General features: G+C 45.7%; 3 protein-coding genes across 9 annotated transcripts; all 3 read left to right on the top strand.

The window, feature by feature from the left end:
- Positions 1–2,382: 2,382 nt before the first annotated feature.
- CIB2 (calcium and integrin binding family member 2) lies at positions 2,383–30,758 on the top strand. 3 transcript variants are annotated; one of them, XM_050309481.1, is made up of 6 exons: positions 2,383–2,815; positions 9,879–9,913; positions 18,311–18,422; positions 24,397–24,544; positions 24,628–24,823; positions 29,894–30,758. In XM_050309481.1, exons 1-6 carry the CDS (start codon positions 2,765–2,767, stop codon positions 29,913–29,915), a joined length of 564 nt encoding a protein of 187 aa, XP_050165438.1. In that variant the 5' UTR covers positions 2,383–2,764; the 3' UTR covers positions 29,916–30,758. The 3 variants fall into 3 exon arrangements, with proteins under 3 accessions (XP_050165438.1, XP_050165440.1, XP_050165439.1); XM_050309483.1 differs by lacking the exon at positions 2,383–2,815 and adding an exon at positions 9,049–9,083; XM_050309482.1 differs by lacking the exon at positions 2,383–2,815 and adding an exon at positions 9,218–9,236.
- A 12,132-nt stretch (positions 30,759–42,890) lies between these two features.
- TBC1D2B (TBC1 domain family member 2B) lies at positions 42,891–70,908 on the top strand. 3 transcript variants are annotated; one of them, XR_007628132.1, is made up of 14 exons: positions 42,891–43,214; positions 48,517–48,670; positions 52,505–52,670; positions 56,566–56,723; positions 57,717–57,946; positions 59,291–59,683; positions 60,466–60,576; positions 61,474–61,667; positions 62,125–62,619; positions 63,651–63,768; positions 63,980–64,165; positions 64,715–64,836; positions 66,971–67,546; positions 67,622–70,908. XR_007628132.1 is itself a non-coding variant. In XM_050309460.1 (13 exons), exons 1-13 carry the CDS (start codon positions 42,894–42,896, stop codon positions 67,164–67,166), a joined length of 2,793 nt encoding a protein of 930 aa, XP_050165417.1. In that variant the 5' UTR covers positions 42,891–42,893; the 3' UTR covers positions 67,167–70,908. The 3 variants fall into 3 exon arrangements, 2 of the variants coding, with proteins under 2 accessions (XP_050165417.1, XP_050165416.1); XM_050309460.1 differs by having other exon boundaries at positions 57,768–57,946; positions 66,971–70,908; XM_050309459.1 differs by having other exon boundaries at positions 66,971–70,908.
- Positions 70,909–72,832: 1,924 nt separating this feature from the next.
- DAPK2 (death associated protein kinase 2) lies at positions 72,833–111,117 on the top strand. Of its 3 annotated transcripts, XM_050309607.1 has the most exons (12): positions 72,869–72,911; positions 80,159–80,255; positions 90,547–90,768; positions 94,114–94,252; positions 95,513–95,642; positions 96,688–96,736; positions 97,383–97,409; positions 101,091–101,243; positions 102,484–102,529; positions 106,947–107,036; positions 107,193–107,267; positions 107,626–111,117. In XM_050309607.1, the coding sequence occupies exons 1-12, from the start codon at positions 72,884–72,886 to the stop codon at positions 107,698–107,700; spliced, it is 1,131 nt and encodes a 376-aa protein (XP_050165564.1). In that variant the 5' UTR covers positions 72,869–72,883; the 3' UTR covers positions 107,701–111,117. The 3 variants fall into 3 exon arrangements, with proteins under 3 accessions (XP_050165562.1, XP_050165564.1, XP_050165563.1); XM_050309605.1 differs by lacking the exons at positions 106,947–107,036; positions 107,193–107,267; positions 107,626–111,117 and adding an exon at positions 103,494–106,940 and having other exon boundaries at positions 72,833–72,911; XM_050309606.1 differs by lacking the exons at positions 72,869–72,911; positions 106,947–107,036; positions 107,193–107,267; positions 107,626–111,117 and adding exons at positions 74,127–74,201; positions 103,494–106,940.
- Positions 111,118–112,833: the final 1,716 nt, after the last annotated feature.

Raw genomic sequence — 112,833 nt, 5'->3', positions numbered from 1 at the left:
GAGCAGGTAAAGTGCTGTCTGTTCACGGCAGCCTGATCTTCCTCTGGGCAGGAAGAGCTTCCCTACTCACAGCACACTCACGTTCTCACTGCATCATTGACAGGGGCGGCTTAAAGGCAGTGTGACCTGTCTGCTGGAGGTCGTGAAACTTCCACCTCTGCTAATAAATCAGAGCAGCCCCCAGGTGTAGCCACCAAGGGTTCAGAGCAGGAGAACATGCCCTGCAGGCTCTCAGCAGTGATTCTCCCCGAGCTGTGGCTGTGCTAACAAGCCCCTGCAGACAAGCAGAGAGCACCTTAGGGTACAATTGTCCTGCTGTGCAATCTTACCTCTGCTGCACGTGGTTAATCGTGTGTTTCCTGCTCTTTGAGTTGAACTTGTAGAGCAGATGAACAGTGACTGTTTAACCACTGTCTCTGGTGTGATGGGCAGTGTCATGGCAGGGCTGTTGTATCTACACAACCTTTATTTGCAGCTGATTGCAAGTTGTGTGCCACGTGTTGCCAATAGCTTAAAGTTGCTTTCTTTTTGGCAAACGGTTCAAAGAAACTGAAATCTGGTGAGGTGTGGTGGTTCTGATAGCATTTCAGGTCAGTTCTTGCTGTGCACATCGAAAAGTATTGATTTGTGGCAGCAACACGCTGGAGTAAGCATTGCTTAACACCCAGCTAATCTTGGGTAAATATGAACAGATAGAAGAAGTGAAGAAGAGTAAACTGGAAGGCTCTCTGAACTTTTACATTTACGGACAAAGAGGAGTGAAAAAGACTTTGGGCATTATGGTGCCTTTAAATTTTACCCAGTTAGTGTGGTAAGATAATTATGTGTTGAAATATGGTTACCACTGTAGCAGGCTTGGGAAGAGCCGGCTGGTGTAGTGGAACCCTCCACAGTCAGTATCTGAATCCTCTTTTTAATTTTATTTGCTAATAAAAAAGACTCTTCAGACTATGGAATTTGAGAAACAGAGTTTATTTTCAGTCCATTTACTCAGTGAATGCTGTTGCCTTGGAAAACTGAGTCTTTCTTTTAAAGCAAGGAAGGCTTTTGGCCATACTGGTTTTCCTGCATATTTTCTCTCCAGTAGAATAAAACCAAAGCATTTCTAATATGGAAGAGAGAGTGGAGGAGCACTTTTAATAATTAGAAATACTATATTCTGAAATATTTTGGGGTTTTTTTACATTCTGACTTAACCTGTGGAGAACCTTTTGGAGCATAATGAGAATCTATTGGTAGAATCCATTTCTTTGACTGTTACAGTTCTGATGTTTGCTTGCCACTGCCAAGCCTTGTTGCCCACATTCTCATCCCAAGGCGTTTATTTTGTATATATGGTAATACCGTGTGGTGCTGTAGCTCAGGGCAGTGCTGGTTTGCAGCTCCTCAAACCTGCATTCCAAATGTTGTAATTTGAATAAGCCCTCTCTTAGAGCAGTCCGTGGTTCAGCACTTTGTAGAAAGTTTTTACTACACATCCAACACACTCCATAGGATATTTTTACTGTGTATACAATATATTCACTTTCAGCATTACAGTTAAATGTTTGTCCTTTGTTGTCATTTGCCAAGGTAAAGTGAACTCCTATAACCCAATCCCGTTATCAGGTCAGGCTCATTAGAAGCTGTTGGGGAAAGCACAAGGCAATTCTGCGAGTGGTTTCATTAACCTAATAATGACCTCTGGCACAGCTGTAAATAAAGAATGCGGGAGTTTTGCTGCTCCTTTGTGCGTGAGTGGAAAGTGAACTCACAACAGGTTGTTGCCATCCTTTCTCACTCAGCCTCCCTCCTGCTGTTGCTAAAAGTGCTTACCCTTCTGCAGCTGTTCGATAATACAATTTTGTTGGAGTTTATTCGTGTTGTCTGGCTGCTTCTCAGAGATGCTCTTTATATTTTTTTTTTAATTTTCCCGGAACCAGTGTTGTGGTGAACTAAACCAGCACTCTGGGAGCCCTCTGCTGGCACTGTGTGCTTTTGCTTCAGGCTGCGGTCGTATTCCTTCCTTCCTTCCTTCCTTCCATCCCAGCTGTGCTCGCTTCAGCCTAAGGACTCGGATTAGCGTCTGTAAAACTACTTCAACCTTGCTGCTTTTTAATGATTATTATTATTTTACTGTGGGAAGGAGCACTCGCATTCCCGTCCGCGGGAGTGTGGCGGTGCAGACAGGGGCATTTACCGTGTCACCTGCTGATGTCGCGGGGGTGCCGTGAGCGCCTCTGTGGGAGGGCAGCGGCAGGAGCTGCGCTCTGCCAGGGTCTGTCCCAGCTCCCAGCTCCGCTCTGTGCTTTGTGTCTGTCCAGCACGGCTGCGCTGCCGAGCTGCTGACGCAGAGGAGCTGCTCCCAAACCTGGCGGTGCCGGCGGGAGCGCCCTGCGATCCTGGACGGACACCCCGAGGCACCGGAGAGCCGCTCTCCGCCGGTACCGCCCGCTCGGCTTTGGGCTTACAAAAGCCCCGTGTGCCTCTCAGAACAGCACCTGGAAAAGGGGGAACGTTGGCATCGCTGGCTTTGCACGACACCTGTGATTTTACACTCTTGTTTCCTGGCACGCTCCGGTCGAGCCTCCGCAAAGATTTCCCTGCGCCGCGTCCTTCCCCCTCCCCGGGCGGGTGCGGGCACGGGCACAGCCACTTCGATGCAGGCTCGGGGATTTTTTCAGCGCTCTCACGGACTGTACGTGCTCTAAATGCCTACAATACAGAGGAATCCGCCTGCTCCTAATGGGATGCATCTGCAGAGAGGAAGAATTCCTCATTTAAGATGGGTAATAAGCAAACGATATTTACTGATGAACAGCTAGACGCCTACCAGGTAAGATATCTTGGCTTGCTTTAGGAGATGGAAAGGAGTGTAATCTTCATATGATTCTGATTTGGTTTTCTGGTTGGTTCGAGGAGTGGTTTTTCTTTGCCAATATGATTGAAAACTTCCTTTGTAACCTGCGTGCACACATTCTACTGTTCCTTGCAGTACCGGTGTTCTACGGCTGGGTTGTTAGATAAATATAGTTTAATTCCCCCTCTGGATACCGGGAAAAGTCCCATCCTCAATGCCTGGACTAGGAACCAGGATAAAGGTTGTGATGAGCCTGACAAAGTGCAGCAATAACCTCTCTTTCTCCCTCCATGCCTTTGCTGATAATAGAGGAGAAAAGGAAAAAAAAAAAAAGTCTTGTCTAAATTCACTTCTCCTAAAGATAAGTCATAGAAATATGCTTAATGTAAGCCCAGAACAGGGATTGTGATGCTTGCACCCACTCCTGGATAGCAGTTTCTTACCTTAACAGAGTAGTGTTGCATTTTATGTCGGGGATAACTCGATACTTCTCTATTTACTCACATTGTATCAACTGATTTTTAATAGGGTAAAAAATAATTCCCGCTTTCCAGTCATGTTTCAGCACACTGCAGATCGTCCTGAAATGCATTGCAGGAAGCTCTCTGCACAATGAGCACCTTGAACAAGTTTCTGACCAGCCAGTGAGGTGCTGCATGGAATAGGAATGTGCTGAAGGAGGCAGCTGACTCCTTACCCGGAGATGCAGACAGGGCTCTACAGTTCAAACATAGAATTAAACTGAATCTTGATTTCCTGCACTGTTATCTTGTGGTAACCAAGGGACACATCGAGTCATAACAATGATTTGCTGTCAGGATCTCTGATTCAAGCCCTTGAAGTGAAAACTCTTATTTTAGTTACTAATTGTATTTCAAGTTACTGCTGATGTGGACTTTTCACAGGTGTAAATGTTTATCCACAGAGTCGGGCTAGCAAATGCTTTGAACCTCTATCCCATGCTGAAAATAAGGCATAAATTAGATGCTTTTAGAAATACCTCACTCTTTTCTTGTCAGGGCAGGACATGTGGAAATGGACCTTCTCTAATTTCCACTTTGTCACACATCTCACCCTCACCAGCAGCCTGTCACTGTGATATATTAGTCTAAGTTAATGCTCTTAAAAGTCCAGGACCCAAACAGGTTTTTTCACGTCCCTGCTGGACAAGCAAGAGGGAAATCAAAGATCTCTAAAGCACCAGTGCCTGTCCTCCTCCTAACAACAAAAGTGAACACAGAACAGAGCACAACTGCAGTGAACCAAAACAAAATCCAAATGCAATTAATGTTATCTTCTTGACATAAACTGGCAAATGCAAGAGCTGAAATGTCATCCCTAATTCCCTGCTCTTGGTGCAGAAATGGCCTCTGTCTAATGGCTTTGGCAGCCCCTGCCTTTCCTAATGCTGGTTAATTGATCTCGAAGCCTGGCAGGACTTGGACCCGCTGGACTGAGTCACCTTTGGGATTTCTCTGTTCCAGGCAGACTTTAGTTCATTGCTGTAGTCCCAGAGAATTTTGGAGTAGTAACATCACTTGTTTTGTGTGCTAAGTGCTGTAAATAACGAGTTCCAGGACAGCCACTGACCTGCAGGATTTGCCAGGAAGGAACGTTTGCTTCGTGCTGAGAAGAATCTGATAAGAGTCTTATTTTGGTGGTGATTTGCTCTGATCCACTAATTTTGCATCATTGCTGTGTCTTTCAAACCCTGAGATCCTGGGCTGACTGCTGTAACCTCCCCCCTCAGAGAGCTCCTGCCTCTCCACTGCATCCTGGGGGAGAGGTGGCACACAGATGGAGTTCACCATCTGCCCTGCCTTGTTCCCACTGGGGCAATTCCCTCAGAACAGAGATGGGGAGAATGGGACAATGGTTCTATAATTTTTTTAATGCAGGTTTTCATGTCCTGAGCCAGCAGCTGAGTTAGCAGGGGCTCTGAACACTGGACCAGAGTGAGACACTGTGTCCCACGGACCCCTCTGCAACAGCCTGGTGTCACATCTGCACCCCAGAGGGGATCTCCACGTGAATTGCTTTTTAAATGGATCGCTGATTCCTCTCTGGTTTCTCCCCAAAGGAGAACTAGGCAATTTCTTGTGAATTTGTGCGTCTGGGAGTTACTACTGGACCCCTTGCAATAATGCCCAGGGGCACAGTGTTCATATCCCAGCAGGGCAGAAGCAAAAGAATCAGCTTAATCCTTTATGTAAAATATGTTTGGGTTTTTTTCTTTTACTCCCTTACAGTTCCTGTTGGAAAACTGTTCAAAAAAAACCTCACTCACCTCATGGTTAGACTTATAATTTCTTTATTTAAACGTATTTCTGGACATTGTCTTACCTGGTTGTAGCTTCTGCTGGTTTTGTCTTTAGCACAAATTGCTTTGAGTCTATAGCACCAAAATACTACTTTAGTAGTAGGAAATTTTAATAATTTTTTTAAAAATCAGTGAATTTCATGTGCTTGTTCTTTAGGAGACACAAGGAGATGGAAAAGTGAGAAGCTCATGTGCTTAAAGTATGTTAAAATCATGTATGAGTGACTTTGGCTTTAGGGAGTAAAGATGGAGCTGCAGAAAAATCACCTGCTTGAAGAGCAAGCATACAGAAATGATCATGGACATGATATCAATGAGATAAAATAACCTGATGTGATTTATCCAGAACTTTGTGAAGTGCCTGTTTATACAATTATTTTTTTTTTTGATATGTAAACTGGCACTTTTTAGCAGAACCTTCCCATTGAACTGAAATCTGGGCCCTCCCAGCATGACCTCAGTGTTTTTAATGGACAAGTCTTTTGAGTGCTCCTCATTCAGACTGGTGATGGGTAACCAGCTGAAACTGTTTGTAAAAGAGACTTTATAATATTGAACCTTTCAGCTTTTTTTTTTTTTTTTTTTTAAATTCCTGAGAGGCAGATGAAAGAAAGACTGGAAAGCTGTAAATCTCCTAACACCTTGTCACATCACCTGCTATTCAGATCATATCACCTGTTATTAAAACAGTGTTCTAGCTGGCAGCTCTTTAAATCTTCAGAAGATTAGTGAAATGTTTTTGGAAATGAGGCTCTTGCTGGCACTGCTTTCCTGGTGGAGATTCACCTCATTTAAAAACCTGGCCCTGTAAGAAAATTAATTCTACTGGGCATTTCTGATTCTTGTGCCCTCAGAGTATTTATTTGGCTACTCTGGGTTTCTGGGTGTGTTTTTTTGTTTGGGTTTTTTTTTTTGTGTGTATTGGGGTTTTGGTTGTTAATGGTTTTTTTTGTCTTGCCTGTTTGTTTTTTTAATACATAAAATGCAAAATCTAACCAGGGTCTGGTTAGGGAAAAGGTAAATATTGATATGGAAGAAAGATGCATTTCATTGGGAAAAAAAAGGACATTTTCAAATCAAGGTTTTAAAAGCTGCCTACAGATTTTGGAGGTCAAGTGTCACTGGGAACAACAACCATTTGTAGTTGTTCATTAATGCTACTATTTACTCTGCATTATTTAATCTGGCCTCAAAACAGACTTATGTGCCCTAACAGTCTTAAAGGCAATATTGCAATGAAATACAGGACTGTGAAATAATTACCTGCTCCTTTACACAAGAATTTGGCTATTCCAGAGCTCACTTTTATCCTTTTATTACAACTGAACTCAAACTGTATTTCCTGAGAATGATGCAAAACCAGCTGAAACAACTGAGGTTCTGATCTGTCAAGGAATGCCATTTGTAAAGTGAAACTAGGTCAGCGAGCTGTCTTTTGATTTGAAAGCCATGCTTGGTTTGATCAGGGGCTTGGGAGATTAACCCTTTGCAAGCAGCATTTTTAACTCACCGTTAACGCTTCGTGCACTCCCAGGGGTGTAAATACATCGATATCTTGCCGATCAGTCCTGCCCAACCCCACCCCGCTCTCGGCTGTGCGTGGCTCGTAGGACATTTGCAAAACCAGAGTGGAGGGGATAACACATCCGATCTGCAAGTTCTTTTGCTTCTCTGCATTCCCAGACTTCTGATTGCTTCATGGGATGACGCTCTGTGAATGGTGTGTTGATGAAATGATCTGTGTGCACAGAACGGAACGTGGCCGGTGATTGGAAAACCGAAGCCTCTGAAATCATTTCCTTGCAATATTACCTTGGAAAATGCTGCAGCACTCAGTGCTGAGCATTTCTTGGGAGCTGCTCGCTCAGCTCTGTGGATCTCATCTGTCCTGCCCTAAGGATATCATCAACATCCCCATTAGCCACTGGTTTACAGTATCTGTAGTTTCCTGCCTTTTGTCTGAGGCTGCTTTTTAAAATTTGGAGCGATTTTTTGACTGATTTAAATTATTTTCTTATTTATAAAACTTCCCAGTGAAGCTGTTGCAGGATCAGAGTAAATCTACCCTTATGAAACTCTACATATAAAAGGCAGAATATACATGTATTGTCTTAGAGGAGAGAGAAAGTTAATGGATGTAAGAACTGTTTCCCAGCAGCTTTGCATATTTGAGTATTTCTGTTCTTTCTTCTGTAGAGAAGAAAAGACATGTATATGTGAAATAATATATACACACATATAGAAATATGTGTGTATGTGAAATGAGTTTTATTTCAGAGCTGTGTCACTGCCCTCTGAAGGGGTGCTGACCTTTCATTCACCAAACTCTCCTGCCATTCACAGGCTGCCCTCAGGAACTGGCATCCTCTCCCACAGGACAGCTGCTCCTGGAGCCATCCCTCGTGCTGTGCTGTGTGTGGACACCTGGCAGAGGGTTCATTATCAGCACAGTTCTCTCTCTCTCAGTGTTTTTTGTTCAGATCACTGCAGGACTCGATAAAAAGCAGAACCGACCTAGGAACTGGCAGTAAAATCTGTGGCAAAGGTAGCAGGACCACCTATTTCAGTCTGTCCTGCCCTAAACCTGCCTTCACCTGACACAGGAAAGAAAAGAATAAAGCTCACAGCACGTGCATTCTGCTCTTGTATAAAACCATTTGGAAGAGCAGAGACCACTGACCCTTCCCTGCAAGCAAAGCTACCCCTGGAAGCTCAATCACCTGCCTCTGCTCCCTGCAAAGCCTTCTGAGAAGCAGTTAAGCCACCTAAATGCTAAATTTGAGGCTCAAGTCCCATTAGACAACTGAATTATCTTCTAGAAATCAATGGGGAACCTTCTGTTTGCTCGCTTTTATTGTCTTTGCTAGAAGTGAGCTGGTAAATTGCAGATTTAAGTGGTATCTTACCTCCAAGAAAGCAGCAGTGATTCCGTGTCAGACTTCTAATTCCTTAGATGAACATATATTAGAAAGAAAAGCAGTGATTCTCAGGAGCCTTTCTTGCCAGAAATATTGAATTGATAAGGATCATGAAACCTCTGCTGATGTTTGTTTGGTCAGTATTTAGTTTGGGCTTTTCTGGTGTCCAGACAGAACAGACTGGGTGCTTTTTGTGTTCAAAATAAATTCCAATACAGTCCCCAAAGCAGCAAATGTGTTCCATGATAGCTTTGATCTTCCTTCCAGCCCAAGTTACCACGTGTGTAAATGATAAATGCTTTCCAGGACCCACCTCCCCTTTCCTTGTGAGAGAGTGAATTTACCATGTTAACTGTTTCTTGTCCATCACTGTGTGTTTTCTGTATGAATGAAGCAGCCAGGAGAAAATTGGATGATTCACCTCCGTGCTTCTTTGGCCAAAAGTCTTTAATTAAATTGGAATTAAATTGCTTTAGTTCCAGCAACTGTAAAATGTAATTATGTTATTTAGTCTTTTGCTCCATCATAATTTTAATCCAAGTTAGGGCTGTGCTTCCCAAAAAAAAAGAAGAACAAGGAAAAAGAAAATCAGTCCTGCACTCCTTTCTATTATTATCTCGATACTTGTTTTCCCTTCATCTCTTGATTTTCAATATGAGTGGGTTAGTTTATATTGATAAAAATTTTGTTTGATTACAAAATAGGCAGTCACTGCTGTGTTGTCAATGAGAAGAGGCAACTCAGCTTAAAATAAAATATAAAAAAAAAATATGTGGGCTGTCAGCAACACTGGTTTATGACCTGAGCTCTTCATTTTAAGTCTCCCAGTAGCGTTTTTGCCTGATTTCTGCAAGGTAAAGGGTAACTTTTCTTTTTTAATCTTTGTCTTCATTTGCATACCCTCCCTCTCAGCTCTGAGTTCAGGACCAGTGGCTGCTGTTTCCTCCAGCCTCTCTAATGACAGGATGATTGCAGTTACTTGTGAGATTACACCTGCCTTTTCGTGGTAAATGAATCACTTTAAGTGACAGTTTGGGTGCTGATTGTGCTGGAATCGAGGAGGGCTCAGCTCTCAGTGCAGCTCCAGCCAAGGAGCTGCAGTGTCAGCACTGCCAGGGTGCTCCCCTGTGCCTGGAACAGGATCCTGCCTGTGAGAGAGGTGGATAATCAGCCAGAATATTGTGTTTTGGTGCTTGTTCCCTGTCTGCACACCCTCAGGAGCTACCTCTGAAACCAGAAGTTGCATACTCTGAGTTTATGAATGATGATGTCGACTGCTTATCAAATATTTCATTGCCACCAGCGTTCCTGGGTTTGGGTGCAGGGCAGAATTTCCCTTAAATATTTATTTGATGAGATAGTGGAGGTTAGGGGATATTCCTGTTGATGGGATGGGACTGATTATTTATATTTCCTCACAGCACCTGGAATTGGAATTTGTTATTTATAGTTTTCTAGATCCACTTATGGAATATTTTCGGCCTATACCCCCGTTTTTGGGGTTAATTTTGTTTCTGGTCTGGTCATTCCACACTGGAGAAGTATTTCAACAAGTTGTTTGTTTGTTTGTTTCTCCTGGAGTTTCCCATTACAATATTTTTTTTTTACTGGTTTGTGCTTAGGATATTTCAGTTATTTTACAGCACATTTTGCTTTCGGAGTCCAAAGTAGGTCGTGCACAAATGGCATCTTTCATGCTTTTCTGTCAGATCTGAATTTCCTCCCAGAAGGTGGAAAAAGAATTCTTTGCAGTTGTTTTCAATGTTTCTGTAGTACAATGACACATTTTGTTTTTTGACAGGACTGCACCTTCTTCACTCGGAAGGAAATCCTTCGGTAAGTAAATTGCATTAAACTTCTCCTTCGTGATTCACGTGGAAGGGAGTAAATCTTTCCATCTGACTTGGGAGGAAACCAAATAAAGCCCATTGTTTTGCCCCAGGATCTGGGGCATTGTCACACAGATCCTGTCCTGTCACTACCTAGGAACTCGCAATGCTTGGGGGTCTCAAGTTTGAAAAGCTTCTCAGACACGAGAAACTTTGTTTTCATCAACGCTGGGAACAGCTTTGAGATCAAAAGCAGAGTGGTCTCTGTTTTTTGTTGGAAAAGCAGAGGTTGTATTGCAGCTCATTCCTTGCATGGCCTGTCCTCGTTGTTCCTGGAGAAATGTCTTAAAAATCAACAAATGTCTTAAAAATCAACAATCTTCTTTCTGACAGGGCTGCCTTGATGCAGAACTTCTGAAATAGATTTGTTTGGATTGGATAAAACTGGAAAAATGGCTTTATTTTTCTAAAATTTTATTTAAACTCAAATTTGTCAAAGCTTTATGAGCAGTCAATTACTTGCCTTTGTGTTCCTGATTATTAATTAAGATTTTGACACATAAGGTTCTCTTTGTCCCTTTGAATAACTGATCTGTTCTGAGAATTGGGGGTGAAGTGGTTTGTAAACTGTGATTCGGGGTCATCCTGCTCTTAGGAGTCCTTTCTTTTTCTCCTGTGGGATGATCTCTAAGGAAGAATTTAAGTTAACCTGAAAGAATAATTGACTTGCAGTGCAGAAAGCAAAAGTGACTTATCTTGGTACATGTACACCTAAAATACATCCAGAAAAAAATGTCTGGATAAGTAAGAAGGGTAAAACATGTGCAGTACAGGCCCAATTTAAAGAATGTGACATCAAATGTGACCATTTTTATGACAAGACTGGAACATTGGTGGGGGAGGATGGACTCAGAACTGGAAAATGCTGATAAAAGGAAGGAAATGAGGAATCAAACATCTTCACTGAGGTGGTAATTGGGAAACTGCTCAATCTGAATAAGCAAACTTTTTTTTTTAATCTAGAAAGCATTTTCAAACTGTAACTTTGAACCATCATGTGCAGCTGAGAAAATACAGAGCATGTACTTTGGAAAACACTGCAGATGTCAAGAGCAGATATTCTGGAGTAATGAAATCAGAAAGTGTCACAGCATGGCAGGCAGGCAGGGACTTACACTACTGCAAAATCTGCCTGTGGAATGAAGAGCCAGCAAGTTCTGTTCTCTTTTTCTGGGTCGCAGTGGGTAAAAAGTGCTTTTGGAGAATGAGTTGGCAGCTTTGAGAAGCAGATGAGAACCAGCTGAGATGAAGAGGTATTTCTGTGTGGAGTTGTCATTAATTATCATGAATTGTCATTGCCGTGTGCTCCTCAGTTTTTATTGACACGTGAGACTGAGGTAAAGCTTAGGCTGAAGTTTGATACCAGGACACTGAAGGCAGCAAAACCAAATTACCTGGATTTGCAAATCTTTTTTAAATCCTGGTGTTTTGGGGTTGGGTTTTGGTGGATGCCATCTCCAAACCCTGAGGCTGCACTGCACACAGGACCTTGGGCAGTGCCACGGGTGGGATTGGAAGCTCCTGTTCACTTTCCTGCCCTGTCCCTGGTCAGTGTAAGCACCTTTGAGAGGTTATCAGCACTGTAATCAATCTGTGTTACCCCCACTGGATATTTTTGTGCTTTTTAAGTTTGAGGACAATTATTTCCCTTGTCTTGTCAATTTAGGTTGAACACAAATTACTACCTAAGCAACAGAGTGGAATCCAGAGGTGTCTCTACACATCTGAGGAGAAGTTTTACTGAATAGGAATAAAATGGGCTATGATCCCCTAATTAATCAGCACTTAGTGATTTAGCATATCCCTGTCTCAGGGAAGAGGGAGCTAAAAACTGCTGGGAGTTTATTTATTTATGCACTGCAGGCCCCTCCCAGGTGGGGGATTAAGGAAGAGCAGGACCAGTTCCTTTCAGGCTGAACTGAATCTCTTGTGCACCTGCCGAGCTCAGTGAGATGATCCAGCAGGGAGTGACCTCACCAAAACAACAACAACCAGCAGCCCTGTGTGGCTCACCAGCCATTTGTGTGAGTGCTGGTGAGGAAGAGGTGCAGCTGTGCAGGTGGGGATGAGGGGATTAATGAGGCAGCTTCAATTTAGATTGATTTAAAGTGATGGGAACCAGCACGGGATTGCAATTAGGTGAAAGTGTTTTTATCCGTCCCTGCAGGGAAAGCAGCCCATCAAAAACCCAACCAGCAGTAAATCTATTTTCTGCTGGTTTAATAAGCTGAATCAGCTCTCTGAGGGATCAGGGGAGTGCCAAAGCTGGCACAAGAGCCAGAGCCAGCAAATGGAGCTGCAGATGAGGAGAGCAAGGCTTAGCAAATCCCTCCCAGTGAGATGATGGATTGACTCACGCACTGATCTCAGGGTGCAAGGCTTTGGTGTCAGCATCAACCTAAGTCAACAAAAACACAGCCTATGGTCAGAGGGGTTGAGGCCACGTTCTTCTGATTGGTAACCTGAGTGCAGATAGTTTGGAAATTATTGAAGAATAACTGAATTTAGGAATTTTAAATGAAGAAGGAATTAACACAGAATAGAGAAAATGGATCTAGGAAAAGAATAAAGTTAGACTGTGCCTAGTGGAAGAGAAGGAGAGAACCTGGGGGTCATTCTTGGTGTTTGACAGGCATTGTTTATAGAATGTGAGAATTCCATTCCAGTCAGCAGCGCTGGGACCAAACTGGAGGAACAAACTGCCCACTTTTGGGCATCACCAGTCCAAAAAGATTTGTTGTGCTGGAAAACATCCTGTAGACAGAAACATGGGCGAGAAGAAAAAAGGCTGGAAAAACACTTTGTTCATAGCAATGAATCTCTTCATGTTAACGTGCCTCTCCTGTGATTGTAAATGGCAACAAATGGTCGAGTTGTCTCTTAAAAGGCAGTGTTTCTGTTCCTCAGGTCTGCAAATCTGATTTTCCAGCTTTTACTCCAGCAGTAATGGTTGTGTGCTGGCCAGCCCAGCTGTCCCTGCTGCCCCTGTAGCCCAGCACAATTTGGCAGCTACCCAGGCGCTCCAGTGCAGGTGTTCTCGGGTGTCTGTCCCAGCCAGACAGCCCCAAACTTGTCAATTAAAGTTGTTTCCCTTGAGAACCGAGCTGGCCAGCTGCCAGGGGAGCGTGGCACTGCCTGGCTGAGCTGGGCACCCTCTGGGAACTCAGCAGACCTTTGAACCTCTCTGGAGAAGACAATTCCTTAATTCTCCTGTTCCGTTCTCTTCCCTGCGTGTTTGTGACGGGTGGAAGGTGAGGTGGAGAGCCCTTTGAGCCAATCCAGCCACCTGCTGGATTCTAAATCTGAAACCTGCCTGAGAGTGAAGCAGTGAATTCCTCCAATTGCTGGGAAACTTTCCTTTTAAGGCAGCAGGAGCAGCAAAGGGCTTGCTCCAAACTCCCTGTGGAGCAAGCTGATGTGCAGATGGAAGCTCCTGGTTTTCTTTTGAAAAGTTTGGGGTTCAGATGCAGGAAGGGGAAATTCCCACGTTGTCAGCATTGGGGGAAAAAAACCAAACCTGTTGGCCAAAAGAATATAATTTGAGGGAAGTCTTGGGAATGTTCCTGAGTTTTAGGGAAGAAACTACCTACAGGAGGGACATGCACCCTGAAGCTGCTGTTGATCTGCTGTCTGAGCATAAGGAACCCTTTTTTTCCTCTTTCTTTTCTTTTTCCTTCTTCCTGTGGGAGTGACCAAGGCCAGGAACAGGCTGCCCAGAGAGGTGGGGGAGTCTCCACCCTTGGAGATGCTCCAAAGCCATCGGGACCTGGTCCTGGGCCCGCTCTGGGGGCCCCTGCTGGGAGGGGATTTGGACCAGAGGAGCTCCAGAAGTGCCTCCCAACCTCCACCATTCTGTGATTCTTTGAATCACCAGCAGAAAAGAGGCCTGGGAGGAGGGGTTTGAGTGGTGCTTCAAGGAAAGGAAAACATTATAAACTGCTTTTATCCATATTTACTGTGCATCGTGGAGTTCTGGGAATAGCAGAATACGTGTATTGCAAGTCAAAGCCTTCCTAAGTATGACTAGATATTTTAGAATAAATATAGTATTATAAATTATACTTATATTATCATAAATATATTATTCTAAATCGCCAAAATAATTTATTTTTAATTTTACTGCAGATGATTTGGGAGGATACTTATCTAGTGTTCTCTTGAATTAATTAGTGCTGCTTCATTTTGCATTGCAGAGATGAATAAACACTTGACACATTAACTAAAACCTAGCAGAAAGCTCATCTATCCACCTTTTCTCCTCCTATTATGCTGCCTTTCTGTAAATCTTTCTCTGTCCAGCTATTGTATTTTATTGATTTAATGAAAATAACTTCAACTGGAAAGCATAAAAGGGACAAGGCATATCAGTAAGAGAATTCCTTCACCTTTCAACTCCTCCTGCTTGTGTTTCTCACTGTTCTTTGCTCTTTATCTGTTTGTCAAAGTGTGGCAATTTAGGGCGTTGTGGTTTCAGTTTCTATCTGAAATTCCTGGTTGGTGGCATCAAAGTTCCCTGTCATTTTGGCTTCAGCTTCACATGGTAGACCCCTTTCCCTCATAACTGCTGGAACCTCCTCACAGTAATTCCCAGAGGAACTGGGGCAGCACGGAGATCTGTGCCTCAGTTACCACGTGCAACGAGGAACTGTTGTTGCCAAACCAGTTTGTGCGAGTCTGGCATCCATCTGAGACCCTGACAGTGTTTCCTACAGAGGTTTCTTGTCTATTTGCAGTTAGTGATGAATGGCATTGAGGGATGTGTCAGAACAGTCAGCAATCGGGGCAGTGTTTGGGGAACCATCCCTGAGTGTGAGTCCCAGGATTTGTCAGGGTGCACAGCACTGCAGGCTGTGCTGATGGATTGCATGAAGGCAGGAGGGTTATGGGTGTAAATAACCCTGATGTCTACTGAGCTTTACACAGAGCAGCTGATCAGAAATGCACTCTTTCTTTGCCAAAAACTAAGGACTCACCTGGTGTAACAGGAGTTATTCAAGGACACGGGAGTGTTGGTGGTGGAACTGCTGCAAAAGGGACTCTGTTCCTGGTGATAGGTGGCTTTCTTGGCATCCTCTTAAGGGGCTGGGTTATTTTTTTCTGTTATTTTTTCAGCCTGTTTTCTACAAAATCCAAAACTTGATACACTGGAAATCCAGTTTGACATAAAAGAGTTCGTTGTGTCCCTGAAGAACCTTCCAGCATAAAGAGTGGGAGAAGTTGGTTTTAGTTGGTCAGAGGTGTTTTGTTTGCTTTTATGTCTTATTTTAAAGGATAATGGAGCAAGTGCAACACACACAGTGTGTGCTGGGTTTGGAACTGAAGCTGGAGAAATCAAATGGCCCTTTTCACTGTGGTGAGGCTGTTCCAAGCAGAGCTGCAGGATCCTTGCAGACAAAAAAAACACGTGGGAGAGTTTTATTGCTGTAATTTGGTTTGCAGGAGTCAGATCACAGCCACTTCCTACAGACTCGTTTGGATGCTTGAGTGTGAAGTGCACTCAGCTGGAAAGCTCTTACACCTGCAGATCTTTGATTGGGTGAATTAATGGAAGAGTTAACTGGGAGGAAAACAGGATGTCAGAGCTGCCCTCAGATGTGCTGCTGATTACTTGCCCTTTTCTGTGGGGTTTGGGTTAGAGTGATGCTGCTTGCTCTGGATTGATTGCTTCAAAATTTCTGTCTTAATTGGATGAGCATCATAAGAAGCTTTTTCCATCAAAATAATACTGAGCACGTAATACAGATCACCTTGAGCCACAGTGGGGACAGTAAAGTGCTTTTCTATTTACCTGTAATAAATACTTTTTACTTGTCATCTTAGTACTCAGTCTCTGTTGTTGGCACTGTGTTATTCCCACTACTAGAGGAACTTTAAATTCACATTGTTCTGGGTGTTTCTTTTATTTCTATGAAGAGGTGTTTATTTTTGTGATATGCTTGTATTTCAGTAACACTTTGCCTCTTTTTTAAATTTATCATGTATTTGGTGCAAGTAGAAAGGGAACCACCTTTTTCTTTTCTTTTTAACAAACATGAGGTTTAAGAGTTATTACTGACAACTGTAGAAATTCCATTCCTCACATTTCAGATTGATATAACCAGCTTAGAAAAGTAGGAAACACAGGCAGCTTTATTCCAGTCCATTCCCTCTCTCTTCCAAAAGAGAACTCCTTGAAGATGCCCAGCTTGGTGCTTGGATTGACAGTCCTGGTGGAGGAGACAGAGCAAAGACAGACAAATCTGGTGGAGGAGACAGAGCAAAGACAGACAAATCTGGTGGAGGAGGCAGAGCAAAGATAGACAAATCTAACCCTGGAGGAAGCAGAGAACAAATCCTGGCAGTTACAGTGAGCAGGGATTGTCAGTGCTGTGGTTGGAAGTGTTGCCCACAGTGGTCGAGTCGTGCTTTATTTTCCTGAAGACCAGAACACCATTTCAGGACTCCAGCTCTTTAAAGATGAGATCATCCTTAGAGATGGGGATTGGATTGGAAAGGTTTGCTTTCTTTCAAGTGCTTTTAAGCTGGTTTTTCTGGTGTGTTCAGAGGCGTCCTTGTAGCTGCTGTTTACAGGGGAAATGGCTGCTGCATCTTGAATTACCCAGCATTTCTGAGATGTCAGGGGGAGCTGTGGTGAGCAGCTGAGATGTGCTCAGATCAGTGGATATCTAATTTCCTGTGGGGCACAAAATGTTGCCGTGCAGTGGGAAGGGCTGAGTTTCCTGAGATCCAGAGAAAAGGCGATTCTGGGCTTGGTTTCACGTGTTCTGTGGGGCACTTCATCATGGTGAGAGGGGAGATGATTTCCTCCTGGCTTTTGAAATTAATCACCCACGTGAATCTGAAATGGCTCAGCTGGTGTGGGGCTGACTGCAGCTAAAGCTGGAAGGATGGAGGGGTTGGGGAGGCGTTACTTTGTGTATTACTGGTTTGTTTATGTTCTGCTCTTTAAAACATGGGCATCTCTATTTGTAATTGTTAGTACACCGAGTGAGCAGGGAAAATAAAGGGAAAATAAATCACAAAATAACAGCTTTTTAATATACACAAGCAGTACATGTTGCCTCTTGCGAGACCAGGATACTCTGTGTTGCTACATAAGACGTGACAAAGTGACCACTTTCTGACCTCAGACAAGTTTATGAATCAGGTGTCAGACTCAACTTCCACATGTGACAAGGATTGCATTTTACAGGACCTGATGTTTTCTGGGAACAGCAAATATTACTAGAATCTGTAAGATTAGAAAATCAGCAGAATTACACCCAACACTTGAATTGCTTCTACACAGGTAATGCTTTACTTACCAGGCCATTTCTGCCTGGAGTTTTGTTTGAGAGCACAAAATTCGAGATCCATTGGTGAGTTTGAATAGGACACCCACTGTACTTGAAGTGTTTCTATTCCTAGTTTGAGTGAGCATCCCAGTGACAACAGATGTGCCAAGGTAGTTTTAAAATTTACATCCTGGTTAATTTGAGGTTTTCTTTACACAGGGTTGTTTTCTCTCGCTTTTGGGGCTGTGTTTTTGCACTCATTCACTGGAATATTTGGACACAGCTAATAAAGGGTGGGATTAACACTTGTTAACTCAGTTCCATTAGTGATTTGAAGTAATGCTGTAGAAGCATTTGTGCAGTCTTTGCCCAGTTTGTGCATAAGACTGAGACAGTTTTATAATTTTTATAATTTACTGGTAGTCAGCTCCTAGATATTTAGAAACATTGGTATTTCATGACCTTTGACTGTTTTTTCCCAGCTCTCTTCCAAAACTAATCTTGATTCTATTAGCACAGCAAGTGAGCTCCAGAGAGCAAAACTAGTTTTGTGAATGCTGGACTGGGGCACCTCTCTGTAAAAACATTTGCTTATTGCCTGTAAAATATCCTGGTTTGGGAATAAGCTGAGCCAAGAGTGACACAAAACTGTGAGACACAGTGGAGTGGAAATGCTCTGTGTGTGCTGTCAGCCAGGGCTGGGATTGTAGATGTGAATCTGTGCTGTGAGTGAGGCACAGAGAGGGAGGGGGCTGTTTTCATTCAGAAGGAATTAAAGAATCTCCCAAGGAATCTACTTGGATATTGTTTGGCTTTGAAATCCTTCGAGCTGTTAAACAGCAGCTTCTTGCTTAGTGGATGCTGCATCACAGCCCTCTGTTTGCAGAAAGCTGGGAATTTGGTGGGCTCAGACTCGTGCAGATTTGTGTCTGATGACCTGCATGAGTGGCACTGGTTGGTTGAGGTTGGTCATTGGCTCAGACTCGTGCAGATTTGTGTCTGATGACCTGCCTGAGTGGCACTGGTTGGTTGAGGTTGGTTACTGATTGATTGTCTCTGCTCATTTGCAGGTTGCACGGCCGATACTACGAAATGGCCCCCAACGTCGTGCCCATGGACTACACAAAGGACCCAGATGTCAAACTACCTATGCAGCTGATAATTAACATGCCTGAGCTCAAGGTATCCCTTCTGACTGCTTCCAGACTGTATCTCATGTAGCTCATCTGCCAAGGGAGTTTGATATCCCGAAGCAACGTGGTGGTCTGAGCTCTTCCCCTTCCTGCCACTGTTCAAGGGCAAAACCAGCCCCAGAAACTGGAAAGGGTTTGGGTGGATGCCTTTCTTGCAGGGCTGGTTGGGGTAGATGTTCATAGGAAATGAATGGGAAATGAAGTCAAATGTAGCAGTTTTTGCCCCTCTGTGTGGATCCATCCCAGAGGAGCCAGTGGGGTTTGTGTGTGAAGAGCTCTGCTGGTCAGAAATCAGGAGTTCTTTTCTCAGTGTGCTGATTGGAAATTTGCCAGAGGTGTGCAGAGCGTTGCTGATAAAAAAGAAAGGTTTTCCCCTTTTTTTTGTTTCAGCTGCCTGAGCACAGTTGGGAGCTTTCCTTTTTCATGGGGACATAACGTGGTAGTTGGTGGCGAGACAGTCCATGTACATGAGAGAAGCAGTGACCATAAAGCAATCAGTGAAAAGAAAATATGGGGCACTATTTGTTTTGATTCTTGTACCAGTTCAACCATTTAATATGGTTTTAACGGGACAAATACGGATTTTTAGCAGTTATTTTTTCCGACAGTTCATTGAATTATGTTGTGTTTGGTCTCAAGGTCTGTTTTTTAATTAGTTGATTTCTTTAAATGAGTATAATGTGGAAACAACTATTGGTTCAGTCTGATAGCTGCATGAAACATATTAAAGCTTTTTAAGGAAAACAATGCCCTAGAAACCTTGTAATTGCTGGCCTTCCACTTGATTTTAATGATTTAGAAATTGTTCTTTAATGCTGTATTTTTCCCCCAAATATCTGACACTTTACAAGCAGAAGCAGCGCTTTAGAAATCCACCTGGGGAGGAGGTTAAAAGTCAACATGGAGAGGAAAACATTTGAATTAGATTTCAAATGAGAAATTACAGTCACACAGAGCCTTTTGGGCTGCAGTGACACTCAGGGAGCAGCTCATTCCATGAAAACGTTGGAGCTGGAAGACTCCTGTGTTTCCAAGCCAGCCTGGTACTGAGGCTGAGATATAAAGCAGGAATTTCCTTCTGGAACCTGTTTAGATTGAGATCTTGCTGCCTGAGCAAACTTGGGTGGTAATGACACATTTCCTGAGAGAATTCCCTGTGTGAAGGGGATCACAATCCATCCTCTTGCACCACATCCTGGGAGCTTTTCAGGCCCTGCTTTAGGAGATGTCTCCAGGGTGATGGAACTTGTCTTGATGAAAAAGCAGGACAAGTTCAGTGTTTTATATATTTTATTTATATATTTATTTATATATTTATATTTATATATTTATTTATATATTTTATACAGGTGCTCTCCCAGCTCTCATAAGGCTGGGTAAGAACCGTAGAAATTCTTGCTCTCAAACCACTCTTTAGTTCAGGAATTGTGGCAGCTCAGAGAGAAAAGTGCTTTTAAGAGCTAGTGAGCTTGTTTCCAGGAAAATATCACTAAGGAGAGGCTGGATCTTATTCCATAACTCTTTCAGAGCTGTTAAAATGCCACTTAGGGGCTCAGTGATAAATTGGGACCCATCTTGGTCGTTTGTGATCACCTGTGCAGATGGAGGTGAGAGCAGGGAGGGTCTTTCCCCAGGGGTTCATTTCTGAAGCACTCTGGGTGCAATAACTTCTCATACACCAAGAAAAAAAACATCTCTGACCTCTGCAACTTGGCCCAGGCTGCCCAACACAAATCGTTACGGTGTTTGCTTTCTTTGGGAGATTTTCATCCAGGTGAAGCCAAAGCCAACATTTCAATCTTAAAATAGAAATAAATGAACGAAATGTCTATTGAATTCTAATACAATTAGTGCTAATTTCCCTGCACCTGGCTTTTTTCATATACACATTACATTTCTGGTTACTGGCAATGTTGAGCTCAATACCCCTGCAGGTTCTGACAAATGGATAGAATCAATAATGCACTTTTCTAAATTAGATTCTGCTACTGTAAAGAAAGATCTTTACCTCCTGCATTAAGGTTTCCAGCCAGGATTTTGGTGTTTCTTAAAAAAAAAGAAAAAAAATGCTGCTGGTCACTCCCTTTAATTGGCAATGAATTATTCACTAACTCCTGATTCTTAAAAGTTGAAAGTCGGGACAAGAAATAAATAAATAAAGAAGGGAGAGATACTTTAAGTGGATTAGTTCTACCATTACACTGAGGTTAACAGAGCTGCTCCACCCCATCAGTGGCGCTGCAGCCTCTGCTCTCGAACTCTGACAATCTTGGTCACACAACCTGTGGTAAATTTAAACCTGAGTTCACCTGGGCTGCTTCCAGACAAAATAAAAGTGGGAGGGGATTTAAAAGCGCTTTCAGTGAGTCTGCAGGTTCAAAGCTTGCCCTGAGGGAGCAGGTTGATGTTCTCCCCCAGCCCTGCTCCTCCAGCAGCCTTGCCTGCATCCTGGGAGGTGTTTGTGGTCACCATGGGGTGTTTTAATCCTCTCAGACCGCTCTTCTTGCTTCCCTGGAGGCCCTTTTTTAACTCTGTGCCCCCACTGGGATGTGCTGCAGGTGTCATAAGTGCAGCCTCCTGGCTGAGGGAAGCAGTTTTGGTCACAATTCCTCATCTTGCCATCGAGGTCTGTGATGTTGAAGCAGTTCTGTCTCCAACCCCAAGCTTTGGCTGTCAAGAGTCATTGCTGAACTGTCTCATGTTTCTGTGATGTGGTCTTTTTGTAAGACCCAAACATTTGAATTTAGCTGTGTTGGAGCCTTGGTTTCTGCAGGGGTTTCTTAAGCAGTTTTGATGATGTTAATGTAATCATATACACATAAAACCCACGTTATTGATTTTGAGGAAGAGGAAAATGAAGGTAAAAAACCCCAAGAAAGTTGCTTTTATCTGCTCCGGGGATAATTGGCTGTTGCTTGTGATGCTTCCTTTCCAAAGTCCCAGCCTTTCCTGTGGTAATGAACAATTTTGCCATTTTTACACTAATGTTTGTCTGGTAATGTCTCTATTTTTTTTTTTTTAATTATTTTTTTAGGAATAACTCCTGAAATTTGAGACAGGTTAGCTTTTGATCAGTTCTGAACAAGGCATCCAAAGGGATCCTGACTTCCAGTAGTCTGCCAAGCAGACTGATTTGTGCATTTAAATATATTAAATATATTCCCTGAAGTCAGTGGGGACTTTGGTCCAAACACAGAGGAGAAAATCATCATTGTCATTTAACGAGGCAACTTTCTAGTTTTAAAAGGATTCTTTATTTTGTTTGTTTTTAACAATTGGTGCTTAAGGGAAAGCAGTGTAGGAAGGAACAGGATCATTTTCCCCTTTCCCTTCCCCCCTGGCTTTTCCTTTAAAGATGATGGAACCCTAATCTGTGCTCTTTAGAGGGGAGGTAATGAAATTACAGAAAGGATGTGAAAAGTTATCTGGGAGGGTAAGCTAATACTTTCCATTGTGTAAGCCACAGATGCACTGCCCCAAGACACATCATCTGAGAAACTTAAGGGAAAGAAATCAATAGGAGGAAAGATTTTCTTCTTCATTTAGGTTTCAGAGATCCATTTGGCCAAGAGTTACTTAAGGAGCCTGCTTAGCCCATTTAATTCTTTCTTAATTCAGCTGTGTTTTCAAGATCTCTGAGGTGCCAAATGGAGGACTCATCTTCTGCACCTGCAAAATGTTTATTGGGTGAGTGAGAGCCTGCCTGGCATTTCTGATGTGCCAGGTTTGATGTTCCCAGCTGATAGGGAGATTTGCAGCCCTGGGCTCCCTGTTTGTTACCCAATGCTGCCTCTAAGATGTCACGTCACAACTGTTACACTTGGTTCTCCTCAGGTTTGTTCCAAAGGGAGTGATGTCGTATTTTAGAAATAAAAAATAATTATTGGCGTGTTCTGACACCTCTTCTGATAATATATATATAATATATATATAAAATATATCTTTGAAACCTCCCCTGGTGCAATTTGAGGCCATGTCCTCATGTCCTGCTGCTGGTTCCTGGGAGCAGAGCCCGACCCATCTCAGCTCCCCCCTCCTGGCAGGGAGTTGTAGAGATGATGAGGTCCCCTCTGAGCCTCCTCTTCTCCAGGCTGAGCCCCCCCAGCTCCCTCAGCCCCTCCTGCTGCTCCTTCCCAGCTCCATTCCCTTCCCTGCACACATTCCAGCCCCTCCATGTCTTTCTGGTAATGAGGAGCCCCAAACTGAACGTGGGATTCACATCCTGTCTCCGGGAATTCTGCTTGTGGTGTCTGTTCCTCAGCTCTCACCCACCCTGAGGGGACTGGCACACACATTTACCTGGTTTGTCAGTAGGTGAATATTGGCCTTTTAGCAAAATCATTTGGCTGGTTGGTGTATCCCATCGTTACCTGGAGACCTGCTGGAATCAGGTGTGCTCTGTGAGGATGTGAATGGCCACCAAAGCTGCTGACAAAAAGTATCTTCAAGTTCCAGCTGGGAAGGCCTCTGAAATCTGTTCTTAAAATTTTATCCAGCTCCCAGGTTCCCACTGTGATTTCAGCTGCACATCTTTGCCCCCAGCTCTTGTTGTGAGCTGCTGCACACCCTTTAACTGTTGCTGAATTTCACTGCAGAGGCAGCTGCACATTGGTAATAAGTGGCCCAGTTCTTGTAAGGTATTTTATGTTCCTTTAAGAGGAAGGATGCTACATAAATATAATATAAATCAATCTCTTCAGCAGCTCTGCTTTTTACCTGCTGCTTCCATCTCTGTCAGACTCCACAGCTGTGCTGAAAATGTGCCCTGTTGATGCATCTGTTCTGTGTGTGAATTATCAAGAGAGAATTCGAGTAAACTGAAAAATAAGATTTTTCTGGTCATTTGCCTCTGGTTTATGAAATTTCATTTAAAATAATTGGATGGTTTATGAACACCTGTTAGGTAATTAAACTTAGAGAAAAAAAGAGAAGTTAGATGGACTGAGCTTCTGAGCTTTCCCAGTCCTGCTTCTTTTAAAGCCAAACAAAATAATGCTGCATGCACATTAAGAATATGAAGCATGATGTGCCACCACTGAAGCTGTTTACATTTCTAGAAGATCAATATGTGGATTGGTGTCTTGGTTTCTGTAGATCTGTGGAGCAGCTTTGATCAGATTCAACTGAATGGAATTGATTTTATAGATACAGTTTTATAGATACAGCTACAGATTAATTGGGGGTTTCATAAAGCTGTGACAGAGATGTTGCTTTGATACTGTAAAAACATTTGGGTTGGACTATTTGGGAGTTTTAAAGCAGCTTTTCTTGTGCCTGCTCGTGTGTTTGTGGGTTTAGAACATTGTCTCACTCGTGGGTGCAGGGAAGGATCTCGGGATTGTCTCCTGTGGAGATTAAATTGCATTTCAATCCCTGGAGTTCAGTCAGTCCAGCCACAGGTTGGACATCCATGGTATCAGTGCAGATGAAAGGCTTTTCTACAAGATTCCACTGGGATGTGACTGCATCCTTAATGACTGATGGTTCTGCATAGCCAGGGGTGGGATGCAGGCACTGTTTTTCTGAAGTGGTTTCATAAACACTGTTTGTCAGGAAGACCCTGTTTGCTTCCTTGGCTTTCTCCCTTGGTCTCTGTCTCCATGCCCTCCTGCCAGCCCCTGTTCTCCTGTGCCAGCTGTCACCTCCTGCCCGTGTCAGTCTGACACCCTGGCAGGAGCCTCTTACCCGAAAATCACCTCAGGCTCTTGGCACCTTCCCTGTAACACTTAAAAAGCACTGGAGGAACCAGATGGGCACCAGTTTGGAGAGAAAGAACCTGGGCAAGAGGTACAATGGAGACACTTCCTGCAAAAGCATACAGATGTCAATTTTTGGATGCATTTTGGGAGGAAAAGTTGTCTTCAAAGAACCAACCATGGAACTGGGTATTCGTTATCAGGCAGTCTTTTGGCGGTTTTTTAATCTTTAAATACTAATATATAAATATATGGGTTTTTCCCCAGGAGAATCCCTTCAAAGAAAGGATTGTGTCATCTTTCTCAGAGGATGGAGAGGGCAGCCTCAGCTTCAACGACTTCGTGGACATGTTCTCCGTGCTCAGTGAAATGGCTCCCAGAGAGCTCAAAGCAATCTACGCCTTTAAGATCTACGGTACCGGCCGGGAGGGTGCTTGGGGGGTTGGGAGGGAACGATTGTGAGAGCTGTCGGTGACCTTTGGTTCTTTTCTGGTGCAGATTTTAACACAGATAACTTCATTTGTAAAGCAGACCTGGAGCAGACGCTGAATAAGCTGACGAGGGAGGAGCTGACGGCAGAGGAGATCACCCTGGTGTGTGAGAAGGTGATAGAAGAGGCTGACATGGATGGGGATGGCAAGCTGGGCTTTGCAGATTTTGAGAACATGATTTCCAAAGCACCAGACTTCCTCAGGTACTGTTTTAAGTCTCTTAAAACATACTTTCAGGTGGTTTTTTAGGATGTGTGGTGCAATGCAAGAAGTGTCAGATGTGAATATTTTACTGCAGAACTGTCTCGAGGATGACCTAACTCAGGTTATTTTTCTAAAGCACGTTCCTGTTCTCTGCTCACTTGGTGACTAAGAGCTCAGTGGCTTCTGTGTGGGTTCTTCAGGAAAATATTTGGATTATTCTAAGCTCAAATTCATATTTTTCTCAAGCCTATAGCGAGACTCCCTGCATAGAATTGTGTGTAAATATTGTCTACGTGTTACAAATATACATGGAAAAACATGGTCTTCTATGCTGAGCAGGTGAGAGCATCTTTAATGCCGATGTTTTTTTAAGAACTTTCAAGTGTCCTGCAGAACACAAAACAGTTTATTGCTTCCATAAATGAAATTTCTGAGGGGAGACATTAAAGCAAAGTGATCAGCAAAGCACTAGCACGTGATTGCCGTGAATCCTGAGGAACATCCGCTTCTTGAGAGGAGACACTGCATCAGGCATTCCCTGACTAATCAAGTGGTTTAACAGACTCCCTTTTAGAAACATTTAGAAATATTTCATGGTTGTGGTGAGGTGGGGCCCAGGAGGTGTTCTGCTGTTTGGTTTGCATACATTTCCAGCTAAGAGAAAGCGTTTTCTTCATTGTGCTGCTGGGGTCAGGTGGAGTTTCCTTTGTCAGTCCAAAGGCTGCTCTGCACCTACAGACCTGGTGGAGGAGCTGAAGGCAGAGCTGCAGAGTCAGCAGGAGCTGCAGGCTGAGGAGTCTCCTGTGCCATGACTGACTTCCCTGCTGTGTTGTGGAGCCTGGCAAACTGCTGACTGAGAATTCCAAGGTGAGGATGTTGTGCATCCTCAGCCATTTCCTGAGGAAGTGGCAGAGAGGAGCGTTTGCCGACGCAGCCCTGGGATGACTCAGAATTATTCTGCTTTCCCGAGTTTGGGATGTTGTGGGAAGATGAGGGAATGAGTGGAAAGAACTGAGTGCTGGGTATTGAACAGGGCAAGATGATGAGCAAGAAGAGGCCTTGTTGTAGATTAGGTAGGAGAAAGCAGAGTGCCAATAAAACCAAAGGACCAGGCTACCAAGGGTTGGAAGATTGAGCATCTGTTGCTCAGTTTAAACACAGGTCCTTGGATCTGTGTTCATGACACAGTGAACTCCATGTTTTCAATGTGTCTCCTGCGTGTTCAGGATGGTGCTGTGCATATTCAAGAGAAATCTTAACTTGCCTCTTCTTTCAGGCTCAGGAGATCAGCTGAGTCCCAGGATTCATCTGGGAAGTCCTCAGGCTGAAGAGCCCCTGATGACATAAAGGAGGGTTTCCTTCCAAATCCCAGCCAAAACACTGGCCAGGCAGTTTCCATGTGGACAGCAGCTTCTATTTGGATGGCAGTATAAAGAAAACAATCTCTTAGCTGGAAATATATGTAAAGAAAGTCTTTAGAATCCTCTCGAGATGCTGATGTTTCTCAGGGTACATCAACATGGTTTTTAACCTTTGGAGCTTTATTGCAAAATGAAAGTATAATAGAAAAGAATCTCAGAGCTGAGAAGGGAATGTGTAGGTTCTCTGATCTGGTTTCTGATCCATCCAGAATTAACAGCTCAGGAAAAGAAGGTGACAAAGTGACAAGGCCACTTTTATCCAAACCAATCTGTATGGAAGGCTTGATACCTCTGCCTTATTGTGGTTTACTGTTCACTTTGCCTATAAAAGTGGGGTTTTTTCCAGGATATTCTTAGTCATATTTTTCCTGTGTGCACTGCATCCCTGACTGACATATTTGTTAACGCTGAACCTCCTGATCTGAGGAGCTTACTCTCATTTTTAAAATGCTGTGTAAGTGTTGCATTCTGAGCGAGACAGGGATTTTGGGATGGGGTTCACTGAGGTTTAATGTTATACCCAGGTGTGATGGGACCTCTCTGGCAGTAGCCAGTGTGTGACAGAGTGTGTGACAGGGGACAAGAGGGCAATTCCTGCAGCTGCTCTCTCCCCACAGAACCCAGGTCCCGTTCTTTGGGTTCAGTTGGACACGTGGCCTGTTCATTTAACGAGACGCTGCTTTCTCACCCCGTTGTGAATTAATCCCCAGCTCTCTTCCTGGCTTCTCATTTTCCCTTCTCCTCGGTCTCCAGCTGGAATGGCATTTGCAGGGCTGGCCATGGGCTGTGTGCAGCTTCACTGGGTAATCTAATACAGAGCAGGCAAAGCTCAGGAAGTGGCTTAACACAGATCACCAGCCCTGCTATGCCAGGGGTGACCTTACCCTGCACAGCTCCTCAGGATTGCAGCAAGAAATAAAAACGTGTTTTCACCTAAAATCGTCCCTTCTGAAACCCGTGGGACAAACCCCAACCCATCAATGCCCAGGGACAGTCATGGCTTCATTTGCTTCTGCTCATCTCCACTTCTCGTGCCCAGCTGAATGCACTCCAGAATTCCAATCCCAGGAAGCCCAAGAGCCTGCTGATTTATGCTTTCAGCTGCTCAGCTGTGAAAATGGAACACGTGGGAAGCAAAGCAGCAGCAGCCACGCTGCAGATGATTGCCAGGGAGCAGTTGGAGTGCTGGGAACCTCAGGTTTCAGGCATTTTGCTGTGAAGAGATGGGCAATCAATATTTATGGATACCTGATCCCAGAATACCAGGCTGGCACCTGGTAGAGGATCCTGTTGGAAATGCTGAACAGCTTAACGAAGCCTCGGGTGATTTTTAGTTGTAGTAAAGGGATTTCTTATTCTGTTCTTTGCCTTTTTACCCTACCAAAAGCCACTTCTTCCCATCAAAAAAAGGAGGAAATGTAGGATTCAAGGCAGTTTTGTCCCCAGCTCAGCCATTGCCTGAGCAGGTGATTTGTGCTGCTGTGTGGGACCAGTGCTTGCCTGGCTGCTGACAAACACTGAGGACTTCTGTAATAGGAACTGTAAATTCTCATCATCCTTAACATGAGATCTGAAGTTCCTGGGAAGGAATATCCTCTTTGCTCTTTGCAGGCCAGATTCTCCTGTCAATGTGCACTGAGTTTTGAAGCCCTTTTTTTACACAGCTCAGGGTGTTGGTGTTTTTCAGGCTGTCCTGTTCTCACACCCAGTGAGCTGAAGTTCATCCATCCCCTGTACACTGACTGATTTTCCTTTCTCAGACCTTTACCTGTGACCCTGTGTGGGTTTAACCTCCCCCAACAGCCTTTGTGCTGCTGCCAGGTAAATGAAGATGCAATAAAGTTGCTTGATTTGTGCTGCTGTGGCTGAGGAAACACTGGCAGACTGGAAGCAAACCCTGACCAGGAGGGCAGATCTCTGTGTTTGGCTGCTCCCAGCAGCCTGACTGAGCTGTAAATGGCAATGACACTTGCAGGTTCAGAAAATTGGAGCCCAGGAGTTTTATTTCACTCAGAATTGTTACCATTAAGAAGCTGCTGGTCGTTTAATGGAAGTGTGAGCAGTGTTCTGTTCTACAAGGCTGGGTACGTTTTCCACAGGAAATTGTTTTATAAATCATCCTGGAAGGTTCAGCCTATTGGAGTGCCTGAGGGTGAAAGTGCTGTGACAATAGGAAATGGAGTTGGGGAGGAATATGGCATCAGGAATACCTGGGAGCTGCCAGAACCAGGCAGAGAAACAACAGATTGAACAGCATGATGGCACTGGAAATGCAGCATTTCTGGAACCTTTGGGGCCTCTACCCAAACAGCAGAGGTTGTGACTCCAGTCCTACCTAAAGCTCTCCTGTAGGGAATGTGCATCTCCCAGGATTGTCCCAACATGCAGATTAATTTGTTCTCAAGGACTCAAAGTGGAGCTCGTGACAAACTGGCACGAGATGCTCAGCAAAGAAACGGGGAAGGGAATAACTCCAGTCAGTATTTTTCAAAGAGCATTTTGGCTGCTCCTGAGTAAAAAGCTGACTCTTCAAAGGCCAAAATGACACTCTGATAAAAATAGGATTTTTTCCAAGAAATAGATTTCCAGTGAGTTGGATTTGGAGGGAGTTTTTTCAAGGAGTCAGGCCCAAAATGTCTTCACCTGCAACACTATGGATTTTGTAGTTTCTAGATATTGCCTACGTGGGAGTTACATTTTTAGGAGTTTGGATTAATATGGAGCTGTGAAAAAATGTTTATAATTCCTCTTTTTTAAAAAAAAAACAACCCTTAGTTGTGGTAAGCTCTCTGCATCACTCTCTGCGTTCTGTCCCAGTCCTTAGGCTGCTGTGCCAGGCTGTGCCCAGCACATCCATCACCCAGACTGAATCAGTCCCTAGTTCTGAGGGACCATGGGGAGTGTCAGGTGTTATCTCCTCCAAATCCGTGCCACAACCTTCCTTGAGTGAACTCCTGATCCAAAGCTGATTGCTGCAGTTCAAACAGTCTGGTAAAACAAAACCCCCAAACTGTACACCCAGAACTTTTCAACCTCCCCAATACCCCAAACCTCGAAGGTTTCCCTTGAGAGTGGGCAGCAGAATTATAGAATTTACACACAGAAATACACAATGATCCCTTCTGATTTCAGCCAGTCAGGAAAGAAACCCACAGTTTATGCTGCCACGACACCGAGCAGAGGTTGCTGCCTGGAGACACCGAGGTTTTTGGCACATCCTCCTGAAACTGTGTCTCCCTGGCCTGCTGAGATGTCAGGAGCTCTGCTGGGAGCTGATGGCAGTGCAAAGATGTGCTGCTTGCCTGTGTCACGGTGCAAACAGAAAGGAGATGACAACCAGCATCTCTTCATCCCAACAAGAGAAACAACAACTTCACCTGCCTAATTTGTCTCGTTTGGGAAAACCCAAATGCTGTTCCAAAGCAAAAGTACCACTGGGAAACATTTAGCTCTGCTCTGTATCCAGTAAATAGGTCGATTTACCCTTGATTTCATGCAGGGCTGAGTGAACATTTTCAGAAGATGGTATGTTCTCCCTTAATGTTTAAATCTTCTCAGGGTGTGAAAGAAAAGACTGTACTCCAAGAAGACGACTGTGCAGAGTGACAAACATGTTGAAATCTCTTCATTTTTCCCCTTCTTTTGCAGCACTTTCCACATCAGGATCTGAAGATGTTGCTGAGAGCCGGTGGTATCAGAAATGACTTTGCCAGCCCAGCCTTCCTGAATCTCAGGCACTCCAGGGGCTTTTGTCCTCTCCTGAGGGCTTCTCTGAACTCAGCAGGAAGTCCTGAGGGAATTCTGATCCACAAGGAGACACAAACATCACTACAGGATCTTTGGAACAGTCACATTTTTATCTCCACTGCTGGCCAAGCACTCTGGCAAAGATGGTTGGTGGTTGGGTCGTGCTTTTTTTGGTTTCTTCCCCCCCACACACACCCCCTTTTTTTAAACAGTGAGAACCAGAATATTATTAAAGGTATTTCCACATAGTTTTTATATTTATGAATATTTAATACTGCTCTTAAAAGTGCAAAAAAAACCAAAACGAAAGAATGAGAGAAAGGTTAGCTCTGGTGTGTTTTCCAAGAGGATTTGGAAGGGCCTTAACCAACGAGATGCCTCTATCACTGTGTGGTGACTGTCCTTCCTCTGCTGGGCTCCTGCATTTCACTCCTCCTGTGGGCTGCTGATGCTGAGAGGATGAACGTGGTCACCTGGGACTCGGGAACAAGTTGAAGAAGCACAGAACTCCTCCCAAGGACACGAAAAGACCTTTTCTTTCTAAACCAGCTATGCAATCTTTCCCATAAAGTGCATGAATGCAGCTCTGTATTCCTCTCCCCCCTCCAGATCTTTCTTTTTTTCCCCCACTTCCAGTATTGTTTAGGTACTGGGGCCTGAAGACAATCAGATGTGTGTGAATTCCTGTTCTAACAGTCAATGGAAGGGCTCTGTCACTTCACATGGCTTCTGTATCAAAGTCATCTCCATTAAAACCTTTGAGTCATCCCGTTGTGCTTGGGGGATTTTTGAGGCCGAGCACACTCTGATTTGTTTGCTGATCGTTATTGCAATTGCTGTGAAGTGAAATCTTTCAGATGTGTTACTCTTACTGCAAAAGTTGCTGGGGAAATGGACCTTTTTTTATCATTTCTGTAGGGATGGTGATGCTTATCTACCTCAGGAACTCTTCTGTGTGGTGAGCTTGCAGGGTGTGGGTGTTCATGGTTACACACTGTGCAAAAAGAAGGAGTATTTATCTAGGGGAGTGGTTGTACATTAAAGGTGTCAATGGAAAGTTGGGATATTCATATATTGCCTCAGGTAGCCCTGTGGAAATGAAACTTGTATGTTAGCAATAACATTTATTTTAAAAATATTTTTAGACTGATCATATTCAGTGATGTTTTCAGCATTTTAATGCTTCCTCCTACCAGTTTCTGTGTAGATAAAGGAATTAAAACCTGAAATCCCTTACCTAAGTTAAAATGAACATAAATAAGTCCTGATATTCAGTTCTAATTTGAGTTAGAAGATATTCAGGCCTCGGTGTTTTTCATTTTGAGCTGATTAAATTAGATGTTTTGCTTGATTCAAACTGCTTGCATGACATTGGCCTTAAGAGGGATGATGTTAAAATTACCTCCTATTTATTGAACTATCAGCCTAGTTTTATTATTATTATTATTATTATTATTATTATTATTATTAATATTATTTCTTTCAAGACCCACATTTCATGTTGAAAGCCCTGTGAGGTGTGTTTTTCTGTCATGATGAGGATGCATTGTAAAACACCAGCTTGCAAGCTCCTGGAGCAGATTATTCAGCCCAGAAGGAGCTGGTGCTGATGACACAGGTCACTTCCCTCTGGCATCGACGTTCTCCTCCTACGTCTTAAGACTTTATAAATTCCTTTTTTCCTGCCAACTGTGTGTCATTCCATGGCTGGGTCATCCTCCCCTCTTAAAGGGAGACCTCAATGGCCTTGGAATGTGCTCAGGGTTTCCCTGAGCTGAGTGTCACTTGAAGAGACCCCTGAGTTTGCAGCCAGATGTGTGACCTCAGAGTCACCCAGTTGAGCTGGGAAACAAAGGGGGAAAGGAATCAGGAACGTTCCTAACTCCCTTTGGGGTTATTTTTTTTAAATTTTTGTTCATCTCCCGTGACAAAAACCGGAGCAACATCGTGTGTTCCTGGAGTCTGAGAGATCCAAACGGTAAATCCTTGCCGAGGGGGACAGCACTGCCTGCTGGTGGGTGAGTTGTCACCGCACCTGGTGGCGAACGGAGGGCACGGATTTCTAAAGCAGCTTCGTGTTTGCACTTTCTTAATTGCCTTAGGACCGAAACTTTTCTTCCAGCGAGCGTTGAGCGAGTGGGAGAGCAGCGTGAGGAATTCAAATACAAATGTAGCGCTGTTAGGGGGTTTTTGCAATAGCAGTGTTGGCAGAATCCAACAGATTCGCCAGCAGGGCTTTATCCAACCAGCCTTGCTCACTCAAAAAGGACTGTCAGGCCATTCAGGAAAGAAATTAAAGAAATTAAAGACCATTTAGATTTCAAACACTTTGGGATTTGGTCTATGAGCAAGAGGACATACATTTTGTAGTGGAAAAAAAAAAAAAGGTTTTAAGTATGAATGGACATTTCTAGATTTGCCTTCAAAAATGGGCAAAGAAAAAGGAAAGGCTTTACCTAAAGCCTGGCTTAGCTAAGTGTGTGTGTGTGTGTGTGTGTGTGTGTTATCTCTTGTTTTTATACACTCAGAGCATCCTGGGGACCAAAAGGAGCTCGTGGAGGTGAATAAAACAGCGTCCCAAAGTAAGTAATAATCGAGTTCTTTTAGCTGATCGTGATTTTAAGGAAGTCCTGCAGGTCAGGATTTGTAACAGCCTGCAGGTCAGAATCTGCTCTGCATCACTTCCATATTAATCTCCAGTAACTCTGCTGACTTCAGTGGAATGAACCCATGTCTGTAATTGGATCTGTGTTGGGGAAAGTAGCTGGGTTTTTGCTGCAGTTCTTTGTGGCCTCTCATGCCCTTTTGATGTCATCTTAAAATGCTGAATGCTCTTTTTTTAGCCAGTAACCACAAGCTCCTCTTTGCCAACAGGCTCAGCCTTGGAATCTCTTGCAGTGGAAGAGGAACAGCCTCCTCTCCTTTTTTTCCCCAGGGCTAATTTTTATCTCCTTGTCCATGTTAGAGGCACTTGTGATGAAACCTCACAAGGTGGCACCACAACTTCATTTAACTGTTTAAATTTCCCTGCAGCGCAGGATAGGGTGTAGAATCTGTGATGCCCGAACAAAGAGATGAAGGCTGGGGTTAATTACTGATTTTAAGACTGGGCATTGTGACACAGAACGTTTTGTGTGTCTCAACAGCATATTAATAAAAAAATGTTTTATTAAAGTCTCTGAAAATTGAAATGCACTTCAAAAAAAATTAAAGAGGGACTTTCTTGTTGAGACTATAAAACCTCATATTCTAGATACTTGAACAGGTTAAGATGATATTCTGAAATAGCAGAATATGAAGTAAGATAGAGACAGAGTTTTTGTCGTGGAATGAGAAATATTCCCGCTCAGGATCCACAGTAAATCAGTTTGGGCTGAAATCAGATAGGACTAAAAAGAGTTTACAGTGTTATTGCCCAGTACACCTCGGCTGGGCCAGACAGTGGGCTGAAATTTGATGAGGAAGACATTAAGGGTAATAAAATTATAATTGTTCATGCCCTTATTGAGATGTGGGTGTGGGACAGAAGGCCAGGACACAGGAACAGGAGTTCTCCCTGTCTCTCTGTGTCTCTTTGCACTTTGGGTGTCTCGGTGACACCGAGTGACTCTCACCTTCTGTGCTGGGGAAAAGGCACAGACTGCTCCTGGCACAACTCAAAGAGCCTCAGCACTGCACATGGAAGTGCCTTTATCCCACTGGAGGTTCTGCCACTCTAATCTGCAGGGGACATTTCCCAATCTGAACTCGGAATGACGCTCCTTTGTGTTCCCCTGGCCTTAATTCCAGGAGCAGGGACCGGCCAGGCGTGGCTTTGCTGTTGCACTGGAGTCTCCTCCTCCCCTCTGGTGTTTCCCAGCTGAGATCTGCCCAGATCCAAGCGTTTGTGATGGATGAAAAGTCTGGGTTTTAGACACCAAAAGCATTTACTGTGTTATTCACAAGGAGAGAGAATTCTTTTTCATTACTTTTCTTCCTCGAGCTGCTGAAGGGAGGAGCCAACCCAACCAGGAGGATATTCATGTTTGTGAATAGCAGAGGAGGGGGGAAACAAAAAAAAAATCTGGATTTTCAGCCGCTAAAACTTGAATCCATCGAGACACAGTTTTCTGTCCATATATTTTTCCTCTCCTGGAGTGCAGCTGCATAGTTTGTCCATGCAAATAAAGTGTAAATTGCTTGTGAAAGAGAGACAGAAATAGAAGAGCTTGACTCCATCAGAAATGTCGGGAGTTTTACTCCAGTTAAAACGGCTGGATTTCATTCAAATGAGGGAACGTTCAGCTTTGGATTTCACAACAAAATCAGTAGATACAAGTGAAGGGAAGGGGTGAGTTTTGAGGACATTTACAGCTTGCACCTCTTTTTGCCCAGGTTTGGAGTAAGGATGGAAAGGAAGACTTCCCAGTGATGCAGCTCGGAATGCCCGTGATTCCCTGTGCAGTGGGACTGTTTTTGTGGTAAATCCCCCCTGCTGTGTGGCCATGCACACCCAGCACCCCTCAGCTCTCCAGCCCTGCATCAACAACCCCATCCTGCCCGTGCAGATTGAGGCCACGTGTGCCTGGAAATGCAGGGCAGAGTGGTTTAACCCTGCTGAAGAGCCTGGTGGGCACCGGTCCAGCCTCCCCCCCTCCCTTTTTGAGTGTAACTTTTCTGCAGTGCAATCAGTGCATGTGGCAGCCTGCCAGGAGCTCATTGCTCAGGGCTGAGTCACAGCTCTGGCAATTTATTATTATTTTTTTAAAGCTTATTTTAATTTTTTTTTCTTTGTGCACATATAAGACATAAAATTCTGCATACAAAAACATACAGATTCAGAGAGAATTCCCTCCAGGAGGAGTTTGACACTGAAAGACTGGTTTTTTTCTTTTTTTTTTCCCTCTGCCTAAACAAAGGGGTTAATTGGTGTGCATAAATTAAAAAAATTTAATTCAGGGAGGCTTTTCATGTGCTTTAAATTTTTCATCTCTTTCATAGCTATTCTAGTGGCTGCTGTTCTTCTAATGATATAACCAAATATGAGAAGGAAATACAGATAAAATTCCCTGCTGTGATTTCACACATCCTCATCCTCACAGTGGCATTAGAATTTACAGTTTCACAAGTTCCTCTCACCACATTTCTTCAAATTTGGGCTTTCTGCAGAATTTGCTTGCAGATATTCCTGGTGGAATGACTTAATCCCACGTGAGTGATTCTCAGTGTTTTTTCCATTTCCACTTTTCCCCTCTAACTGGAAAAGCAGAGGGGATGTTTGGTGTCCAGAGGAGTTTGTGTGCTTTTTGAGGTCTTTTCATTCCAAGAAATCCACTGAGTTCAGCAGTGGGTTATTCATGCATTAAGCTCAGCCTGATTTGCTTAGAGGAGGGTTTTTAAACTCACTCTGATAATTCCTTAGAACCCAAATATCCCTGGGGGCCTGACCTCCCCAACAGGAACATCCTCCTCACTTCAGTGACAGGATTCACATCAGGTCCCTAAATAATATTTGGCTTTATTGCAACATCAACAAGAAATCAAAACTTGCAGATGATAAATTATTCCATTTCCGAAGAAATTCTACTCAGCAGGCACTGTGAGAGGTGGGAAAACAGATTTACACAAGTATTTTTACTGTCTCATTCTTCACGAGACTCCGTGGAAAAATGGAAGAAAACATTCCAGCTTCATCTGACAGATGAACGATGAAGGGGAATTACAGACTGAGCCAAAACCAAATCCTGCCTTACTAAAATGAGACTGAGAGGGTTGTGAGTCCCTTGAGGGAACCCAGGAAGCTTCACTGGAGTTTTGAAGCCTTCAAAAACCTCCTGGCTCTCCCTGCCCTGTTTACCTTAAGATATAATCAGGTGGAATTATTTCATGGGTGGTTGATTTAATCTACAAATGTGATTCTACCTGGCTGCCTTTTCTTCTTCTTTTTATCATCTTCTTTTATCTTTCACCAAAGGAGAGAGTCAAGGTCACTCCCCTGGTCATCTCCTGATTTATTCTGCCCCAGGCAGGACCTTCAGTCACCACCTGAGGCAGCCAATTTCTCCACTCTGCTTTAGAGAGTAAATTTAGAAATTTATTAGAGGGGCAGGAGGAAAAGACAATCGTGGCAATAATTTTAAATCAAGATTCATAGGTGATTTCTTTTTTGTGAATGGGATCTAATAGCATCCTTTTTTTTTTTAAATGTTTCTACTGTAGTAGTGTTGCTGGCTGCCTGGTTTTTTTCTTTTCCTTTTATTTTTTTTTTTCAATTCATGAAATAATTTATATCTCTTTTTGAAATGATTTTTTGTTCGCTCACAATAGAGGTTTTGGAGGTGGCAGCTTTGATTTAGGGTTTCCCAAGGTTCACAGGAAGGTATGAGGTATTTTGGTCAGAATTTGGGATAGATTCTTACAGAGGATGAGCCCAAACTGCTGTTTTTTGGACAGGTGGGAGTTGCAGAGGATTTTATATAAAAGGCTGCATTTTGTCCATTCCTGGATAAGGAATGTTTAGTTTGTATCCAGAACCTTCCAAAAAGCACAGGAGAGTCTGGACTCTGAGAAAGAGCCTTTTCTTGGTTAAAGAAGTTATTCCACTGTAAGTACTGGCATTTTGTCTGCTGTTAGATTAGTGTAATTAATGTAATTAAATTTGCCCCAAAATTGGTCTTTTTTTTTTTTTGGGGGGGTGGGTGTTGTATTTATTTTCCTTTACTTAAATTTGTTTAATCAGCTGTAAATGCAGATGTGTGACGATACCTTGAGGATGCCTGAACAGAGGAATAACAACCAGCAATCCTGCCTCGGTGTAACCACCATCACTGCCTCCTATCCTGCCCCTTTCCTCGTTCCTCAGGTAAATTTATCACTTATTTCTTCAGGAACTGTGTCTCCTTTGGGACTGAAGAGCCTGGATCAACACTAAATAAGCCACCTCAGCTGTCCTCATTACTCCTCACTTATTCTCAGCTCTTTCATCGACCTTCTCCCAGGCTGTCCTCCTCTTCTCCTCCTTCCTGAGCAGGAGTTACTCCTCCTCAAGGGGAGCACACAGAAATTTGAGGAGGCAGAGTTGAAGCTCTTTGTTTCAATAAACCTGATATTTCGCCGTGTACTCCCCAAACTCTGTCCCCTCTCGTGAGAAATGAATTCCAAATGCAGATTGAGCAGATGTTGCCTGCAGGAAGTGACTGGATTACGTCACTACTGTGACTGGGAAGCTGCCTGGGAAATGCTTGGGATTAACTCAGGGAAGGTTCCAAACCAAAAGGTCTTTTCCTGGGATACTGGATCTCTTTGCTTAGACTTTTACCAGGATTTCCACTGATAGTGGTGGGGCAGGGTCAGAACAAGTGTTTCTCACTGCCAGTGGTTTGATGTGACTGCAAGTTTGGCATGTGCTAGTTCTGGCAGAATTGGATACAGGAGAGCAGTTGGCTGGCTAGGAAGGGCTAATCTTCCCCTCCCATTTTCTTAGATAACAGCTGATAACATTTGATATCTGGAAATCATAAGCTGGAAAGGACTTGGGCTCAGTCTGGCTCTAGATTTGAATGTTATGACTAACTCCTGACTCTGTATTTCCTCAGTTTTCCCTGTGCTTCCTGTCTTTATACAAAGCCAAAGCCAGAGGTTCCAAAGCAGAAACCCACAGGAAAAGCAGCTCTGCTAATGTTTGTCTTGAGCAGGAACAAATAGCAAGAGAGATTTCCTGCAGAGTCATTTTCTTGTGCCAAATGTAGCCTGGATTCTAGACCAAATAGTCTGGTTAAATCTGCCTATTTTTAGGTCAGATTGTACCAGTTACTGATTTTTATTTAAAACATGTGGAAGTGTTTTTCAGTTAACCATCTGTAGTTCTTTTCCATCCCATTCAGCTTTGACAAAACCATTTACCCTTTACTAGAATATTTGATTTACTTCTTGAAAAGGGGTGAGTGGACCTGTGCTAAAGGTAAGAATTCAAAAAGTAGAATTATTTGGAGAAAGCTTGTTTGCAAAGAGCTGATGTGACTGATGTAACTTTTAACTGGTACGTTAAGCACTTCACAGCAGTTTTGGGTTTTCACACCCAAAGAAAACTCCCTGTCCCAAGCATTTCGACTGGAATTCATCCCACTGGAGTTCAAACTCTGAAATTGTTTGCTCTCCACCAATATCTGCTGCTGTCCCACTGATAACAGCTGGAAGCTGCAGCAAATACATTTATCACTTGCAATGTGCCTTCCATCTGTGGGTCCCACTGAACCTGCCCCTGCAGATCTGAGCCTCAGTTAAATACCTAAAGGTTGGGGAGATAAATGTGAGTGAGGATAAAATTCAGAGTGAAGCTAAAAGGGTAAGAAATGAGAAGAGCACATCTGGGTGAGGATCCCAGCAGTGGGTGCTGGTGGCACTGCAGCTGTGAGCTGACACAGGCTCACCCACGGAGCTCCCAGAGGAAGGGCCTGTCTGGGCTTGGGAATGCTGCAGTTCCTGGGAAAGGCAACTGGAACGAGGCAGGGAGGGTTTCCCAACATCCCCACGACTGCAGTTATCCCCCAGCAGCATTTACACCCTGGCCAGGGGCTGTTGTGGCTGTGGAGAGGTTTGTGCATGGAGGGAGGGAGGTGAACTGAAGGAGGAAGGTCAGGAGCTCCTGCAGAGATGATGATTGCGGTGCTGTTAACACAGTGAGAAGGTGTCAGCCACGACACAGAGGAGTAAGAGATGAGTTGGAAAGTCAGGAAAGGGCCATGGTGTGATGGACAGGTGAGAAAACTGGCTGGGCCTCTGAAATGTGCTCAAAGGAAGGACACCTTAAACACCAGTGGACTGTGTAAGTGCTGTTCAGCAGCTGCAATCAGATGGAAATCTTGGTGATCACAGAACCCTCACTGGGCACTTCTCTAAGTCCCCATTATATTTATACATTACTGGATTCTCCACTGGAAATCAAGTATTACATGGAAGTATATCCTTATATATAATAATATAAATAAAGAAGCCCACACACATGGCAGTAAGTTCTGCTGTAAGCAGCTGGAATAATGATGTTTTATTAACTGTGTCATTATATGTGTTTATATCTCTTGCCCATTAATCTTTGAATCTCTACAGCAGTACCCTGAATTTGTCTGTTTTTCCTGCTCAGCATTCCTGTCAGGCAGTGTGGCAGTTCCCCAGCCAGGCTGGATCCACAGGAATGCTGACAGGCTCATGTGCACATGGATTGCTCAGTTCCTCAGTTGCCACAGTTAAGCAGTTCCTGCTTTTCTATTCACAAGGGGTCCAGTTGGACTCTCCCTCCTCTGCAAGGCTCCCAGCTTGCCTGGATGTCTTCACAAGTGAGATCACAGATGTCCAGCTAGAAATCAATGCTGCCATTCACTGAACTGGATAATTGTTGCCTTTTCCTAGTGAAGAGTTCTCGATAAGATGCAGTGCAACAACAGCAACAACAAAGCAAAGTCAGTGCATTTAATGTCATATACTGAGCTGGGTTTAGATGAGACAGTTCAGTGAAGTTAAATAAGATCTCTCCTACTGAATCAGAAGCTGCAGCTGAGCTTATTCACTCTTATCTTTTTTCCATTTTGAGAGGGGAACACAAACGGGGGATGTGCAGGAGGAAAGGAGCACCATCTAGTGTTTAAACGCTGGAGAAGGAAACACTGCCATCAGTTAAAGCACAGACCGTGGGGGAATTCTTTGGCTGACTTGTTTGCATGCAGGAAACCAGTAAATTCTGGAAATGCAACAAGAAGATGATCTTCATGGCACTGTGTGAATGACATCTCAGACTGCATCAGACACAGCAACTCAGAAAAATGCTTTGCCTACTTGCCTGTGCTGGTTAAAGGAAGGGCTGAGGAAAGGTTTGTGTTCCCCATCTCCAAATAATTTAAATTTGGAAGGCCAGAGCCCCTCAGGCTTTGCAATAATGTGCAGTGCAGCAGGTGAGTGCTGTCCACAGCCAGGCACAGCAGGGGACAGCGTTCCCCTTGGCAGTTCCTTTGGCAGAACCTGCAAAATGTTCCTCAAAATGCAGTAAAAGGAGCAGTTAAACCACCATCCCAGCAGGCAGGTCTGGGCTGACACTGGGGGGGAGAGGATTTGGGGGCTTACAGTTGTCTGTAGTGCCGTTGTTCTGGAAGGCAAAAAACCCAACAGATGTTCTGTGCAGGCTCTGAACTCGGGGGTTCATCTCCAGCTGAATCCCCATTTCTCCAAAGACACCAGACAAGAGGCAAAGTCATTTTTGCTTTCTGTTTGGTGAAAGGAAGCAGTGTGTGCTCTCAGCCACGCTAATTTTGGAGCATGATCTCACTGGAACCAAAAGCTCAGTACAGATGTGCTGCTTGTAATTTGCTGGTGTTTTCCTGTGCTTCTGTAAACACGACAGCATGAGCCTGGCACACACACCAGCTGTGCTCTCTCTGCCTCCAGAGTAATGAGAAACTCTCTTTTTTCTTGCATATTTACCTTTTTTCCCCCAGAATAAAACATGATCTTATTAAAGAACTGTGAATTCTTATATTAATTATAAGTTAAAGCCATCACAATTATATAGAGTTAGACCAGTCTCTCATTTTTGAGAGTAAATACATTTCTATTTCCATGTGTAGCACATGGCCTTGTCAGCCAAAAGTGCTACTACTAAACTATTAGTTAATTTTTGGGAGGGAAGGACACACCAGAACAAAAAGGGAATTTTAAGTATTTTTATGATTGACAAGCTCTGTGGTCCTTGTGGGAGCATAACCAGTGTTTGTGTATGTGGAACATTGACCTGCCTGTTATGTGCACCCCAAAAGCTTCAGTGGCCATTGCCTGTGGGCAGGGGGGAAATCCTGTCTTGTGATATTGTTATTTTTTATTTGTGTTCTAGACATTTCTTAGCACCACAACGTCCTCTGTGTCACCTGAGCATCCTTGGACAGGAAAACGGGAAAGGAAGAAGCAGGTAAAGGAAAAAGTATTGTTTTCATTTACATTCACCACAACAACTTAGCCATGAGCTGCTGTTATTTACCAGTCCACATCTGGATCTGGTTGTGAAAAAAAAGGGCCTACATGAAATAAGGAACTTATTTCCCAAGAAGGGGAACTTTCTCTGTACATGAATCAGCTGTGAAATCGGGGGATTCTCCTGCTCTGCACTGCAAGGAAGCTGAGCAGAAAACTGAAAAAGAGAAGTAGTGCCCCCAGAGTTGTGAGGATTTTGGATCCTCTGGGTCTGGGATTTTGTGCAGGATGTAATCACTGGCAGCCAGCAGGAGTCAGGGGTGCTCTCAAGGCCGGGCTTCACCGAATGATGAGATCATGGAACACATCAGGGGTAAATGCTGGGGCACTTCAGCTTGTGTCAATGAGTGAGAGCAGGAACCAGCTGCTTCTAAAGACAATGGGTGTTTTCTCTGTGTAACTCCTGTTCTGGCAAATGACACTTGCCAAGAAAGATGCCACCAGAAGAGCAAGAACACTTTGTGTTTGGGGAAGGAGATGCTGAGCAGTATATATGGAAGAAACATTACTGACCTTTTATTAAAGCAGGATCACCTCTTCTTACTGCCCACATTTACTAAAAAGTCCTCACCTTTTAACAGCAGAATCACAGAATCAGAGATTCTAGCCTGAAAAAAAAGGGGAAAAAAATTAGTTTGCAATGTTTAATCTTTTAGTGGATCCAACTTCACGTTACTTGAGCTGACTGGGGAGATAACTTCCACACCTCAGCTGATGTAAGGAATCACTCCTGTTTCTCTGCTAACAGAACACTGATTATCTCCTCACTCTGCACTTCCCTTATCAGTAGGTGATAACTGGAGGGGAGGACTCCAGGAATTCTGCAACCTCCAAGTGCAGAACCCATGGGCAACCACACTGAATATTCAGGTGCCTTTATATCCTTTACATCCTTTAGCAAGGCATGAAAATGTTGTCTGGCTCATGAGATGGTTATTGAGAAATTAATCAAGGCAGTTAGAAATGAGGCCAGAGTAAGAAGCTCTGGGGAATTTAGGATTTCTGGGTAACTTGAACTTCCAGACTTTCAGAATTCAGTCAGACGAACCTATTACACAAATAGCATTAACCTAATAAAAACACCATTGCAAACATCAGCTCCAGCCACTGGAACAACTATTTTGACAGCAAACCCTTTGTGCTGTGTTTAAGGGTGAGAGCGAAAAGCTGAATGCCATTAAACATGGAACAGTCTCCTCCCAGTTTTGGATGAACGTGGCACATCTGTTTTCTGTATTTGTACCCAGAGCTTTGGGCACGTTTGAAGGAAATAGGCACCTCAGTGTGTTCCAAACATAAGGACAAATGATGTGAAGTTACCAGTGGCAGTTTGATGTCTTCACAGTGAAGTTTCCTATGGCAGAAGTTCTGTATCACTAACACTGGAAGTTCCCTGGAGCCCACAATGTGCTAGTGAAATGTAATTATACAAAAATACACTTTGGTCCGTGGTCATTCACGGGCCTAAACCCCGCAAGCTGCAGCTTTTCACCCACTGATCCCGCCTGCATTTTCCGTATTTTATCCCCACTCCTTCGGCTGCTGCTGCGGTGTCAGGCAGGGATGAGGCTCGGGCTGGGGCACATCACGGCACTGCAGGGGAAGGGCGTTAATCTGACCCTGGGCTGGGGGAGCGTTTGGAGAACCGTTTTTGGGCGTGTAACCGTGTAACAGCGCCCGGCCCGTGTGGGGAGCGGGGAGGCAGCGCCTTGGCCCGGCCGCGGGGCGGGATGCCCGGACAGTGCCGGGGCCGGGACCCGTGCGGGGCCGGGGCGGGCCGTGTGGGGCGGGCCGTAAGGGACGGGCGGGGCCGTGCGGGGCCGGGGCGGGGCTGTGCGGGGCGGGCCCGCACTACAAGTCCCGAGAGGCCGCGGGCCGGGCCGGCCCCGTTCCCTGCGCGGCCGCGGCGATGCCGGCGGGCTCCGAGGGCGAGGACGGCCCGGCCGGGGAGCAGCCCGGCCCCGGCGGCCCCAAGCTCTGCGGGTACCTGCAGAAGCTGTCGGGGAAAGGGCCCCTGCGCGGCTTCCGCACCCGCTGGTTCGTGTTCGACCCGCGCCGCTGTTACCTCTACTACTTCAAGGGGCCGCAGGAGCCGCTGCCGCTCGGGCACATCGACATCGCCTCCGCCTCGTTCAGCTACCACCAGCCCGAGGCGGCCGCGGCCGCGCCGGGGGACGAGCCCGCCGCCTTCGAGGTGCACGGGCCCGGCGGGGCCGTCGCCGTGCTCAAGGTAGGCCCGGGACTCATCCCCGGCCCGGTCCTGCCCCGTCCCGGTCCCCCTGCCAGCCCTGCCCGTGCCCTCCCCGCGGTGGTGCCCGAGCCGTGTCCCGGCGGGCTGGCAGGGGCAGGAAGGTGCAGACGGGATCGGCGGTGCCCTCACGGGGTTGTGTTCCCCTCACGGGGTTGTGTTCCCCTCACGGGGTCGTGTCCCCTGGCAGGGAGGAGACGCCGCTGCCCGCCGCTGCCCGGGGCTGAGGGGCTTCTGGGGGAACCACGGGGTGGGAGAAAGAGATTTCCGAAGAAATGTGGTGCGCTGTGGATTTGCAGGCAGAGAGGGAGTGGCCGGGTCTCGGTCTCGGGGTGTTTGTGTTGAAAAGATGGTGCGTGGCACAAGTCTGTGTCTGGGCTGCCTCGGGAGGAAGGAAGAGGAGGGAGAATTGTTTCCTGAGAGTAGCAGAGGCTCCTTGTCTGTACAGGGACTCGGACCTTCCTAGGGCGAGAGGCAAATGTGGGGATTGTTTTACGTATCTTTCCTCTGTTGTCGTGCCTAGGGAAAAAAAAAAAAACAACCGAGGAAACCATTTCCACTGAGTAAAGAAGAAATAAATCCTCCCGAGTGCCCGTGATTGCTGTTGAGGCAGATGAGCCCCTCAAGGGACGTTCTTGTGCACTGAAGGGGACTTTTCATGTGAACTGTGTCCTTTTTGAGCATAATCTATTAAGCTATTAATAGATTAACACTGGCAATTCCTATTGAATGTTGGCAGAAATCTCTTTTACACTTCTTTAACAGCGGAGATCTGAGCAGTGATAGCACGTGCTGAGATTGTGGAGCGTGATTGTGTCAAGCTCTTCAGCATCGTTCTGTTTTGATAACTAGAAGTGTCAAAATACAGAATCACCTGCATGCTTTACTGGAGAATAAGCAGGTTATTTAACTAGAAAACTCACATGATAATCATTTTAACCTATTTGATGAAGGAGAAGCAGTGCAATCCCGTGTAAAAGCTACTTTTATATAGCCTTAACCAAAGGTTTTATTGCTTTCTATGAATCTGCTTTTATGGCCTGAGTTAATGTGTTATGCAAGTCTAAGCCTCAGACTTGGTGTAAGCGTTGATTTTCTGGTAGCTCGAGAGTGTCTTGCTCGGTTGGGTTTTTTTAATTAGCATTTAATGATTTTTTTAATGTGGAAATCTTCTTCAGAAAAATATTGAATGCATATTTTTTGTTGTGAGGATTTTTTTTGAATACGAGGGCCTTCACTGAGGAACAAGGGATTTGTGATTAGGAGTGTAGTGGGATAGAGTGCCTGTCACTTGTGTGATAAATAGTCTGTCAGACGGTGCTCTGGCAGGAGCCTTGGGTGTTTTCTGCAGTCATTGAAGACACAAATCAAACCCAACACTGATGCAGAAGTTCAAGGAACAGGGAGTTTCCTTCTACATACTTTTCTTGGTATCTTGTGGTCTGTGATGTTGCTGCTCTGCCCATGTTTTGTGTGTCAGGGCTTTTTTCTGTGCTCTAGGAAAGAACCTGCATAGCTTGGAGCTCTTCCTGGGTTTTCCTTAGGGGGATTGGGAAGAGGGGCCAGTTAAGGAAGTCAAGTTCATGTCTGCAATTAGCAGAAAAAGGCTAATTTTGCTTTGTGTACCTCTTGTGTTAGGATGATTGCCCTGAAGTGGGTGAGTGATTATCTGTAAAAGTGCTCTTAGAGGTGTTCATGTAACCAGTCAGGAATTAATGAAGATCTTGAGGGATGTTGCAGGACCCACTGGCCTTCTGTGGCCATGTGATTCACCAAGGCTTTTGCAGCTGCAATTCATTGTCTTCCACCCAACACAGCAGTTCTTTAAGGCCTCTAAAAACATCCTTTGGCTAAATTAGGGAGATGTGGAATTAAGAAAGAATACAAAATGTTAAAAAAAAAAACCCAACAACTCCAAACCTCCCCCTGCCTCTGATCCAGCCCCTGTGAAAAACAAATGTGATTTAATCTGTCAGGAAAACATTGCACGGGGAGCACGAGGAATAAAGTGATCTCCAGCGGATTCTTCTCCCTGGAACTCACGTGCCTCGTTTTCCTCAGCTTGCTGCGTGTTCAGAATTTCCACATCTTGTGATCTGGCCTTTCCCAGTCGGGATTATGGGCTGAGAAGAGCGGTAGGAAAGAAGCAGCTGGAATTCCAGATTGAACTGATGGTGCTGTTGTTTGTTACAATGCCTCAGTTTTTGGTTGATGTGATGATTTCATCGTCTGGATTGCTCGGCCTTTGGTGGTTTCATGGGAGCTGAGGGCTGTGTGACGGACCCAATCTTTGTTTCTCAGTTAGATAACAATTTTGGAAGGAACATATTGCTGCCTTTACAGCAAATAAAGCAAATTGTTTGTGTTTTAGGACTGTAGATAACCAGCCTGCCACTCGTGTGATTGTAGCTTCTCTCTATCCTTCCAGCAGTTAAAGTACAGTAGAAAATCAGTGTGTGAACGTTTGGCTGTGTGCACACAATGAGGCCTTGCATAAAGGGGGGAAAAATATATATATTTCTAAATGTTTTTAAAGCAATGTCATGCAGACACACAAAGAAACACTGGCCAGTGGTGCTGGGCTGTGCTGGACACTCAAGTGTGGGTGACTTGTCTGTGAACAGTGGTGAGCTGGGAGGGGACCAGAAACTGCACAGGCTTTTTTTGCAAGAAAGAAAGTCTTTTCTGGGTTATTGGCCAAGTGTCAGCATTCCAGGCACTGCAGATGTCAGAGCCCAGAAATCCTTGGAAGGATTGGACACCAGACTTGCTGAAATGAGAATTGCTTTGGAGCTTTTGCTCTGATTTGTCAGTGCTCTGGAAGGATGTGGGTAACGATGGGGGTAGAGCTTGGACAGCATTGCTGTGGGAACCAAGGTTAGAGGGCAGCTCAGCTGGGAATTTGTTGCCTGAGCTGATGCTTTTCCCTTCCAACTCTGCTGGTTAGTGGTTGCAATGCTTTAATTAAGAGCTGGGCTGCCCTCCAGACAAAGCCACCTGGCTCCAGATTTGCTGTTGGAGTGGAGCAGGACTCGTAAATCTTAAGAAATGCAAACTTTCTGGTGATTAAAAAAACCTCAAGGGGAGACTTTGCCTGTGTTCAGAAAAGGACCGTGGCAAGAATTTTCATGAGATACCTCAAAATATCAGGTCTTGTTGGATTTCTTTGCCCTCTCCCGCGAAGTGTTTGATGTGGGCATACGTGTTCCACCAGCGTGTCTGGGGAGAGGAAGCCAGAGGGTGGTTGATTTCCCCAAATAATTCATCTGTTCGTGCCATGTGTGCATCAGGAGAAGGCAGTTCTTGCATCATTCTCGGTGGGGGAATATAGGGAATGGTTTTAATGAATTAAAGGATAATGATATTCCATCATTGGAGTTGAAAGCTGTGTGTCTCGTCACTTCAGTGCCTCTTGCTGCTGTTACCTGTACGTTTGCAGTGGTAATTCCTTCTTTTCACACCACTTTGGGTGGCATTCCTGGTGGTTTTTCTTCTGCCAGAAGTGCCTCTGTTAAAACGTGGCTGGGGTGGCTCTGCAGTAGGAAAGCACCTTAGCAAGAGTTTAGTCCCAAAAAGGATGTTTTGGTGAGGTTTGATTGATGCTGCACCTGGGGAAATGTCCTGGCTCTGGTGGTGGGGCAGTGGCCAAATACTCAGAGAAATCATGAGAAATGAGGCAAGCATGGAACTCTTCCTTCCTTGGACAGGTAAAGTGAATTTAAAAAAATAAACTTTGCAAGTCTGTGTTTAGGAGTGGGGGAAGAGGGAGACCTAAAATATTCCATGTGTGTTGGGTTTTCTTAAACACTCCATTTCAAACAACGGCTTCGAAGATTAATTTTGTTTGAACAGAACTCATTTAAACAGGGATTTTCAGGATACTGTTTTAACTGTAACTAACTAAATTGCTTACATAAACTCAGCAAGCACCGTTCAAAGGGAGTGGAAAAGTTTGGAAGAGAAGGAAGGCTGTGTGTGGGAAGGCAGGAAGGAGAGGTAACAGGCAGGTCAGCAGCAACTGGGAATTTAAAAACAACAGAGAGCAGCTCCCTTTAAATTAATTCCCGGTTCTCTAAAGATGACTGGGCAGAAATAACGGGGGCAAGGGGTGAGAACGGCTCATTAAGTTGCTCTTTGCAGGACTGCAGCCTGTAGGTGGGAAAAAAAGCAAACAAGAACTGATGGGCTTTGTCTTCTAATTAGCTATTGTCAGGGTCCAAAAATGATGGCAAAGGGCTCCTCAATTTGAGCAGAGCAGGAGTGTTCTCATATCGATAACAAGGACAGTTCTGTGCCATTCACTGCATTTCTTTGGGAAGGAAATGTGGGTTGTTCGTGGCTTTTTGTTCTTTTGGGGCTGTGCCTTCACAGATGCCCTGTGTGATAATAGTCATTTGCCCAAGTGAGGAGGTTTTTTTTCCACTGATAATGCCCACAATAACTTGGGGAGAAGGTGGAAGCAAGGCTGGCTAAAAGACAAGCACTGTATTTATTCTTCCAAGCCAAAGGACTTGGAGGAGTGTGTCACCTCCCAAGTGTTAACCTTTTGCTCCTGAGCAGTCTGTGTCACTGGGTCAGGTGCTTGTCCCAGACTGGATGTGTGTTGGGATAACAATAACCTGCAGTGTCAGCTGCCATCACTTGTCTCACGGTGATGTTTGTGTATTTGAATTGAAAAGACTTAGAGGTGTGACTGAATTCTTGCTCACTTATTACCTATTCACTTTAACCACTTTGGGCTTGTAGATTAAACATTCATGTCGAGGGTTTTATTTGAAGTGTGATTTTTCTGTAGGAGCTGGTTGGCTGGTGGGATCATCACAAAATAACAATATGTAGACTTAGTAATTAAAGTAGGAGGCATTGAAATGTGTTATTTGCTTGTTGGTTTCTGCTGGTGAGAAAGCAGTTTAAAAAGAAATAGGAATCTTCTTGAGTGTGGATGGGATCTTTTTTCCTTAATATAGATCGTAGTTATGTGTTCAAGCAATGCTTTGTGTGTAAACAGAAGATGCTGCTGCATTTCCTAACGATTGAGTGTAGAACTGGAGAAGAAGAATGCACGGGACAACTTCTAATGGAAAACGAATTCGACATAAAAATCAGGGAGGTGCCCCTGGTACACTGGTGGTTATTTGTTGTAAATCCTGCTGACCCTGAGTGATGGTCCCTTGCTCGTTATCTGGGTTGGTTTCCCTACTGCTCTTGGCACTGCCGTGTTCGTGCAGCAGGGAACACGCAGTGATCTCACCGGTGCTGTGTGTTCACATCTCTGTGTGCTCAGGCTGCGACTCGTCAGGACATGACCTACTGGCTGCAGGAGCTGCAGCAGAAGAGGTGGGAGTACTGCAACAACCTGGACGCTGCCAAGAGGGACAGCAGGACCTCCCCCACGCCCAGCGACTTCTCCAGAGGGCTCGTGGCCAAAGACAATCCCGGTACGTTGGGAACGGGACTCACCCCACAAGGATTTCTCTCCTCAGCGTCAGTCCACCAGTCCCAGCTGTGCTGGGAACAGCCTTGCAAGGGTTTATGCACATCTTGTTATCCAGTAATTCTATATAAACTTTGTGTGTGATGCTATAATTATTTAGCAGAAATGTAATTTTTTATATGGGATTTCGTATCTCTTACAAAATCTGTGCATTTCCTGACCAAAATATTTTAAGAAATGAAGTAAGAATGTCCTGTGACTGAGTTTCATTAAGGACAGCTTAGATTAGGCAAGTTGTCTTTGAGTGGTTGCAGTATCTTAGTATAGCAAATATCCTGAGATGTGAACTCCAGTTTTTAATGAGAACAAATATATTTTGGGTTCTGAATGACCAGACTTTGTTTTCTAGAAAGTGTGGTGTGGTGGATCTGTCACACTAGGACAAAAGTCTTGGCTTTTAAAACTGGAAAACAATTTGTCCTGATACTACACAAGTGAAATTCAATCTCTGTAGTTTGTTTAGGCAAGGAAAATTTAATTTCGGTGTCAGTTATAAAAAGCTATTCTGTATTTTTTACCACATTGCTCAGGCACTTGTGAATTGTTTCATTTCTGAGGTCTTGCTTGCTGGTTTCTCTTCTCCATAAATAAGCCCAAGTAAAATCCTGTTCTGTGCCAAGTTAGGCATTAGTAAAACCCTCTTGGGTCAGACATATTTCATCACCACATTTCACATTTGGTTGCTGGGCAATCAGGTGGCTGCCAGAGCTGATGGAAAGGAGGGGACGAGGCAGAGTGCAAAACACAGGCAGGCAGAGCAGAGGAGGAGCAGCCCTGCCCTCTTGGCAGCAGATTCTTGGATCAGACCAACTGGAATATGTAACTTGGCCACAAATCCATTCCTTCGTGTTTGGGAGAGCTTGGGTACAGCGGGAAATGAACCTGCTGTCACTGCACCATGTGCAGGTGCTGTTCCCTCCCTCCAGCTCGGCAGCAGAGCCAGTAACTCAGTCACTCATCTGGTATTTTCCTTCCTTCTAAGTTGTTGGGGGAGTTTCTGGATGAGTAAGCTGAACTTCTTTGTGTGATTTTTTTTTTTTTGATTTTGTTTTTAATTTGTTATTGGTTTTAAATCCAGTACAAGGAATGTCAAGATAAAGTACAGGGGCTAAATAGACCCAACCCTTTCAGGGACAGCCTGCAGTTAAACTGCATTCTGTGTCATTTGGAACTGCATCTTGAGTCTCTCATTTTTTGGGGCAGATCACAATGATGGCTTTATCATCAACTCAAGTGTTTGAGTGGGAATTCCTTCTAGGGGAAATGCAAATAGCCCAAGTGATTGATGATTGTTCCTTCTTTTAAATCAAGTGCTCCAGAAGTTTCCTGTAGAACTGGGGGATTCTCTAATGATGACTGAGCTGTGCTTTGTACTGGAGCACAGAAATTGGGCTGTTTTGCAGGGTACAGATGCTCTCACTGATGTTTTAGAAGGGAAGGTGATCTGTCTTCAGTCCCAAACCAGAACTGCCTCTGTTCTGTCCTCTCCTTGTCCTGTCCCCTCCCAGGTTGGTACACTGGACTGACTGGGACATAAAGCCAAGGTGCTGCTTAGTGGATCAGCCTTGAAGGGTTCTTAAGAACATTCAGTGGAGTGAAAATTATTTTTCAGAGTGGGATATGGGAAAGTTCATTAGACTGCAGGATTTGTCATGGAACTGCCTTGCAGCCATGGAAATCAAATTATTTATTCCCTTATAGGATATGGGATTATTAATTTTTTTCTTGAAATTAATGGAATGTTAACATAGGTTTTATAATTTCAGTTCTTGGCTTTGTTATTCCTCAGCTCTTAATTTGCATTAATAAAAAATGCAATGCCACGCATCTCCAAGATTGTTGTGCTTTGAAATAAGTTTAAGAACAAGATATCATTATATTTTTTTTTCACATGCTGATTGCGTTGACGAGCAGGTGGATGAGTTGTGCAGTCCCTCCCTCTGACCAAACAAAGAGTGACCTCAGGCTCAGCCAGCACTGGCAGGTCTGTGAGGGGAAATGCAGGTGTTAGAAACTCAGCTCTTGAGCAGTTCCTGCACCTGGGCCATGCTGAAAGGCGTTTGGCAGCTTTGGTAAATCATACAGGTAGAATGTCAGCATTCCAGCCTGGCTTTGGGTATCCAGGAGTTTTGGTCTCTGTGTTTAGTGCTTTGCTTGTGGTTTGAGGGGTTTTGTGTTTGTTGCCTTTTGGGATGGTGTTTGGGTTGCTTTTTGGTTTTTGGTTGGGTTTTTGTTTTGTTTTGGTTTTTTGGTTGGCTTGGGTGGGCTTTTTTTTTTTTTTTTTTAAGTTTTGGTTTTGTTTTCATTAAAACCTGTTGTCTTTGCCCTTTATTAGACAGTGAATATGACCAAAAGCTGGTTTTAGCTAACCTATCTTAGCTGAACTGTGCTCAGCTCAGGCAGCCACAGTCCCAAAGAACTTGGAACTCTGCTTGGCTGAAGCATCTGTTCCCAAAAAATCAAGGCAGTGTGACTTGTACTTCTGTTTGAAACACCACATGATACACTTTTGTGGCAGATATACCATTTTTCAGGGGTTGGAGAGATTTGTGGTGTCAGTGATCTTTTATACTTTGTATTCTTTATCACAGAATGTGCTTTGTGCTTCTGATCTTTGATAGGGCTAAATAAAAGGAACCCTCTGAGTAATTGGAGGGCACAGTTTGCTTCAAGATGGGCTCGCTGCTTGTGCCAAGTGACGGTCAGAGCAAGGGCTGAAAGGCTCCCCAGTGATAAAAGAGGGCATCAGGATCTCCCAGGGTTTTATTAAAATCAGAGCCCCTCCCAGTGTGTTACTTCCTAATGCTGAACAAGTCTGAGGGTGTTGTCAGAAAATCCTTAATCCTTCTGTACTTTGTGACTGATATCGAGGAGAATCTGAAAATCATGTTTGAGTTGTTGAAGTTGCTGTTCAGAGGGTTTGTGTAAGGCCACAAACCACTGTGTGCTTCTCTGTAATGGTGCTGCTTTTCACAGGATAGTCCACATTCCCAATTTTTCACTCCCTCTGCCTGCTGGAGGGAGGTGGCAGGTTATCCAGGCTGATGGAATCTTTGAGGCTCTGCATGTTTGACAGTGTGGTGTGTTGGAGACCCAGCCTGGATCCTCTGGAATTCCACAGCTGTGGCTCCCAGGGAGCCCTTGGGAGCTGTGTGAGCTGGGGCAGTGTGAGCAGCTGAGGAGGAGCTGCAGCAGCTTAACCAGGGCTGGTAAATGCTCGCTGATGCAGGAGGTGCTGGCTGTGTCTGCAGTGCCTGTGCCAGCGCTCTGGGAATGCCCAGAGTGGCTCAGAGCTGGCTCGAGGCCACAAAGCTCCTTGACTGGCAGCAGGGTCACTTGTAGGGTGAAGCACACCCTGAAAGATGTCAGTGTTCTTGTGGCACTGTTCCAGACTTACCAGAGCTAAGCCTGAGCTTGTTTTACAAGGGGCTTTTGCAGGTTAATGGAATGAATCACCTTTAATTTTTATGGCTTTTGTAGCTGCTTAAGCTGGATGAATCAATATTGACTGGTTGAGATGGTAAATCACTGAAATAATGCTTCCTGAGCATCACACAATTCCTGTTATCCAGAGTGTGTGGCTGTGGGGAGAGCTCACTGAGGAAAACAGTTGGCTATTTTTAAGGTTCATTTGAACAGAATGTTTTATTAAGTTTTGTTGCAATTTAAAATAAAACCTGACCTCCCTTGCTAGCAGGCTTAGCAGTGTATGATTTACCACTGTTCTTTTACTTATTGAAGGGTTTGCCTATTTTTCTTTTTCTTTGTTTTAATACAGATTTGAGTATCCTGAGTCAAAATGCTTCAGCAGAGAGAGCTAGGAATATTCTAGCTGTGGAGACCTCTCCCACAGACCTGGTGGGGGAACAGGCAGCTTCCCAGCCCGCACCAGGCCAAGCCAGTGCCATCAATTTCTCCCTCAAACAATGGAGCACTGAACTCAAGTAAGTTGGGAAGGTGGGAGAAGGAGTTACCAGGAGATGGATGGGTGGTTGCTGGCTCAGACTGTTCCCTGCTGACAGGTGGGGGTGTGTGGTGGGTGGAGCTGCTTAGAAGGATGGGGAGTGCTGGGGTGGATCAGTACAGGGGTATCTCTTCAAGTAAACTTTTATTTTACTTACTGTTTGAAGGGTGTGAGTGAGAACATCGTTGTGTGGCATCACTGAGTCCTGAAAGGGAGAGTGGACTCTTGGAAAGCACTTCTAGGGATGGCTCTGCCCTCTGAACCCAAGCAGGGAGCTGGGAGTTGTATCCTCAGCTGCTTTTCCCTGGAGCTGCTTGTTGCAGCACTGTAGTGTTCAGTGCATAGCAGCTGGTTTTTAGGATCCAAATCAAAGCAGTATAAATCCTTACTCTTCATCTGCTTCTTCAAATAAATGAAAGCACGTGGCACAGATTTGGAGTCGATGCAGTTTGAATTCCTGTGGCAGACCCTTTGTGAGCAACATCAAATCCCTCCCTCACAATGAGAGAACTCTGCAGTAATAACTGCTTTGAGGGAAGCAGTTCTGCTGCCTTTCAGCTCTCCTCTTACGGTTTCTTTCTAAATGAATTTACCTTTTGCTTTTCCCACACACATTTTCCACTTGCACTCGAGGGCTGTTCGGGTGCTGGGGCAGAGCAGCTCACAGAGCAGAGCTGTGGCTCTGCTTAATTAGACCACATCCCTCCTGAGCTGGAAGATGTTGCTCATTTTCAGCAGCAGGGCTGAGTCAAACAGATGCCTTTTAAAGCTTTCTCGTTTAGCACAGAGATCTGAGAGGTTACAAAGTGGTGTTGGTTTTGGCTCTTTTTCTGGCTCCTTTTCTGGTGTTGGTTTTGGCTCTTTTTTTGGCTCTTTCTGGTGTTGGTTTTGGCTCTTTTTCTTGGCTCTTTCTCCCTGTTTTTTTTTTTTTTTCTCTACTGTGTAGACTGTAATTGAAGTTTAGAAAAGATGGCTTATGGCTGGATTGAGAAATATGTCAATCCTGTTACTACATGTCATGTTCTAACTGATAATATTGTGTGGTTGCTCTGGTAGAACATAAACTTGATCACAACAGAAGGAAAAGTACACGGAACAATTTCTGTCTGGCCAATTCCTGTATACTTGAAACAAGGAGTTTTTTGACTTTTAAAATTTTTTTCTTGATTTTTGGTGTGTTGGTGGGGGTTTTTTGGGGGTGACTTTCTCTGAGTTGCAGATGCCCTGCCTTGGGAAAGCCCAGCTGGGAGGGCAGTGCCAGGGTGAGCTGGTTGGTGTGTCCGTGTTTGTGAGCAGAAAGGCAGTGATGGAGCTGTGGGGTGAGGGAAATGCTGGTGAAAGTGGCCCAGCAGAACCTGGAGCACAGCAATCAGGAGTTGGACTCACTCTGTGTAGCTCTGATCCTCGTGGCACGAAGTCCTTGCAGGTCTCAGGAGTGACCACGTGGTTCTCTCCCAGCTCAGAATATCCTGTGACTCTGTGTAAGAATCTGTGATTCTATGGGAGAAAATCTGCCCCTGCAGCTCTGGGAGGCTGAATGGCAGCAGCCAGCAGGTCAGGAGCACTTCAACTCCTGGATCCAGGAAGGTAAATTTGTTTGGAGACTTGAGTCTGGAGCAGTTTTCATGAGAGAGATTATTTTTGTTTCAGCTTAGGTTTGGTTAGAGACCAGTGAATTTTCCTTTTAAAGGCTGTCCTCAGCTGCTCTAGAATGAGTGGAGGGCAAGTATAATCCTAATTTTGATTGATTTTGCATAGGTAATGATAATTTTTACATGTTTCTCCTGAAATGAGTGATGCCCAATCAATAATCAGTGATTGTGCAGCCTTTCCTACTGCACAGCTTTGGTTTGTGCTCAAACCAGTCTGAACAGAATTCCTGTGGGGAAAGTACCTAAGTCTTGTACATTGACATGTGAGGCCTCATTTGTCACTTCTTGATTGACAAGAGATGTTTTAAAGCCTTGTCCTTCCTCCTGAGAACATTTGGGGTGTGTCTGACAGAGCAGCTGTTGCTGTCCTAGCTGTGTTTGCATCCCAGGCAGCATTGTGGGGAAGGAATTATGGGGAAAAAAAATTAAAACTATGTCTTGAAGTTCAACTGTGTGTATATTTGCAGTAACTAAAGTTGCAACACTCTTTTCTGCTTTTCAGAATATATTTTCAAGTGCTACTTGACATATACAGACATTTAGGCCTGAGTTTTTTTAATCTTCCTGCTCTCAGCTACTTATATCTCTTATTTATGCAGAATGTAGGCTTGGAAACGTCCTGAATTACAGTAACCTCAAGGTATATAACCATAAAATATGACTTAACCCCCAGACATTTAAAAATAGTGAATCATTAGATCCCATGATCAACTCTTGGGCAGCTTATCTGTTTGTACTGGTCGCAGTGTGCTTAGGAAAAGAAATATTGTTTTCAAATTTAACTCTCTGGTCTTTTAAGCTCATTTTAATCTAACAGAAAGCCATGAGTGCCCTGAACAAACCTGTGCAAAAGCTTTGCAAAGCAGAGCATCAGCTGTGATTTTTCATGGGCTCAAAGGCAGTTTTTTTAAGAAGCTTTTCCAGAATTCACTTGAGTTCTTGTTCTTTGTGGTGGGGAGATGGCAGATGACACTTGTTGATTTTGAGTGCCCTGGGAAATGTGTCAATCACTGCCCAATTGGATCTGTTTAATTTCCCTGGAAGGTCTGAAAAATAAACTGAGGCTTCTTGCCCTGACAGAAACTGTGATTCTTTCTGGTAGGAAGTGAAAGTGGGGCATAAATCAGTCTTTGCCAAGTTTGTAAATTGATTGCTGGAATGGCTTTATTAATAACCTTTAGGGTTGTTTTTAAATTGTACTTAAATATTTATTTCTTGGTTTATCAGATTGTAAAAACCTTGCACTGCATAATGATCAGCTTGGAGTTCATGTTGATCAGGTGTTAAATCTCTTGTGAAGTTGATCATGACATCATCTTGCAAGTGTAATGTGGGTTACCTCCTGCTTGAGATTTGAAAAGTAAGGAGAGAGAATGTGGCTGAGTGAGTGAGAGCATCTTTGTGGGCTTGCACAGACTGCAGAGAAAGTGCTGAGATACCAAATACATTTCCAGTTTTATACCTGAGGGGTTAAACTGATTCCTGTGGATTGGTGTGGAATCTGCTTGTCTGGTTGAACAATTTACAATACTGAGCTGTGCTAACACTCATGGACACAGGAGTGATGTTTCTGATGGCATGGGGGTTGTGGAGGAAGCTGGGTAAGGTCAGCTCATCCTGCTGGGAAATGGATTGTTCTTCCATGGAATTATCTGGCTGGAATTCAGAGGGTGCCTCCGAAATGTTCTTGCAGATAATTGGCCACGTTCCACCTTAGGACAGGAAAGCTGCCCAGAGTCTGTCATCAGTGATTCAGCCACAGCAGGTCTCTGGGGTGATCCCAGGTTGTGCATTAACCCAGGATGTGGCACTCTAACACACATGCATGCTGTTCACTTCACTGCCTGGCAGTTCCCCTGAAATTCTAAGCTAAAATAACTGATCAGTAAAGAGATGCTGCTTGTAAATCCTAATTTTTTTGTACTTCACCACTGCCAAAACAGAGGGGGGTGTGAAAGACCATAGTGTTCTCCTAGAAATTAATATCCCAATAAAACAAAACAGTTCTTCTGTTGTTGAGAGCTGCTGATGGCAGGTGCTGTTTGGTAGGATATGCTTTGTTATCTTTGAGCTTTTATTCGGTGTTGGTTTGTTTGGGGTGTGTTGTAGCCTGTTTTTCCTTTGCACTGTTTGACCTGGCAGTGCTTGCCTTGCAAAGCCCTTTACAGAGTGAATGCAAAATGCAGAAATCCTTGTCAGCTTTTCCTGCTGCCTTTTCCCCAGAAATTCCATGTCCTCCCTGAGGAAAGGAAACAACGAGAACCGCAAGAGCGTGTTCTACACCAGCGAGGAGTGGGAGCTGCTGGATCCAACCCCCAAAGACCTGGAGGACTCCATGGCTCTGGAAGAAAAGAGGAAACACCTGGCAGAAGGAAGCAAAGGTAGAATTTGGGAGGGAGGAAGGGGAGCTTTTGCCTCCTTTAGTATAACGTGCTGTGTGTGTCTCTAGGAAATAGTGGAAGCTTCTTGTCACAAACCACATCCAGAGCTCTGGAAATTGTTTTTTCAAAACTAATTCCTTAGGATGTGTTTGGAGTCTTCTGCCATTCAAATGCAATAGAATAAGGACAAAGCCTTGTTATCCACTGTTGTGGTTTCCTGAGCACGTTACTGGCTTTAGTTCTGTCTCTTGACTTGCAGAGTTAGGAGGTGAAGGGGAATGCTGAGGCTTTAATTCCTCAGTTGAGTGTCACTCCCTGAAACAGAATTGCCTTTAGACTCTGTAGAAGTTGTAGGTGTTACATTGTCTTGCTTCTGAAATGGGGGAAAAAGTAGGGGATGCACATGTAGTGACAGCTCATCTGTGAATTGTAACTGGGTCTCAAATGTGCCCAGTCTGCTATAACCTCGTGCAGATGTTTTTACAGCTCCTTAAGAGCACTTCAGCTCTAATCCAAGTGACTTGGTCTGTTAGAAAGCATCCGTGTCCCTGAGCACTGCTGTGGGGATGTAAATGGAGGTGAATTGTTCTCCCAGTGCCTCTTCCAGGAGCAGTGGGCTGTGATACCAGGGATGGGTTTGCTCTGACCCCTTTGGAGCTGTTAATTACTTGAAGCCAAGTTTACTTTGCCATAGTTAGGGGTGCCTTTTATTTTGTGTAATAAATTAGCACTTGGGAAGTGAGACACGAAGGGAATTTTACAATTCACGAGCCAAGTCTTTTGTGTGGGAGGGGAGGAGACTTTGAGCTCTCTGCTTTTCCCACCAAAGGAAGCGACTCGGAAAACGAGGCCTGTCTAACTCCATTGTATTGGGTGGTTCAGGGGCTGCTCCGAGCCCGATTTTAATGAGTGTATTTTCTAAAGGAAATCTGAATGCTTTGAAACGCCTTTTTTTACCAAGTGAACCCAACTAGAAGGAATTGTTTCATGCAGGACTGACTAGTTCAGCTTTTCCGTTTGATTTGGGCCGCATCCCGCACAAAGCGAGGCGCCCCTTGCTGAAGGACGTGATGGGGTCGAGCAAGAGCCGCGCCGGCAGCGACTCCTCCCCCACGGAGTGGGGTTCTGGCAACGGCAGCAAACTGGTCTCGGAGCTGCAGCTCAAGTATCAAAGCCAGCAGGAAGAGCTGGAGAAGCTGAAGAAAGATCTTCTGAGCCAAAAGGTAATGAGGCTTTCAGGCAAAGTGCCCGGCGCGGATGGATCTGGCAGGTGATTGATTGTGTGTTTCACCTCTCTGGCCATCGAACTGAGCTGGTTGGTGGAAAGTGATGGGGCTAAACAAACCTTGGTGCACAAAGAGGCTTGAGACAAGAAGGACCATTTTTACATCTGTTGAAGATGAGATGGCTGAACAGAACGTTCATTTGCACAGTGTTCATTACCTTGGTTTGTGTATCTTCCTTATTCTCTGAAGTTTGTTCGGTGTCTGCCACAATCCCAGCAGATAGACACAGCTTCTTGTTCCTTTAGTACTTATAATTCCCGAGAAACTCATGCTTTCAGGTTCTCTGTGTTTGTTTTTTGATTCTCTCAGTGCTAGAGAGAGGCTGGGGAATGGGCCTGACTTCTCTCTGTCCTGACTGCATCATCAGGAGTGGTTTTGTAAAGGATAGCCCTAACCATAATCATGTATAAACCATGCATGTAGTACTGCACTCACACAGTGTTCATGATTGCCTCACAACTCCAGTTTGTTCAATACCTTGCTTTATCTACAAGAATTTCTACTCATTTTTAGAAGAATAATTTTATGGAGCTGCTGTTTGTGCCATTTGTGTTTTCCGTTGTGTGAGATGATCCAAGGGAATCCAAAAAGGAATGTGAGCCCCATGGTTATAGTCATTTTAGGAGTTGTCTCTCCCAGGAGTACATTTGAGCTCCTGAGCCAGCTTTTGAGAAATCTCACTGGTTTAGTGCCACAGTGTGCTCACAGTTGCTGCTGTTTTAATAAGAAGACAAAGAAAAATGGTGTCTTGGGCAGTTGCCTGTGTGTCAAGACTTTCTAAACAGCCCTCCCAAGACTTCCTTTTTGGCAAAGCAGCGTGAATTGTTTGCTGCTCTTATTTTCTCTGTATGTGTGAGAGAAGAGCTGTTACTCTGCCTTTTCCATGCTATAATGTTCACCTGTTAACCTTTGGAGCTTAAGCCCTCTCCTGTTCATCTCCCCACAACAGGGCTGCTTGAAGGGAGGTTTTTTTCAGCTTCAGAGTAACTGCTGGGCCACAGCTGCCCACTCCTTTTCCTTGGCCTGTTGGAGCCTTTCTAGGCAGGGTTCTTAGCTCAGTGAAAGACACTTAAACCCTCTGGGTGAGTCAGTCACGGTAAGGTGTTAATCTGCTGGAAATCATATCGTGTGTTCCCCTTTTTCCTTGAAACACCAGGCTGAGGTCTCTTAAAATCTGATGATTCGGATTAAAAACCCATTCCAGAGCTTGCTTTTGTTTGATGTTAACTTTATAAGACTTAGAAACTTAAAACTTGATGGTCTTTTGTTTTTAATTCTCAGGAACTCGTCCGGCTCCTGCAGCAAACAGTCCGCTCCTCCCAGTACGACAAATACTTCGCCAGCCGCCTCTGCGAGGGGGTTCCCAAAGACAAACTGGAGCTGTTGCACCAAAAAGACGACCAGATTTTGGGTCTCAACAATCAGCTGGAGAAGTTAAATCTGGAAAAGGACAGCCTCCAGCAGGAAGTGAAGAACCTGAAATGCAAAGTCGGAGAGCTCAATGAGCAGCTGGGTATGTTGATGGAAACTATTCAAGCTAAAGATGAGGTGATCATGAAACTCTCCCGGCAGCTCAGTGAGTGTGAGGACAGTTCATCCTCTCCGAGTGGAGCAGTAAATTCTCCCACGGCCACCTGTGCTAATAAGGACCTACAGGAGCTGGACAGACTGAAAGTAAGAGCAATGTCTCTGTCTCACTGCATAGGGGACTCTGTACTCCCTGTGAAAGTATTTTCAGGCTGCTGGGCTGGTTGAGGTCACTGCAGCAGCTCCCCAGGACCCTCCTCAGCTGAGGCTTTCTCTGCTTGGCACCCCCACTTTGAGTGTCTGTGACAATCTGCCAGAACTCCTCTCCTTTGGGTGCTCTGTGCACCTCCAGTGAATTCATCACTGCTGGGGAGGAGCAGGGACGTGAGAAACAATCAGAGGAGCAGGGAAAAGAGAGTGCAAGAGAGGAAAACATCAGCTTGGGGGAAAACAAACCAAGTTTGCTTTTTTAAAGGATTTTCAGTAGCAAAACTGAGGCAACAGAGCATGTGGAATGGCAAAGGAGGCACAAAGGAGTTTAAGAACCTGTTTTACTAATGCTCCTACAGATCCTATTAATGCCTTTTTTTAACCTCAGTGAATGTGTCACAGGTTCTTCATGGAGTTACTGAAGTTACCACTTTGCTCTAAACCTGCCTTTTTTTGCCTTTAAATAAGTGTTATATTCCAAATTGATTAATATTCCAAGGAATTTGGAGTACAAGTAATTTAAAACATGCATAAACTTTCATCATTTTCTTTCCTTTTTGAGACCCTGGTAAGTTTTAAAGCTGGTAAATGCTATTAATAGCTGCTGTTTCTGTGTTCTAAGGTGTGCTTTCTCTGGCAGGCATTTGTAAAATATTTGTATTAAAAATCCAGTTTGCTGCTTTTTTTTTTTTTTTTTAAATTATTTTTTTAATCAACAGGACAATCTTCAGGGTTATAAGACCCAGAATAAATTCTTAAATAAGGAGATTTTGGAACTTTCTGCTCTACGAAGAAACGCAGAAGCGAGAGAGAGAGAATGGCAGGCAAAGGTCAGACTAACACAGCACGTTCTCACTTTGGAAAGGTCTCAGATGTTTCCAAAATTTTAGCTGTAAATCTACCCAGGAAATGGAACAAGTTAAAAATCCCCCTTAACTCGGTCCTCACAGACCAATCTTCCTGAATGGATTCTGGAAAGAAGTAATTTGCTTTAAAATGGTGTGCAAGTTTCTTGTGACTTAGGAACACAGGTGTGTGGATTTCTCTGAAAACATTTCCTCAGAATTCAGGCTGGGATGATTTTTGGAACTTATGACAGGGTGTGCAGGGATTTGAGCAGAGCTCTCTCCTGAGCATGAAGGGTGACTGTGGGTATGGTGGATGTAACTTTGGGAGCGTGGATGAATATGAGTGTAGAGATATTGCAGGTAAATAATGAATATTTCCATTGCCTGGGGCTGGGACAATGCACACACCTGCAGTGATGGCTTGGGAGGCTTTGCCTCTGGTTTTTTGGAAGCCAAGCACACAGGGGCCAGGTTTAAATGCTGTATTTTTGGTGTGGAGCTGTGTGTTTACACCTCCTACGTGCTGTTGCCTAACTCGTGTCTTTAAAATGCCATTTGAGGGGTTCTTGTTCCAGCACGCACAGGCTGAAGCTGTTCTTTGAAAAGCACCAAATGCTTGAGTTGTATTTCGTGCAGGGTACTGATAATTAAAGCTGGCTCAGGTTTTCCACGTGCAAAAAAAAAGTACATCTGGTGGAAAACATCAGCTCTGCTTTGCTGCATTTGTGCCACACAAATGGGAAAGTCAGGCTGACTGTTCCTGACTTACAGGTTTGTGAGCAACATAAACCAATAGAATTAGCACTGAACCAGGTTTTAAAAGAAGTGTAGCACAAAGTAAAGTGTCTGAAGACTTATATAACACATTGTTTTCTGCAGTACACCAGCTTGGAAGCCAAACTCTGCCAGATTGAAAGCAAATACTTGATCTTGCTTCAAGAAATGAAAACTCCCGTGTGCTCTGAGGAGCAGAGTCCTGCTCGGGAGGTCATCACACAGCTACTGGAAGATGCCTTGAAGGCAGAAACCAGTGAACAGCCAGAGCAGGCCTTTTTCAAACCACACCTGGTCAGGTAACTGGTCCTGTTAAAGTAAATGTCTGTGTGCCTTGGTCAGTGAAGGGGCTTCGATCCCAGCAGTGAAAGTCGCTGGTGTTGGGAGTGGAACTGCCAGAGAGCCTCCTGAATGGTCAGACTGGCAAGTTCCCTCAACACATTTATGGGTTTATTGAGTTACAATATAAAAGTTTAGACTCAAATGTTGCCACAGAGCTGCTGAAGGTGAGTTACTGAAGAGTTGGGTTCGTTTGAACTTGACTCTGTTCTTAAATTGCTTAATTTCTGTGGTAATTATACTGGAATATGGGCACCGAGTCTCTGGGAGATGGAATTGTGGAAGTAACTGCTAAATAAAGGATATATTTCAGATAAATGTGTAATAATTGTTACAACTGGAGAACTACAGAGAGTGGCTTTGATGGGACCTGGGGAGTTTCAGGGCTGATGTAAACCCTCCTTTTTCCCCCTGCAGTGAATATGACATATATGGGTTTCAGACAGTCCCGGAGGACGATGAGGAGGAGAAACTCGTAGCGAAATCACGAGCTTTGGACCTGAGGTCGCTTTCCCTCAGTGAAAATCGTGAGATCTCAGCTGGAGTCAAGTGGGAGAACTACCTTGCCAGCACCATGAACAGGGAGATGATGCGCTGCGTGGAGCTGAAGAACCTCATCCGCTCGGGAATCCCGCACGAGCACCGCTCCAAGATATGGAAGTGGTGCGTCAACCTGCACGTCAAGAAGTTCAAGGACAGCACGGTGCCTGGCTACTTCCAAACCTTGCTCCAAAACGCTCTGGAGAAACAAAACCCCGCGTCCAAACAGATCGAGTTGGATCTCTTGAGGACTTTGCCCAACAACAAACATTATTCCTCCCCGACATCCGAAGGGATCCAGAAGCTGCGGAATGTGCTGCTGGCGTTTTCCTGGAGAAATCCTGACATAGGGTATTGCCAAGGGCTCAACAGGTGAGAGATTGCTGAGCTTGGATAATGAGCCTTTCACATCTCAAATGGAGGTTTGCCCTGTGGGCTGTCTGCTTGTCATTGACAGTGTTTTAATAAACAAATAATTAGCACATTTTTTAAAGCAAATCAAAAACCCAGCTGACCCGGATAGTGAATTTTGTAAAATCAACTTGGCAAAAAAGCTGGAAGTGGAATTAACTCCCATAAGAAATGGGCCACTCAGATGTAGTTTTACATCCACTCTGTGTCAGTTGTAGGGGATTGAGCTGCCCGTGGGTGCAAGAATTTGTTGTTTGTTTTTTTTCTTAAAACAAGCAGAAATAAATGCTTGAAAGCCTTTTTTTATAGTGTTAAGGCCACAAATTTCAGCGTTTCACTCTGAATGTCTTCCATCAGGATAGTTTGGGGAAACCTCCACCTTACACCCTGCCCAGAATAAACAATATCTCCTTTCTAAACTAGACTGTGTGTTCTGAGAGCTAAAATCAGCAGCACCAACACTGCAAGAAGTTCTTAGAACAAGGTCAGCCTTTAAAATACTTTAGGGCTTTTTATTTTTATTTAAAAGATGATGGTGTTATTTATGTTTATGGTAAGGGAGATAAAGCAATTGTGCTAGAAAGGATTTTTCTGATCTTAAAACAACTTTGTGTGTAATTCAAGAGCCATCTGTTCTTTCTTCTCCTCAATAAGAAAAGACAAAAGTCTGGGCATCAAGGATTATATTTAGGACTTGGAAGCTTCCCATTATTTTGTCTTAGTTCCTGGGAAAATGGCTTCTAGAAAATCACTTAGCTCTTCCCTTTATCTGATTTCTTATTTAGCTAAATAAAAACACTTGGTGTGGCTGAGAAGGTTCCATCTGAAACCTCAGTCACAGTTTTGCTGTTTAGTGCTCTCCTGTCAATACATTTATCTCTGCTTTAATTTTTTTTAAATAATTTTTTTATGAATTACTTTATTGTAATGGCTGTTAATATAGTTTGTGATGCTGTAACAACCTTTTTCTTCCATATTAACCCTGTTTTCAGGTTGGTAGCGATTGCACTTCTGTACTTGGAGCAGGAGGATGCTTTCTGGTGTCTGGTGACGATAGTGGAAGTTTTCATGCCTCGTGATTATTACACCAAGACCCTGCTGGGATCCCAGGTATGTGCTGTGCTCCTGGGAACTGCAGCCACACTAAAGCTTTTTTGGGGGTGTGGAGTTGACAGGGGTGGAGTCCAGGCACCAGGGGACCTTGTCTGGACAAGGATTGGCACTGAAATAACTGTTCAGTGACCTGCTCAGAGCTCCAGCCTTGGAATGATTGTTGGAAAATGAGGAGCAATAACAACCTAAACATTTGTCACCTGCTCAGGTTGATCAGAGGGTGTTCAAGGACCTGATGAGCGAGAAGCTCCCCCGGCTCCACGCTCACTTCGAGCAGTACAAAGTGGATTACACCCTCATCACCTTCAACTGGTTCCTGGTGGTGTTCGTGGACAGCGTGGTCAGCGACATCCTCTTCAAAATCTGGGACTCCTTCCTGTATGAGGGACCAAAGGTGAGCTGGGGTTGCTCAGTTGGTACCTGAGAAAAAACACTCTACTGTTACTGAGTGATTTCACAAGAATCCTGTTGCTTAAAATCACTGGTAGGGAGGAAAAAAAAAAACCAAAGGAGGAAATAAATGTGCAGAAATAACCAGTCAAAGCATTTCCCATTTTACCTGTGCTCTGCAAGTTAAGGGGTTGAGTTACATGGAAGAATTTTAAATGCAGGTGTTTTGCTTTTGCCACCACCTTTTTTTTTTCCCTTTGAAAAGTAGAAGTCCAGGCAGTGCTGCTTATTCCTGTGCAGCTGTCAGTCATTTCATGTCATTGTACTGAGATGAGAGCTACTCTTAGAAAGAGGAAGATGAGGTGATGGAGGCAGAATTTAGCTTTTGGAAGTGGGGGCTGGGCCAGGGAAGGGGGGGATAGAGGGAGGTGTGATTAGAGAGCTCACAGGCAGCCTCTGTGAGAGCAGCCCTTTTCCTTGGAGTTTATCCAGAGGATAATGAAAGCTGGTGCCTTCTGTACTTCCAGATCCCAAATACTGTGTGTTTTACCAGGTAATATTCCGATTTGCCCTGGCACTTTTTAAATACCAAGAGGAGGAGATCTTGAAGCTGCAGGATTCCATGTCCATCTTCAAGTACCTTCGCTACTTCACGCGCAACATCCTCGATGCCAGGTGGGGAACTCGCACTGGGGGGCACTGGAAGAGCTGTAATGGGGCGTGGGAGAAGTGAGGGGGCTTGGGTTGGTTTTGTCTAGATCCTAAATCAGCTGTAAAGCAGCGAGGGGTGCAGCTGACTGCCAGGGTTTGCCACGAGCACTCTGATCTGGCAGAAGGGGTGGGTGCTGAACCGGTGCTTGTGAGGTAGGAGAGGTTCCCTGGGCTGGCTGTAGTGGAAGCAACACGTGGAGAATTTGAGCCCAGGTGAAGCCTCCCCCTGCACTGCAGGTACAGCCTCAGTGAGCAGAATGGTTGCTGGTAAATAAAACCACATCCTGGCTCGGGTGTTAAAAATGTGAGCTGTGTCCTACAAGGCTCAGACCTCCTGGGCATCATTTCTGTACAGGCCACTGCCACTGGCTCAGCTGATTGTGAGGTACATTTGGAAGCAGAGGATAAACACAAGTTAGTCCTTGCACAGGACTTAGTTTGTAAATCAGGGTCTGCTGGTTTTAGGCTCCTTGTTTTCAAGACTGTAGAGCAGCAGATGAATCTTAAAAAGCCATATTGGGATTGGTTTAATGTCTCAAAATATTCAGCACATATATTGAAGCTCAGTGATTTTCAGCTTAGTGCACAATCACGTATTGAAATCTGAGGTGGTTTTTTTACTGTAATAAATTCCACATAAACTTAGGCTTATACTTTGAATCCTGCTGGAAGAGCTGTTTAATATTTTTACTTCCTGTGTTTGTTTTGACTGGGGAGAAGTTCAAACTCAATAATCTTACTCTGTGCTTGGAAAGGATTGCTGGGAGGAAAAAAAATGAAATCTTTTTGTTCAAATGAGGTAAAACCAAAATTCTGATGTTTAATCAGAGGTGAAGATTTTGTTTTCCATTCCTTTTCCGCTTCTGGAAATGGTGTCTTGGTTCTCCTGTCTCAACTCGCTGGTGCTGAAATAACCTATTTTAAAGGCTTCTCATATTGCTGAAGGACACCTCACTTTGCTGTTAACAAAATGAGCTGGGGGGTATCAGTGGCAGATGGGGAGGTCAAGCGAGGACAGCACTCAGTGCAGCAAAGATATTTACAATAAAATATGCTCTGTAAGCCTCTGCTTTCCTTAGGGCTTTGAAAGTGGGAGTTGCAAGCAGTGGTGCAGTGCCACCTAGGGAATAAAGATTTGCTAGGACTGACAGGACGTGATTCAAACTGCCTGCTTTCTTAATTTTTTTTTTTTTTTAATGTTTGTACAAGTTTTGCAGCATCAAAATTTGGACAGTACAGAAGCACGTAGGATGATGTCTTCATGGACCAGAAGTCACGTTGTAGAGGAAAAATTCAGAATTTTTTTTTTTAATAGAATTCATGGGTGTCCTGAGCGGGTTAAAAATTATTTTGGAGAGAGGTTTTAAGTTTAAAGTCTCTGTTAAAGTATCTACAAACATGTGCATGAGTGCACTCTGGGCTGTAGGGTGTCATGGGTGGGTTTCTCTACAGATCCAAGTTGTGTTCCATGGCATTTGTGCACAGGTAGAGAAGCTGTTGGAATGTGTTCTGTGTAGAAACAGCAGGAAATCATTCTTGTTCGCTCAGAAATACAAAACTGGCCTTAAATAAGCTGTCCAAATATTTGGGTTCATCTAATAATTCAAGCAGAATAAATTGAATACTCCAGTTCCCCCTTTTTCCATGGTAAACAGTGAGATATTTTTAGGTGTGGATGAGCAATAATAATGTATTTAACTCTGTCTTTGGGCTGCTTAGATGAGCTGCTGGGTGTGCTGTGACTGAAGGATGTGATGCAGCATCACTCTGGGAGGATGGACCGAGTGTTCAGTGGGTTCAGGGAAGCTCTGACTGTCCCAGCTCGTGTCTTTTGCTCGCTGCTGTCCGGGCTGGGATCTCTGTAGCATTACACAGAGTTTGCAGGTGGCTTGTGAATCCTGAGCACTTGGGAACACTTCATTGCTTGAAATAACCCTAAAACTGAGTGCTCTGTAGAAATCTCTGGCCACGCTGCTCACACTGTGTGAGAGACCAGAGACAGGATGTGCCATAAGAACTGATAGGGACGGAGTTCAAAGCTGCTTTTAAAAAGCCCCAAATGTGAATGATTGCCTTCTAACGGTGTGTAACCTTGCAGGAAGCTGACTGCCATCGCCTTTGGAGACCTGAATCCCTTCCCCTTACGGCAGATCAGGAACAGGAGGACCTACCACCTGGAGAAAGTGCGTCTGGAGCTCACGGAGCTCGAGGCCATCCGCGAGGATTTCCTGCGGGAGCGGGAGACGTGCGTGGAGAAAAGGGACCTCATCAGTGACGATGAGGAGGACAGCTGAGACTGCCAGCAGACACTGCCCCTTGGCAGCGAGACCAAAGGGAGTGAACCTCCAAAACACTTTATTTCCCCCTGCCAAACAGAATGTAAACGAGTTTGCTTTTGGAAATATGCAGGACAGATTTCCAAGCCCCAGCACTTTCAGCAGCAGCGCTTTGTGTGAGGCCAAACACTTCTGTTTACATGGATGTTCATGGAGTCCTTTGTAGAGCACTTAATACCTGTCTCAGTTCAGGCAATCAGCTGGACTGGCAGTCCTTTTCCCCCAGTGCACCCTCAATGTCTGGATGTGAAAGCAGAGTGAGAGAAGTCCCTGCTGTGTTCACTGCCCTCCTTGCCATTCTGTGTGGGTTTGGTGTGATCCTGGTTTTTGTGGTGCAGGTTGTCCCTGCTGTGTTCACTGCCCTCCTTGCCATTCTGTGGGGGTTTGGTGTGATCCTGTTTCTTGTAGTACAGGCTCAGTGTGAGAGGGCACCGCGTTTCTTGGTCTCAGGTTGGTTCAGTGTAGCTATTCCTGAGGTCCTTAACTAGAAAGGTATGGAGTGAAGCACAGGAAGAGCTTTTACATTGCTTTGTCTTTTCCTGAAGTGACCTGAAATGGATCTCCAAACAGAACACTTGAATATTTGTTCCCTGAAGTAAAGCTGAAACAAGTACCTGTTTGCCACTGAATGTTCAGCGTGTGCTGAAACACTGATATCAAACATCACTTATGCTTTTCAGGGCAGCTGTGTTGATAAAGAGTCTCATTAATGCCAAGAGGTCTACAGATCAAATTCTCTTTAGTGCATTTTCTGTCTATTCACTTTTTTGATTGCAGTGTTTCAAAAAAAGGTCACAACCAAACTTCAGGTATTGTGGAAGAATGGAGCTTGTCACAGGAGTACCCTGCTTTAGTAGGCAATTATTTGTGTATCTATTGAAGGTTCTTTGGTTATGGTTTGTTTTGACTTTTTTCTTTTAATACTTCTTCCTATTTAGGACTTAAGTCTTTCTCTCTAAGAAGACACGTGGTGTTCTTTTTGCAGGAATGCAGACCTGTTGTACAACAATAGCTGGGATCAATCAGTCAGAGGAGCCGAAAGGTCGTGAATTGAAGATCCTTTTCCCCCAGAGAAATGCAATATTCTCTGCTGTGCTCAGCTTTGCTGGGGGTGCTGGGTGCACATTCCAAGGCAGCTGGAAGGAGACACCTGGGGGTTGAGCTGGAGTGTCTCTGCTGGGACTGGAGGCTGCTCTTTCTCATTTCATGACTAGAAGTTCTGAGGATGAGGAGGGTTTCCTTCTTTGCTGGATACTCTCTGGACCTGGCAGTGTTTTTTCTTGAACTGTTGGATCTTCAGGCTGTTGGATTGACTTAAAAGTTGTCATGGTAAATCCAGGATTCAAGTACTAGGCAGCAAATCACTGAGCTCTGGGGAAAGTGCTCAATTGGCACAAAACCAAACCCAGGAATTGGGAAGAGTCAGGTGCATCCAGCTTTTATCTCTTGTGTTTTGTTTTTCTGAGATGTAGCTTGTGCTTTATTGGGTATAATCATGTAATCATTTATACACTTAGGTGTGTGCAGAGAGAAATCCTGCTTTTGTTTCACAGCACTTTTTTTAATTTTCTTTTATTTTAGAGGATTTAGTTGTAGCCTTCTCCAAGTAAGCATATTATAAGTTAGTTTATCTGGAAGGGAACTATTTAATCAGAGGTGAAGTTGTAACTTAGAGGACCACTTTTGATATAAAATATGCTTCCTATATGACACAGTTTTTACTTAGCCAGCAAATCGTTGCCAATGAGGGACCCATGGTGTGATCATCTTGATTTGTATGTTCTTTGTCTTCTAAACTGTCCCCTGCCTTGTCTATTGTAAGTAGTAGTTTTGGGGTTTTTTAAATTCCCTAGTTACTCTTGGTTGTGTACTGGTGTTTGTTAGGCAGGGCTTTGATATTATTGCATGTACTGTATTCTTTTTCTACTTACAATCAGTATTTGAATACAAAAACGGGACCAGGTTTTTTAATTTTCTAGTTATGCTGTCTTGGTTTTTGAAAGAGCTGGTCTCTCAATCCATCTGTCATGTTGGCTTTTTTCTTGTTTGTTTTGCTTTAATGTTCTCAAGTGTTTAAGTTGTAGGTTTGGTTTTTTTTCTAAGCTGAAGATCTTTCTTTCAGTGGCCACTATTGAGATACTGAGGTGAAGAACTCAAAGTATGCACCTACCCTATTCCTACAATCTGTTATTCCTTGGGTTTGAGTCTTCCCTGTGAACTAGGAGATGTTTCCAGGCTGATCCCATGGAAGCCTTTAGGTTGTGAAGGTAAAACTGGCCATGGGGCAACTGTTCAGGAAGTTCTCAGCTGAGAAAACAGGACCTGCAGCGTTACAGGACCACTTTTGTTCCAGGTGTGCTGGTGGTTAAACTGTGTGTGCCTGTGTCGTGTGGCTCATTGTACAGGTTGTTACCCCATTGTACAGTAAAAATAAGCAGCTCTGTTCCTTCTGCCAGGCTGTGACTCCAGTCCATGAATGTAGGAACCCTGTGCAAGTCACGTTTTCTCTGGGTGCTCTGTCAGCTTGCAAAGATTAAATGAGTTGACACCGTTGTGCTCAAGTTCCCAACAAGCTCTTGGCTTCATTTTACGCCTTGTTGCTGATTCAGTGATGAGTTAGAAGGTCAGAAAGTTGCAGAGGCATCTGAGCTCTGACCACCAGAAGTCCCCAGGGAGCAGAAATGAGATGCAGGTAGCAGGAAGCACCTCAGGGGCAGCTTGCCCTGCTTGCTGTTGCAGATGTGGTGGGGTGACCTGGTTTTCCAGTGGTGCCTGAGGTGGTAACTGGAGAGCAGCACCAAGGAGGCACTACCAAGCCAAAACACAGGGTGGCTCAGGGCCCTGCAGGAGCTGAACTGCAGAGATTCCCAGGGTGTATCAGTGGGAGCTTGGGAAGTGGTGCGTGAGGGTTGAACGCTCCTGCCAGCCAGCTGGGAGGAGACTGGGCTGTTAATGCAAATAAAGGCAGCCCAGATGACTTTTTAACTTCAGGGTGATGCACATAACGTGCCAAGAGTTCCTTGTGCATGGTTCCCACCATGTGTGATGTAAACCAAACCACTAAGTTGCATCTTGCAGGAAGGATGCTCTTCCATCTCCATCATGTGTGCACGGCTTCCCAGTGAACCTTTGGGTTTTACCTGTTTAAAATGTTGTATTTCCTTCTGGTAAACAGGCCAAAACTTGGGGCACTACACCTCTAGTTACTGGAACTGCACAGTATTTCAGCTCTACCTGCCCGTGTGTACAGGTGGGGTTATCATCCAGTGTTATCACATTGTTTGGTGGTGTTCTTTTTGCCAGCTGTGGAATCAATAAAAAGTATTTTTTTTTGTTGCCCTTTAGGTGTCTTCTGTGAGAGGTTCTCCCCTTCCCTGTAGTTTTTGTAGCCATGGTAAGATATTTCAGCAGAAAGGGAAAGATTTATTTTTTTCTGTTTCTGAAGACATCAGGAATGACTGAATGGCCTCAAATTTGCCAGAGTTGTGTGTTTAACTCATGTTTAACTGAGAAATGGAAAATGGATTAATTTAATGAAACTGTGTAGCAGTTTGTGACTGTTCCCTTAAGTGCCACGTCAGAAATCAGCAATATGCGGTACAAGACATGAATCACAAACCAGAAGTGATTTATCTTCATAAAGATCAATGTAAAGAAAAAAATAAAATTGTTTACTACTTTATAGCAAACCAGTAGCAGAGCTTGTATTTTTGTCTGATTCTGTGACTGGAGAGAATCCAGTTGTGCTTTGAAGTTGCAGATGTGACCTATAATAAACATGTTGCATGCAGGTGCTGCTGATGGGGTCAACTTGGGATTGGTGTCCTCAAGTTTGTTGGGAGAGGAGGGAAGGGAAGATGAAATAACCATGGGTGTTGACAGGGAACACACTTTCTAGGAAACATGGATTTGTGTGCTCTCTCTTGGAGGTTTGGTACTGATGTTCTGCTGAAGCCTTTGTAGTCAAATGCACAATTTCAGCTGCTTGGAAAATTTAACCAAGCACTGAATTAATTTGGAAATCCAGTCCCAATGTCTGTCTTTCAGGTATGACTGCTGCATTTTGGAGTTGCTTGATTCCTTCAAAGAGGCTGTCAGGTACCTCAGCTACTTCAGACAGAAAACATAACAGCTGAATGTTTGTGTGGGAGGGAAAAACAAGAGGTAGGAGTTGACTTTCCTTGCATGTCCAAGCAGATCTTTCCTGAGCAGAGGTGAATAGTGCACTCTGCTACAGAAGGACAGGCTGTTACAGCAGGAGATGTTGGCACAGCTGGAAATCTGTTCGGAGGGGTTGCAAAACAGGATAGAGATCAGCAGTTGAGGCAGAACGTGGCTGTGGCCTAAGGACCTCCTGTCCTGGGTACTGAAAACTGAGGTCAGAAATAACAAAATTCTGGGAAGAGTGCACAGAGCAATGTCCTCACTTGCACACTTGGCATATTTAGCATATTGAAGAGGTTGTGTTGCCCTTGCAGCTGCTGGGGCCTGCCCAGAACAGCTGAGACCCCCCCATTTGCTCCTTGGGGCTCAGCTTGAGACATCTGTTCTCAGTGGAACTGCAGTAAGGATGGCACTGGGGTTATAGGCTGGTTCCTAAGAAATGCATAACTTCGAGAGGACAAACACAGTTGGGCTGCTCTGAACTGAGCCCCAGTACCTGCAGAGCCTCTCTGAGCTCTGGGTGCCTCAGAGCACTCACTGAACCTGCTGGTGTTCCAGCACATCAGCTGTTCCTCCTGTGGCATTTTCAGGAGTGCTAAACAGAGCTCCCTTATCTGCAGCTCCTTGACCTCAGCTGGAAGCAGAAGCCACGCAGTGCTGAAGCTTTAGAATTCCCACACAAGCACATTCCCTCAGATCATGCAAAGGAAGGGCGTGCTCTGCCTTGGAAACTCCCTCCCTGCACAAGAAGGTAAAAGGTTGAGTGAGAAGGGAGTCAGAGTGGTGTTCTGTGCTGTGGGAGCCACACTTGTCTCCAGTTCAGGGATGCCCATCTGCAGTGCCAGCTTTTCAGAGGGTGAGAGTAGAAAGCAAAGCTCAGGACTGTAGACTGAATGTGATTTTTAAAAATCTAAGAGTTGTTTAATTAGAAAACTAAATATGCTCGACCCTAAATTAGTCTAGGGTGTTGTGACAAGAAGTGAAGTAATTAAAACTTTTGATACCAGAATATACCTGTTAAATGAAGATGACTTTGGCCTTAATTAAGATTCTCTTACCCTAGAGCACCTGCATCCTGCCTGGTCCCTCGAATGCAGTGGATCTCTGGTGTGTACAAACCAATCTCATTTTGGCAGTGAGCTGCCTCTGAGACTTCAGGTCTGTGCTGATGAACAGGCTCAGTGATGATAGTCTGAGTGAGTATTGTAACGGTGAACAACTGCAGAACGATGCAAGAGCTGCATCTTGCCCAGACAGAACCTGTGCTTGGGCTGGCAAACCCTATGGACGTGGCACCAGGGATGGGATTCCATCTACCCTTGCTCTTGGAAACCTTGCAGGGCTGGCCAGCAAATAGGAAATTCAGATTGGGGTTATTTGGGGTCTCGGCAGAGCTTGTCCCGATTTGAAAAGCAGTTGTGCTGTTTTGTTCCCTTCCTTGCAGCTGGAGCAAACAAAAGAGCAGCCTTCCTCTGGTGCCCTTTGCTCTGGGAATTCTGTAGGACTTCCACATGATGATATCACATTGTAGAGCTAAAGGTGAGGAATGCAGTGTCTTTATTTCCCTTTCAGAGAGTTCTCAGTACTTCCACTGCCCTTTGAAACCTTTACTGTTGCTTCCATTTCCTGTTTTCCACCCTGTGTAATATCAGCTGCAGCCACTTTGGGTTTGGAATTGGGAGATCTGGGTGGAACCCGGGGGCCCTGACCACTCCCCGGGGCAGGCGAGCAGGGGCACAGCTCAGTCCTCTTGACTTCAAACAAATCTGAACCCAAGTTTCTTTTCAACTGTGATAACAAAAAGCACTGTCTTCAGGCACGTGCCGAGAACAAAATGATTTTTTAATTCATCTATCTTTGCACCTTACTGCAAATGGAAACAGCCTGCCTGATTACGTGTGGTAAGTTAGCACAGCTTTGTGTTACCTTAACCACAGGGAGCATTGGGAGTGAAGGCAACCTGGCACTTGTATTCAATTTTGAAGGTGTGAATAATCCCACATCATTCCTCATTACCAAAGGATGGATGTTAACTTGCCCAGAGTAAATGTAAGGAGACCGAACATTATTTATTGCAATCACTGTCTGCCAAATAAAGAGGGAGAAAATCTAGTTTTACAGGTTTTGGGGATGTCTTTATGATAGGAGAGTGAGCCTGTGAAGGGTGTCACTGTTGGTAGCCAACACCTGGGGTGGGGCAGCTAGGATAGCAGAGGTTTGTTGGGGTTGTGTTAATGCAGCTTGAGGTGCACAGTGAGGACTGGGAACATGTCTTTATATCACATTTTTTATGTTGTTTTATATCACCATTCTTTATGTCAAGCACTTCTTGAACAAGCAGTGGGCAATCTCACTGGGTAAGGGTGACTTTCAGACCACACAACCACCAATCTAGGCTTGTATTAGAATAGAGAACAAGGCAACTTGCCTTGTTTTCTTGGTATTGTTTTCGTGTATTTACCAAAGCAAAGAAAGGTTCTACCTCCGCGCAGTTCCCCGATCGGTCTGGGCGGGCTGTGCTGCTCTGGAACGCTTCGGACCGGCCTCGTGTGGTCTGTGGGAATGCGGGGCTCTCCCATCCCCACAGCGCTGCTGCAGCCGCGCCAGGAGCCATAGAATGGGACACACGGAGTTCTCCTCCTGTGGATATCCCTGAGGATTCCCGGGCCCCACCGCCCCCGCGGGGCTGCCCTGGGCGGAGCGCGGGGCCGGGCCCTCCCTCAGCCCGCCCTCCTTCCCTCGCTCGGGCACGGCTCCCTCAGCCTCCCTCCTCCGGCACGGCCCCCTCAGGCTCCTGCCGGCCCCGACCCAGCGAGCCCGGCGGACGCGGTAAGTGGGCTCTGCCCCACTCAGCCCCCTCTCCGTGTTCTCTCCTTGCGCCGAGCCGCCCTCACGCCGCTCCCGCTCCTCCCAGCTGAGGGCTCTGTCCGGGCGGGCTCGGGGGGGAGCCCCGGTGGGTCCCTGCCCCAGGCCGGGCTGTCGGCGGTGCTGACCCTCGGCCCGCGCCCTGTCGGGCGATGTCCCCGCTCGCAGCACCCCCTCGGCGAGCAGCTGTCCTTCATCCCCGGGCAGCTCCCCCAGGGCTGGGCAATCCAGCCATTCCACAGGTACCCCGTTAACCTGTTACGCGGTGTTTGTGTCCCGAAGCCGTGGGGCACAGCTGGTCCGGGATTCACACCTCAGTTTGCTGGTACCGTTCAGCCGGTGCCGTGCACCTTCATCGTGTTTATCCCCGAGTTCCTTCCTGCCTTTCCCCTCGCACAGCAGCCCTGGGATTGCGCTAGGTTTCTGTACACCTGCTCCTCTGTGGGACTGCGTTGGCCTGGCCTGCATCCTTTTAGAGGACGGTCAAGAAGGAGGATGTGAACTGGAGGGTGGAAACGTGTGGCAATCGCTCCTGCTGTGGCTGCTCACCCATCGCCCGCTGCGGACCACGAGCGGAGCGCTGTCCTGCTTACCGTGTGGGGAAACAGCTCAGCCCTGCCCCTTTGTGCAGGTGCTTGCCCTGAAAACATCAGTAGCTTTCAGACTTTCCCGTGCCTTTTATTTATGTATTTATTGATGTGCGATGAATGTAGATGGCAGAGGCGACTTTGTGGCCGCGCTGTGCCCTATCAGCGGCGGTAATCCTCGCAGGCGCCTGGGGGCCGGGAGCGGGCTGTGCCCGGCGTGCCTGGCATTGCGGGCTCCCCCTGCTCCCGTGTCCCGGAGCTCGGCCCGGGATCATCGCTCGGCCACGCCGGGAGCTGAGAGCCCGAATTAGCTGCAGAGACAGCGCAGCCTCGGGTCATTCACCACACGTGTAATTACTGCGGGGTAAATTTGGGATCCCTGGAGAGTCGCCGGCGGGAGCTGCGGTTCTATAATGGGACTGAGCGCTCGGATGGGTGGGTGGGTGTGTTTGTGTCCTCTACGAACACATAGGCAGGAGTAACTGCCTCGGTTCTCTGGCAGAAATTTTACAGGCTGCTGTTGTTCTCCCCGGGAGGAAAATATCTCGGTGAAAGGAAGAGTTTTGATGGAATTAATGTCATTTTTGAACTGCGCTAGATTTATTTGAAAGCAAAGGGTAAAAACTACTTGGGTAGTTTGGGTTTGGGGTTTTTGCCCTGTTGGATAAAAGAAAAGAGAAGGAGATGTGAAAGAAGGAGTGAAAGTGAAAGAAGAAGAGTGGAAAACACTTTAATCCCTATAAAAATCTGTTTTGTTTTAGCCTAAGACAGCAAAACTAGAAGACAATATAACTTTCATTTGTTTGGTGGGTTTGATTTATTTTGATGATTTTTTTCCCCACCCAAATGATTAATTTCAAACAGTCCTGTTTTGATCCTAAATTGTTTGGGTAGTTTTTTCAGAATCATAAAAGAGTTCATAAGGGAAGTTGTTACTTTGGTCTGTTCTAGTGTGTTTTGGATTTTGCTGTAGCATCACTATTGTTTTGTCACATCAAAACACGCCACAGGGGATGGTTCTGACTTTGGCAAAGGGTTTAGTGATTCAGCTCCTGTCAGGTGTGCTTGAGAAAGTAAGATTAGTCAGCTGTTACCTCAGTCACTTGAAACTAGTTTCCTTAAAGTAGAAGACACCCTAAAGGAAAAAAAAATATCTACAGCTGCTGGCAAGGCAAATGGTCCAACAGTTTTGGTCTCACCTCTGTTTTCAGTATTGTGCTCTCATTCAGTGGTGGGAGGACACTTGTCATGGTTTGACATGCATAGACCAGTCACTGATTGTCAATAATTTGGTTGTGACCAGCTAATAACTTCCTTGTGAATGGAAACATTATTAAAGGAGAGAAATAGAACCTCCTTTCTTGGTGCTCCTCCTAAGGCAGATTCTGCCACCCTGTACAGAAGGGTGGCTTTCAGTACATTAACTGTCCTTACACACAGCACAAGCTGCACTCAAGAGGCACTTTCTGTGCTGGAAGAAGAATGTCTATACCCAGATACTGATAGAAAGTATTTGTTTAAATTTGAGCCTCAGGTCACAGTGGGAAACTGTGATTTCTTCGGGTGAAAAAGCTCCCATTTTTAGGGTACAGCAGAGTTTAGGAATGTGAGAAGATTAGGCAGGCCATGTTTCTAGTGCCTGAAACTGCCCTCTCAGTGGTCCTGTGTTCTATTCCTGGCTTTGCTAGAGCTTTGGTACATGTCAGGAGGAAAATCATTTGCCCAGGGTAAGCAATGCTTTGCTGCCTTGGGGTGTTTGGTCTGTGGAAAGGAGAATTAGATACAGCAGCAAAAGGTGAAGTATTTTATTCTTACACTAAACATTTACTATCTTATGGAGTATCATTATGGGAACACAGTAATGCAGATGCTGAGTAGAGGTTGGCCTTGGTATGGAAATGCTCAGGGAAAAAGAGGTTTGTTCTCTTTCCTGAACGTACAACTTTTTGGTGTGAGTGAGTCCAAGATGAATGACCATCTCTAATTCATTTCTGCTTTCACTGATCACCATAAAAAAAATCACCACCTGACTAGAGAGAGAGGAAAAAAAAAATAATGAAGGCTCTCATTCCTCCTTTGATGTTCTTGTGCTCTCTACTTGCAAATGGAGCCCAACAAAACCCTTGTAGTTTAAAAAACCTTTGGAATCACCTTAATTTCCCAAGTTCAGTGTATAGTATTTGGGGAGGGTTGTGTTCCTGCTGGTGACTGGCATTTCCATTTGGGGTGAATTTGAAGGGTGTGAAGGTTATCTGCTGTTGCCTTATCCCCCCTTTTGCTGTGAACTGGCTGGTGGCAATTGTTTTGGGTCACCAAGTGCGTGATCTATTTTGGGCATCTGCTAACTGTGACTGCTGGGTGGAAGCCAGGGAGAGATGGCAGGCTTGGATAACGTGGGAAACACCAGCACACCAGAGGTGCCCCTGGGGGGCTCTGAACATTTGGCAGCAGTTTTGTCTTCAGCCCTCACAAACAAAGCTCTGGGCTGCTGGAACGGCTCCTTGGAGCTCAGGTGACATTTACTGGCTCAACCTTTGCAGGAAAGGGTGCAAGTTCAACAGATCAGCAGGAGGGATGAGAATTGTTTGGTTCTCTTGGAGATAACCTTGCAGGAGTTCTGTGCACCTGCAGAATTATCTTTGCTCTTTGGAGGGTGCTGGGAGAGGAGTCTGATTTGTCAATCAAACACAAAGTGACTGCGTTCCCAGAGGCATTTTGGGTGGGTTCCCCACTCTCAAAGCAATGTTTTTAACTTGCCCTTCTGGATGGCAACGAACTCTCTCTGAAAACAATGATTTTTCAGGTGTGTTTGCATTAATGTGGTTTGTAACCCTGTACCTGGGATTCTGATGAGGGGAGTGGTCAGCTTGAGGGATTTACCATCTTTGGGCAAGTCTCAGCAGTGTCTCTTCATACCTGGGCATCTCTCCTGCACTTTTGCATGTGCTCAGAACTTAATTTTACAATTCAGGGGTGAGCAAAAGGTTTGGGGTTTCCAGCAAGGCTTGGCTTTGTCCTTTGTTTGATTTTTTTGAAGTCTGAGAGGACCGAACTGGTTTTTTCACCAACACCTCAGAAAATTCTGCTCTGAACAATTGCAAGCAACATCAGACAAAATAAGGAGCCAAGAGCTCAGAGGTGTTCTCATTCTTGTAAATGATGCTAAAACATTTACTGACTGTGGTTTCAAGCCCTCAGCAACGTTGGTCAGTGAGTTTACTGTGAAGTTATGGAAGGTTGCTGGATGAATACAGTAATTTGTTTACAAAGAGGGCAGTTTATTTTCATTGAGAAGAAAAACAGACCCTTTTGTCCCTGGCATGAATGACATTAATTTCCTTTGGGAAGGAAATTAATGAGCAGAGAAAGAGAGCAGCTCACCTGGCTTCACCTCGACAAACTGAAAACACAAAGGCAGAAAATGGCTGAGAAAGTGTTGGGATGGAAAGTGGAAGTGGAAAAAAAAAACAACCCCCACTGTAACACATCATTCTCACCAATGACAGGTGGTGGTTTCTGTGGAGTATTTTACTGGTGTGATGCTTATTCTGGGCTTCAATGTCAGAGCCAGGGTGGGTTTTCTCTGGTGGAAGCAGCTACCACTTCTCAGCCTGTGTTCTGTGCTCGCTGCCAAATAAGGGCACATCTGATTGTGTTGATACCCCTTTACTTCTTGCTACTGTTTTTTGGAAGACTGAAAGTGATTCCCAATGTGAGTATTGATGGAGTAGCCCTTCTGATTGATGTTAGCCCTTTTTGGTTGATGTTAGCAAAACCTAGGGGGAAAGGTTTTCAACCTTTCCCCCTAGGTTTTGCTAACATCAACCAAAAAGAAAATAGATGTAGAAGCACTAACAGACTCTTCCTGTTCCTTTGGAGCATATTTGGGAAGGAATTGAATTGACAACGTTCCACCCACGTGTTAGAAGCCAGTGGTTTATGAAAGAGGTGGGGGCACACAAAGCAGCCAGTCCTTTTGCTGAGCTGAGTGCATGGCAAAAGCTGGGTGCATTTTGGCAAGTTGTTGGATTTTTACGGTGTATTTGCTGCTTTTGTCAGGGAAAAAAAATCTTCAAATTACGTGCATTTCAAGCTGGCAGGAACACTGCAATTTCTCTCTGGTGCTTAGCCCTGTTCTGTAATAAGTTTGCTGATCTGTCAAAACAGCTGAGCATTGAGTTGAGCTGAGTTCTGAAGGATCAAAACAGAGCTTTATTTTGTAGTGAAATACACTTCACAGCGTGCCCCAACCACTGCCAGTTAAAACCACGCAGGAGCTGGGTACAAATAGAGAATCTGGGAAGTCCCCAGTGCATCTGAAGCAAGAAGCAGCTGGGATTCCTCCAGAAAAGCAGATTCACACAGAGATGTGTGACAATCACTGCCTGGCTCAGCGTAGTTGGATTTTATTGTGATGCTGGGAGGCCTTACAGCTATTTTATGTGTTCTGATCTGAATAGTGGATGTTTTTTGAGCTGTTGGGGTTGATGCCACATGTCCTAACCTGACTAGTTGTTCTGTTCAAATCTGTTCTGTCACCATAACACGTGTTGCTGTGGGGGTGTCCCAAGGAATGATGTGATTCCTGCTCATCTTCCCATCCACAGCAGCCCAGCGTGATGCACTCACAGATGCTCGAGTGCACCAACACCAGCCTTGTCTTCCCAGACCCCCCTGAGCTTATCAGCTTAAAAGATTGTGGTCAGGAAACAACTGCACAGAGCACACGGAGTAACACACGCTGCTGGTGTTCTCCTCATCTGGAACACACAGTGTGTGGTGGAAGGTGTGCTGAAAGCCCTGCAGATGGGATCACAAAGCCCTTTCCCAGCAGCAGCTCTGGTGTCTGGTCGCTGTCCTGGCCCCAGGAAACTCTACCTGACCTGAGCCAGAGGAAGCTCTGCCTGGTGCTCTCCCTGGCTCGGGATCTGCCTGCTGGCCCTTCACTGAAGGAGCCTGTAATGCTGCTTCTCATGCTGGCCCTACTGGAGTGTAAGGGCTTTATTGTCCAGAAGTTTGTCAAGGTATTAATTAATTGCTTTGCTTTCATCACATTGGTGTTTCAAGGTGTGCTTTGTTCTTCTGGTTCAGCGTGTGCTTGGGTACATCAGTGAGGGCCAGGAATCACCTTCCCTGAAGGGTGCTCACCTCTTTGCAGGTTTGAACCCTCACTGTTTGGCTGAGGCTGCTCAATTCATTATTTTGATTGATCAGTGCTACCTTTGGCCATGAATGAGCTGCAGTGGATCCAAAGTGGCTACACCCAAGTGTATGTTGCTGACACTTGGCCTCTTGGAAGACCCTAATGGATGTCACTCTTTGTTAATATTCCAGTTGCATCACCTCTGAGCATCAATGAAAGACCAGGCATGGCTTTCTTCAAGCAGCAGAAGGTGGAGGACGTTTATGACATCGGGGAAGAGCTGGGAAGGTAAGGATGCACTGCTGACACCTGCTGATCCTAACAGCTGCCACAGGGGGTGTTTGCCATGGATCTTCAAACTGTGATAGCCTAAATCAGCCACAGTGCACCACAGAAACACAACCCCTGACCGACACTGCACTATGGATATTTTGATTTATTTTCCTGGAAAGATTGACCTGTCAGGATTTCAGTGGGACTGGTTAATGCCTCTCCATAGATTTTCATCTATAAATGCTTATCTGCAGGTATTAATTACAGCTGTGATTCCCAGCTGTTATCCTGCTTCACCATCATCACTCTGCTGTGTTTGGGGGCTGGACACACAGGGCTGTCCCAGCCCTTGGTAGCTGAGTGAGGGGAGCTGCTGTCCAGCCCTCCAGTGTTTTCCTTTTTAATATGCAAATAGCTAAATTAGGGCTATAGACACGTTGGCTTCTTTCCCAATGTCTGGCAGTCAGTTTTGATAAATGACTCTGTGTGTGCAATTACCCTTTTTCAAGGGCCAGTAATTCAGTTCCATTAAAACACTTCAGTTGAAGCTCTTTGCCTGCCAGATCTCTTTTTTTTTTTATTTTTTTTTTCATTCTCAGCTGATTCACCTTTAGACTTGGTGAGAAGACTTCTTTTAAGGGGAACGGGGTTGGTAGGTTTGTTTGTTTTCCATTCCCTTCCCTCTCATGAAGGCCTTAACTATTAAATTTTCAGTGCTTGCTTACTTTTGAGTGCTGATTAATACAGAGAGCATCAGTCTGACAGTAAAAGCCTGACAACAGTGAGCAGTGAAGAAATTCAGTGTGTGTATGTGCAGGGTGTAAAAGCTGTGGGTTTTTAACCAAGGAGGAACAGTCAAACTGCCAAAGTGAGAGACTGGAGACTGAGCAGCTTAATTTTAGTTGGGTTTCTGAATCGGATTGGGGAATCTTTTGAGATGATGAACATCACTCTCCTCTTCAAGCTGATGGATATTTGGCAGTTTGAATGGAGGGCTTGTTGAAGCAACGTGGTTAAGGCAGTGGCTGATGTGTTCCACTGCTGACTGATGCCCTTAGACCCTGTGGATGCCTTTTATTAGTTCACTGTGTTTGCCCCAAGCTGTTGGTTGCTGGCAGGTAGAGGCAGGTAAAAGAGCTGCTTTATTGTAATTTTGGCAACAGGAGCCACTGAAGCTTTTCCATGGCCACAGCTGCGTGTGGAACTCGCTGCCTGGCTCCAACATTCCCTCTTTCAAATATTAATCTTAGGTTTACACCTCTGTTGCTCAATTTCTCCAGGGGGCACATGCAGGGAACAAGGACTCAGGCACGTGGCTTTGGAGACAAGTTGCTGATGGCCTTGTCCCTTGTAGCAGCTGTGTGTGTGCAATAGTTGAAATGCACACACACATAACCAAGTTATTGCCCAACATCAGCCACTTTGCACAGCTGAAGTCTGTGTGGACAGAGCTTCTCTCGCCACAGCTGAAAGGGAACCTAAAAAGAGGAGCCTGGGAAATTAATTTAGCACATTTTCACATTATAAACAAATAACACAGCTTATTGCTAGGATATTCAGATATTAATTAATTCCTTGTCAAAATTGATGGCAAGAAAATGAGAGAGCTTAGGAAACTTATTTGGAAATGAGTATGTATAGGGATAGTTATTTAAAAAGCCCTCAGTTATACTAGTCTAGCAGGGGTAGAAAGCAACGTGGACTGAAGTGATCACTGCCTGCAGAGGTATTAGGAGATTGTCTCCTCTCTCCCCAGGGTGGTAGATAGTGTGATTTGGGTGTACTTTATGCAGTCCTCCCCAGCATTTAATGCTCTCACTCTTTGCAGGTGTCAGACTCTCTGGCAGATCGAGTTTTTCTGTGCCTGAGCTGTTGATCAAAAATAGATGCTGCAAAACTTATTTTTCGCAGAACGTTTTCAAAACCCATCCCGTTGCCAATCTGAGTGGATGTTCCTAAGTGCCTGCTTTATTCAAGTAGTGAAAACCTGCATCCTTAAATTTGGATTTTAATGAACCTCGTGAGAAACATGAACAGTTCTGCCTGCTCTGAGTAGGATCCTGCTCGAAGCCCTTCGCAGGAACGCTGTAGCAGGTCGTTCTTAATTTATGAAAAGCTGCACCTCAGGGCCATTAATCTCCTGCCTCAACGTGTTGCCAGCCGGGCTGTGAGAGCTGTTGACATTTGTGCCTCCTGGGCGGTGTCACTGTTAACAGGTCAGGTGGGGCTGAAGAGTGGGAGTGCCATCCCGGAGTTTCCCGTGCCAGGGGATGCGAGGGTGTCCCGGGACAGTGTCCTGGTCCCTGCAGCTCAGCTCTGCAGCACGGAGGGCTCACGCTTAGCACAGGCACTCAGCGAACCCCCGAGGGATGTTTTTGGGTGTGGAAGGCTCCCCTCTCCACTGCGGGAAGGGGCTTTGCCTTCCTCCAGCCCGGGCCAGCCTTCCCAGCTGCCACTCCGGTCTCTGGCCTCTCAACTGACCGGGAGCTGTGCTTTTATCCCTCATCTCCCACTTCACTCGGTGCCTTCGTGCCAAAGATAATGGCTGGGATTTCTCTCGATTGCTTTGGCCATAACCGAGCCTTCCTCTCTCAGCCCCCGCTGAGGTGAGGCTGAGTCAAAGACAAAGCCGAGCTCCATCTTTCGTCGATGGCTCATCGGGCCAACTGTGGTTCCCCTTCTCCAGCTACAAATTCCTGCCTCCTCCCTGCCCTGAGGAGGGAAACCCTTTCTTCTGGGGTAAGCCTTAAAGGACAGCAAAGCCAACCTTTCCCTGGTGCTGATGGGACCTTGGAGCCTGTCACACAGTCCCTGCTCTGACAGGGGAGCTACCAAATATTGGTTTGTGTAGAGAAAACAAAAAGCAGAGATAACTGCAGGGGAGGAACTGGGAAGTGCAGGGTCAAAAGCCATGTCACCCAGCTAGCTGGACTCTCCCTGTAAACACAGGGCTGTGATTGCAGCTGGGGAATTTTCCCTTAACACACCAGGCAGGATCTTCATACCAGGAATTGTTTTCTATCTATAGAAATTGCTCAGTATTGTGCTTTCTCAGACCTCAACCCTGTTCTTAGATTAATTTGTACTTTGAATTACTTCTTTAAAGTTTGAAGAATCACCTTGGATTATTTCATCCTACAACACACACAAAGCAAGTCTCTGCATTAAATGCAAAATGTAAATTTAGTTCTTGAGCACTAACCAGCACCTCTGTTCATGTTTCTTGTTACAAATCTTCTAAGTCCTGTGTTTGATGTACAATGAACGAATCTTCTGCTGAAACAGTTCTGGTGTGCAGTACTTAGGATCACTGTGATTGTAATCAGCTGTCTGATACAGTCACTATTTTTGGATTTTTTCTTTATATTTTCATATTCTTTAGACTCTCAGAGTGAGCGAGCTTATTCCTTTTTTTAAACAGATCTCCCTCCTAATTTTCAATGTCACTAACTATTTCCAAAATACTTTGATTTGTCACAGAAAGTGCAGAGCAAATGGGAGGTTTTGTTGTTTAGTTTTTTTTCTAATAACAAAGCTTCTGTGCCTGCAGTAACAGAGAAGATCTGGCCTTGGTGATTTAGACCTGGCCTTGGCCTTCCTTTGTAACAAAGTCCTGCCTTCCTTATCTCCAGCATCCAGCTTGATGATGGGAGTGATGTCAGTGTATCCCCTCAGCCCATGTCTGGCTCTGAAAGTGTAATTAGAGGTGAATTCCTTGGTAGTGCTCAGAAAGCTCAAATTCTGTAATGTCTTCAGCTCTGAATACGAAACAGGATATTAACCCCAGGAGAAAACACTGAGTACCAATTCCAGCAAAAACCACCGAATATCAACCCCTCTTTGCCATTTCTGTGAAAATGAAACAGTGTTTTCTGTTTTGAATTGCAGGAGAGGTCAGATGGAAATCTGAAGAGCTGAGAGAATAGACTCTGTAGTATTCATTGCCTGCTTTTGAAATGAAAGCTGTTACCTCTGAGTGAAAATGCCCCTGACATCCACACAGAGCAGCTCAGCACTGGGCTGGCAGTGCCCAAGCACCGGGCACATGATTGGCATGACCACTGTTAGCACTTGTGTGATGGTCGGGCTTCATTTATCTCAGGTGCCATCTCTGAATCGGGGCTAAAACTCTGCAGCAGCAGTTTGGAACCCCACTGAAAACCTGGTGTAAGAGCTGAGCAGTGAAATGGGAGTTGCAGCAACCCTTTGTGGTTTTGGCCTTACAGATAAATTTCCTCGAGTCTTGATTAAAATGCTGGCATAATTTCCCTCTGTTTGCTACGTGGGGAAGGAGAGAAATCCTTTAACCCTTTGACCAAAGCACTGCTGTCCCCTTACAGTGCATCTGCCCCGGGTGTATTCCTTCCAGTCCGTAGCTGGCTGGGTTTGGACCTGTAAATGCCCAGGTAAACTGTGCTGACCTTCTGTGCGTGTATCACGTCGGCCCTGCTGTTGCTCCACTTAGCAAGAAGGAACAACTTATCAAATCAGCTGTTCCTGCTGAGCATGAGTCAGCTCTGACCTTCCCCAGCGCTCTGGACTCTGCTCCTTACGGCTCCCAGTGCTGATACTCAATCTGAGAGCCAAGTCTGATAAGCGGGGAGAATTTTTCATCCTGTGCATTTTCTGCCCGCGGCTCAGATGGCACAAAACGCTTGCCGGGCTGCCAGGGACTCACCAGAATCGCTGTGCTCAGAGTGTGGCACTGAAGATTCTGCACCTCCCCCTTCACTGATTGTCGCTGCAGGGCTGGGAGGTTTCCAAAATCCCTGACCAGCTCCGGGAGCTGCCGCCGATGCTTCGGGAGGTGGCAGATTTCTCGTGGCTCAGGGCTGAGCCCCCCGCCCGTGGCGTTTTAGGAGGCCGATGCTGTCGCTGTTCTGAGAGCTGGGAGTGACTCCTGGCATGGGTCAGAAACATTCCATTTGTCAAACTGCCTTGGCACTTCCAATGGTTTGTTTGCTCTCTACCTGTTCCTGTAAAGCAGATCCTTTGCAGTGCTGGTTCCTCTGCCCTTCTGCCTCTTTCCTGGCCATGGGCACAGAGGCTCAGGGTGTGTTGGTGACCTGTGTGGGTGGAAGGTGCCAGACAGTGGCATTTCCACAGGTAATAATAACACAAATAATAACAGGTAATAACAACAGGTAATAATAACACAAAGGTGCTCAGCACTTCCCTCTCAGGAATATTGAAACTCCCCCTCCACACTCAGTCAGTAAAACATGAGTTGTGAGTGAAAATAAGTGTGTTTAAAAGTGGTAGCTGTCTTTTTTTTTTTTTTTTACTGTTTTTCAGTAGTCGAGCAAAATTCCTGTTGAACGCTCTGTTCAGAAAATCTTGGATCATTCCATTACAATCTGGCATCCCCCATGGTTTAGGTGCTGTGTGGTTGCTTTAGGAGAGGCAGATGCTTTGTTTGCATTTTGTTGTGGGGAAAAAACCAAGTAAACCAAAACTCACTTTTATTTGCAGCTTAAACAGAAGTACAGTGACATTTGTGACAATAATTGGGTTTTTTTTTTAGTTTCACTCCATAAAATCTTAGGGAAACAGCAAGATACTTTCCCTTCAGTGGCCTTGCCGTGCTAGGATTGCTGGTTTGTTGTTTCACCTCTTGTACTGTAGTTTCTTTGTAAATACTGTGCTGTTGGACTTGCTGTTTATTCACTAAAGTTAAATATCTGCTGTACGAAATCCTGGTTCAGTTTAAAAAAAAAAAAAAAGTGGAAGTGTCAGCAAAGAGGGAGGAGAGCATTTAGCTTAATAAAATTACAGCAGAGCAATCACTCTGATCATTTGGAACACATCAAGCCTGAAAAAGCTGGTTTCCTCTCAAATTCAAGGAAGGCATTCAGCAAGAATTCTCAGGGGCTTTGCTTTGAAAGTTAAACAAAAATGCAGCCATAAATGGATAAAATTATTTGTGTGTTTTTCCCCAAGAAAAAGAAGCAGGAGTGGTAAAGATTGAAAAGTAACAAGATGCAGAGTCTGTAAGCTTGAGATGAGCAGTTAAAACCAATCCCAGTTGAACAGTGGCAGAAAGGCACGGTGAACAAAACTGTTGACATAAAAACAACTGCTGTAACCGAGCAGGAATTACCCTTCTTTGCTGCCAGTAAATAAAGCAGCCTCTTGAATCTGGAGGAGCCCCGAGTTCAGCTTGGCTAAAGGGTGTTACTGTGATTATGCTCCTGTCTGTTAATTGAAGAATGTCCACATGATGATTTCATAGTGTATTTATAGGATTTTGACGTGTCTCTGTCTGTAGATTGTGCAAAATTAAAGCAAAGGGTGCTGGAAACTTGTTTACTGGAGAAGGGACAACAAAAGGTGTGATAGACTGTAAAGGAACTGATTGCTGGGGGTAAACATAAAGCAAATTGTTTTAGGGTTCAAGATACGAGTGTTGACTCAGAGCTCAGAGAGTATCTGACACTGCAGAGAGTGTCTTTTTATTTCTTGCTGTCAAGGTACCAGACACAATTCATCATCCAGTTAGGGAAGGAGACCAAATGACTGGCAGACTTTGCACAGGCAACCACACATGTGAATTAAATCCTTTGTCTTTGTCTTTCAGGCTTGCATTCCCACCACTGAATGTCTCCCTACACCTGCTGTAGGTGAGAACCAGCATCAGAAAACAATAATAAGTACTTAGGGCACCACTGAAGTGAAAAAAACCCACAAACCTGTGGAAAAAGTCTTGGTGTTTTGCTCTGAGCAGTGGGCTGTGATTGTACCCTCCCAGCTTTCACAGCAGGTGAATCTGGGCAGTTAAAGAGACTGGTTGAGAACAGCTTGTGGATAAAAATAGGAATGATTGTAATTGCAATTATAGTGCTATCTAGAGACAGGAAATCAGTTTGTAGGTCCAGCTTGTGTGCTCACCCCATACAATGTTATTTGAGTTTTGAGCAGCATCACCTGCATTTTACAGACTTTGGGAAATTAGGTACAGAAGGACTCAAGTGTTGTTTTCCATCAAGTGTGCAGGAATCTAATTACTGTGCAAGTCAGTGGGAGGCTGGTGCCTAAAATCCCTTGCAAATCTATCCCTGAGTAAATTGTCCTGGCTCCTGGAGGGAGTTGAGTGTCACCTCTTGAGTGGCAGGATGCCAGAGCACTGTCCTCTGCCAGGTTGAGTTATTTTTCAAAGACCTTGTTGAAAACATATTTCAGAGTAAAGTGTGTCTGTCAACATGTTCAAAGGTATCATCTCTTTCATGGGAATTTCGAGCTTTTAGCAACTACCAAAACAATAATTATAACCAAAATCATCTTGCTTAGAATTCTTTAGCAAATTAAATGAAGATGGATATGATCAGGACATAAAGAAAGGGAACATGTGTTTGGGGGAGAAGTGGTTTTGCTCTTCTCAAGTGACAGACAGGACCCTTCCTGCCTTCTCCCCACTCTGGCCTCAGAAAGCCTGAGTGGAGTCAGGTCCTGACTGTGCCGTCATCTCAGCGTCTTGTTTCCATATTTGCAGTGTTTGGTGGCAGCTCCTGAGCCGTGAGGTGTGTCAGGAATATCGAGGAAGGTTCCAATACCTGTTCCTGTGCAGACAGTTGCTTACAGGCTCCCTGTGGATTGCTGTGCCCTGGGACATTCCAGCCTGGAGCTGCTCAGCTCCCTGTCTGCAGTGTAACATTCTGCCCCAGAGCATCACCCTCCACCCCTGTGGTAAAAGTAGGCCTTGAAAAAACAAAACCAAGAGCTTGTCCTGTTGTTCTGGATTGTCCAGTTTGTCTCTTCCCACATCCTCTCCCAAATCCAGTGGTTAAATGAGCTGACCTTGTGCTTCTCTACAGCTTCCTGAAATGAGACTCCAAAGTCACCCCCTAATATTGCCTCTGTGTTCTTATGAGTGACAAATTACTGCCTCTGTTTTCTCAGTGACAAATCTCCCAGATGAGAGTGGCAGTGCAAATAACAGGCTGTCTTACTGCTGGGATGAATTCCATCACTAATGATGGACAGATCTGATGTTCCTAATTCCATTCCAAGTGACAGGATACAGCTGCTGTTGTTCGTAGTTGTGAGCTGTTGAGCAGAGCCCGTGCTGAGGGTGTGACAAGGCTGTTGTACAGCTGCCCAAAATGTTTCTGAAAGGGGACAGGCTTAACTGCTTGGGGAAAAAAAGAAAAGCAATCAGGAATCATAATATCATTAAGGTTGGAAAATGATCATTAAGATCAGTGTCCAAGGTTTGTGCAGCCAGTTTCTCCAGGAGAACTCTGGGGGACGTTCTGAGCTCCAGGTGGACACATCCACAAGTGTCAGCCTCATCCCTGTGCGTGTTGTAAATACAGCTGCTCGTCATCCCAGTCATCCTCATTTCAGCCATATCCTAAACCCAGGGATTCTGCCAAGGGCTGCTGCTGAAATTTGGCCATCTGAGCTGTGAAATGGAGTTTCAAGACTAAGCTCAGGCACAAATGGCCCCTGGGAAATGAACTGGAGGGCTCAGTTTCTCAGTGCTGTACACCCAGCTGCCAGGGGGACATCCTTCCTTCCTAATGCTTTTATCCTGGGCTGGGTTGGAAGTTGTGGGGAGCTGCCACCATTTGATCCTCATGTGCTGGATGCAGATGCATGAGGAGGTGCAGAAATACTGCTGTCTGTGGTGCTTGACCTTACAAGCTCTGTAGAAATCCAAAGTGTGTCTGACTGGGATTGTAAAATCCTCTTTTTTTCCCCAGCTGTGTGAGCCTCCACATGAACTATCTGTTAGTAATTGCACTGTGACTGTCTTACATGTCCTGGGCTAGGGAATTGTGCATTTGTGGTGTTCCCTGTGGCTTCAACCTCTGCTCAGTCAGGACTGTCTGCAAAAGTTTTCCAGGGCTACAGGGAATGGCAGGAAAACTGGGATAGGAGCAGGAGAGCGTGTGTTAGTGGGGACACGTGCAGAGGAGCAATAGCAGGTCACAGGGGAATGGGTATTGTGATAAATTATTGTCCCAGACTAGAACTGTGTGAAAGGAGAAGGCAGGAATTCCTAGGCCGTGCCTTTATTATTTTTGTGAGCTTTTGTGTGAACAAAAATCCAGCAAATCTGCAGTATCCCTGTGCAGAAGTGACTGTGTTTGTTCACATCAGCAGCACTCATAAAAAACTATTTTCTCCCCCACTTTGCTGGCAGAATTTACATCCCCAGAGAGAATTCAAGGAAGCAAACACAGAAATATTAGTGCCATGTCTCTTTAGAAGGTCTGGACCGAGCAAGATGCAAAATATGGTTAGACAAGCAAAAAAGCCCCTATTTTGCACCAACAGCTCTCAGCAAAGTCCTCCAGCAGAATGATTAAGGCAAGTTTGGGGGTTTTGCAGAAGGAATTTCTCTTGGGTTTGCAGGCAATGAGAAAAGCAGGAGAAATATGAATCAATTAATGTGTTTGACAAATGGCCACGGTCTCTATTCCGGTTGTGAATGATTTTTCCTGAAGGGATAAGGACCCTTGTCCCATCTGGGTGCATTTCTTGAGTCTGTGGTTCTTATAAAGAGCTCCTGCCTGGCACAATCACAGCAGCTTAAAGGTTAAGGTTACCTGTAAGATGAGTCTTTTCCTTGCAAGTTGGACTTAATGACCCGAGTGAGGAAGTATCTGATACCAAATGTGTATTCTGGGACTGGAGATCTGCCAGTCCTTGGGAGATAAGGGGGAAATTTTGCAGTGGCGCTGCTTCAGGAGCCACAGGGAGGAAAATTTGGTTAGCAGATTGCAGGCACATGCCCTTTAACCTTAGTGCAGCCACTGTACTGCTTGGGAATGTTGTACAGTGGGACATTCTTTGTCCTGGAGGTGCACTTAGTCCAGTTTTTACACCTAAATTACCAGCTGAAGTGCAGAAATATTGAATAAACCACTCTTTTATTTGAAAATTGGCTACTGCAGGCCGGTTTCTACATTTCCAGAGTGTTCTCAATCCTTTGAGTGCTCCTCTAGAGATGATTCCCAAGGCAGACATTTATCCTTTCAGAACATCCAGTGCCGTGCTGCAGACTGGAAGGCCTTAAACATTACCCAGTGAAGGAGAGGTGGCCTGAACCTTTTGGGGTAGATCTGATTCTGCTTTTTAGAGGTTGTAACATCACCCTCCCTTTTTGCCAGAGGTTGTTTGGCTTTGCTGCATTTCACACCCAGTGGGAGGTTGCCTTTTGCTCCACTGCCTTTAAGCACAGAATTCCCACTGTTGGAGCGGGAACAAGCTCAGCAGGTGCTGCTCAGGGCTCCCAGGATGAAGGTGATTTGGGAAGCCGTGATTCCATGAAAGCCTTTCTGTCACCTTCTCGCCCCTGCAGTGGCCAGTTTGCCATCGTGAAGAGGTGCCAGGAGAGGAGCACGGGCGTGGAATACGCCGCCAAGTTCATCAAGAAGCGGCAGAGCCGGGCGAGCCGGCGCGGGGTGAGCCGGGAGGAGATCCAGAGGGAGGTCAGCATCCTGCAGCAGGTCCTGCACCCCAACATCGTGGAGCTGCACGACATCTACGAGAACAAGACGGACGTGGTGCTCATCCTGGAGCTGTGAGTAAGGGCACTGCCCTCCAGGCGTGGGGGAGGGCGGCAGGAACTGGCAATCCAGGCACTGCGTTCCTGGGCCTCACAGATTTTGGCAGGAGCACCCAGTGAGGTTGCTGGTAAACAGCCCCCCAGTTCATCCCTGTGCCCTGGGGATACAGGTGTACCTTAATGGCAGCTGAGGTCACTTGACACCGAGCCAGGGAGTGCTGGCAACTTGAAAACAGTTTACTAACAGGGGGATTACCTCATGTCGGCCTCCTGCTGCCCTGACGTGAACCTTGGAGGAAGCACAAGCAGCCACTGAATGCTCATTTCATTTTCCCTCCTGCTCTCACACGTGTGAGGCCATCAAACCCTCTGCAAAATCTGCAGCCATTCTCACTGCTCCCGTGTTTTCCTCATTTAGATGAGCTAAGGGAAAAGAGGAGGGCAAGGGAAGAGGATTTTTAATGCTGCACAAAGTTTGGGTGCAGCAGAGTTTTGACCTGATTAAGGCCTCTGCATTCAGCTGCTGTGTACAAATTGAGGGTGAGGATAATTGCTAATAAAGGTAATTAAATTCTCCCTGTAAGTAGATGATCTCTCCCCCTCTGACACTCTGCTCTGTCTCATACTCCCTGCAGTTTAGCAAGGTAAGGTTACAGCACCTGGCCAACCACTCTTCTGTTAATCTACAGTGGACTTCAGCTTCAAAAGAACGTCCCCAGTGTTGTTGGTTAATTGAAGAAGCTGCTCTGGTGTTTAAAAGCAGCATTGTCCGAAAAGTTGACCCTTTCCCAACCTCCCTGTGCTGGCACAGGCGAGACTGTCCCCTCCTCCCACAGGTGCTGTTTGTCCTGTCCAGGAGCAGGAGGAGCAGCGTGGCAGGTGCTCAGTGTGTCCTTCCTTGTGCTCACTGCTCAGGCATTTCCCCCCCACAGCTCTTTGTGAATTTTCTGTGTGTCCTGCCCTGCCTGGAGCCTGCTCTGCCCACACAGCAGCAGCCTGAGGCAGGTTTGATGTCTCCTCCACTGGGAAGTGTCAGGGCTGTGGACACAAAGCAGCTCCTGCCAAGCAATCAGTGGTGTTGTTTGCCTTTGCTTTTCCTTCCAAGTCCAGTAAAAGGTCTCCTTTTCTCTCTCCCTTGCCGTGGCAATAAGGTGACCTGGTGGAAGGGAAAGAGGAAGGAAATCTTCTGTGACCTTTGAGAAAGGAGCATTTGCAGGTGGTGGTGTTCATCCCCCCTGGATGTTCAACTGTGACTTGCAGTGCAGTTATGAGTGTTGTACTGCAAAGGAATCAGTGCTGAAGTGTTTGGTTGTTTGGGTTTTTTCTGTGATTCCATAATAACTGGCTTTTGGGATTGCTAAATCTCTTCTGCTTGAGGGTTTCTCTGAGTTCAGAGAAACAATTTACTCAAACCTGGTTTTAAAGCCTGAGTCTTTTGTTAATGAGAAATCATCACATCTCTTCAGCTGAATTTTCCCTTAGATTACTCCTTTAAGATCTCTACAGCTTAGGCTGATGTGTTAGGCTATGCCACAAGAGACTGGAGATTGTCATGTTTGCCACTCCCTGACCTTCAGAAAACGAGATGTTCACGTGGGTTTTTGTAGGAGGGAGTCTTTTGCTGATAAAGTAACATTGGGGAAAAAATTCCTGGTGTGCCCTGAGCCACCAACCCAGCTGGTTTAAGTGACCACTCTTGGGGGCAGCAAGAGACAAAGGGAATTAAGGCACCTCCAGTTTGGGCAGCTGAACCATTTTTCTGATGCTGCTTCGTGTAGCAGAGGAGATTCCTCAGAAGGAAGTTGCCAGTCTCCTGCAAGAGGAAAGTGTCCTCTGTGCCAGGGAGAGGTGAGCAGGGGGGCTTTTCCAAGTGGCTCAGCTTCTCCTGAAGTGGCACCTGCTTTTGCCTGTCCTGAAGGACTGGAGTGTGTGGGCTCAGAGAGAGCTTCTCAATTCTGAGTCCACCGGAAAGGAACAATCAGCAGGGAGGTTTCCCAGGGGGAAAGAGGAAGAGAGAGCAGTGTGGCTGCATGGTTGGGCTCCAGACAAGCAGCAGAGCTGTGCCAGCCCAGGTGGCTGCCTGATGGCCGCATGCAGAGTCTGCCAGGGGGGATTGCCCAAGTGCACTTGGAATAGAAACGGTGGAGAAAATGAACTTCCCCTGCTCACTGCCCACAGATCTCACCCAGACAGGGTTTCCTCACACATTTCCTTACTGGTTTGTCACAGTAGGCTGTAATAATTTTTAGACTAATGAACCAAGAGCCCTAAACCTCCTACAGTGTGGAAAGGAGAGAGTGTTCCCTTCCTCCTGAACTGCACAGGCTGCACCAAAACCCATCCAGCAAGGCTGAAATTCGTGCTGAGACCCTTGGGGTGTGTCCCCTCAAAAAGAAAACCAGAGGTCCAGGAAGAGCCTCCCAGGCTGAGTAACTGAGGTGAACAGGAAGGAGAAGGTGGCAGCCAAAGACAGCACTTGCAATGTATTTATTCCTGGATTGTAGAAGCTCATTTTGGTTTGCCAGACGTTGAGTTGTAACAGTGAAAGCACCAAGTGACTTCTGTGTGAGGCCTTGTGTGAGTCTCTGCCAGGTGGGTGGTCACCTGTACCAAGAGCAACAGCTGCTTTGTGGGTAAATTGAAATGAGAATAAACCAATAATGTTAATGACAGCATGAACGGGAAACAATAAATGTAAGCAGAATTATGAAGAGCAGCTGCAAACAAGCCCCAATTCGATATTTAGATCATCTTGCTTCATAATACATAGAGAAATAGCACTGGAACTCTCAGTACAAGGCACAAGAGCAATATTCCAATTTTGATCTGAAAACTGGTAGTAACTAAGAACACTTCCTTGACTTGGAAAAGCAGTTTTAGGTGCCTTCCAACCTGCTGCAATCTGCTCTCTTCTTAACAATTCTAGCAGCAAATAAATGCTCTCCTGTCAGCTGTGTCAGGCGAGGCTGTGTGTGAGAACAGGCTGTCCTGCAAAGAAAAGGGATTCAAATGAAAACGTTGAAGAATAGCAGTTGAAGTGGTTAAATCCACCTGTTGAAAAGGGGAAGTGTCAGTGGATTCATCAAATAACGTGACTTTTTGGGTGCTGTGTAATCCTTGGTGAATCAAACCTTACAGCACCAATGGAAAAGCTGGTCCTTAATTTCCAGGGGAGGGAGGTGAAGCCAGAAGGAGGTTTTGGCACACCTGGGAGCAGAACACAAAGCCCAGGATTGTCTGCAAGGGTGGCCTTTTCCCGACTGCCTTGAGGTTCTTGGCTGCTTTCTCTTTCTGTGCTGACATTTATTTTATGTGTTACAACGCAGCAGGTAACAGGATGTTTGCTGGTGTGCTTTGCAGGGTTTCTGGAGGGGAACTTTTTGACTTCCTGGCACAGAAGGAGTCTTTGAGTGAAGAGGAAGCAACCAGGTTCATCAAGCAGATCTTGGATGGCGTGAATTACCTTCACTCCAAGAAAATTGCTCACTTTGATCTGAAGGTAAAGGTGCTGGTTTAGACTTCAGCTGATCTCTGCTTGCTAACTCTGATATTTAGTGCCAGTAAGGTCAGGTGGTCAGTGAAGATGTTGCAAGATAGAAATCAGAAAGCATAAATAAAGGATCATTTCACTGATGGTGAATGTCAAATGACCTAAAATGCATTCACACAATAACTCTCTCCTGGGTTTTAAAGGACTGGGTTTGGAGTTTTGTGGTGTTAAATCAGACATGTATTTTTAAGCAGTGATGTGATTAGACAGAGATGATTAAAACATTATCTCCTCACTTGACTGGGCTCCCTCAGCTGCAGTGGAGCTCCAGTGCCTTTTACACCTAAGGAATCAGCCAGTCCCAGAGGTGTGACTGTGGCTTTGCCATTGCAGGCTGTTCTGGCTGCTTTAAGAACCTTGCATCCTCTATCTGAGGTGAACACTTGTGCCCTAAATCCATGGGAAAAAAAACCTGACTCGGTAGCCTGAGGCTAAAACATTCTTAGTCTAAGACTATGACAATAAATTATTCACATGCTCTCTCTCCCAGTGCAGCTCTGACTGAGAATGTGTGTTAGCAGGAGCAATTTCCATGCTGGGATCTGCTGTGGAGAGGCCAGCAGGGAATCAAACTCTCTCACTGTTGCTCTTAAGCTTATGATTAAATTATGGCAAATTAAAGCTCTTCATGGGAGAGAAATTGAACCCAGAGTTTACTCTGAACCCTGTGAATTGGGGCCGTGGAAGGGAGCAGATAAGGCTGAGAAATTCAGTTCAAGAAAGAAGTTTAGGGAATTTCCCTTAAATCTGGGAAAGGAGTAAAGTCTGTGGTTGAAGATGACAGTTTTAATTTCACAGTTCCAGCTCCAGCTTTTCCCTACAATGCTGTGAGGAATGTTCTTTTAATAGCTTGCCATCATATGGTCTGGGACCTCTGATCCCAACTCTACCCATTTTCTGGACTGTTCAGCTGGTAAATCCCAGATCTTCCTGGCCTTGTTGCAGCTGTGAATTGTCTCACGGAGGAGATCATTTTCCTTCCCTAAATAGGTCCAGATGTGACTAGAACCCCTCAAGATTTCACAGATTTCACTGTCATCCCTTCATCAAAACCATCATAAATGGTTAGACACAGATGTGTTTCTTGTTCTTGTTTCTTGTTCTACAGGGTTGTGCTTGCAAAGGAAAAAAAAAAAGCACTTGAAAACTCTGTTACTTTCCAAGATATTAATATTTTAATAACATAGATCCATCTTTTGTTATTTTTAGCCTGAAAACATAATGCTTCTAGACAAGAATATCCCTGTTCCACACATCAAACTCATTGACTTTGGCCTGGCTCACAAAATAGAAGATGGAGTCGAGTTTAAAAACATTTTTGGAACTCCAGAATTTGTGGGTGAGTGACGTGTTCCTTTGTCTTGCATGACATGAGGAAGCTGAGACATCTCCTTTCTCCCCAGGTGACTTAAATCTGGAGGTTTGCTTTATTTTTCTGGGGTAGGTGGAAGGTGCTTCCTATAAACCAGGTGAGAGTGAACTGCTGCCAAATAAATGCTTGAGAGGTGCAAATTCAGGATTGAGGTTGTGAAACCCTGCAAATGTAAATGATAATTTCTTTCCTTGTTGCCTGGAGTAACTCTCCCTGTGCTGTGGTGTGTGAGGGCACAGGGACGTGGGGACCTCTGTCATTGCTTTCTGGATTAAAATGCCTCACAGTGGTCACCTGCTGAGTACAAAACCCTTCCCATTTTACCACCTGATTCTTCCTGTTCCTCCCTGATCACAATTCTAACCTGCCTCACTTGGATTTTGGGATAATCCTACTCCTTTCTCCTAGTTTCAGTTAGGGGGTTTGGGCTTGGTTTGAGAGCAGGGAGAGAATTGTAATTAATATTCCAGTTCAAGACAACTGTTACAGATACCTTTTTTTCATCTTATCTCCCCCTTTCTCCTGCTTGCAGTGTTGTTGGGGGGATGTTTTCCAGTGAGGAGGTGTTTCCTATAAAGATAACAGTTTGCCATGGATAGCAGTGTAGCCTGGCAAGTCATTTCCAGCTCTTGCTCGAGGGCTCTTCCTGACTGGCCTTTCCAGACTTGCTGGAATGGCACCAGCTCAAAACAAAACCAAAGCTCTGATTCTTGAGGGCAGCAACGTTCTTGGGAGCTGGAATCATCTGTTATTTGTGGTAATTTACACTGTAATTAGTGTATAATACCTGCTTTACCCTTGTTGAGTTGCACTAAGTCACCCTTCATAATCTTTTCTGGACAGCAGTGATCTTGAGCTCCTGTTTGGGCTATAAAATTACAAATAATGCATCCTATAAGTAACTTTTCTCTCTGCCCCCCTTTCTCTCTCTTGGTAGTTCTTGTCCTTGCTACTCCAGCCTGGTAAAAACGTGTTACTTCGTTGCTGATGGTTAATTAAATGTTTCTTACAGCTCCAGAAATTGTAAACTATGAACCACTTGGATTAGCTGCAGATATGTGGTAAGTTTTTTTAGAATATTTGTATTTTTTTCCCCAGGTTTCTCTACACTTACTCTTTCCTGTTTTGAGTAGAATCCATTGCTCTGCCACAAAATGAGACAAAAAACTTAAACACAGCTAATACCTCCATCCTCTGTCGTTCCATTTTTATGCATCCTTTGAAATGAAAAAATAAGCATTTAATTTCTGCAAAATGACAATGAGTGATGGCAGCTACAGTTAAGTGTTTGCCACTGCCCCCTGCAGAGGAGCACTCTTAGAAGAAGGCAGTGCAAGCAGTGCCTGCTGGTGACAGCTTTATTTACAAGAGCAGAGGAGACCTGTGCACTGATCTCATCTGCTGAGAAGGGAGGCAAACCAGGTCACCCCAAAGCAAGCATCCTTTGCATTTCTGATGGGGGCTGTAGTGAACACCCACTGGAGCAGAAACCCAGGCTCCAGATCCCCACGGTACCTGCTGTCACATGCAAAGTTAATTCTGTGCCTGGAACACTGAGCTGTGAGAGAGATGTCAGTGGTTATGTAAGGCCACGGTGGCTCTCCTGCCTGTATTGCAGCTGCTCTTCCCTTTTTCGTGTTCTGAACATCAGGAAGAGCACAGGTCACGTGTTAACCCTTGCCATTCCTCTCCTTTTTGTTTTTTTAGGAGCATTGGAGTCATCACCTACATCCTGTGAGTACAACAGCTCTGCTGCAGCAGCAATGTTGCTGCAGCTGCCTTGCCTTAGTGCAGGACAGCTCCTCCTGCAGCCACCTGAGGACACACCTGCACACAGGGGGTGGCCACTGCTTTGTCTCCTGCTCTTACCCAGCTTGAAAATAAGGGCTAAAAGTAGGGGGGCATCCTGAGCAAACTGAGAGCAAATGTCCCCTGGCACCCCCTGGGCATTTCTGCTTCCCCCTGGGACCTCATCAATGGCAGAGGATGGAAAAGCCAAGCATATCCATTGCTGGTGAGATGACTGAGCTGCCAGAGTGTGGAGGGGAAAGTGTAACAGCACCCCTGGCAAGGTGTGTCACTTCAGCTGGAAAAAACCAGGGAGGCTTCAGATTGCCTGTCATTGTTATGCATAAATACGTTCATGTTCAAAAAGGTGAGTTTAAGGTGGAAAAAGAGCAGAAAAGCTGAGCCTGGGAACTGAGAATTCAACTTGCAGGGCAAAAAAAGGGGTTTGTTAAAGCTGGTAAAGCAAAGGCTGTCTGGGGTTAGCATCATAGTCAGTGAACACAGGGGGAAAAAGAGATCACAGAATGCTCCTTAGGCACAGATACTCTTTAGAAGAAAAGTGTGTCAACTGGTGATGAATAAATAAAAGGAGGAAATTCTGACAAGCTCAGGCTCTCAAAGGAATGAGTCTGTGTGGGCATCTGGGGACGAGCAGTGAAGAGTTTGAAGATGGAGCTTGACTATTTGGGGACCTGCTTGTGTGGCAGTGGGTGTGACAGAGGGACAGCACTCCTTGCTTTTCCTCTGGTTTGATGTGGGAATTGCACAAATGGAAAGCTCTGGGAAAGGGGCTTGAAATATTGTCCAGATCCTTGGTTTTTATCAGCATTCTGGTCTCCAGTGACAAACCTGTACTTGCCAGGGCATTACACTTCTTAAATTCTATTTATGGGTGTCCACAGATGATGAGAGGAAAACTTAAGAGTTGAGGATAAGCAGGTGGGAATGCTTGGCATGCCATGAGTGATGCACAGAGCCAGCTGCTCTGGGGGGTCTCACAGTTGCCTTGAGGGTTCTGTGCTGGGGGCAGAGTTCCAGGGGGCTTTCTGTGCTGCATCCAGTGCAGGAGATGTTTTACCTGCTTGGCTGCTCGTCATGGCCACTGGGATTAAGGTAGAAAAATGTCTCCCTACAAGTGATCAGCAATAAGGAACATGCTCTGTGTCGTGGGAGGGGGCAGCTTGCACCGTTAGCTGTGGAGTAGGAATTTGCTTGCCTTCAACTGTGTGACTGAACCTGGGGGTGCTGGTTGAGGAAGCTGAACATGAGCCAGAGTGTGGCCAAGAGGGCCAATGGATCCTGGCCTGGCTCAGGAATGGTGTGGCAGCAGGAGCAGGGAGTGATTCTGCCCCTGCACTCAGTGCTGGTGAGGTCACCCCTGGAGTGCTGTGTCCAGCTCTGGGCCCTCAGCTCAGGAAGGGCATGGAGGGGCTGGAGCAGGGGCAGAGAAGGGAACAGAGCTGGGGAAGGAGCACAGGTCTGATGAGGAGCAGCTGAGGGAGCTGGGGGGACTCAGCCTGGAGAGGAGGAGGCTCAGGGGAGACCTCAGCACTCTCTGCAACTCCCTGACAGGAGGGGGAGCCAGGTGGGGATTGGTCTCTTCTCCCAGGAACCAGCAGTAGGACAAGAGGGCTCGGCCTGGAGCTGTGCCAGGGGAGGTTGAGGTTGGGTATCAGGAAGAAATTGTTTACAGAGAGAGTGCTCAGCCATTGGAATGGGCTGCCCAGGGAGGGGGTGGATTCTCCATCCCTGGAGGTGTTTAAGGACAGACTGGATGTGGCCTCAGTGCCATGGGCTGGGTGACAAGGTGGGGTTGGGTCAAGGGTTGGACTCAATGATCTCAGAGGTCCTTTCCAACCTGACTGATCCTGTGATTCTGTAACTAGTATCGCCTGGTAAGTTGAAAGCCTCTTGTCCTGAATTGTTCTGAATAAGCAGGGTGTGTTTATGATCCTGCTTTAGCAAACGTGGCAGCAATCAAATGGGTGCCATCATCAAATGGGTACCATCATCATCAAATGGGTACCATCATCATCAAATGGGTGCCATCATCATCAAATGGGTGCCATCATCAAATGGGTGCCATCATCAAATGGGTGCCATCATCAGGTGTAGAGACCAAAATGCAGCCCAGCCCTCAATTCAGTGACCACTGGAGTGATTCACTGGGCTTTAGTGCTGAGGTCTGTCTGCTGTTACCTGTTTACAGGCCCTGAGTCAGGATATGACAAAAGTCATTTCCATTAGATATTAGGACTTGGGAATCCTCTGATTTTACAGATCTCCAAAACTGGGTCCCAAACAGCAAAAAAAAATCAGAACAGAGCACTGCTGGTTTTGGCTCCCAGCAGAGGGCCAGAAGGTGGAATTAGAGCTCCTTCACAGCAGAGTTTGGGGAGAGGGCAAAGAAACCAAGGCTCTAGGGCAGCTTTCCAGGCTTTAGTTTTGGAACAAAGCCCATGGTGTGTGGTGAGGTGCCTGCTTGTAGCCTTCTTTGTGGGCAGCAGAGATGGAACAAAAGCCTAGGAGGGAGTATGTGAAAGCTGTTCAGAAGTGAGTGACTGTGGTTAATGGCATGACATTCACTTCATCAGCGACAGCTGGAGCACCTCACTGGTGCTGCCTTGCTCTGTCAGCGGCTTTGGAGTCACTGTGTGACTGTAGGGAGAGAGAGGAAGCAGTTTATGCACTCAAATGTTTTATTCTGTGGATAAAACCACGTGGTAGCTGGGGATTGACCTAAAAGGCCAGGTGGTGCCATCTGACTTTCTGCCTGCCCCCAAAATTCCCAGTCAGTGTGGTAGTGGCAGTGCAGAGTAGAAGGTCTGTTGAGCAGGATTGTGTAAACAAATGGTTTGGTACTCAACATTTCAGTTTAGATCCCAGGAGTTTGCTGCAGTCCTGTGTTTTTTTGAGCCTGCTGCATCCTGAAACTGTGCTGTCAAAGCTGGGCATAACAGAGAAGCACAATAACAGCCCAGAAGATGATAAAAAAGGCATGAGATCAAAATAACGTTTCCTGGAAAGCAGAGTTTTGCAAGTCAGCATCCCTGTGTGCTGGGGAGGGAGGAACCTGGAGGAGAGGAGGGCAGGAGGAGCCTGCAGTGACTCTGCTCTGACACTCCAGTATTATGGAGCAATGGTAAATAGAGCCATCAAGATGGAGATCAACCCTGTCAGCTCATAGATAAGCAAAGCAGGAGGAAAGCTTTCCCTTCAGTAAGGACTGCTAAATGACATTTTATTCTGATGGTGCCTCCATTATACCCTTGCAGCTGGAGCAGGGTGCCAAGGGAATGAACATTTGTGTTGGTCAGCAGCTGTTGGATTTTATTGCAGCCAAAATCCTTTTGTCTGTGGATTCCTTTGACTGAGCAGCTTGGCCCTACCTGTCCAGGGGAGCTGGCCCTGGGCAAGGCTTCTGATCACACACTGTGTTGTGGATCCACCTGAGAAAGGGCTCTTGGCTGAACCTGCTGTGCAGGGAACTTGTCAGTAGCTTTGCAGAGGAAAAAAGAAGCACCAGAGCCACAAATGCCCCAAGAGTGTGTTACACAGTCACTGTCACTTCACCAGAACTTGTGCAGTTGAATTTTTCCAACTGATTCTTCCTTCTGGCTCATCCAGGCTTAGTGGTGCATCACCTTTCCTTGGAGAAACTAAACAAGAAACGCTTGCCAACATCACAGCCGTGAATTACGACTTTGATGAAGAATTTTTCAGCAATACCAGTGACCTGGCCAAAGATTTCATTCAGAAGCTTCTGGTGAAAGATACACGGTAAGAAAAAACTCCAGAAAGACCTGTTTGTCTCTCAAATAAACCTGGTGAGGTGTGTGCAAAGCTTGCCTTGCAGATGCGCTGCCATCCCAGAGCAAGGCAGGGATGCTGCCCCTGGTTAATCACTGCCCCAGGAACCCTCAGGAACCAAATCTTCTCAGCTAAATTTCGTGTTCAGGACTGAATTCTCACCTGAGTCAAGCTTTTACGACAGGGTGGGGCTGAAGAGCTGAAAATGGTGAGCAGAATCTCGAGTTCAGGGTAACTCCCACTCCACCGTTGCAGTCTCTTATGAGGTGATACCATCCCAGAATATGCCCCTAGTGGTGCCGTGCCAGAAAAATCTTTCCATGTGCTGCTGATAAGGGATTGCTCCAAGTCTGTCTGCAGTCACCTGGAGTTTGTGTGACAGCTCTGCAGATCTTTATTCCCAGCTCAGAGGAACTTTAAAGCTCATGCAGAAGTAGCATCTCCTTCCCTGTGACTTTGTCCTGGAGGGAAGTCAGACCATTGTGGTCCTTCCTAGTGGCTTCACTGGGAGAGAAAATAGGTAGGAGAGGACTGTTCAGTCAAGATTTCTGCAAATCATCAGAGCCTCAGAGTGGGGAGGGGTTTGAGAGGTTTGCACAGGTCCTGCAGCCTGTCTGTAAGAAAGGAGAAGTCAGTGATGATAGCTGTGTTTCTCTTTGGTTCTCAGTGCTCCTGATGTGCTGTTCACCACACAGCCACAGTGCAGGAGGAAGTTAGGACTGATCAAGTTTGATGAGGTTGAAGTATTCCCCTCAGAAATGTTGCTTTCAGGAAACAACAGCTCCTGCAGTGCTGTGCTGTCCTGTCCCAAAGGACAGCTGGGACACAATTGCTCTTGTACACCTCGACTAAGGCACACTTGGATCAAAGGTCTGCAGCAAGAACTTATTCTGAGCTTGTCAGATGAACAAAACAGAGATATTATGGTGCTTTGTAGGGAAGGGGGCACAAAAATCCAGGTAGGTTTGGATGAAGTAAGAATTCAAACTGTGTGGAGTGAGGCCAGTTACCCACTGCAGTTCAGAACAGCAACTAAACTGCAGCCAAGCAGCAGGCTCGGGGAGCAACAGAACCCTGACATCTGGGAGTTGTCCTGGCATTATCCTGATAAATGCTCCATAGGGAGCCCGGGAGAAGGGTGGGTCAATGGACTTGTGTCCCAGGAATTTCTCACTGGAGTCTGTGGGGTGTTTGTGTTGGTGTTTTTTAGGAAGAGGCTCACGATTCAGGAAGCTCTGTCTCATCCCTGGATAACGGTAAGACCGGAGGAACAAACAGATCCTGGTTTTGGCTGTGAGCAAAGCTGGGATCATATTGTCACTCTTACTGGTGTGTTCCATGGAAAACTGCCCCCCTAAGTGCCTAGTGACCCTGGGTGTCTCAAAGAGACCTACTGGGAACAAATTGGCTGGGTCTGAGTAAATCCCTGGATTTCTGCAAATGGCTTCTTTTATCAGCATAACTTTCAGAAAGAGGGTGCCCCAGCTCTGATCTCTATTGCACATTTACAGTCTCCCAAACTGAACTGGGCTTTGCATTTTTCCATCCTTCTTCTCTGTTTGCATGGACACGTGGTGTGTGTTGGGTTCAGTGCTGTCTTGGACTGAGAGTTGAATGCAGTCAGTGTGGAAAATGGATTTCTCTCAAGAGAAAACCGCTGTACCCCATGTGCTGATTTGCTTACATTTGTGTGTCCATACATATTTTTCATCATAAACACTGCCTGCTTGTGTGGAGAAGTCTCTTATTGCAAACACATTTAGCTAATCTCAGCATGACTAATGAGGATTTTTGAAATTCAGTTTTTGCTTTGCGCCGCACAAAACGTTAATTGGAGGTTTCTTTAGGGTCGTTGTTTTTCCTCTCACAAGTATTGACAGCCTGAGACTATTAACTGCTAAAAATTACCATGAAAATAAGTTGCAGCCGTGCCATTTGCTCGTATCACACTGGAATGAAAGCACATCACTTGTCACGTTTGGTTTGGGGTTTTTTGTGTGTTTGGTGTGGTGTTGTTTTTTGGTTTATTTTTTTAATCATGTGCATGGAGCCCAGCCTGTGTGAGCACAGGATCGTGTGCATGGAGCCCAGCCTGTGTGAGCACAGCATCTCCCAGCACTGTGCAAGGCCAGGCCGCACCCTCTGTGTGGAGTTGTGAGCTCCTGCCCTGTCCGGTGAGCGCTCAGTAACGCTGGTTCCTCTGTCCCGCTGACTCCCCAGCTGGAAGAAGAACCCCGAGCACAGGAGCACAGGAAGGTTGGGAGCAGCCAGCTGAAGGCCAAGCGGCTGAGGGAGTACACCATCAAGTGCCACTCCAGCATGCCCCCCAACAACACCTACGCCAACTTTGAGCGCTTCGCGCGCGTCGTCGAGGGCATTTCCCGCACGGAGCGCGGCTGCGGCGCCCTGGCCGCCGCCAGGGACTCCCTGCAGGAGGACATCGACGCTCTGCTCTCCATCTACAACGAGAAGGAGGCTTGGTACAAAGAGGAGAGCGAGGGCGTGAGGCACAAGCTGTCCCAGCTGAAGTACGAGTGCCGGAAAATCGAGTCCCTGAGGAGGCACCTGCAGGAGGAGATCAAGGCTGTGGACGCCGGTCTGACGGGCGTGGCTGGGAGATACACCGGCCTGCAGGGCCAGTTTGAATCCCTCAGGCAGGAACTCTCCGAGGAACTCAGGTGGATACAGGATTTAATGAGCGGTTTTCAACTGGAAAACGAAGCCGGCGTGAACAGAAACTTCGACTCTGTGTTCAGCAAAGACGTGAACGAATCGCTGAGGGAGCTGCTGAACAGATCCCGCTGTGAAGAATTCCTGGCAGGGTTGAATCTTGGTGTAGCAGAATCCCATCAGTGATGCTGAGGCCAGGCCAGGGGCAGGGTTTGCTGCCTCTTTCCAGTACCTCAGTTTAAAAAGGTCCCAGTGCACAAACTCTCCCCAAAAGCATCACCTAAAATCCAAGTAGAAGTTCTGATGTATTGCACAAGGTGCTGACCAAAGCCATCATCTCCCAGTGCTTTGTAGTGTTGAAGGTTTTTTTATCTCATGGTGATAAATGATGATTTTTTTCTTTAGAGTGTCTGGACTTGCAGGAACAAGGTTCTCACAGTGGTATGGACATATCTAAACCTACAGCCTTTTGTGTTGCCTGTATCAGTGCATCATGGATTACAGTTCCTGAAGGTACCGAGTTATTAACTTGGAATAAAGAATAAGTCAGCCTGGACTTATTAGAAACTGGGTGCCTGGAAACTAATGCAGGTCTCATTATAGTGTCTTTGGCTGGCTGAAGGAAACAGTGCAGGCAGTCCTACAGAGAAATGTTTGCAAAGGTTAACTCCTGTATTGTAAAACAGAGGAAATGGTATAGTAATTTAACACTTAGGCAGTACTGTGGAAATGCTCTGTCAAACTGCTGACAGCAAAGAAAAGGATGATTTTAAAGCCAGTTGTGCAGGGGAAGTCTTTTGCCATCAAAGGTGTTTCCTTGAATTTTAAACTAAAGGATTTAGTTTCCTGTCCTATACCAAAGAAATCCTATTCCAAAGACACCACTGGGAACTTGTAATGATCAAATAACTGCAGTTTTAACAGTGCAAATGTTCATATGTGACTGAGAAGTGATGTCATAATCCTCTGGTTTGTTTTCTGCAGCGGAGAAGATGACAAACTACAACTGACTCAATCTGTGGTGTGGGATTTGAACTAGTGTTCTTGCTGTAAAGATTATTAATTTTTTTTCCTTAAGTTTTAGAAAGTAAAGGAAAAGTTGACCCAAACTTGAATCCTGCCCTGCTGTCTTGTATTCAAAGAAGGCATTTGGTTACAGAGTATTAACCTGCACAGGTGTTCCCATGTCTGTTCTGAACACAGTAAATAGTTATTTGTGCAGGGGGTGCTCCCTGTGGCCTCATTCTTGGCACCAGATGGAAAATCCTCCAAAGCTTCCAAGTCCTGTGGATAGGCAGGAGATGACCCTGGCAGGCTGGTGTTGGTGGCTGGGGAGAATTGGGCTCTGCTGTGACAAACAGCACTGCGAGGTTTGTGTGTGTCCCATTTTTTATTGTCTCCTGATGCTTCAGTCGTCGCTTCTGCAGGTTCCTTTGGCTGGAATACATCATGGACACTATCCAGGGAAACCCAGGATTTTTTTATGAGGGGGAGAGTTTTAATTCTTAAAATATAACTGAAAGCCTAGTGAGAGGTTGGTATTTGCAGAAAAGCCTCTCAGGAAAGAGAGTCTGCCCTCCCTCAGCCATCCTCGTGTTGTTTGTTCACGCAGATTTTCTGTGTGAGCCAATGCACCATGAGAAGCACCATCAGAGGAGGCCACTTTGGGTGAGGGCAACGTTGCTGTGACTTGTCCTGGAGTGCTTTTGAGAAGATGTTCTGGTGATTGAGGCAGTGCCAAGGTCCCTGCTGTACAGGGTACTCGGAGATGGGGGTCATTATACACGGGCTGGGGTAGGGTGAGCTGTTCAGTCAGCCAAGGCTGTGCTGTGGAAAGGGCACTGGGACACTTTTCCCGGTGGTTGTGCAGCTGACATTTAGCCAGTGACATTATTTCCCCTGCAGATCGATTCCTGCCAGCCTGTTGCACCGTGCTGGCCGTTTGCAGCACGAGGAAATGGTATTTACAGTGCAATGCTTCGCTGTCCCAGGTCTGTTGTATCGAGTGGTGTGTCACCTCTGAATGGGAAGGGCCCAGCTGATGGCTGGCTCCTGGAACTGCTGCTGAGATGCTGCCAAACCTGCGGCATCTGATGAGAAAAGTGCATTTGTAGTCACAAACATTTTCAATTCTTTTGCTGAAAAAGATGTTTTGAAGCCTCACTGGTGTGTTTTCCATTCTCCTTTGGTCCTCTTGCTGCTCCAGGTGCATGGCTTGGCTGCGTTCCAGCCCTGTTCAGTACAAATATTTCTGTTATCCCCTTCCTGCATACACAGATCAGAACAGCTGGAATGGTTGGCACTCTGTGATCTCTGAGGTATTCATACCTGGTCTTTCTCTTTTCACTTCTACCAGATCTGGGTTGGAACCCTTTCCCCCCTCAATCTGTTAGATGCAGTTTTCTGGTTTATGCAGATCTTGATGTGCTTTTGGGGTGGAATGTGCTTCCCTTTCAGAAGGACTGTGTGTCAGGATCTGTGGAACATCTGTTCCTTACCACCAGACTGAACTCCCCAAGTGCTGGGCACATCTGAATTCTGATAGATATTCCTTTTATTTCCTATTTGCCAGAGTCAGGTATTGCAATTCTTACATATTTATAGCCAGGGTGTCAATGCCTTGTGCCCTCATACTCTGGGGGTGGTTAAAGGACACAGCCAGTGTGTCCCTGTCACCAGTACTAAATGACAGCCACCCTTTTCCCATGTTCTTGCAGTGTTGTCATCCAGAGGAAATGGAGATGGGGTGGGTGTGCACTGAGAAGCAGCTTAGCAGCTTTACTAAAGTGAAAGCAATCCTTAGCACCCTCCAGTTTTAGGATTTTTTCTGAGATCAAAGGAGTCCTGTCCAGGCACAGGGTGGACTGGACTGAATTCTTTTTCTGCTGCTTTTCCCTGCATGAACCCACGGCCTCCCCAGCCAGCCCCAGTGCACCTGGGGAATCTTACATATTTTATGCACCCAAGGGAGGCAGACAATAAAACTGCTCTTTTATCTTGCAGCCCATGGACAAGCAGCAGGCTCTGGTTCGGAAATCATCTGTTGTGAACATGGAGAACTTCAAAAGGCAGTACGCCCGCAGGCGGTGGAAGGTACGCAGGGAGCTTTAACCCTCCTCACCTGGGGGGGTCAGAGGGCAGGACACGGGGCTTGAGTGTAAAATCGCTGCAGGCAGTGGGGAATGAAGCGTTTGGATCTGTCTGGGTGGGTTTGTGTGGTCAAACTGCCCCTCTGCCCTCCCTCCACAGCTCTCCTACCGCATCGTCTCGCTGTGCAACCGCCTGTCCCGCTCGCTGGTGAGCAGGGTGCTGCTGCAGGAGGAGGTACGTGCGTTTCCTGAGGGGGGGGAGGAGAAGAACCAGCTTTCCTGGGCAGTGATTTTTGCTGTCCTTTACCTGGATGCACAGCCCAACAGGAGGGCTGTGGTTTGGAGCGGGAGCCCAGATGGGACCGTGGCATCCTCTGCGTGTGTCTCCAGTGGGCTGCACGTTGTGTTGCTGTGACAGGGAGAGCTGTGTGTGATGGAGGGTGGGGACCCCAGAACTGCCTGTGACCTTCTGGAATGCAGCTGTGAGGGTCCTGTTGGCTCTGCTTTCCTCCACAGATGGTGCACTGATGATGTCAGAGCACTGTGTGGTATCTCATGCACGTGCCTGAGACGCTGTGGCCTTTGTGTTTCAGAGGAACTGTGACAGTGACAGTGAGGATCTTTCCCAAAGAGAAGTCCCCCCTCAGAGGAGAAGCAGCATATCCTAATGGGATGAGAATTCCACGGGCAGGAGACACAGGAGCCTTCCATCCCTGCTGAAGGAAGCAGCCCTGGCAGCAGGCCTTGACTTGGCTGAGTCACTGGTGTGATGCTTCTTGCTTCTCCAACAGCACCAGCAGCTGGGTGATGGCATTAAATGTCTGCTGAGCATCTTGGAAAACTGGGAATCGAGATCCCCAGGGAAATGCCACAGCACAAGCAGCAGCTGGAGTGCTTTTCTGTGTTGAGTGTTTCAGTGATACTTCAATCTGTTTGTGATGCACTCAGGGTGTGGGGTTTCTACTGATAATCTTTTCTTGCAGAGTAATTCCTGTCCTGCACAGGGGTGGAGACCATGTGCATTCCTATTTCAGTCAGGGAAATTGTTAGTGAGTCTTCAGGACACTTTGCAATGCAGTTTTTGTGTTTGTTAATGGCATAAATACGTGGTGGTGGCAGGTACCTGCCAGGTTGGGTTGGCTGTGTGCAGGGCTCTGCTACTGCTGTCATTGAGGAGGAAATGCCGATGCCATCACACACCATGACCTTGGTTTTGGGAACAGTGCTGTTCTGCAGCAAGGACTGTGCTCTGACACAGGCCAGGGCAACTTGTGGATGAAAAAGAGAGAAAATGCTGTAGTGATTTCCATGCACCCAAATCCAGTGTTCTTACAGGATGGTGGCAGGATATTCACCAAAGCAGGGCCTTCAAAAAAACCCAGGTGTTTGAAGAAATAGTCTCTGTTGGACTTGGTTATTGTTGTCAATTATTGTCAGCACATTGGAGTCTGGTTAACACCTATTTGTGTAGGTGCTGTTTACATTGTAACCCAGACAGCAAACATCTGTGTTTTATTCAGGGAGTTGTACCCAAAATTGAGGAAGTGAGCACTTTGATACTGATGTAACATCTCTGCACTGGGAAGTTGCATCATTTTAACTATTTTTAGTTTCTAAGCCAGTATTGTTCGATTGGTACCAAAAAAAATGTGTATAGAATAGGTTATTTTTTTTCACTTAATGCAATTGTTGTTAGAAATTCGTATTTATTTTGCCATTGAATAAATTTAAAAATCAGAAAGCCTATTAGAAACAACTCTGGATGGACAAGGAAACTGGTTTTGTTTGGCTTTATGTTGGTCACTTCTAGGCTGAGATTTTAGAGCAGGAGGTGTGAACTGGTGCTGAAAACCAGTGTCAGGTTAGTTTTGGTGGCTTCCAGTTTCTAAGAAAGAAATAAAAATATGCTGCTTTTATTTGCAACCCTGTATCCCTGCTTTAGGTAGAGGCTAAAGTGCAGTTGATAAGAAAGTGTTTCTGTGGAAGGAAGGGAATGTAGAAGAAGCATTGGAGGAGAGGGGCAGAAAGGAGGATTTGATGGAAGAAACGTGAAATGAAGGAGGTGGTGGGAGGAAAAAAAAAGCAGTGGGGAGGAATGAGTGTGAGAGGGACGTGGAGGGAGTGAAGGTGATCCTGGATGGGAAGGTTGAAGGAAGGGAAAGAGAATGTGGAAGCAGGAGAGTGGATGTTTCTGCCAATATGGCACTGCATTTTGCTACTGTTTATTTAATTTCCTTTTATTTCATGTCTTGTGCTGCCTCAGCCTGTGACACGTGCCTGCTCAAGGGATAAGGGATAGTGCATGGGCTTCTCTTCACATTTAAAAGGTGCATTTATGAGCTTTCTGTGTGATTCTTGAGCAGAATCCTCAAAAAGTGCTGTGTTAAGAGGGAGCAGTAACAGGAAAACCTGTTGTTTCATTGTGTCCTGGTTCCAGCTGGAATGGAGTTGATGTTATTGTTAGTGGCTGGTACAGGGCAGTGTTTTGGGCTCAGCAGGAGAACGTGTTGATCACGTGCTGATGCTTTAGTGGTTGCTCAGAAGGGTCTCCCCAAGTCAAGTTTCCCAGCCCTGCCAGTGAGGAGCTGCTCAAGGAGCTGGGAGGGAGCATGGCCAGGACAGCTGACCCCAGTGGTCCCAGGCACATCCCAGCCCATGGAATGGTGCTCAGTGGATGAGCTGGGGGAGCTGGCTGGGACACAGCTCACTGCTCAGGGCTGGGCCGGGGGGTGAGAGTTGTGCTGGCATCACTTCTCTTCCTTGGGTGTTACTGCTCTCTCTTTTCCTTTTCATTATTTTTAATTATTATTATTATTATTATTATTAATAATATATTTTGCTTTAGCTCAATGATAAAACTGTTCTTGTCTCAAAGTAACCCACGAGGTTGACTTTGAGTCCTCCTCCCCTCCAGACCAGGGGCAGTGAGCGAGAGTGGCTGTGTGGGGGCCTCGTTGCTGGTTGGGCACCTTTCATGAAGAGAACACTACAAATATAACACCTGCCCGGCAAATTCTGCTTCCTGCTTCCCCTGGCATATGGAAAATTGAGTAAACTCCAAGCCAGTGGTATTTTTCTGAATTTCTGGGGTTTCAGAAATACCTTCAGTTCCCAAACTGGAGGCTGTGGGATGTGTAAGGAAATGGCACTTCTGCAAATGAAGCCCTGGTTAAAACAGCTGTGGGGTTTGGGTCAGGGCTGTGTCATGGAGGTGAGGGCATTGTTCTACTGTGAAATCCTGGCAGCTACTGAGCCAGGTGGGGAGCAGGGGAAGGGCAGTGTGAAGCCATAAGCTCTGGCTTATTATTTGTACATTAATAAAAGGTGTAAGGAGGTGTTTTAACAAAACCAGGAGAGGCAGCTCAGGGTGTTCAGTCTCCATCATCTTTGTGCCCAGGTGAGGTGAGGACAGGCCCCCAGCAGGGTTGGATCCAAGTGGCTCCCATGTGAGGTGGCACAGAAAACCCACACACAGCGCTCCTGTTGAGCCAAACCATTCCCTGGCTGTGCCGGAGAGGAGCCCAAACCATTCCCTGGCTGTGCCGGAGAGGAGCCCAAACCATTCCCTGGCTGTGCCGGAGAGGAGCCCAAACCATTCCCTGGCTGTGCCGGAGAGGAGCCCAAACCATTCCCTGGCTGTGCCGGAGAGGAGCCCAAACCATTCCCTGGCTGTGCCGGAGAGGAGCAGGCTGTGAGTGGGGAGTCTCTTGTTCTCAGGACTAAGGGTTGTGGCTCGTGAGGAGGTTTCACAGTGCGAGTTCTCTGTGTTCGTTCCGTACTAGTGTTGTTAAAACAATTTACGTTGCAGAATTTGCTTTGGTGGGGGAGAAAAGCAGTAGGGAACCTGGAGAGAAAAGAAGTGATAGTCTAGGGGAAAAAAGCCCTCAAGCTGTAAGTATTTTTATTAAAATATGACTATTTTTATTCTCATTTTAATGCTGATTTTTTTTTAAATCTACCTATATTTTTATGAAGAGAAATACTGATTTTTTTTGTGTGCGTGTGTGCTGGGAAATAGCACAGACTGTCAAAAATAACTAAGAAATATTTGTTACTGCGATTTGCTAATAAAATTTCGGGAAGCAGGACGAGTGTCTGTGTGTCTGTGTGTCCGTCTGTCCTCACGAGCTGCCGTGTGGGCCGGGCTCGGTGAGGGGGGTCGGTCCCTCAAGTCCTGGAGGGAGGGAGAAGGGAGGGAGCGGGGTCCGGGCCCCTTCGTCCCGTCCCTCCCGGCGAGGACACCCCGAGGGAGGAGCTGGTGCTCCCTCAACCCCGGGATCGAGGAGGGGTCCTGGGGGTTTCCCGGGAAGCTCAACGGGGGGATGTGAGGGGAGGGAGCACGGGGGAGCCGCCGCCCGGCCCCCACACCTCGTGTGGCCGGACAGGGCTCGTGGGTGTACCTGAGGTGAGAGGGAAGGTCCCATGGACCCGGTGGGCCCTGACAGATCGTGATGGACCCGACGGATCGTGATGGATCGTGATGGACCTGAGGGACGGTGCTCCCTCCTCAGCCCCGGCGTCCCCACAGCGCCCGCCCTGTCCCTCGGCAGGCAGGTAAAGCCCGGCCACTGCTGCCCTCACCTCTGCTCTGTGCTGTCTGAACTCCATTTACTTTTGTTTGCTCCTTTTTTCTTTTAATATAAGAGGTGTTGTTCCTATGCACACTTATAGTAGATCAGGGAAGCTGTGTGTGCAGGGAACAGAGCTGTGTTATATATTTAACAGTGCTGGGTTGAGAATCAAAGAGAACTCTGAGGCGGTTTTTTTTTACCTCTCTCTGTTCTGTACGGTCACTGTGACTGGCTGACGTTCTCTGTATTTTTTAATTAAATATCTGCTCTGTCTTCACACAAGCCTCAGCCCTAACCAGCCTGAGGGGTGGGTAACCTGTTACCCTCAGGGTGTTCTATTGAGGAGAGTTACAAGTTCAAGTGGCCCAGGTGCACCTGATGCCAGGGCACCATCACCTGGAGCTGATCACGACCCTGATGAGGCGGGACGGGAGCAGATCCCCCCAGCTGGGCAGGGAGGAGTGGCGAGTTTGAGGGGGGTGCCCAGAGCTGTGTCCCAGCTGAGTCCCCAGGGTGTTGCCGAGGCTCGGGGGCAGAGGCCGAGCTTGTGATGAGCTGAGAACACAGAGGTTTGGGGCAGGCCGGGAGTCGTGGCCCTTGTCACAGTGAGTAACTCTGCGGGTGGTTCGGGCTGGGCCGTGGCTGTGTGAGGGGAGGGGATGGGATGGGCTGGGGTGTGCCCGGGGCTCCGTGACCCTGCCCTGAGCACGGCACACCCCGTGCCACAAACACGGGGCTCTTGGGTTCCTCAGGAGCCTCAGCACAGCCCTCGGGCTCTGCCTGCAGCTCAGAGTGCCACAGCCTGCCTGGGTTTCTCCTCAGGTGTCCCTGCTGCCGTGGCTTGCTGTTATTTTTAAAGGCTGAGGTGCACAAACTGTCACTGAGGATCACCTTTTTATAGCCCTTTGCTGCAGCCTGTGCCCGTCCCTCCCAGAGGTGTAAGATGTCCCTACCCTCCTTGGAACTCTGCTCAGTCATGGCCTTTTCTGCTCAACAAAAACAAGGAAGGAAAATTGTGTCACATCAGTATTTCCTAAAATATGTGGGTTTTTCCCCTGAGGATGAGTCTCATGGGCTACATATAAGGGATTGTTTGAAGTGTCTTGTAGCAGTGTGTGCAAATTGTCTTAATTTAACAATTATGTGGTGAAAAAAATCTTGTAAGTAATTCAGGCTGCCTCTTAAATCTTTTTACTCTGCATACCTAAAACATGTTGTAAGGTTGTATAA

Source organism: Myiozetetes cayanensis, unplaced genomic scaffold (genome assembly GCF_022539395.1).
Source record: "Myiozetetes cayanensis isolate MyiCay16 unplaced genomic scaffold, myiCay2020 scf14, whole genome shotgun sequence".
NCBI lineage: Eukaryota > Metazoa > Chordata > Aves > Passeriformes > Tyrannidae > Myiozetetes > Myiozetetes cayanensis.
This window is presented reverse-complemented; position numbering and strand designations above follow the sequence as displayed.

What these genes read in the sequence shown, in the direction of transcription:
- CIB2 (XM_050309481.1), top strand. Translation starts at nt 2,765, where the DNA reads ATGGGTAATAAGCAAACGATATTTACTGATGAACAGCTAGACGCCTAC. An exon ending in AACAGCTAGACGCCTACCAG is followed by an intron (nt 2,816 to 9,878) that starts GTAAGATATCTT and finishes GTTTTTTGACAG; the next exon opens with GACTGCACCTTCTTCACTCG. An exon ending in ACTCGGAAGGAAATCCTTCG is followed by an intron (nt 9,914 to 18,310) that starts GTAAGTAAATTG and finishes GCTCATTTGCAG; the next exon opens with GTTGCACGGCCGATACTACG.
- TBC1D2B (XM_050309459.1), top strand. Translation starts at nt 42,894, where the DNA reads ATGCCGGCGGGCTCCGAGGGCGAGGACGGCCCGGCCGGGGAGCAGCCC. An exon ending in AAGATCTTCTGAGCCAAAAG is followed by an intron (nt 57,947 to 59,290) that starts GTAATGAGGCTT and finishes TTTAATTCTCAG; the next exon opens with GAACTCGTCCGGCTCCTGCA. An exon ending in AGAGAGAATGGCAGGCAAAG is followed by an intron (nt 60,577 to 61,473) that starts GTCAGACTAACA and finishes TGTTTTCTGCAG; the next exon opens with TACACCAGCTTGGAAGCCAA.
- DAPK2 (XM_050309605.1), top strand. Translation starts at nt 72,884, where the DNA reads ATGATGATATCACATTGTAGAGCTAAAG. An exon ending in ATCACATTGTAGAGCTAAAG is followed by an intron (nt 72,912 to 80,158) that starts GTGAGGAATGCA and finishes TTAATATTCCAG; the next exon opens with TTGCATCACCTCTGAGCATC. An exon ending in ATCGGGGAAGAGCTGGGAAG is followed by an intron (nt 80,256 to 90,546) that starts GTAAGGATGCAC and finishes TCGCCCCTGCAG; the next exon opens with TGGCCAGTTTGCCATCGTGA.